Source organism: Aulonocara sp. 'chitande type north' Nkhata Bay, linkage group LG1, assembly GCF_057382095.1.
Source record: "Aulonocara sp. 'chitande type north' Nkhata Bay isolate Kocher_YH1m ecotype deep benthic linkage group LG1, A_spYH_male_GT1.1, whole genome shotgun sequence".
Taxonomy (NCBI): Eukaryota; Metazoa; Chordata; class Actinopteri; order Cichliformes; family Cichlidae; genus Aulonocara; species Aulonocara sp. 'chitande type north' Nkhata Bay.
In genome coordinates, this window is record NC_141344.1 from 5,421,980 (window position 1) to 5,566,158 (window position 144,179).

The window sequence follows — 144,179 nt, forward strand, 5'->3', positions numbered from 1 at the left end:
GATTGCTACACACACCAGCCTCCTTTTAAATATAGAATAGGAACATTATGCTATCTCATAAAAATAAATAAGCACTCCAGGCATCTTTGCAATGAAATTTCACCTGTGGTAGTCATCCTCATGACAAATAGTTAAATAAATTATCATATAGGTCAGTGTTCATGATTTAACAATAAGAAGGATACCAGGAAAAGTTCCAAGGTATAAACCACAGCTGACTAAAATGAGCATAATGGCTCATTTCACATGTGCCAAAAAAAAAAAATCTTGATGATCCCCAAGACTTTTGGGAAAATATTCTGTGGACTGACAAGATAAAAGGTGAACTCTCTGAAAGATTTGATTCCCATTATATCTGGCATAAAACTAACACAGCAATTCATAAAAAAGAACATCACACAAAGAGTCACACATGGTGGTCAGTGTGATGATCTGATGCTGCTTTCCTGCTTCAGGAAACCATGAGTTCTACTCTCTACTAAAAAACCCAACAGAGAATAGCATGAGTATGAATGTCATGGTAAGTATGTATTTCTTTTATTTTTCTCCGATCAGCACAAGCGATGCACCCCAACTAATACTTATATGTTCCTTAGCAAATCGCACCTTACCAGACACTTTTGTTACCCATCGACGAGAATCAGGCATAATTTTGGCTGGATGATTGAACACTGTTCTTGGTGGAATTAAAGTTCTACAAAGTTCATTTAAATTAACTGCTTTTCTTGCATAGACCCAGCTTTTAAGCATAGTTATCCAGTGTCCATGTATTCCAAAAAGAATTTTACATCTTTCATGTGGCCACTTTGGCTGAGAGAAAGTGATGGGATTTTTCAAACATATTCACATATGGCTTCTTCTTTGCATGATGGAGCTTATATCCAATTATGTAGCTTACCTGAACTAATTAGTCGCAAAAGGTTCCTATTTTTTTAGCCTTTTGTTGCCATCCCAACTTTCTTGTAAAATGTTGTTTTCATCAAATTTATATTTTATTTTTTTTTATGAAATAGTATATACCAATCTAGTACAACATTATGACTGACTGTCATATTTTGAGAGTCTCTAGCAAAACAACAAAACAGCTCTGAGGCACGGATTCATCTAGACCTGTCTAGAGGTATCTGGCACCAAGATGTAGACAAAAGATCCTTTACATCTTCTAAGTTGTGAGGTGTGATCTCCATGGATCAGGCTTGTTTATCCAGCACATCCCACAAATGCTTGATTGGACTGAGAATTTGGGAATGGAGGCCAAGTCAATACCTCAAACTTGGTGCTCCTAAACCATCATTAAACCATTGCTACTTTGTGGTAGGGCACATCATCTTGCTGAAAGAGACCACAGCCATCAGGCAATACCATTTCTATGAAAGCTTTTACACAGCCTGCAACAAGCTTAGTTAGTTGGTAAATGTCAAAGTGACATCCACATTGTTGGCAGTACCCAAGATTTCACTGCAGAATATTGCCCATAGCATCGCACTGCCTCTGCCAATTTCCCTTCTTCCCATCCTGCCCCAGATGTTTCCCTGGCAAGTGATGCATTGTACCTGGCCATCCACTTGATGTAAACAAATGTGATTCATCAGGCCAGGCCACCTTCTTCCTTTGCTCTGTGGTCCAGTTCTAATCCTCACATGGGTGTACCTGCCTGTCATATAAGCTCGATAGTAATTGGCCATGTCCCTTCCTTTATAACCAAAGTGTACACATTTTCAGATAGTTCCTTTCAGCAGGATAGAAAATCATTTCACAAAGCTCAAATTATCTCAAACCCATTCACTGTACTTAAATGGCCTCACAATCATCAAGATTTCCATGTAACAGAGCACCTTTGGGGTGTAGTCTAATGGGAGATTCACATAATGAATGTGCAACCAATAAATGTGCAACTGTATGACATTATCGTGTCAATACGAAACAAAATCTCTAAGCAATGTGTCAGCACTAAATCTGTCTTTTTTGACTATCTTGGAATTAAGTTAGTTCCAAAACCAAAAGTGGGTACCATATTTTTCGCACCGGATTATAAGGCACACTGTCGATGGACTGGGATGTTTTCACATACAAGGCGCACTGGATTATAAGGCGCATTAAGCAAAACAAAACAGTCAGAAAAGTGTAACTTTACTCAACTCATTCTTCTTGCTTCCTCCACTTCTGTACCATGGCTTCATTAATGTTGAATTCTCTCGCAGCTGCTCTATTCCCGTGTTGTTGCAGTATATTAATGACTAACCTCATATTTTGGATAGATTATCTCAGTTGTTCTCCTGACTGAAGTTTGGTCCGTTTACAGCATCCTGCATTGCCATTGCATTTGTCCCTAACCATTGGCAACCCTCCCGTTATCAGTAGAAAAAACTTAGCGTTCATTCTCCAGCTTCACTCTGTTTATGTTATGCTAACATAGCTGTGTTGCTAGCGATCACGTAGCACATCATTATATACCAGCTAGTCCAACTTCAGTAACCCTGCAAAAGGCACTGCTGTTCAGTTTTCTGTCTTTATTTATGTTGGAAGTGATAGCAGAGCTATACCTTTTATTTTTTTCAGAAATCCCTCAATCAGAACATGGTATATCATGTATATCATGTTTAGGTGGAAACTAGCCAGCTAACTTATGCTAACTCTAACTCCATTAAATTTAATAAATTGAGTTTTCATGGATGCCTGGATGTTAAACTTAATTGTTACACCTGGTAAAGCAGCAACACTGATCATTTTATTAAAGATGGTATGGTAGAGTAATGCTCCCACAATCAATCAAGCGGTCCGGCTTCGTAGCTTACCAAAGTCATACTCAAACATTTTTTGACAGATTTTTGAGCGCCGGGTATCATATAAAATCGGTTTGAGGTCAGTAAGCACAACTAGAATTCATATATAAGGCACACTGGATTATAAAGCGCACTGTCGATTTTTGAGAAAATTAAAGGATTTTAACTGCTCCTTATAGTGCAGAAAATACCATATAAAAATAGTGTCCATTGAGTGTATGTTTCTCTGGTCAAAATAAACCAATTCATGTTTTAAACCTGTGTAGGTAGAACTGGTTTGTGATGCTATGCACTACTTTTAGAAATTTTATGGACAAAGCATTTAGTTTAATACTGCATAACTGTCAGTTAAATGCAGTCTTATATATGAATATTTGATCAGTAATGTGTTAAATTCTTTGTGATCAATTTAGAGAATGATTAAATCTCCTTCACCTCACTCTCCCCACTTGACAAGCTGCCACCACTGCCTACACTTCTCTGTTCTGTTACAATTACAAGATTAATGGACAGGGTGGATTTTGGTTCACAGGAATTAATTGTGTCTCATTTTATTCCCATGCCCCGACAGACGAAACAATCAGGGCAGTAAACCTGGTGGTGATTCTTGTCAACACGAGCGCAGATGCAAATTAATAGATGCTCAACAGGCCATAACTTCCCACAGCAGTCTGGGCAGGTTCAGGATATAGTGGATATACAAAAAACACTCTTGGCGTGACACCACTAAAACATTGTTTTGGTGGTTTTCTCCTTCAACTGTTCTCTCAGCTAGGGTCAAAATGTTGTGTACAACTCATGCATCAACTAAATATTTCTATTTATACTGTAACCTCTAAAAACTATTCTGGCCATTCATTTCAATAAAACATTTACTGCTGAATCTGTAAATGTTAACACATGTTTTGGATTAGACACCACACACTAGACACAAGCCTTTAATCCAGTGACTACTTATTTAAGTTACGTTGACTTTAACCTGGCAGATCATTTGAAATGTGATGCTTAGTAGTAGATTTCTTGTAAGTAATGATTATATTTTTTTCTTTCCTTCTTCTTCTTTTTTTCCCTTTTTACAAAGTCCCAAAAGAAAAATAAAAAATAAAACATAATCATATAGACAGACATGCACTTAAATATATAGTATAGTGAATGTTTTCCAGAGAAGAAAAAAAATATGGTGAAAGTCAGGCAGCCCACTGTTAAACATGCTCTGCATGGCTGTTTTTTCTCCCCCCAAAAGGAGGGAGTATGTTATTGGTTTGTTTGTCCATCTGCCTGTTTGTTAACAGCCTAGGGTCCACAGTTTTCAAGACATCATTTTCAAACGTTGCGCGATAGTGGATACCAATAAGAGCTTGAGCTCTTATTTTTTTGTCATAAATTGGTCAAGGTCAAACTCGCATCAAATGTGAAAAATCAGTAAAAACTATATTAGCCACAATTTTTTATGGAACATTTTCAAACGTCACATTAGTTAATAAGCTGGCCTACGTATTTAAACCATGACTTTCATTGTTAGAGTTACATGTCAAAATTGACCTTGGAAAGAAAAATTCAAGAAACCATTCTATATATTGAGTTATATATCATATAAAAGGGCATGGAGAGAGCTGTAAAACATCCTGTTTTATTTCTCAATATGACACCCTATGATTTGAAAATTACACTGTGAAGTTTCACAAAGTCACACACTGGAAAAATACATCTTAGAGTCTTTAGTTTTTACAGCTTGCACAAGCCCTAGCTTTCAGTCAGTTCTGCTTCAATCATAAAGATAATCAAAAGCTCAATTTTAGTATGCATTCTTTCAAGGTTATAGGTCAAAGTTCAGGGTCACACAATGTTGGAAAAAGTTCTCTTTTCCATTGGATCATCTCCAAACTTTAAAGTGATCTATTAATAATTGGGGAAATTGTTTAGTGCTTTAAAAAATTTTTTTAATATGTCTGCACAATGACACAAAGACACTAATATGATACACTAGACGGTAGGGATGGAAATAGACCCTGCACATGAGAAAATGCTAACTTTCTGTTTTAAGACCGGATGTAGAGTTGTCCAAAACACAAAAACGGAAAGATTGCGTTAAGTTACAAAGAGCAGAAGGTGGGAACACTCTCCATTACTGTGTCATAAAAGAATCAAATGATCAATTTTGACATTTGAAGAGTGTAGATCAATTGATTGTTTACATCACTCAACACAAGAAGAACTGCATTACAAAATTAGAAGACCATCGTCCACGTTCAGAAGCACATCTCTGTATAGTGATAGTTCTCATGATTTAAAAAGGCAAATGTTTAGCATTCAAACTACAGGTGAACAATAGTCAAAGCCAGATGTTTCCCTCGTTATGCCAATATCAGCTAGTCAACAAACAGTGAAATAAAAGCCAGAAAAAAAATGAATAAATGATTGCTGGTAAGGGTCTCGATATATAAAAGGTATATAAAGTATATAAAGGTTTGAACTTTGAGAGTGTTTAAACAAGAGAGTAAAGTGTGGAAATGTTCATGCCTGTCTGAGAAAAGTGTATAAAGTGTGTAGTGAGGGGTTTTACAGCCTTAAAACATATATAATAACTGTAAAAAATAAAGTTGGCTATTTAGTGCATTTTACCTATTGCTGGTTATTTTTAGAATGTAACTCCCGCAATAAACGAGGGACCACTGTATACGAATACTGAGAAATATATATTTTGAATCCTTTCTCTCTTTTGCTCTGAGGCGTGGGGGAAAAAATATCAACAAATCGATGAACATCATCTACAGATATATTTGGTAAATGCCCAAGACATCTTGAGAAATGTAAATCGCCACTTGATTCATCCATTTGGTTGACTTGTTTTGGAAAACCCGACTGTAAAGAAGGAGCGAAAATCACACCGGAAACGAAGCGCTATACAGTAGTTTCCCCACTGGAAGTAGCATATGCTAACGCACACATAGTCTATAGATTAGATTCTTTATTGATTCTCTTATCGATTGTTATTGGGTCCTCATTGGCTCTGTTTCAAGAGTCACCACCATTGCCAAGCAGCAATAAATTAGATTAATGCTAATTAATTGTATGCGGTGGGTCAAATGTTTGTGCATGTCTACTGAGATATTTCCCCACTTTGTTGTCATCAGTGTTGGAGTCATTACTCAAAAAAGTCATTATTACACATATTACACAAAGAACCTTTCTTAAAAGTAATGCAGTAATTTATTATACTACTCATTACATTATTTTAATGTTACTCTGTAAAATAGCTGAAAAACATTGTCTCATAATCAACATTTAACAAGGGCTACAACCCCACACACCATCACAAATCCCTAACGATCACTCACATCTCTAAGATCTTTCTCTTCGTAGAATACAAAGCTGACAGCACAAAGCAAAGACGAAAACCAGCACAAAAAAGCAATCACGGTGATTCTGCGTCCATAACATGAACAGGTAGAAAGGGAGGCTGCAGCCTGACTGCTCATCTGCTTGTTACCTGGTGAAGTTAAGGCTTTGGCTGCTAGGGTTGGCATTCACTCAGTTTTCAATCTGGGTTCTTGCTAGCTTAGCGTTAGCATGTCGTCTAGCAGCATAATACAGTTGTTTCTGTCCTGGATGCAGTTATCCGCTTTACCATTCATCTTGTCCTGTTGTCCAATAAAAATAAATGTCCATACCCATGCTCCAGACAACATAGGTTTTTTTTTCTCCTCTGACACTCGAACTGAAATCAGCTGATTGTAGTGTGAGTTCAAGAACCAATAACCAGGATGGACAGGCAGGCAGACTAATAATTCCAAGGAATTGGGCTACTGAGAACCAGTTTTCCATAAGAACCGGTTCTTGATTCCCATCCCTACTACACTGCTTGCCCCCTTATAGGGGATTTATGGCTCAGCAGGAAATCTTTGTCACAACTACACTAACGTTTATGCTGTAACCTACAGCTATTGTGACTGGCCTGTTCAGTACCATCTATTCCTCCATTGCCGCGTCTTCTTTTTCATTTTATAAGTGAGATTATATTATATACAACCATACAGTAATTAACACATAACCTACATTGACCACCTATGGGGGTTATGTTGTAGATTCTACAAACATTCCCAGGAGTCTAAAGATCTAAGAAATCGAGTACTGGGCTGAACACTTGAAATATCAAATCTGTGGGATAAAACTTGTTGGCAGCAGGCGGGGCTTACAGGTAAGCTAAAACAAACAAACAAACAAAAAGAGAAAAACATGTAGGGTATATTTAATGGGGAACTGACTCTGGTCTCTGTTTTGTCTTCACAAAGAATGGTGTGCAGTCTTTCAGTCAGTGTGAAGTCTAAAACAATTCCTTTTCACACAGAGAATCTCAACTTGGCCTATTACTGGCTCTACAGTGTTGGAGAATGTCAAGGATCCTTTGAGCCATTGTGAGTTGCCAGTGATAGATATTGGCAAACAGCTTGCCTATGTGAGTAAGGATAACCTTCCATTTGATCAATTTTGCACCCGTCTCTAAGACTATACCCTCCAATAAATCAATAGCCTAGATGTGTTTGTCCTGGTGCTTTTCATTCTCCTCAAGCCCCTTCCATACGCTCCTGTCCTGAACTACCTTTCTTTCCCTTTGCTACTCTCAACACGCTGCCTTTGATATCCGTTTCCCTTTGTTCTTTTGCATCTTGGTTTTAAGCTTATTTGTTAGATGTGATCTAGAAGCTGTTGCAAATTACATTTTCGTGATTTGCCATGATACAGTATTTCACAGTTTCCACTGTTTGTCATCAAACAGTACTTCAGACTTAGCTGCTTGTTTTGGTTATTTTTGTAGGGAACAAAGGAAACTTTCTGTAAGCTGCAGCAAAGGAGAAGGAGTTTTGGACTGAGAAAGCAACAAACAGAAGGAATTAGATTGAGAGTCAGGACAAGTGACAATTTATTATCAAACAATTAAGTAAGGCACTGAAAACAACAAGACTTGGGGTGTTAGTGTATTAATATGTTCCCATAAAGAACAATCCAGCCTGGGGGGGCAATAACATAAAGATATATATTTTGCTTTTAATTTTACATTACAACAGAGTCATTATTTTTGTAATAGTCAAAGGAACAAGTTTGTAGATGCTGCAATTACATTTCCCGAGCAAAATACTCAGCCATGCAAATCCCCCAGGATGTCTCGTCCCTTTTTATCTCTACTGAGATTCCAAAGAAGGGGGTGTTTTCTAATGACTTCAAATAATCTCATAGAGCTTCAGCCACATATACCAATTATTAATTAGAAACTAGAAGCTCCACTGGGAGCTTTCCTTGGTGAAATTAAAGAAAACAAAAAAAGAAAAACAAGGCGTACATTGTCCCATAGTTCAAACTTCAAGTCATTTAAATGTAAGATGTACAAGAGGTGTATAGCTAGATAAATTAAGGCATCTTCACTCAGATTTTGTAGTGTCTTACACAGTGACACAATTTCATGAGATTCTTGTCCTGTGTTTCAGTAGCGTCTTATTTAAATGCTTATTACTGCATTTGTATATATATTAAAAATCCACTTTAAAAATGTAAGTGCTTTGAGAGTATGAATCAGTACGTAGATTAACAGGACATTTCCCAATAAAGTTAATAAACACACAAACTGTACTAAGTAACGTACAAAACATTTTTTTTCAATATATCTTGTGTTTTGGCATTTATTGTTGCAGATTAGCAATTTGGGAGATCGGTGGGGGGGGGTCCGACATGCCCTAAAAACCCAATAGTTGCCCTTATCAGATGACTAAATAGCCTCCTGGCACCTTTCAATGTGCAGGAATAGTGGTTTTACTCTGAGTCCCTCTGTATGACCAACTCTTCCCCCTAAACCAAAAGGCGGGTCCAGTTAACCTTCACAGGAAGCTAATTTCCACTGTTTGTATCAGCAGTTTCATTCTTTTGGTTACTACCCAGAGCTTGTGGCCATATAGATCAAATATTGGATGAACTTGTCAATTGTTCTTTTTTTCTCCATAGGGTTTTTCTGAATTACTCTTTGTCTGGCCCCTTACCCAGTACCAATTTGTCTCTAGAGTCCCTACCAGGAGCAAACCCCTTAACTACAGTCGCTTGCAAAAGTACTTTTGCACATTTTGTCACATAACAGCCACAAACATGAATCAATTTTATTGGAATTCCACGTGAAAGACCAATACAAAGTGGAGTACACTTGAGAAGTGGAATGAAAATCATACATGATTCCAAAACTTTTTTACAAATAAATAACTGCAAAGTGGGGTGTGCGTAATTATTCAGCCCCCTTTGGTCTGAGTGCAGTCAGTTGCCCATAGACATTGCCTGATGAGTGCTAATGACTACATACAGTGCACCTGTGTGTAATCTAATGTCAGTACAAATACAGCTGCTCTGTGACGGCCTCAGAGGTTGTCTAAGAGAATATTGGGAGCAACAACACCATGACGTCCAAAGAACACACCAGACAGGTCAGGGATAAAGTTATTGAGAAATTTAAAGCAGGCTTAGCACTGTTCAAGCGATCATTCAGAAATGGAAGGAGTATGGCACAACTGTAAACCTACCAAGACAAGGCCGTCCACCTAAACTCACAGGCCGAACAAGGAGAGCGCTGATCAGAAATGCAGCCAAGAGGCCCATGGTGACTCTGGACAAGCTGCAGAGATCTACAGCTCAGGTGGGGGAATCTGTCCATAGGACAACTACTAGTCGTGCACTGCACAAAGTTGGCCTTTATGGAAGAGTGGCAAGAAGAAAGCCATTGTTAACAGAAAATCATAAGAAGTCCCGTTTTCAGTTTGCCACAAGCCATGTGGGGGACACAGCAAACATGTGGAAGAAGGTGCTCTGGTCAGATGAGACCAAAATGGAACTTTTTGGCCAAAATGCAAAACACTGTGTGGCGGAAAACTAACACTGCACATCACTCTGAACGCACCATCCCCACTGTCAAATATGGTGGTGGCAGCATCATGCTCTGGGGGTGCTTCTCTTCAGCAGGGACAGGGAAGCTGGTCAGAGTTGATGGGAAGATGGATGGAGCCAAATACAGGGCAATCTTGGAAGCTCTTGGAGTCTGCAAAAGACTTGAGACTGGGGCGGAGGTTCACTTTCCTGCAGGACAACGACCCTAAACATAAAGCCAGGGCAACAATGGGATGGTTTAAAACAAAACATATCCATGTGTTAGAATGGCCCAATCAAAGTCCAGATCTAAATCCAATCAAGAATCTGTGGCAAGATCTGAAAACTGCTGTTCACAAACGCTGTCCATCTAATCTGACTGAGCTGGAGCTGTTTTGCAAAGAAGAATGGGCAAAGATTTCAGTCTCATAACCTAAAAGACTGGCAGCTGTAATTGCAGCAAAAGGTGGTTCTACAAAGTACTACATAGGGTTTAATGTGGTGTTGACTCACCCTTTGCAGCTATAACAGCTTTAAGTCTTATGGGAAGCCTTTCCACAATATTTACAAGTGTTTACAGGATTTTTTGACCATTCTTTCAGAACTATATTTGTGAGGTCAGACACTGATGTTAATGGCAAGACCTGGCTCACAGCTCATTAGTAAGTGAAAGTTGGCGACCTCTTCTTAGTATTTGCCCAAGCAACCAGTGACTCCATTTTGTGATTTTGGCTGAGTGGCTGTCATTCCCAGTCACTTCCACTTTTTAATACTACCATTAACAGTCTGCTTGCCCAGGTGCTTAACTTTCTGTATCTGAAATCTTTAACTATGGAAGCGATTAAAACACCTGAATTCAATGATTTGGGTGGGTGAGTGAATACTTTTGGCAATATGTTGTATTTCGAGTGACAGATGATGTTTTCTAAACTTTCAGATCAACAAAAAATGAATAGATGTTTTTTGTATACAACAGTGCAAACAGATGGAGTCCAAAAGCGTGAACAGAGTTTTTTCACAGGTTCCTATGCAGTTATGTGAAAGACTAAGTACACCCCTTGAGGTTTTAGCAGCAATTACTTAAAGTAATAATTTTCTTTATGATTTTATTAGTCTGTGGGGGATTTTTGGCAGAGTGGATTTTGGAACCATTTTTTGTAGGAGAATTTTGGAAGAGTGGACTCTTCTTTGCAACATTGTTTCAGTTTATTGTGGTTTGCAGGCACTTGTCTATGCACAGCCTCATAGGGGGGTGAAGGTTCATTGCAACACCTTGATTCCTTTGTTTTTCGGACAGTCTATTGTGGATTTGCTTGTGTGCTTCACCCCGTTGTCCTTTTACATGAACTACAGCCAAGTTTTAGATGTCAGAAAATGGCCCCAGATTTGACTCTAGAATACTGTGATAATAAGAAGAGTTTGTGGTCAAACCAAAAACTGCAAGGTTTTCAGTGTTTACTTATTTAAAAAAAAAAAAAAGTTATTGTTTGTTCAGTCTCAGACTTTGATTCACATTCTGTGAAGAACCTATAATCTAATGCATGTTTAATGATGTCACACTGTACCCTCCCTACACATTTACATTACATGTTTTTCCATCCATATCTTGGTTTTTGATTTTTCTTTTTTGTCATAAAAAATTAATAGCTTTTAGTCATAAATGCGCTCTAACCGAAGTAAATACCAAATATAAACCAAGGGTGGGGAATCAATACAGCATAGTACTGAACATCTTTGTGGAAACGTTATTTTTCTCATGAAAGTATACTCAGTACAGGAAAGCTTTACTGGTACTTGGTAAAATGATCTTCAAAGCCCTATGTGTTAACATATGCAAGGAATTTGCATATTTTACTGAAAAAGTGGGTGGAACAAGTAATATAGACAAACTTTCGATGAATAGAAAATACTGTCATGGTTCTGGGTAAGGTTCGACCCAGCATTTTGAGTTCTTATGTTTTGGTTTATTTTTGAATGATTGTTTTGTTTCTCTGATGCTATGATGATTATTATTATTAGAGTTCCATGTTTCTGTTTATCCGTGTTTAAGGATTTGTTGTTTCATGTATTGTTTGAGTTGCATGTGTTATATTCTGTCTGCCTCTCTGCGTCTTTGTTTAGTGGTTTCTGGTTTCCTGTTTTAATGTGAAGGTCTGTGTCTCATGTGAGTGTGTTCAGTCTCGTTAGTCCAATTTCTCCCAGCTGTGTCTCCCTCCTCTTGCCCATTCCCTGATTACCACCCTGTGTATATTAGCCCTGTGTTTTCCTGTGCTCAGTGTCGCGTCGTACCATCAGATTATGCCTGTGTGTTTCTGTTCTCAGTATTCAGTGTTCACTTCATGTTTTGTTTTCGTGCCAGCAATAAAGTTGAGGTTTTGAGTTGTATTCAGTGTCCGAGTCTCGCATTTGGGTCCTCCTCTCCATCCGCCTGCACACAGAGCCCTGACAAATACACAATGCATAGCTTTATAAAGATGAAGTGAAGCTACGCAGTTCTGTCGATATTTTATCTATATATACTTGAAATTGGACAGCGGTTGCTGTAATTTATTACATTTTTAATCGTTGTTGATCTCATATCAGTTTTGTACAAAAAGAATCAGGTTCAGGTATGTATACTGCTGAAAAGAGAATTCAAATCATTACTGCTACCATTAACCAGAGCGAAAATTAAAGAAAAAAATCTGGGTTGCAAGAACTATTTACTAACGGCTGCACCAGCAATAGACACAGGCAGAAGCAGGAAAGCCAGGCTGCAGGAAAGGGACGGAGATCTGAAGAAGTTCCCAATTTATCATTCACTACGACTGCCAAAAGTTCATAAACAAAAAGTGCATATTTCAAAATATGAACCAAATATGTAGAATAGTAGATTTAAAATTACAAAGGAATAAATGGTTAAGATTGCGTTTAATAAATGATATAGCCGCTGGTGAGGAAAGTAAGTTGTTTCAAAGGACTTCATAAATTTGGATTTGTTTATTCAAGATGTGGACATAACTGCACAGCAGGCTATCTCTGACTGAGTATTGTTGTTTAATGAGAAGGAATGAAATAAGCATATATAGCTCTCATGAAACAGCATAAAATCTAAATCATTTGTATTTGTGCTACAGCCACATATGAGACACTATTACTATGTTGTAAATAGTGCAAATATAGTATAGTCAGACAAAAGCCTGCTGTACTGTGATCACATGCAGACTAAGTTGGACAACAGTTCCAGTTTTTCAGAAGAAAGAATGTGATTTCTAACATTTCTTACATTTATTTTTTTCCTAAGTTTGGCTAAGTATAGATGTTTGAGTGTATACCACAGCCTAGTATGTGTAGAATCTCAGTCATCCAGCTCATGGTAGTCTGAGCATATGAAATGAAAAACCTGCATTTCATTTCAGTTTATGAAGATGTTTCACCTCTCATCCAATAGGTTTCTTCAGTTTTGCACAAAGAAGTACAGTTGCTGTCATTTCAGCTGCTTAAAACCACAAACTGGGCCCTATTGAAATTTTTCTAGACCAGAAAATGCTTGCATTTGGCTACAAGGGCCTTCTCATCTCTGTTATTATCCTTCAAAAAATTCATAGTACCTGTGTCCATGATCTTCTTCTGTACAGGGCCTGCATCTCTCATTCTTGTTAACCAAGTGGCTAGTGCTCTTAATGAGAACTATAAAAGGTAAAGTGTCATTACTGGATTACTGTGTCTATTCATTACAGCCATCAATGTCTATTGATGTCTTTCTTCATCTAATCATAGAACTTGTCTGTGAGCACTTGTCTTCATCTATAACCTCTGCCTCACATAACGCCAGATTAATGTCAAATGACTTCCTTTTTCTGCATTTAGTTTTGCACTGTGCTCGCAAAACATGGCTGTTAGACGAGCTAGACAAATGGAAAGATACTCATGTTAATAACCTGAGATGGTTTACATGAAGTTCTGATACAACTTTCTCTTGAAAGTTCTGTCGCTAAAGTCTCTAAGGTCAACTGAGAAAAGAGGTAGTTAGAACTCAAAAGGTTAATACAACTATACACATGCTCTGTATGCTCATATTGAGTGTGAATACACACATTAGCCAGACCACTGAAACCACAGCAACACTAAATGATGAAATGAGCATCTTATAACAAAGTAAGTGTGTATAACAATGCAATGTTCTCTTGGAAAACTTGGTAGTGGCATTCATGTGAATGTTACCTTGACAATCCCAATTAGAGCACACTGAAGAAGTCACTTGGATGAGTGACGAAACATTTCTCCAACTAAAAACACTATGCCCAGATGAACAGAATCAACTTTTTGGGAAAGCACACCATAGCAACACTCATGTTGTCAGTTGCAGCTTGGCTTCATCACTGCCCCCCAATCAGTCAACTCAAACATCCACATAGGCACAAAAAACTGGCAATATTAGACAAGTGGTCTCTCTCTCTCTCTCTCTCTCTCTCTCTCTCTCTCTCTCTCTCTCTCTCTCTCTCTCTCTCTCTCTCTCTCTCTCTCTCTCTCTCTCCCTCCAAGAAATGTTTGAGGATACTTGCATAGCTCTAACTGTCTACCTGTGCATGCCCCTCTCTACTTCCCGGAGAACGCTTGCAGGTTAAGTGCAATTTGTCAGCCACACCCCTTAACAGCAGTTCTCCTCAATATGCTTGCTGTTGGTAATTTGGATGGTTACTACTTCATTGGCCAGGAAAAGAATAGGCCCCAAGAGATCTGCTAATTTTTAAGGGCTTGAGTGACTGGTAACAACCATGGAAGGCACAAACTATTACCTTTAGTGTTACACAAAGAGTTAGATTCATCAGCTGTAGTTCTCCACTCATACATGGGAAACTAGAGGAAGAACCCCAAACCTTCTTTTCTATCCTTTTCATGGGCCCATGCCATACTCTGTCCCTCTCTTAAGTAAGTGGAAGATATAGCCTACTTCCTATGAGGAGGTTACTATGCCAGTGCCCACTCCTATATGTTGTTAATGAATTAAATCAGATTTTTCTATCAAGGTATGTTTAAAGTTGAAATTACTCAGTAATCAATGTATATTTATGAGTACAACATTAATTTTTCTGATTAATAATCTAAAAAAAAAATTACTTACTGTACCTTTAAAAAAAGAAAAATAAATAAGTAGCATGTTCTTGAGCACCACAGGCTTTTTATGGTTGTTTTCAATGTTCTTTTCTGTGTAATCATAGTTCATTTCATTTATGTTAATCTGTTTGGCAAGGACCTTGGGCAAGATTTAGAAACCATAAAAGTGTGGCACTGTCATGAGTAACACATCTGTGCTGTTTCACCCTGAATAATGATGAATACTAATGACTTCAGAGACTAATGTCTTTTTATTTTGGCTAATGTAATGATATGGTGCCGTCAAAAAGTGATTCACAATGCTGCATGGACCATACGGCAGCAACAGTATATTAGGAGCCCCTCAAGAGAAAATAAACTTATTGCCTTTGTTCACAGTAAAATATAAAACACGGTGACCTCATTAGTGATTTCATAGAATGCAGCGAAGCCACTGAGTTATTTGTTATTAAGATGGCTAAAATGAATTGCAGGTCATTGTCTGTTAAAGAATAAATATTTACAACTTAAAAATAAAATTCCAGTTTAATCTGGACTTTCCCACAGTTGTATAGTGGCAAATGATAGGTAGTTGTTAATAGGAAAATTGTGCTTAGTAGTCAGCATAATCTTTTAATGATATAAGTTTGCATATGGTAGAATGCTGCATGTAATTATTTGTGTGTAGAAGTATATAGTTGGTGGCATATTGAAAGAATGTCTCATCCTAGGAGGACTGTAACATTCTAGGGTGTTCACCCCCACATCCTAGGAGCATGAGAGAGGTCGTACCTTGTCTTATTGTTTTACGGTAGGATTAACGTAGCTATGTCAGTTTTAGTTTAAGTGCTTCTTTACATATAGATGAACTGTTGGATTTTCCAGACCAGCAGGTTAAGGGAAGTCGTTTATGGGGCCACACTCTGACCCCCCCCCCCCCCACCCCCCCCCCCCCCCCCCACACACACACACACACACACACACGTACGTACACCTCCACATTCCAATGTAAGGAACAAACGCTCACTGAAGTATGAATAAAGACTGGGGCAGTTTCTCAGTGCGACTCTCAGTTCTGGAGACTGCCCTTGCTAGCAAGAAGTTCTGTGTGTTTCTCTTCTCTGAGTCTTTACTGAAGAAGTGTTTTAGAGTATATTTCTTAACAGTAGTATAGTGGAAAACAGCTATGTACTACTGATTGAATCACCTTGCGATTTTAATGATTTATAAAGTTGCAGTATGGGCAGGCTGTTGGATGATGTGGAGTTAATTTATTTGCATTAGTAGAGATAAAAGTTGAGCCTCCTCCTTACACATTTCATTACCCCCTCCAGTAGGCGCAATATATATAGATATGTGACTATTAAGGCAATCTATCAGTCATTGCAGATGCTTTGGATTCTTGTTGTCTACTGCTTTTCAACCTTGGATGCTCATTTGTCCCTCCATCCCCTCGGCGTCCTATTACATGCATCCTCTAATGAAGCAGGAATGGAATCACTGTTTGTTATATCAGCGGGGGTCTGAGGACTGTCCTGCATAATTGGGAAGTAAGTGGAATAGATATGTGAATATGAATAAATAAGCCCAATGTAATTAATGAGGACCAATGATTCGACCGGTGATAATTAAATCTGCCGTGTTTTTCAATTTGCATGATTAAGATGTTAGTTAACGTTATGTTGTACCCACACGTTACAGGTTGTTCATTCTCAAAATGTCAACATATCAGAATTCTCAGCACTGCACTTAATTATCTTCAGGAGCTTTAAAACTATCAGCTAAATCAATTAACTTTAATCTGTAACCAATTAAAGTGTGACTTTTAGGAATGGTAATGTGCCACATGTTGTACTTACAGTATATATCGGTCTGCTCAAGCACATACATCGCCAACAAATTTTTCAGTGACTTGAAGCATGGGGGACTGGTTGCTTACTGCTCACTGAGTGTTTAAGCAAGAGCCGTATTTTTTCAGAATTTTTTCTCATACTCAAATTTAAGTTGGATTTTTATGCTGTGTTTCATGATTCAAAAGAGGTCAGAAGTGATTTGCATATTTTGACATTTTAAACAATTCACAGTAGCTCTAAAAAGGATTTTAAAAAACTGCCTGAAATGAGCCAGAGTGGTTTTGAAGGAGCCGAATGGAAGGAACCAGCCTGAGTACTCAATTGTGCTGTTAATATCATACTGTCAAATGGAGAGGGCAGCACTTGACAATGAAGAACAATGAGTATTTCCAAGCCTTTCATGTCTACCCGCCACATGCCTATTGAGTAGAGCTCTTTTACTGATATGCTATTTTAATGTTCCATTGACCAAGACAGCAAGAGAAGGTGAAGAGGAGGAAGAAGAGGAAGAAATAAAGGAGAAGAAAATGTTGTCACTTTTAATGCAGAGTTCTTCCACCCACTGCCATTTTGCAGACCAGCCCAGCTTCCAGAGTGCATTGTAACAACTGATATCCTATTGTAACCCTTCTATTGGCCTACAGGTTGTGTAAATAGCACAAAGATTAGCTAGAGAAGTTTGTGACTGAAGGAAAACCATGGTACTTTTGATCTTTCAATCATTTGGGAAATCCTGGGAGGAGAGTGATTAAGCACTGGTCCCAATAGTCCCACTTCCTTTAAAGCTTTTTTATTTATTTTATTTTTTTACAGTAAAATAGTACTGTGTCTTTTTCACTGTTCACAAACTGAACATGACCATTGCAGTGTTGATACCTTAGTAACTGAAGTGACAGTGACTTACAGGGTTCACTTTAAACTTTATTTATATAAGAACTACAAAAACATGACCTAATCTGATAATCAGTTAATAGTAGGAATAATTTTCTAAGCTAAATGCCTTAAATTGTTTCACTCTAGTTTCTGTAATGTGTGGATTTACTGCCTTTCTCTGTTGTATATAGTTAAAATGAAAATCACACATACACAAACTCCTAGACCCACACAGGTACACACGCACATTTCCAGATGCACATTTTTGGTACAGTATATAAGTACAAAAGCAGAGTTTATACAGTGCTAATAAGTTTGAAAGTACATTTATTTGAGTGTCTTCATAAGTTTATTTTAAGATACATACATTTTTAAAAACTGCAGCAAAAACAAAAATAGATATTATTGTGCACAATTTGCAAAAAACCCCCAGCATGTGCTACAAAATAAACTATTTTCAAAAGTATAATCAAAGTTCTAAGTGTCCCAGGAACTATATAGAAAGGCACAAAGTCAAACATGACTTTCAATAGCACCAGTGGAGCTTTGAAAGGTCCCAGAGAAAACTACATTTCCAGCGAAAATGGCATCACTTCTGGTTTCCGCAGGTAATGGCGCACATTAAACCATGTGATAGTTTGTGTTGATAAGGTGATGACATTTATTCCAACACAGGAAGTCCTATGAAATTGAATGCATGATATATAAGTAAAGCTCCTCCCTTTTCATATGCAAAAAGAATTATTGCTCTAACTTATTTGGTTGCCATTTAAAAAATATATGCAAATGGGATTGTGGGGGCTCCCTTCAACTTTTACGGGTTAAGCAAGCTTTCTTTAAGTAGTTTCTTTTAGTAGTCTTCAGGAATAGTCCATGGCCAGGCTTCTTGAAGGTCATTTAAAAGGTCTTCTTTGGCTTCCCTTTGTTCCATTTTTTTCAAGATGATCTCACATTGATTCAGTACTGATGAGGTCCTAGATCTTAGGAGGCCAATCGATAATTAAAAGTGTTCCATGATTGCTAGGATTTTCTTTTTGCCCCTTTGTTTCCTTTGTTTGTTTGTTTTTAATACAGGTGTGTTTTACTGCATTGGCAATGTGTTTTGGATTACAGTAATGCTTCAAAATGAGGCTGTTATCAGTCAGAGACTTTCCACATGGTATTGCGTAATGGATTAGAATCAGACTCTACTTTTCTATGTTAATAATTCAATTAATTCCCCAACACTGTTGGCTGAAATGTAGCCACAAACTATGGCAGAGCCTCCACTGTGTTTTATTATTGGCTGTGAGCACTCACTGTTGTCTCCTGGCTGCATAGAGAGGAGCTAGAAACGATGTGGAAGGAGAAAACAACAATGGTTCCCATGGTAATCAGAGAACTCAGTGCACTGACCCTCAAATTTGATGAGTAGCTCCAACAGACCCCAGAAATGACATCAGATATCGCTATCCAGAAAAAACCCAGTCCTAGGCACTGCACAGATATTACAGAGGAACCTCAAGCTCCCAGGCCTCTGGTAGAGGACCCAAACTTGAAGGATAAAGACTGCCAACAGAGCAAGTGGGGACGTGTGTTTGAGTCATCATTGCAAGGCACAACAATAGTGATCAAAGTACTAAGTAAAATGTATGATGATCAGGTGATCAGGATCATATTATTATCAAGAAGATTACAATTTTCAAGAGATAACACAGCAGGGAAGATAGAGGTTCACTTAGAAGCTATTAGCAATAACACCAATAAAGTCAAGCAGAGCACAGGAGGGATGTCAAGCTAATGGGCTAGTTTGAAGTTTCTAGTTATCTCAACCTTAGCCCAGTGCTGTTTCAAGGCTCACTGCTTATTAAAATGAGTTCTAGGTGTTGGGTTGGAGACTCTGTGAAATTAGTGGGGGCAGCAAAATTATCCCTACTCATGAACTCCTAAACAGAGAATACCCTGGAGTGACTATCCATAAGTGTGGACAAGCTTGTGCTTTAGATGTCGAACAGTCAAGAAATAGCAGAAGAAAACAAACAACAAACTTTATATATGCTAACAATCCCTGTGGTGATGACTTGTTATGTGGAGTCTGAGACGTGGAAATGTGGCACACGCTGCAACAGCTCTGTGATTAATAGTACTGACAAAGCAGTAACTAATGATCGATTGAGGATGCTTGGGTTCCAAAGACCATTTCCCCTTCACTTACTTTGCCTTTTTCAAAGCCATCTGATATTTTGATCACTGGCAGGGGCCATGTCAGTGGAATTAATCACTAATTTAAAGTTGAAACCTTCTAATTTGCACAAAACGCTGCTCACAGAAGGAGATTTTTGAATGATTAGTTAGTTTCAGATTCACCTGATGTCAGTGGAGCTGTTACCCTACCTTTGAAAGAACGTGCAATGAATAACGACAATGCAAGTTTTATGAAAGTGTATATTCTTGTATTAAACATGAATTAGGGCTTGCGCTTTGAAGTTTGACATCTTGTGTTAGGCAGTGTTTATGTGTGTGTGTGTGTGTGTGTGTGTGTGTGTGTGTGTGTGCGTGTGTGTGACAGAGAGAGGAAGATTAGACTGCATCTAAGAAATATTAGCTTCAGCTACTGTAATATGCCTTTTGGCTGTTTTATTTACTTTAAAGTTTGGAGTATTTTCTGTTTTTTAAATGCACAGCCCCTCCCAAGCAGTCATTCTTATACATTTATCTCTGTCCACACATATCTGCTACGCTTCAAGTGTCAGTCGGTGAAATCTTCATTCATATCGAGAAAGAGTAACATAGCTCAAGATTTACAGCCGTATGCATTATGCAGTAGGAGCTTTTAAAAAAGATGATTGGAGAATTCCCATCTGAAATGCAGCTGCAACATCAAAGCACGAGTGGGAGGAAAATTAAATGGTACAAAAAATATATAATGGTAGACTTGATGTCTTTGCTAATTGGGATGTCTGGCACTTGGGTCAAAAGGGCTCCACCAGGAAAAACCTAAGAGGAACAACTCTCGTGTGTTAAGGTAGTAAGGTGTAACAACTTCTTGTGTTGAAGTGATGGGAATGTGACTTATCATTGCAACAAAGAGGAGGCAAATAAGTGCTCAGTGGAAGGAAGTGAGTTTCACAAAGAGATTCGGGGAAAAAGACAGCAATATGACAGTATACTGACATTCTTTTCCCGCTGCGCTAATGAAGCCCCCCCATCCCCCGTGACTGCTGCTAAGTAGCTATACAAACACTAGAGGGCTCTCTATGTGGACAGCAGCACGGGCCTCTGTTGTCACTCATGCACTTTTCTGTACTCACACACACGCACATTCAGGCATGCAATGATGAGCGTGACCTTTTCACTAACAGTCTTAATGAAGACCTGTTTAACCTTTTCCTTTCTTCTTGTTTTCAAAAACTCTGGGATTTACGCCCTTTTTTTATGCTTTTCGTTTCCTTTCTTTTTTTTACACCAACTTTAGTTTCGAAAAATGTATATAAATGTGACCATTGTATTCTGTGTTCTTTGCTTACCATTGCTTTCCATGGTAGCCCCGCAGTGTGTGTGTCCATCTGTTTATTGTTTAACCATATCAAATGGCATTGTAAATGAGCAACTTGGCTTCGTTTCACCGGTCGTCTGGCCTATTTAATTTCATTATTAACCCGGAGAACCGAAGGCCAACGCATGCGTCACTTACTAAAAGAAGAAGAAAAAGAGAGAGTAGAGAAAACACACACACTGCGATAAGAACCGTTTTACCTGCACACATCTAGATAATACCTACAGCTGCAGCCGGCAATGTGAGACGATAACCTTTGCGCGTCCGTGCCTGGGCAGAGCGGCATGCATTCATTTGTGCGCCTGTTGACCCGACTCCTCATCAACCCAATGAGCGCAGTGGAGGGGAGGCTCTCTTCGCCACCGTGCATCTCTCCTCCATCTCTTCCTCACTTTTCCAGTCGGCCAGCAAGCCTGTAGGAGCTCTTAACTACAACACCAACACTGTCACTCCGCACTGACAAACTGCGGGAAGGATTTCTAGCCGTTTGACTCTCCGGCTTTTGCTTATTTATCCACCGCCTCGAATGAAACGCATTGGAGTTTCTGGCGTTTTAAGGGGAGAAATAATGCAGCACTGGAAAAGGATGCAAGTCTCACTGGTAAGTACAGCCCACCACCATAATATATAAACCTAACAGGTATTATTGAGGTAAATTGGTGTTTTGTGGAGAGGTTGAACAGGACTTCTTATAACCCCTTTCTCCAACGCGTGGCTTCAGCGCATTTTGCCGGGCTCGTTTACAGGAGCGAGGTGACTCGGAGCGACAGAGCAAGTCTACAGAGAGCTCAGCAACTTAGGCTACATCTTTTGTAATTCATGCTTCCGTCACCAGTATAAGCCGGTCGTGTATGTCTGAATGCTTTTTTTGTTTTGTTTTTTTGAATTCTTATGCACGTTTAATGCGATGACACGGAGTGACTGTCTCCTCAAAGGGTAAAACTTCAGATAGAGAGCAAATTTGGGTAATCGGGATACTGCCTCAGACTATTTTAAAGCCATGAAAGGCGAGTAGTAAGCTCAAACTTTGGGGGTTTATCCTTTCATTTTGCTCGTTGACTAGCAATTAAAATCTCCCTATGTGGGAATTTCCTACCTTGGACAGCTCTTCTTCTTCTTCGCCGCTCTGTTCGCGGCTGAGCTGTCTGGACCGGCTGCTTTCTGGCGGGGAGCTGTTCTGTCTTCTTGGTGCTGAAATCGCTTGCTCTGTCACGCACCACAGAGACTTAAAATGCCGAAGAAATTATGTCAGTGATTTAATGTGACTGATTTTTAAGTTGGCTACGATTTGGCATTTTACCAGTTTCACTTACTCTCTCATCTGTATACAATTCCGTTTTCCTTCTTCTTCTTCTTTAATCTTTTTTTTTTCTTAACCTGGTCCAGGATCTCTTAGTCTCCGGGTCGGTGTCACAGTAATTCGGATCTCTTCACACTTTGTTATAGTGCAGCTTCAGGTGGAATTCATCGTTACTGTCCTTCGGAATGGGACGCTGTAATCACACAGCATATGACCACAGTGAGATTCGGTGCATAGTAAAAGTTACCAAAACTAAGATTAAACCGCGCTGAAAGTAAGCCGTTCTGTGCTCCGGTAGCATCTCCACCTCCATCAGTTTTAGCTGAGGACAACTCAAAGCCAACCCTTTGTACCTGTGCCTGTTTTACCCTCTGATTTTGCATTCAGCTGAACACTGCCCGTCAGACTGAGCGAAGCATTTAAGGAGCCGAAACTGTTCTTGATTGAAGGGCAAAATTTACATTAATTTACTCACTTCTTCTATTATGTGTTCCTGTAACATCAGTCTGTTGTATCCAATTTTGTGTGTTTGTGTTTCTGTGTTTACGGAAACAACTTTATGTTCACGCTTATCAGAAAACAGCAGTTCAAGTGTAATATTGCACATTTGTTTCAGTGAGTAAACATGGCTTTAAATACCACAGCAATTATTTCATCTGGATTACTTGGATATCAGTGAGCTGCAGTGCTGTTGACATGGCTCACCTGCTGCCAGCTTCTCTATTTAAACCTGGTGCTATTGCATGCATGCACGCACCAATATCTAAGGAATATGACCGCAGGCTTTAACAATGCTTAACCCGAAATGTATTGTCAAAACATTAATCACAAGGAACGTGTAATTTCTCAAAATCTATCAGGATAATCCCCAGAACAACAGATTAAAGCAAAGCAATCTGATATTTCAGGATGAATAGCCTCAGAGTGGAGACATAACCATTTGTTCTGTTGTAGCAGAATAATATGAAAACAAGATTGGAGCAAAGGGTCAGGCTGCTACAGATAGATCATTTGTAAAGATGAAGTGACATCCAGACTTCTTATCCTAAAATGAGAATTTATTTTCTTATTAAAAACATCTTTGTTGTATCATTTTGCTACTCTAGAAACATTTTTTCTTGCCTCTCATGCTATCTGTGTCATCTGATTTCTTCAAATGTTAATTTGACTCTGTTTTTTAGTTTGCTTTTGTTTGTTTTTTTCTGCCTCTCTCTGTCTTCATCATCTTCTGACAGCTCCCCACAAAACCAAGAGACAACTAACAAACTGTGATTTCTTCGTTGCAGGTTCCCCCCTCGGAATAATGCCAAATGGATGCTGTGCTAAGAGAGTTACCCCCTCACCAAATGCTATGGAGGTATGCCAAGGTGTGCAAGTGACCTTTACCACACCATGAATGCAAGCACTGCTGTTAAAGGAGGACACAAGTAACCTTTTCTTGTTATCTAACAAGGAGCGGTTGATCTGAAGAGAGGAGGGGGCAAACAACGCGGAGAGAAGAATCCCGTAAAACAAACAAACAAACAAACAAACAAAACACACAGCGACAGGATGCCAAAGCGGTCTGAGGAGATGCTCATGGATCTGTGGCTGTCCTTGCTGCTGGTGTGGATTACTTGTGTTTTGTCCGTGTCTATGACTCCTATCATAGGCCAGTCCAAAAGTACACAAACTGGTGGGTCCGCAGTGGTGGCGAGCGGTGTTGGCGAAGGACAAAGATTACTAAGCCGCGCCAAGAGAGGATGGGTTTGGAATCAAATGTTTGTGCTGGAGGAATTTTCTGGACCAGATCCAATTCTAGTTGGCAGGGTGAGTGCTGTGATTGTCAGCATTATATTAAGCTCGCTTATCGTGTGGAAACATTAATTCGGCCATTTGAATGCTCCCTCCATTTTTTTGTTCTTCCCATGGGCAGTGGGAGGGTTGTGGTTGTCAAGGGGAAACAGAGATATGGGGACGAGAGCGGAAGGCAGCGAGAGAGGGTCAGAAAATGCTCATAGAAATAATTAAGCTCCCATCAAATAATGGTGGCACATTTCTTGCTGTTACATGTGGATGTTTTTGCAATCCAAGTTAGTCAGAAACAGAGAAACAAACACAACTGTTAGTTCTTAACTTTTACTTTTTTTTGCAAAAAGTAAAGGTACACGATGAGACTGCAGTCCCTGATTTTTTTTTCTTTTCATTTTAAAATGTTAGTGTTGTATTTTGACATGTAAATGCATTCTTTAGACACAGTTTATAGCATCGATAAAATCCTTTGAAATAATAGGTCTATTTTAGCACTGGTTACATTTTCCATTGCGGCTGTGTGATGGACAGAATTGCAGGCTAATCCTGCAGCTAAAGGCCACCTGCTCCCTGGCCTGTGTGGAAGTGTCAGGCAGGTTTCAGGGGAGGGGAAGGCTGCTGGCCAGCCCAGCCAAAGCAGCTTGTTCACAGCTCATTGCTGGGATTCACCTGGGGAGAGTAAGGCTGGCAGCCACGCTCACATCCCTCCCTCAGAATATCACCCAGCCACTCTGGCATGGGCAGGGATTCAGGCCATCAAGCATAATATTTGATCTTGTTCAGTCGTAGTTTTTGCAAACAGTTTATCACAGCTAATATTTGATAATTGGTTAGTATGTCTTTTTTGTTTGACTTTTTGCCGTTGCAGTGAGTTTAATTCTTTATTTCACTCCCTCTGTTATAACTGATGGCTGGACTGATGCAAAAAAGTTGTTTCTATTTTTTTTGTTTAAAAAAACAAAACAAAACAAAAAAACAAGGCAAGTGCATCATTTTATTCTCACTTTCCGTCTTTTTTTGTTCTTCGTTTATGCTGAGCGTAGTCATATGGCTGCATCAATTAAACATTTACCACCATGTGGGATTTGCACCTGTGTTTTCTAAATACCATGCTAACACAAAAATGCTGTTAAGTGATGCATTAATCTTTCAACCGTATCAATTAGGCAGCCACTGCTGAATTTAACAATGGCTGCTCATCGGAATTCTGAAACAAACAAACAGTAACGGATCCACATTTTCCATTCTTGAGCCTGGATTTCACAGGCTAGATGTTCAGTAGCTCACAGCTGCAACTGAACATTTCACACATCATCACCCAGACAGTTATATATCCACAGATATTTAGCCACATAAAACAAGTTTCTAAAAACAGAATAAAGTCAGCACCCTTTAATAAAGATAAATATGTGGATAACACGGTTGTGATTTCAGTTCCAAGCTTACACACACTTTTGCTTTGAATACTGTGCTGTGTGCCCCTGGCCAGAGTGTCAAATGTTCTGCACATTGTCAGCAGAGAATTGGTGGCACAAAATCAAGTTATGTTCTCGGTCATGAAGGATGTGTTCTCTCAAGGCCTCAGTTAATGCTTTGCAAAGTTGACTGTAGGATAGGTTAGTCATAGATATAAGCATCTTCCTGTTGAAGGACAGTGCAAGGATTGGGGTAGGGTTGGGGGGCAGCTCTGGGCAGAGAAAAAGGCAGCTAGCCTTTTTTTTTGTAAAGCGATGATGATGGGTAGCGTTCACTGCAAGGTTAAGTGCTCATGAGTATGCCTGGCAGAGCTAAGATAAGTCCTGTGTTAGACCAAGATGGCACTGCATCCCTTTAAGACTATAAATCTCTCTTCCTTTCTGTCTCCTTTTCTTCCCCTTTCCCAGTGTTTCTCGTGCTTAATTAAAAAATGAATCAAATGGGTGGGAGGTGTGATTCAAATGGGTCACAAAGCTCTCTGTGTATTTTGCACAATTTTCTCTGCTGTGTGAGGCCGCCTGTGTCTGCAGTTGCGGGATGGTTGTCAGCGAAGTCCAGGCCAAGACTGGACTCTTTCCATCCTATAGCTTTTTTTTTTTTTTTTGCTGGTGCACTCTGATGACTATACAAATACTGGTAACAAGAGTAAGAGATTGTATTTGAGAGAAATTGTGCCATTGATTTTTAACTGTGTGTCAGCCACGGTGCTCTCTCCCAGCAGAGACTATTAGCATAAATGCAGGAAAGGAGGGGGAGGACAGGGAGGTGTGGAAGAGTGAGAAGGACGGCCATAAGGCGTGACAGCCCCCTTCCCTTTTGGTGTTCTTCTTCAGCGCATCGTTTCTCGACATTGTGATTCACTGAGCGGCGTGCTCGTCAACCCCCGTCAGTCCTGCTTGTGTCGCGGAAGCAGACATGCAGTACCTGTTAAAGTGAAGTCGGGGAGACAGCTGTGAAATCTTGTTGCTGTAGCTTAAAACGAACAGCGTTGGAAGGGATTTTAGGATTACTCATCATCAGCTAGGATGGTTCAGAAATATCCCATCATTAAGAACAGAGAGCTAGTTCATATGGACACATGTTTGCTCATCCATGACAATGAGTGGGAGATACCAATACCACTTGAGCGCGTAAAGACTCTTATGGAGACCACTGGAAACCAGGCAGAGGGTAATTTTGGGCAAAGCAGCTCTCGATTTACCATTGCATTATCACAATGGTGAAAAATAGCTTTTATTTTAGTATAAAAAAGAGTATTGTAGTCGAATTTCGGACTTTTTTTTCTGCGTTTCTGTACAATGCCTGGCAAGGCATTAGCCATGTTTACCAACCATTTTGCATCTTTAATCAGAGCAATTTCAATTATTTAAACATACAACAAAGAAACTCAATTACACCAGGCCATTAAAGGCAAAACATTGCCTTAGAACAGAAGACAAACACTGAACAAATTGCTGTGTTTGCACCAAAGAGATATCAGAATGTGTTTTCTTTGTAGTGCAAGGCAGATTGATGGCAGTTTATGAAGGAACAATCTCACAGTCTCAGATTTAACTCTTAGCTTTACTTCCAGGCAATCATTTAGCATATGGTGTAGTATTGCTAATGATGGATTCCAGGGCTGAGTTGTACTCAAAATGTGTTAAACTGAGTGATCCCTCATCCTATTGTCTAGCACTTTTATTCACCACAGGACTGAATGCGTTTTGTGTTTTTTTCACAAAGAGAATAATGGACCATTAATATTCATCAATTCAGGTGAAACTATAAGATTGCCAAGAGTGACAGTGATGCAGAAAGAAAAATCTGGCTTTGATTACCGATTCAGCAAAGACAACAGATGAATCTCTACAAAAAAAAGAAGAAAAGAAAATGCTTTGTCTTTCTTCACATAGGTTCTTGGGGAAGAAAATGCAAGCTTTATTCTTCCAAACAAGCTGTTTGACAGAACTCCCAACGAGAAGAGCCAGAGCACTATCAGATTGGTGGTGTAATATAAGTCTGCTGGGTGTTTTGCTGGAAGCTAAGGTGATATTCTGTAGCTCTGTTCCCCCCTAAAATTGAAGACCTTTTTTCTTGTACTGACTTGTGTGAAATGGTTCAATCTTCCGTTCTTGTTTTCCCCTTCAGATGTACGTTCAGGTGAAACTGAAAGATCACAGCTTGAACCCATCCGCGTGTTCCTTGGAAAAAATGTGTCCCCAGTATGTGTTTATTTATTTATTGAATTTTGTATTTGAAAAGGTAAAATTCCCATCACTTCACATGATATCAGAAGAGAATGTTATTTTTTTCAGTCTGTTTATTGTCTCAGTCTGGACCTGAATAGATTATGATTAGCTAGCACAGTTTTTCGAATTCGGTTCAGATCTTTTTGTTACTTTCTGTGCTTTGGACTGCTATTACAAGATGTGGCATATCACTCTATAAATACTGATGCAAGCTACTTTTGCTCAGCTGGATTGCCTCTCTCAGTCTCTGTCCCCCACTTCTACCTCCACCTCTTTCTCCTTCTTTCTCTCTGTGAAGGGGTGATTATGGAGAGAGTGGCTCTTGAGCCCAAGTAAGCTTGCCTCTGGGGCTGATGGGGTGTGGTACAATGACATTGTTAAAATTTCTCAGAGTGTTTGGCTTTGGCGATGTGAAGCAGTGAGGCAAAGCTAAGGCGAGATTGAGTCCTGAATACAGCTGCCAGAGAAGCCTCAGACTCCCTGGTCCCGCTAAAGGTGCCACTGTTGCCGCTCGAGCAGATCAAAGGTTGAGCTTGCTCCTTGACTCAGTAGTGCCGATTTGGCCTGACGTTAATGAGGATCGCCCACCTTTATCTGAATTTACTCTGGCTCCAACTGTTGAACGGATATCTGGCTATGTCCTTGATTGATGGATGAGGAGTGGGAGTTAATGAGAATATTAGCCGATTTATTGCCAGTGATTGATAGCCATTATGACACATAAATTATAAGCATTGGCTCAGATATAATTAATTCTGAAATATAGCCCAAATTAGACACAGGTTCCAGTGCCATAGTGAGAGGGTTGAATAAAAAAAGCTGTCACCAAATCCAGAAAAGGAAAGCCCATCAATGTTTGTTGGACTTCTTTCCATTCCATTTGGTTTCTCACACCCACAACAGCTCCTGGAATACAGCTCTGTAATCTCTCTTCAGGCAGCACCACACAGATCCACATTGAGCTACAGCTCCTCTGTCTTCCAGCTCTTAGATCTCCATTCCCTCTTCATTTGCAGTTTAGAGAAAAAAGCAACCCCCCCCCCCCCCCATTCCCTTAAAAAACAAACAAACAAACAAACATTAAAAACACTCTAACATATCCCTGTCCACTACTTCCTGCACCTTCCCCTGCCCTGTTACCACACTCTCCTCTTTCCCTGTGTGCCTCACCTGTACAGTACATCACTAATGCCAGCAGGGCCATTATATCAATGGGCCATGGTCACCCCCCCCCCCCCCCCCTTCCTTTTTTCCAATCTCTCTCTCTGTCTGTCCCTCCCAGTCTGTAATAAAATACTGGGCCCAGTGATGGCTCTGATAGAGCTGTGGGATCACATTAGTGTTGCCCTCGAAGAGCTTGACAGGTTGTCTATGGCTTTGTATTGTCATCCTGGTTCCCATTAACAAGCTGCATATGTGTATGTGCATGCGTGTGTTGTACTCCAGTCCATTCAGGAGTGTTGAGACAGACTAAAATGAGATGAGCAGACACCAGCTTGGATGGAGTATATTTAGACATTAGGGTTATGTGTGCAAGAGTAAATACAGTGTGTCCACGAAGCTTTATAGCTGGTCTATCTTAGCAAACATTTGCTGGGTTTTCACTGTGGTCATATTTCTGAAAGATTTCTCTCTAAACTGCACGATATGTGCTTTGAGCAGAAATTGCAGGTTGAAATCTACAGTGTTTCAAATTTCCAGGTGATCTCATCCTCACTGGCCTGATTACCTTTCCAGTGTACTGACAGTGCTTGTAGCTTAAATGTTATTGCCAAGAATTTTATTTTTACCAGCATGTCATTTAGTATAAGTATGATATGCCATATTTAAAAATATCACTGATTTCATTTCCCCCTTTATGTGTTTTTAAACACGCACACACTCACACACACCTCACAACCAGACTTCCACAGATCACAATTTCCTGCTTCTCCTCTCACATACAGCCACTGCTTACATACAATTACACACTATATTTCCTCCTTGTGTATTTTCTTATGGGAGCTGAAATAATGTTTCAGTTCAGTGTATCATAGGGGATGCACCTCGTCCGTCATCCCTGGAAGCTCTCTTGTGTACATGCATCAGCTGCAATAATAATTTAACAGGAAAGCACATCCATTCACATGGCTTCAGAGTCCCTGAGCAAAGTAACAAGCTTGCTGCTATCACTCACATCTGTGGCTCAGCATGATTAAATCCATGTTGTACAGTGAGTAGCTCATGTGGGGGCCACTTTTCCAAGTTTCTGCATCAGTACTAATTCATAACAAATGGTCCCTTTATGGTTTCACCTTGGACTGCATTGCTGCGATTAGCTTGCTCCCATGTCACTGTTTGTCAGTCAACAGTGTCGAACTCTTCCAGCTATAATCCAGAGAAACACTATCCTCTCATTAAGTCCGAATCTTAACTACCCCAGCCCTCTCTTAACTGCCTTCCCTCCCCTCAGCTCTCATCTCCTCCTGCTTCCCTCACTCTCCCTGGCTCACCGGGCTTGGCCTGTGCTGGCTGTGCGGAGGTGGAGCGCTTAGTGGGCTAAATCATCTGGCACTCTGCCTTGAACTTTGCTCTAACTAATTTATAGGAATTAAAGCGGTTCACCTCACAGGCTTGGCTGATGCATTGGTTTGTCTAAATTAGCCATGTTTCTTTTAAAAATGGGCTCAATTTTGCTTTGTTTGATTACATCTTTTTTTTCATCAAGAGTTAAATTTAACAGACTCGAGTTTTGTCTTTGCTGAAAAGTTTGTTGATTTCTTAGGCAAAATATTATGCGCAGCTAAATTAGGCAACAAGTTATCTGAATGACGTTGGACATTCTGCATACTTATAAATATGGATTGTGTTTTCAAGTCAAATCGCTGGCCAAGCATTAGTAGCAGTAAATGAGGTTACAATTATTCAAATCTGATTTTTCAGATGAACAGATTATGAATATCTGAAACCTGCTAATTGGCCCTTGCCTCTGCCATAGTCTTTTGTGGGCATAAGGCACAGAACCAGCAGTAGTAGCTAAAGATGCTTGCTTCCATGCCAGTGTGCTCTTGTGGGATGGATGTTTGGCTCAACTCCCCAGGAAGCTCCTCTCCTATGGACAGATCCCAGCGTATGTGAAACGCTGCAGGCAGCTGCAGGCGGCTTATCCCTGCGCCTCTGCTCCCATGCACGTCCCATCAGCCAAACTGGGACTGCCGGAGTAATCTTGTTAAGAATGGATGTTGTTATTGTGTGACTGGCTGTGCATTTGGCTTCACGGTTAGCTGGGAGCACACGTGGGCTGGAGCAGGAGAGACAATGGGGAAGGAGTTCTGGATCAGTTGGAGGGTGAGTGCCTATTTCTGGCACTTAAAAGATGACAGTCCTCAACATTTTTCCTCTGCTTCCTTACTGGCACACCTTGGCTTCCCTCCTATTTCTTCCCTAGCTAGTCCCTAGCCCCCTCCTCACCTGCCTCATGCAATATAAAAACAAAGTGGCCTTAGTAAACAGTGGGTGTGACATTTACTTGAAGATTGGTGTCTTCACCTATAACGGGTGTTAAAGATGATGATTATCATTACTGCTGAGTTGAAGGCTCGGGGTTGCTCACCTCAATCACGAATGTGACAATAAAAGAAAACACACACACATACATAAGGAGAATTGGCAGCGCCATCCTTTGTGCTTGCTTCTGCCTTAATGCAACCACTCCTGACTCGGGTATCTGGGTGCCAACAGACTGTGGCTTTGACCTTTCTCACAAATGAATTATTTTGGTTTAATGATCCTTTCTGCAGAAAGAACAAAAAGATAGCTGAAATAATAGCCAAGGGAGGCGACAGAGAACGTAAAAGGGCAGCACCCACACACCCGCCATACTTTACTACCCAACCTTACTTGCATTCTACCTGTGAATACACCTGTATCCCTTCAATAATCCTTCTTCCTAGTGTTTGTGTCTCCAAGGTGCATGCGATACAGCTAGCCTGTATCTTATAAATCAACTAACTTCAAGAAAAAAAAGTATATGTATATGTAAGAAGCAGGTGGCGATGATGGAAACACATGCGTCTTTGTGTGTGTGAAAGTGACACTTTGGATAGTTCCCCCTCCTCCGATGTTTGATTAAGTCTTCTTTTTTCTGTCAGATCAGAAAAGGGGGTGGGATGTGAAGAGGAAGGGGGGATGGAGTGTGTGTGTGTGGGGGGGGGGGCTGCATGAAAAATTCAAAACGTTATAATATAAAATCCAGATGAATCATGAATGCTTAATGGGAATCAGGGCCGAGCATGCAGGATGTTGAAAGTGTTCTCAAAGATTCCTGGTGTATGTGTGTCTACTATTGGAGCATGCACAACGAGGGACACGGCATGTTACGTTGCCTCTCTCAGCTGCTCTCTGCTCTCGATGGCAACAAAATGATGTGCTGAGGGACACCGAATAGAGGATGCCAGAAACATGTGAAAAGCTTTTAGGGGCTATAGGCCGTCTGTTACTGAAGTCTGGCTAATTGCCTTTATCCTAGCGGTAAATGCTTGTTGTTCTGCTTGTGGAGCGGACATGCACCAATGGTCTATCTGATGAAATATTAAAAAATCTTCACCAATGCGTGGTCTTCTCTATTGTGGTTTAATGAAATGCAAAGTTCCAAGAAAAACTGCTGCTATTATGAATAATAGAACATCCAATTAGTGTAACATCATCGTAAATGAGTTTGATGAAAGACTGGACTTATGTAATGTTGGAGGAGGGTGAACATTTAGTTAAGTTATCAAAGCGTTTAAATGTAGTATCATTGCAGAGGTTGATTACTTATGGCTTAATGGTGATGTCATACATGAATAAACACGAGTATTTCTTTTGGTTAAAGCTAATAAGGATGATTTCACAGACAAACTGATGTTTGAATTCTTTACTTTTATTTTGTTGTTTGTTTTTTGGTTTTACACAAAAAGGTTGGAACCATTTTTGTACATAAACGTAGAAACAGCACTGAGAGCCCAAGCACTCAAGTGATATCTGAAAGCCAGAGTTATTTTCTATGGTAAGCTAGTGATTGAAAAATGTTGTGTTACATGAATGTTGACACAAGACTCTCAAGAAGCTCTCAAAAGCCGGTTATCTAATATTGCCCCGAAGGCTGGACTACCAACTGGGTTATTGCCCTCAGCCTCCAGACCCAGAGCCCTGGGTTTAGTCTACTTCATTTATGTTCGTGTAATTTCTTTAACTGCAAATTTGTTACAAATTTGTAACTTTGATGAAGAGTATGAACTATTACATCATCACAGACCTCACGGCACCACTTGTGCAATCTTGTTCAGAGACCTTATTTACTTTATTTAGTAATGAACTCATTTGTCCTAATGATGTTTCAAATCAAATTGCTTTATTTTTTTTCCTGTTTCTGCAATTAACACACAGAAAACATCTCACAAGGTTACATTATTTCTTTAGTGATGCATTGTATGTGTCTTGTACTTCTATGATGACATTAATCATTTTTAAAAATGCATTGTTCACTGTGTAAAATTAGTAATAAATGGCCTAATTTACATATTCAAGAAATCTGGCAAATGTTCACAATTTGTGGCATTTTTAATTACTTGAAGTGGATGGATTACTTACCAAGTTGTTTCTTTGTCAGATCAAGAGTGCCGGTTGGTTTCTGGGTAACAAAGAAAAAAGATAAAGTGAAATAATTAGTAGTTTCAGCACAAGCCAACAAGAATCTTTATGCCCTTGGGCACCTTAAGAGGTTAATTCAGCCATAGTTCCTTCTCATTCAGCATTACAGTAATATCATAAAGAAGATTGATTGTTTCACTCACTTCTTGATTAGATTTAGGCATCATGAGATACTTGAGAACAAAAATCATGGTTTTGGTAAATATTCACAATGTCAGTTGTCATGTTAAAAGGGAACTTCTGATTTAATGCCCAAGTGTGAGCATGTGATGAGCTCAAAGTAAGAGCAGCATTGTCTATCCCACATTATGCAAAGGGGGTGTCTTTAATTTTTTGTCCTGTTACCTCAGTCGTACTGGCTGCATCAAAGGAGTTGGTGCTTTGATTTCTGCTTCCTGTGGCCTGCATGTCAGAGTCCTTGGATAAGATACATGATAAGGAAAGTGCTGCATGTATACAGTAAAATTATTGTGTGTGTGTGTGTGTGTGTGTCCGTGTGTGTGTGAACAGATGAATGGAGCTTGTAGTGTAAAGCAATTTGAGTAATCAATAAAGCCCTATATAGATGCAGTTATTTTTATTTGTACGTTACCCTGTAATTGAATCCTTACACAGAGGAACAAATGAAGTGTTCAAATGTCAAATAGCAGATGGGACTGAGAACTGGTAACAATTTCAGCCCACTAGCAGGGTTAGCAGACTGTGTGGTCAGTGAAACTGAAGCAAAATTAGCTTTACTGGTCACCCACACAGAATTTGTACATATCAAATGACTGAATATTACAAAGCACAACCAACAGTGTATGCACTCTGGAGACTTTGTTTGTCTGTAGGCAACAAAAGCATGCTATATTATCTAAATATAGCATGCTATATCTAAAATATCTAAAAGTAAAATTAAGGAATTTAATATTTTATACTGAGTTCTTATTTACATATGGCACTTTAAATGTTGGTAATTGTATACCAATGCAGAACCAATATGTCTTACAAACAGCTTGGAGCCATATGGGGCTTGGAGCCTGCCCCAGTACGCATTGGGCAAGAGGTGATAGTTTGGCACTATTACAGGTTGCCAATCCATCACAGTCGAACACACAAACTCTCTCACACACATAACACATTCACACCTACAGACAATTTAGAATTTCCAGTTCACCCAACATACATCTGTGAGTGGAGCAAAGTCAAAGATGCATAGCAATTCAACTTCTGATGCTATCTTTTAGAATTACATTTTGGAAATTATAATTTACAACAAAAGAAAACAAAGAAGAAAAGAAAAGTAGAGAAGCTTTTTTCACATTTGTCATTAATAATTGTATTTGAGTAATACATTGAACCAAATGCATCCAAAAAATGTAGCAGCGTCAATAACATAGTATGCTTTGTGGAAATTCTTTGCAAGCATTGAAGAGTGAGACTAGAAAGTGCAAAGATGCTTTAAAGGTAACAAAAACAAAGAGCTGTGTCTTAGAGGGAACCCCCCCCTCCTCCTGAGATGTCTCTCCTCGACACCAAGAAAAAGAACCCTTTGCCAAATGGCAAAGTGCCCTTTTTATGTTACTTTCTCTGCTTTATTCACGTCACGAAACCGCATTTCTGCTGTTAGCTGATGAAGACAATGAACAGCTGTGGTGAAGCAGCAATATTTTAATGCCTCCACAGATCTTTGAATGGTTTGTCATTGGGGGAAACGACCTGGGCCAACCCCAAAATCATTGTAGCCTCCATCTGGATGGAAGCAGTCACACAGGTCCTCGTTTCTCTCCATCTCAATCTGTGCAGCCCTCTCAATGTTTACAGAAGCTGGGCCTGCTTGAACCACCACTTGCCAAGATGTGGCATGTTTATCAGCGTCACTCTCTGCACACAGTTACACGCAGACACATAAACACAGATGCACATGCAAACACAAACACAAACACACATTGTCTATGTGTCTCGTTGAGTGGCCAGATAAGAAAAACATGACATTATCTTTTTGGTGTGCCCGTGTACCAATGCATGCCCACTCACACAAGCACGTTTCTGTCCATGTGTGAACACACTTAATGTGTATACTGTCAAAATGCTAATGCCATATCTGCCTTGATGACCTTCTCTTCTTTGTTGATGCCCAGTGTTTTTATAAATACTGTGCTGATATCCTGGGATGTGTAATTACCGCACTGCAGCAACACACTGCCTCTTTATTAGTTTTCTGACAATGGCCTTCCTCATCACTGCTGAGCACTCTGTGTATGTGTGTGTTTTAGTGTGTGACAGGGTATTCTGTTGTCCTGTTTGCACAGCTGAATCCTATAGTACACTAGCAGTTCTCATGCTGCTGCTCTGTGGTTTAAGTGTGTGATGTTGCTTCTATTTATATGTCAGTGTAGCTCAACAATAGTCATAATATCCATAATATCCCATTTCTTATCCAGTTATTCATCTACAGGAGCTTCTTAGAAATTATCTCTGGGGATTCATAAATGGATCATATCCAGTCCAACACACAGATGAAAATAGGATGGAGGGATTTAACTGAGCAGATGTGTGAGTGTGCGGCATTGCTTCAACAAATACCACATCGGATCAAGATAGGATTCGGATCAGGTTTTATCAACACAAAATGTGTGCTAACATTTACAATGCAAAAATAGAAGTGGGTTTCCTGTCTTTGTTGCATCACTGGTGCGTAGGGAAAATGCATGTCAAAAAGGTCTATGTGAATACGTAATGGGATCTTGGTCTGCACTGGCTCGGCATTTGTCGATAAGGATCACACTCCCCAGGTTCGACCCAGGGGATTAGGGCAGAGGCCGTTTGATCTTAGCGGTTTTGCATAAAAATCACAAGTCTCCAGAATCCTGTAGCAAAGGAGCTGAGTTAGCTAATTGGGGGGGAGTGGGGTGCTGCTACATGCCGGGTTGGACTTCATGTGGTGTCCTCAAGATGCCTTTGACAATGCTGCAATTACTATAAACTCAGAGTGCTGTGTTAATGACGATTTCAAAGTAGAGGAGACTAGGGGGTATTTTGGGTCATGAGGCAATTTACACATTGTAACAATGCTTTTAAATATAGCTAACAAACTATCTCAATACTGCAGATGTGTAAGCACAAATAACAACTTGTCCCAATCAGACAGGAAACTAAACATATCCATCATCAAATAAAAGCTGTGGTCAGCCGCAGCGTATCAGAGCGTATCCTGCTCTAAAACTGCATTCAGGGTCCCCTGCGTCCACATCGGATCCACATGTGCCTAAGCAGCCAACACAGCAAAAGCAGAGGGGGTGTGCCAGTTACGGAACATAATTGCTACTAATGACCATTAAGAGTTTGGTTTTCATCCTCCGGGGACTGCAGAAAAGGCCTTCTGTCTTATCAGTTGATTAGAAACAAATAGAGGGGGCCGGATCCTGCATATTAAGTAAACAGGGGGCTAAAATGGTGTTACTCTATCAGGAGAAAGCCTAATGGAGTTGCTGGTAGCTCATCCTCTGCTAATGTGTCAGCAAATGGACAGCTACTCAGAAACCCCCGATCCACTTGTCAAATATTGGTAGCAGTTTGGAGTTTTTTTTCTCCTGCCAGTTGAAACTGTATCTGAAAATAACTAAACAGCAACAAAAAAATAATTCCATCAGCTGCGTCTTAGAGTTTAGTTTCCTGCTTCTAACAGTGAAATGCTGTAGACCTTTGCGCTGCTCTGTAGTAAAGACACTTATGTTTTTCCAGCAGCAGTGCTGGTATCCAACTGTCAGCGATGGCAGCAAAGTTGTTTTTTCCTCTCAGAGGATTCATTTGCATTATGCAAATGAACAATTGATATGGATCTTCTCCCCTCCGATGAACATTTTGCACAGCAATTTGCCAAGCAAGTAATTACTTATTGACAGAATGATATTACACAGGAAATTGTTGTATAAAATGGCAAACTCATCTCATTGAAATGGTGGCAAAAATAATAAGAATAAGAATAATAAAATTAGAAGTCATCTGTTAAATGGACATGAGTTATGGGGGCTTGCACTCATCACAGCTCTTAGTGCGCTCACTTCACTGCCACCTGTGGTTGCACTCTGGGCTCGTGGCTTTGCATTTTAATTAATTCCAAACATTATTAAGGATACAAATTCACTGTCTCACTCGACTGCACTACGCAATGTAGTTGAGCTGCAGGAATATCAGCAATTATCCATATAGTGATGGAATATTTATGCTGTGTTTGTGTACCCTGCATGTCATATTGTGTTCTACCTGCTGATAACACTTTCTTTTTTACTTGTTGTAACATGCTAAAACTGGAGAAATGCAAAATATTTGAAAGTGAATAACAACTCTCAGAATGTGCATATGAAAAAGTTAAAATGAGACTTTTCAACTCTTAGTCACACCTACCTCTTTTTTTGGCAGGGGGCATTTTCTCCTGTTAAAATATAAATCAAAGACTGGCTTCAAAAACTATGAATATGTCCATATATCTGATATTGTTTTTTAAGGTTAGTGTAATATCAGCTCTGAGGGAACGTCGAAGCATTCATCAACAGAGAGCATTTGAACACTGTGACCTTTGATAACCTTGGTTGGAAAAAAAAACGCTTCACAAAGCGAGTAAGGAGGGCTCTCTGGTCAGCAGGACAAACTCAGACTTCTTTTTAATCACCTAATTCATAAGGACCATTTATATTTCCTTTTTTCTGTTTCCACCTTTGCCGCAGAAAGAAATTATTTTTTCAATGCGCTTGTGTCAGCGCCATTCCAGCTCTAATATCGAGCATCCCGAGAGATTGGCACCTGGAGGAAAACAGAGAGGGAAAAAGAAAAAAAGAGGGCCAGTGTGCAGCTGCATTTTCTTCCTCAGTAATCAAATCCCTCAAAAGGGGTCCATTTTTCTTCATCTCCCCAGGTCCATAGGACCTTTAAACAGAGCAAGGCACCAAAAGAAGGCGCCATAGAACACAATTATAATTCCAATATAGTCTTGTAAAGAAAATGTAAACAGATAGCCAGGCTGCAAAGCTGCCCCCATTTTCCCAGAAGACTGGTAATAAAGTAGAAAAGATGTAATACTGGAAGAGGCTTTTTACCCCCTGTCCTTTTCTCACTCCAGAAATTGAAAAGTGTGGCTCTCTGCAGTGGTGCTAGTAGAAGAAGGGATGCTCCGAGATTTATGAGAGATTTAAAGGGGAGACAGAACCGGGGTAGATTTTACCAGAGGCGTTAATGTGGTTTTGCAAATGAACTTTAATGCATGAGTATTGATAAGAATAAATGCTGCTATGCAGCACTAGCAGAATGGTTTTTTCTAGTACAGTAACTGCATGTTTTGTCACAAGCTTAATTTCAGAACCCTCCAGACTCTGACAGGGGACACAAACAAGCCAACATCCCCTCCAGAAGTCTGAACAAGAGCAAATTGGTGGCAAATTTTGATTTGTAAGAGTGTGCAGCTTTCCTATTGGCAAATCTTGAATTCTCAGAGCGAGACATTTTTATCCCTTCCTATACAGTAGTTTCCCCCACTCGTGAATATTCTGTTTGTTGTGTGATGTCTTGGGGGTAGTGTTTGTTTTATGCCTGGTTTTGTTTTTTCTCCAGTTTATTCTCCAATCATTGGAATGCAGAGAAAAACAGCAATAGGCTACTTATGATAATTTCCTGGCAGCGGTTGCAACTGTTCTAATAATTATTACTGGTACTGGAAGCTGCTGGGGCACACAGCTCAGGGGTTTGTACATGTGTGTGCACGTACCAGGGACCAGTGTCTTTGTGTTGGACTCGTTCAGAGCAGTCCTCAAACTTGAAATCATCCATCATTTATACTTCAGTAACAGTCATGTAAGGTCAGGAATGTTCAGTCAGTAAAACAAGCTGGATGCTTAGACAGTGTTGCTGGATTTTCAGCTGTTTTAGGAAAAGTCTATTCTTATTATGCAAAAGAGGTGATGGCCGACATCTGCTGCCGCTCTTTGCCATATGGGCTGTTTGGTAAGATCCAGTGACGTGACCTTTAGCATTTCAGTGTGAATCCAGTCTTGTAGAGTTACTCACTTTGCCTGAGAGAAAATAGGCTCCAAGAGTTGTTTAGTGGGATGAATGTGTGGCTATGCAGTTTCCCACCAAGTGTAAATCACAGAGAGAAAGAGAAAGGCATGGATGCTTGTTCTTGTGAGAGTGTGTATGTATGAATATCCATGTACTTTCCTGTGTGTGTGTGTGTGTGTGTGTGTGTGTGTGTGTGTGTGTGTGTCTGTGCCGATCTCAGTCCGGGCCAAGAAACAGTAAGGCCCGGCAGGCTGGGAATGAGTGGAGAAGGGGGGTGTGACAGTTTTGTGTGAGAAGGGGAAATGGCATGGTGCTAGTGAAGCTAGTCATCCGTCTGCTGTGACACCCAGCATGCATGGGAGATGTCCCCAGGACTCGGCAAAGGCAGAGGAAGTGTGGTCTTACAGAAGAGTAGGAAGTGTCATTCTCTCTGTAAGTGTCAATGTCTCTGGTTCGTTGTCTTTCTGTTACACATGGCCACCATATTCCTGATTAAGATTTTCTGTCACATTCTAAATGTCCAGCCACTTTATTGTAAAAACATTTATAACCTGCTGCACCCTGGACTACTCCCCAGGCCTATGAAATACATATCCATGAAATATATCGTCAGCCGTGACACTAAGTCTTATGAATGAAAGGACTGAAGGGTCCAGTTTGCTGCTTATTCTTAGATGTTAGGAACTATCACCACTTTTGCCACACCAGTTTTTCTTGCTGTGGGGAAATATACATATTTTTGCTTATAATATGTCCAAAATTCTGATTCCTGTCTCCCGAGGACCCAACCAATTCTTTTAAGTGTTCTATTTCATTGGATTAAGGAAAATATATTCCACAACAAATTAGCTCTTCATGACATACAAAGTTTAATATATCTCAATTCACATTTTCAGTAAATAGAACTTTTAATGGACTTTTATTTTTAATGATGGCAGCATTTTGAAGGGAGTATTCAATTGCTTGTGAATCCTTGTGAGGCAGTAAACACTACACAAACATGATCATTCTAACTATTGAAGAGTGAAGGATAGCTCACATTGAGAACACTTGTATAGATTAGTTTTTCAGATGAGAAACATAGGAAAGGAACAGAAGGATGAAGGTCCATGCTGGAAAAGCGTTGAGGATGTTGCCCTGTGTATCTGAGGACACTGCTCATAGAAATAAAGGTTTTACACTAATTGAATGTGCTTTTTATAAAGGGGGGTATTTGTATTTGGTTTTTGTTCACTCATACGTCCGTGGGCTTCCAAAACACACTATATATGTATCACTAACAGAACAAATAAGACAACAAAAGATTAGAAGAAAATAGTCTTAGGCCTTAGTACAAAGAATAACTCACATGGTCCGTAATAGGTCTTAAAATTAAGTACAACCTAATTTTTACCTTATAAGCACAACCTCGGATGACCAACACCATATGACATGTTACACTGTGCCATTATTTACTTAACAAAAATGACTTTCACTTCCATAGAAGGGAAGTGGCAGGCAGGTGCTGATAATCACATGCACTTCATTAACGAATTATCAGAGTGACCGCCTCTAGAAAAGCAGTAGTAGTTTGGAAAGATGGGAAATGATGTCAGCAATGATCTCAAAAAAGCAACTGTTGCTTCTCATCAATCTGGGAAGGGTTATAACACCATTTCCAAGTCCTTCATTCTACAGAGAGATTATTCACAAGTAGAAAATGTTTAGGACAGCTATCAATCTTCCCAGGAGTGGATAACGCAGCAAATTGACCCCATGGTCTGAGCATGCAACCTCCAAAAAACCACAAGAGCTAAATCTCAGGGTCTACAGGCCTCAATTAGCATGTTAAATATTAATGTCCATGATAGTAAAAATCGAAATTAAATGAAGAATAATAGCTTATTTGGAAAAGTTGCCAGGATAAATTCTCTTTTCTCTGAAAAGAACATGGCAGCACAGGTTAGCTTTGCAAAATTTCATCTAAACAAACAAAGACTTGTGATGTTCTTTGGACAGATCAGAGCAGAGTGGTGATGTTTGGCTGTAATGCACAGTGTCATGACATATCAGCACAAACACAAACACCTCATTGCAGCTGTAAGCACAGTGGTGGGGGATGATGATTTGGGCTTGTTTTGTAGCCACGGGACCTTTGCACCTTGCAGTCATTGAGTTGACCATGAACTGCTCTGTGTATCAAAGTATTCTAGAGTCAGATGTGAAACCAAATCAACAACAGAATGACTGGATGAAAAAAAGAAAAGAATCGTGGTTTTGGAATGACCCCTTCAAAGTCCAGACCTCGAACTGATTGAAATGCTGTGCCAGGAGAGAGAGCCGTGCATAGATTAATACACATAAACTCCAATGAACTGAAGTAATGTAAAGAAGAGTGGGTCAAAGTTCTTTAAAATGTGAGAGGCTGATAAAGTCATACAGAAAATCATTACTTGACCTTACTACTTTTAAAGGTGTTTCTACAGGCTACTAAATCACGAGGTGTACTTTTAACACCACTAACTGCTAACGACAAGATTATTTGCATTTACTTTATTTATTTACTTTTAGTTTCTCTTTTTAGACTTTATGTGTGCTTTCTTCTTACCTTCATTGTATATATTTGGAAATCAATACTTGTTTATTTATGCACTTTACCATTGAAGTCATGGATATATCTTTTTTTGCTGAGACAAAAGTCTTTAAAAATCATGAGAGACCAGTGTCAGGTACAAAACAAAATCTTAAAAATAGAAGTCCTGCCTTTAAAAAATACACCAGTAATGGTGGAAAAATGCAGTTGAGGAATTAAAATATTTAAATTTAAATATATCTGGTATATACATATACACACACATATTATATATACACAAATATTTAAATAGTAATACTGAATACACTAGAATCTATCAGAAGAGATACAAGTTGCACTTGTTCTTTCAGTAATGATCTGCTTGGTTCAAGATAAATAATTCTTCTTCTATGAATAATTTAAACTCATTTAATGTTTTTAGAAGAACAACCTATTACCTTCAGTATCACGTTTCTCGCAGGGCTGACCCAGTTGGGAGAGCGAGGGAGACAAAGAGAGACGGTGGGATTGAGAGGGGGGCCAAGGTTGCTGGGATTTTAATGGCTCCTGTCTGCCAAGTGTGGTCATGAGCCTCCAGTGTACAGACAAGTCCTAATCAAAAGTCTCATACCGTGTGAGTGACAGCATCAAAGTGCATCTGCACACTGAAGTGAATTCTCCCAACTTTCTGATTTCTTCACAATTAAAGTGTATACACGAATGGAAATGCACGCTGTGATGATTTCCTCCGCCTTATTTTTTTCAACCCTCTCTTTCTATTTCCTCTATCGCATCGTAAACAACTCAAGCGCTTCTCCCGTTTGCCTGCTATGTTTGTGTACATTATTTCCCAACCCTCAGGAGGCCCAGGGGAGGAGATGGAGAATTAAAAAGGGAGAGGAAGAGCTGAGGGGTGAAAATGCAGAAAAGACACACAGAGAAACTGAGAGGAAGACGAAGAGAGGCAGTCAAAGCTAAGAGAATGTGAGAGGGCTGTATTTTCACACTATTACTGTTTGAAGAACATTTTAGCACCCTGAGAAACTACGCTACCTCCCAAAAAAAGATGTGCTACTGCATAAAAACATCTTTCTGGAAGACAACAGTGTGACCACAGCAACAACAGTTGACCAACAAACTATAAACAGAACTTGAATAATTTCCCATCTCAAAGACACGACACAGTAGCTTGTCTTTGTTCAGTCATGTTCAAATTTTCCTCTGCTATTGCACAGTTTTCCATAAATATTTCAGGCAATACAAGTTCATCTAAAACATTTCTTTGAGTGGTAGGAAGCAAAAACTTCAACAGGATAAAATTTAGTTGTCAGGTTTATAGTTTCTATCTCTATTTCCCAACCTCCCATTAGTGGATTGGCTACTTAAGTGCTGCTTCCTATCAAGGGAACAACAAAACCGCACAAACTAGAATGATGAAAATGACTTTCCTGGCTTCTATTTTTCTCTATGGCAACCGTAACATGCCTGGAGTGTATTTCAAATGTAATTGAGTTTGGTTCGTTCACAAAGGCGTAATAGTGTGCTAGTGAAAATCTGCACATTATTTCACTTTTGGATATGCTGCCAAACTTTTTACCCAAGTATATTTGCCTCCTTCCAAAATCCACCTGGGACTCGACACTGTCATGTGGCTGGTTTTGTTTCATACCTGTGTCCTTTAGACCTTTCAGTCCACCGTAATCTCTTCTTCCAAAGTGACTCTAAAGCTCTTCCGGTTGGCTTTGATGTCATTACATGAAAAGACCTCAGGTAGCAGTGGTTATGCTGGCTCTTGCTCACAGCATCACACTTGACAGCAGCCTTTGGGAACACACCAAATTCAATTTCTTTTACTGCCAGCCTAATGACAATGACGACCTCACAGAGTAAATGCAAAGTTAAACTTTTATTTATTACAGACTCTTAGAGATTATCCCTGATGCTGTGACATCCTTTGTTTTTTCATCCACCCGTACTGAGAGTGCAGGTCAATAGGTTTGGCCACCCGGTTTCTGTGTATGTAAGCATTTTTGCCAGCATCTGGAGCGACTAAATGGATATTGGAAGCTGTTGCCGGAGCCGAAAGAATGTTGGACAATGGTTGAGATTGATGAGTGTTTGGGCGCTTTCCCTGTGACCCCACCGCATCTGGCAGGAACAAAGTCAGGCAGGTGTGACAGCCAGCATCCATCTACTAGTCAGCTGTAATAGGGAGGGGGCATTTGTACAGGGACACACACATACAAATACACACAAACTAATATGCACACTACAGGCTGTGTTTTCCACACAGTTTAGCAAGCAAGGATGCACACACTTATGTCTCTGTCTCTCTCACTCACGCACGCACACACGCATAAAAAAACAGAAAACAAACAAAAAGAAAGAACGGTAAATTGTACACACATTTATTTAAGCACACATGCACACTCACTGTGACTCACTGAGGAAAAAAAAGCCTTCCTGGCAAGCTTCACTGTGTGTCTTTCCAGGAAGGAGTCGTTTTGCAGTGCTGAGTTTCTTCAAATGTCTGCGAGCTCTCATGTCTTATTACGGGAGACAAATGGCATGTCGTACCAACGGCGCATCCCAACTGGTTAGCTCCGGACATGACAACCATCGCAACACATTTCACTTCACTGTGTGCGCTCTTCTGTTGGTTAAACATCTGAAGCAGTCAGACAGAACACATGTTGGGATTCGACATGTAATCACTGAAATATATGCAGCTTATTTGGAGTTTCAGTTAATTAATAGACAATAGCATGTAGGATAGTATTGCAGAGGTCTTGAACCCAAGTTGCATTACATAAAATGTGACTGAAATGTACACCATTCAGTTATATTTTTTTTTTTCCTGGAAATAAGGAGGAATAGATCATATTTATTCTGAAGTTCACACAACAGTCATCAATTCTGATATTTTTTAGTACAATGTACACATTCTTTTAATATATACATTTTTGTAGTTATTAGAATGATAGGTTCAAAAGGTTATCCTAGTGATAGCAACTGAAATATAAGTCCCTTACAGCTTAAATGTCACTATTATTTAGCTGTATTAAAATTAGGAAATGTGGCTCCACACTGCTGTATTCTACACATTTTCCTAATAAGGAAAAGAGCCCCAGTTTGATCCTGGGAGGAGACACAAATCCTGTGAGTGTTGTGTCAGGAAGGGCATCTAGCGTAAAAATCTGCCAAATCACATATGTGGCGCTACCTGCTGTGACAACCCCTCGTGAACAAGGGAGCAGCTGAAAGTAGCTCATTAAGAGTAGGAAAACATTTTGAAAGAGATAGCATTCTCTAATCCTTTGCCTAAAGTCATATTATGCCACTGCAAGAGTTTGGGGTAGCACTCACTTATGGATCCTAGTCTATTATACATGTCATGATTTCCCTCAAAAAATGCTAGAAAAAAAAAAGAATATAGCGGTATAGCAAAATTAAAATTCCTGCCAGTGGTTCTGGTGGGCCAAAAGAAATAAATTCAGAAATGACTTACAGATGCAGTCCACAGATAAGGTCCATTATGATTTTCTTTTTACAGAGCTTACTCCATGTAATAGAATGTAACATTCAGTTTCAGGCTAGCTGTCTTAGCACACACAAGCAGAATCAACTCCCCACCAGCACTAGCAGTAAAACTAGGCATCTGTGTAAAGAGGTTACTTTTTGCTCATAAAACACAACATTATGTAAGCCTTTCTTAATATTGGAATCAAAGTAATATGACTTTCCAATTTTGTTATATTTTCATGATTCAATTAAGACCTGGAAAAAACTGACATAAACAATTTTGTAAAGCCTTATGGCAAAAGCAAGAAAGTGTAAATAGAATACAATGAGAAAATAGGCAGAACTATGTGAGACAGTGCTACACTTAGTTAGTGAAACCCCTAACAACCACCTTGGATGCATCGGTTTGCACATGATGCAGTTACTCTTACAGGCATGACAGTGGGTGCAGTAAATGGAGTATCGAGACTCGTCTAGCATGGGGCCCAGATTTAGTGCGGCGCCACTTCGTTGATAGATATGATTACAGGTGTTCTACAAAATGTTTTTTCCATCTTTTTATTGAAGTTCTGAGACGTAACAATCAAACTATAATCCAGTTCCTCATCTTACCCAATTTAACAGACACAAAAACGCAGCAGGCATGAAACCACAACACACAGTTAATTTCATCCCAGAGGATCCACAGTGTCTGTGACTGGCTGGTGTGAGTTAGTATTCTGCTCACCTTATACCAAGTCTTTCACTGAAGGGGCATGTTTGGAAATCCAAAACTGTGCTCAGTATATAATCACTACTGTCTACCTCAGTTTTTAATTTACATATTAATTGCTAAATAATCGCAGTATTATTGGTTTGGTGGAGTGTTTACCATGCCACCATATGGCTAAAACCATTAAAAAAATTGCTGTGCAGATTTTTTTGTTTTGTCTTTTGAATATATCTAAAAAAATGGTCTACATATGAGGTAAAAACATAAATTTAAGCCATCGGAAACACAGTATATACTGATTATATGCTGGAAATAACTCAGTCAGCCCTGTGTGCTGTATAGGGAGAATGGTGACATTTAAGGAGGAAGGCCTGAATGCAGTCATGCTGGTTCCCTTTGCAGTAAAAGCATCTCTCAGCCGGGTGGTCGACGCCACTATTGTTAGAGTGCCTTACTGCGTCAAGCCCCAGGGTACTGGCTCCATTCACCCCCACCTCCTACTTACCCTCCACCACCATCACCGTCACAACTCCCATCTCTCTGCTGGCATGGAAAATCCCCCATGAGCCTCTTCTCTGATGTAAATCACAGGTAGGAGAAATGTGAGCCTGGCTGATGCACCGGCACTGTGCCGTGAAATCTCTGTTGACATTACCGACGGGCGATTCCAGAAAAAGACACAGTGCGAGAGCAGGAGAGGAGGAAGAGAGTGATAAAGACGGGGAAGGAGCGAAGGAGAGAGAGATGTGAGGAGACGTGAGCATTTCAGAGAGTCACTTTTGACTTTCTTACTTTTTGACTCACTGTCTTGCCCACGTCTCCAAGATGATGGACTGAACTCAGTAGGCTGCGTGCTGTCAACCCCAATCTTGCATTGTGATTTGGCATCTTTAATGATTTTTACCTTACTCTTTATAAGCTGACAGAGAGAAACTGCCATTTTTTTGGCTCTTAAAAAAGCTTCTTTAATTCAACTGCATCTTACTGTTATAATACCCTTAAGGCCTAACCTGCTTTCTTACTTTTTGCTAGGCAACCTTTTAACAGACAAAGATTGATTCTTTTTTTCTTTTTTTTTCCAGAGATGGTATCTTTGTTATATGATAGCAAGTAGTAAAAAGATGAGGATAACTTGGAAATGAAGTGAAGGCAACAAGGGAATCAGGGAAATGGGTTATGAGAGGCAATTTTCATGCCCACTCCCATCCTGTGTGCAGCGAAGGGAAGAGTAATTGACTTTTACTTTACTGTATAAAAATATTTAGTTGTACTTCAATGCAAGTGCAGCATTCTAGGAGAACCTTTGATATAATTTTTCTTTCTAGTTTGTGTTTTTGGCATGTTGCAACTAGAAGCAAAAGTTGCCCCCTTTTTAGCCAAAAGATTTTATTATGTAAGTAAAAGTCCTTAGCTGTTTGTTGTGGCAGATTAAGTTCGGGGATTTTGTCCCTGAGCGATGTGACAATGCACTCGATGGTTGTTCGTGTTAGGTGAGTTAAGGCATAAAAAGAATGTCATTGCAATCAGCCATGTAAGACAACAGAAATGACTCTGTCTCCTTTCTCTTGTCTACTTTTTCTCTGTTCCTTGTGCCTTTGTTCTTCTTTCTCTCCCTCCCTCCCCACTTTATGTCTCTGGGTCTGTGTTCCAGACAGAGTGTGAAACACGTATAGTGGCATCATGACACACAGAAGGAGTGCTTGTTCTTGTAGCAGCCGTCCACTCCAAGGTGATCTGACATCTTAAAGCAATGCTCTGTGCAATTGCACATTCACTCAGACAAGCGTGTTGACATTGCTGCCTAGCCAAAAGACCCCTCCTGTCCTCCCTTACCAATCTGAAGCTGGCTGCCAAGTGCTTCCGCGAAGAGGATGGCTTAATTGTTTCTGCCACAGCCATGCCTCTTCTTCATTTTTCTCTCTTTCCTTCCTAATCCCATGGACGGGAAAATGGAGCTGTTATTTGCATGTCTAATGATACTCGATATCACAGGCCTCTCAAAGGAGAAGGCACAGATGATTATTAATATAGCCAACGAAGCCCTCATTTATACTGCCTTTTGTTCTTAGGTCTGTGCAAATACTGCTTTCCAGTACCTGCAGTTTTAACGCCGTATCCCATAGAGAGATACGCTAGCTTTGAATACGGTAAAACTACAGCTGATAAGTGCAAAGCCTTTTTGTGACTCTATGAGTTTGGACTTTGTGGATCTCTTGGTAAATCTGGCATAGATTACTGATATGAAAAAAAAAGTTGCAGCTGCGATATTGATCCTGCTGGACATGAGATCGATGTTCCTATCCTTAGATGTTTTTTACACATGCATGATATGGTTTTTCTTTTTTGGCAACAGTTACTTGTAAAAGCTATTCTGACTTTATGGGAAGATTTTTGGCATTCAAAGAAGATTAGAGTAATTTCTTGCATTTATCATCATTAACAAATAATAAATCCATAGTCTGTGTCTGTTTTAAGAAAGAATAAAGATGAAATGAAATATAGCAGAATTTTGCTCCAAGTCAAAAAGGTGGTTAGCCAAGGCTGTCAGAACCCATTATTCAAAGTTACATAAAGAAAATGTATTGTATACGATACCTGCAGGAATATTCAACACCAGCAATGCATGCCTTTCCAGCAGTGGCAGCTGGCATTGAAACTGGCTAATTTGCAAGACTTCTCAGGTTGAGAACAATGACTTTGACAGCTCGAACAGGCACTGTGGAGCACATCTGCATTTTTCCACAGGAATAAGCCCAAAAGAATGGCTCCGACTCTGCGTGCCTTCCAATTATGGAAATCTGAGCATATCTACATATGCTATACATGAAACACATTTGAAACTATGTTTTCAAAATTAAAACTTTGATAATTGCACATTGCAGGTTTGTCCACTAATTTATCTAGCAATTTGTGGCTTTATTTATTTCTTTATTTATCAAATATTCATAATCACGCTTATACAATCCTTAATCTGAATATGACTTGCCACCGTTAGGAGAGGTAAGTTTGTTTTAGTGTTTTTGGTTAAAGGATTGTACGAAAATGTTGAGGTTTTTCTTTTTTAAACCATCTTGTTATTTGAGTTATTTACCTGAAATGATGGATATCCGAACACTGTTACATTTGAACTGTTTCTACAGGGTTAGAAACAATTCTATAGAAATCTTTTTGAATAGTTTACCACATAACATAATTCTATACGAAGGCTATATTTTCAGTTTATACAGATCGCTTTTTCCTGCTTTGCTTTCCAACAATTGAGCTCCAAGATCTCTTCCATAAAACTCACCATCCGTCATGTGTTGTTTGTGACATTTAACAAGATCAGAGGATCGCAAGCTTGACAGATGAGTTTATGATACTTATCCACATCAGTACACATTTACTTGGTTGTTAAACGACGAGCAAAAATCAGAAAAAAAGAGAGTGAAAGAGAGAGGGTGGAAGGAAGAAAGAGAGAGGGAGGAAGGGGGAGTAAAATGTTGAAATATGAATTACAAACCCGAGCAGCACCATCTGGACCGAGAAAACACACATCATAGTGGAGAGCCGGCACATTGAATTAGACTTGCTACGGGATCCATCTGCACCTCGTGAAATCAATCTCATTCCTTGATTTGATTAGGTCGGCCACACAGAAGAAAGAGAAAACTGTTGTGGTCCTTGATTAAGCTTGTTTCGTTTAGCACCTCTCCACACCCACCCATTTTCGGCATGCTGTGTATACCGATAAGTTTGTGGCCCACAGGTAGGGTAATGGCAGCAGTTGAGGTTAATGTTAAAAAATCTCCCTCTATTTAACACTCGGCATGTGTGCCGTAGCCCTGTAGCTGAGCTCATTTACACTTTTTCACACACTGTCTCTTTATTGTTCACAATATTTCTTCCTCGTTTTTTGTTTGTTTGCTTTTTTGCAAATCACAGGTTTTTCTCACAAAGGCTTAAATCTGACTGCTGAGCTCTTCAGGGGCCACATGTGGAGCAGCCATGAATTGGACAAATGTTTTTTATCAGAAGTCGTGTTGCTTTAATTTACCTTTGTTTTCTGGTTATATCAAGCACACACCAACCAACAAAGTGATTGTCCAGTTCTCTCTTGTTCTAACACCAGGATATAATGAGCAGGCGGTAAAAATCTATACTGAAGATTACTTGCATACAACAGGTCTTTCTTGAACTGAGAGCCAATATTGCCGACAGCCTGAATGCATAATGCGCCATTGTTTTTATTTTCCTGTTTCCCATTCTCATTGCGGTGACACTGTACCCCGCTATGATTAAAATGCATCCTCCAATGTATCAACATTCACAAACAAAAGGCTTTTCATGGGTGGCTTAATCTAATTGTGTTGCCCTCTTTTACTAAAGGTAGCTGCTTTGACTTTGACTTATTCTCCAGAAGCAATAAAGTGCCAGTGGCAGTGAATGGAACACATGTGCCATTGCTCAAAGTGCATGGATAGACATGAAACACATTAGCCCTGATTGACCTTGGTACAGACTGCGCACAAATGCAGTACAAATTGTTGCCTTTTTTGTTTGTCTCATTAATTCATTGTTGTCTGGGAAAAAAAACGAAAGCAGAACGAAAGCAAAAGGTGATAGCTTGCTGACAATTCAGTTCTGTGCATGTGTGTGAAGGGAGTATAACACTGGGAGACTCTTTACTGATTGTAATTACTCTACCTTTTCTGTGTGGAGTTGGCTTCAATTACAGACCATCACCTTTCCCTGTATATGGGTCATGACACCATCTCTCTCTCATTGTCTCAATAAAGCACGAATGTCAGCAGTAATAATAAATGAAGAGGAAAATATGTGAGGCTCTCTTCTCACTTTTTGGCCTCCGTGAATACTGTGATTGACCTCTGAAAAAAAGCAATATTGATTATTGTTATATAGCAACCAATGGCTACAAATCCCAAAGGAATCAGTTCCTTTGTGTCATGTGCAAGGGAGCAGCATTAGATAACTGATCCTTTAAAACAGTTTATCTTGATTGGGGGTATGTAAAAAAATCTATATTTGCTCACCACAGAAGTAAAAATGACTGAGTCACATAGCATCTGAACGCATTTACTTAACGCCTTTAAATTTGGCCTCATTTGTGGTGTAAAGAATTGAAGAGCTGACAGCATTTCACGTTATGATATTTCTGAATTAAACTTTCTATTTCCAATGCCCCAGCATCACAGAGCTTCACTATATGATTTCCTCCAATAAAGTCTTTTGTGGTTCACACCAGAAGGGAACTTTTCTGTCCAATTTGATAAACCGCTACGTGCCATGAGACAGACTGGAGGGAAAATGTTTCCAAGAATAGCTAAGTGTATCATATATCATGCATCGCACCATCTGTTCCGTACATTCAAAATGTTATTGCAATATTTAGAATTACAGATTATTCATGTAGGTGTAATTAACAGAGTCAAAATCCAACAAATGGGAGGAAGCTACAATTAATTCCCGACATGTTTGAGTAGAATCTATCTGGAGTAACTATTTAGGCTACAGTTGCCTGAGGGTGTACAGATGGAACAAAAAAGCTCTAATTTTATCAGTGGCAATGAATTACCCTCTATTGATCCCTCATTGCAGTATGGGGCCCTCTCAAATTAATTCTTTGGATTTCTTCTGTGAGATGGCATTACACTGAACAGATGAGGAGAACTGGGCCATATTAACTGACTGAGCTGAATAGAAAAAGGTCAACATCTGGCTCTTACAAAAGGTGCTATGCGAACTAGTTCATGCAGTGCACGGCCTTGAGGGGTTCGTATACATTTTACATAACAACATGCCGTCGTCTCCATATTTAATGGTTAACATGGCATTTCTACTCCACATTATCGGCCAGTCAGACCTCGCATCCTCAGCTAAACAAACCCACATCGGGATTGTGCTAAACATGACATTTAGAGTCAACACAGTGATGCATTATACAGCACTTCTTCATGCTGTCCTGCACTTTTGGCAGTGTGCTACATTAAATGTGTTCAGAATGCTTGTATTATGTAATAACAGTGGAAAGAATCTAAGTGCTTTTCCTGAGTTAGTGGGCAATTTGGGGTAGTAGTACTGTATTGGTACCTCTTTCTGATTCTTGGAGTTTCCACTCTTTGATATTTTAGAAAGGAATGTGTAGTTTTAAATAGCACAGTATTTGAACTGTTACTATATATCTTATTACTTTTCAGCTTTTCAGCAAACTGTAGCTACATACATTTGTTTTTCAGCAGCGGCAAAACATGAATCTTCTGTTCAGATTGTTTGCAACTGTTTAATGGCTGTAAGGAATAAAATTATATATTTATAAATATATATATTTTTTAAACTACCCAGTATAATAAGACAAAATTGTGTGTTTGTCAGTAACAGAATGTAGTTAGTATTTGTATCATATGATAATTTGTTAAATATCATTCATTCTTTTTTTGGCGGAAAAAATTATTTTACTTTTCCTGCTTTTGTGATCACTGTGATTCTATGTATAATATTAACTGCAGACCTGGAACATTTTTACATTTTTGTACATTTCCGTAAACAAAAGTAATGGATCTGACTTCTTCCACCACTGATAAAAAACCAACACAGTTGCAGATCGAATTCATCAACCTCTGACCCTTACTCCAACTGAAGTAGACTTTGCAGAAAGCAATCCGACGTACTGTGTGAAGTCTGTTCTTGCAGACGGTAGCTGACAAGCATCACAGTGACAGTATCTCCTCCCTTTCCCTCTTTGCGTCAGTCTTTCTCTCTCCCTCTACAGTCCTACTGGTACATACATAGGAGGAGAACATGTCCTATCTACCATTTGGCCTGACAACTAGGGAAATCATTAGTTCCTTCTGTAGGGCTACACTTAAGCATCAGGAGCCCAGGCCCATGGCGGGGGTGGAGGATATGTGGGAGTAGAATCTGTAGAATCTTCCTCATTAGGACACAGTGATTGTTCAAGTGATTGCCATAAAAGCTCATCTTCAGCAGGGACTGACATGTTTCCTCCTCCGCTGACAGGATAAGCAGTCCCATGCAGCCCCTGATTGGGAGTTGCGGTTGGCAAATGGAGGTGTGCAGTACTCTATGTTTATGTGTGTGTGTGTGTGTATACTGGCAGACATCAGAGCACACAAGTATTGCCACAGGAAAATATCTTCTGTCACCCAAGTCTTTTTTTCTGAACTGGAGCTTCAAAACATATGGATGTCTGTCTTTTCAACAACCTGACCTACAGCGGCTAGAGCGAGAGATATAATAACTTCCAGAGCCTGGATGCACTTGCTGCACATACAGACAACGTTATTTCTTCTTTGTGATAGATTTAGTTGACGTTCATGGAATAATGCAGTCGATGCTCACTTTAGTTATGAGAAGACTGGACATACACATGAGAGCAGTAGTATGTTTGCATATTATTTGAGTTTTAGCAACGCGTTGACTCGATGCCAAGACAGATGCGAATATCGTCAATGCCATTCTTACTAAGCCAATACATAATCAACACAGACACAACAGACATTGTGGTGTAAGCTTTCCTCACCCTGTGCTCAGAATACTTGTTGTTTTCTGACACCAGTGTAGCACATAATCATCACAACTACAGTGTTGTTATCCATTATCTGTTAGTTTCCTGAATGCCACAGTCAATGTCACTGATTGTTGGTGCTGTTTTAGTTGCCCAGGCAACTCAGTTAATGACAGGGACCTGTGACAGACCTTTTTTTTTCACGTAATTGTACTCTTTGATGAGAATTTGTGCACTCTAGTGTGAAGGCTGTGTACGAAGTGGGTTCCCAGGGCATTTAGAGGAGACAGTTTTGAGGATTGTTGTTGGTTATAGCTAGCTCAACTCAACCCTTCGTGAATTTAAAGTCAAAAGTGGCAGCTTCTGGGAAAATGACTGAATGTGTGACTTTTCTTTTTCAAAAGAAACACAGCATGCCTTTCTATAAAGCTTTTATTCATCTTCTGAATTTTTGTTAGGTTTCTGTGACAAGGCAACATTGCTCTACCTTGAATCTATACAATGGTTTAATGTCATTTTTTTAAAAAAGAAGAGAAAAAAATGCTTATAGAAGCTAAGAGACAAAAGATTTAACCCCATCTTAGCTCAAAATGTGTTTTAATCAGTGGTACTCATCTTTAGTGGGCATTAATTTTTTTCTAAATGTTTTTTTTTTCTTTTTAGATTATTCAGCTTCAAAACTGTCTTTGCTATCTTATGTTTGCTGGGTGGGAAACAGGGGTTAGGTGTTTGACGCAGTCTATTTAATTTAGCAACTTAATTTTAATATTTTTCATTATGTTTGGTTTCTTGGTTAATTAATGAGGAAAAACAATCTGACATGCCATGTCTCAAGCATCCATGTGTACAAGGTGTTGTACAAGGTGTTGTACAAGGCGCATCCTGACCAGTACGTGAGAAACACAGACAGGCACCAATATCCATACATCTAAAATCTAATTTAAAATCAGCTTTTATGATTTAACTGTATGTGAGAAAACCACAGCATCTTATTTCGTCACATGATAATACTGTAGGTCGTTTCCAGCATGCGATGAGTTTATAGCATACAACCATGGATAAGCATTTCAGAGAGCAAGAATTAATCTCCACACTCCTCACATATTAAGCCAGTACTGGGACCATAATACAATACAAACTTGTTTATTTTTAAATAAATATTTATTTATTTAAATATTTATTTATTTTTACTTAGGTTCTATTCACTTGTTTATTCAAACTATTTAAGTGTCATGAGGTTGTAGTAATTATAGCACTTCGCAGTGTGATTTTTATGGTGTGGTTTTTTTTATTAAAATATTTTGATTGCTTTATAAGTTGCATGTTTTGTTGTTGTTCTTTAGAGTAGATTTTTAGACACTTTTTATTGCATTTTTGTTTTTGAAAATGTTTAAAATTTCTTAAATACAACTCCACAAAATTATCTACACCTGTGCAAGTCCCCTGGGTTTAATAGGAGAACAGGCACAGCACAGATGTACATGGCAGTGTGACTCAGTGGAGCAACCTCCAGCTTGGAATAAACATGGGCCGTAATTTTATTTGAATTTTATTTGGGGCAAGCAGGCAACAGTGGGCTTTATTTTTAAGACTCTCAGACACTGAGATGGAGGCAGGGGAAGACAGACATGAAAAGTGGTCCAGTCCTCAAGACAAAACTAGCAGACAAGCAGGATTCAGCTTGCCTCAAGGCCAAATTATGGTTCAGCGGTGGTAGCACATTTGAAGTCCCTAAGCAGTGTGTGAGCAGCTATTGCCAGCTTTCTATCTGGAGAGAGCAGGTAGTGGGGCAAATGGGGTATTATTAAAATATGTGGGGGAAGTGTCAAAAATATACAACCAGTCTTTGGGCTACTCTTCTTTAAACTGTTTTTGGTCCATCAGCCAGCCGCAGAGAAGAGTGGGATTATAGCAGACACAGTACTGAAGTGAAACAGAGTGTTAACAACAATAAAACAGTGTCCACTGCAGCCCCTGCCTGTACTTTTATATAGAGCAAAGTACAGTTGGATGACAGCACAGAAGCACGTTTGCGTTGGTTGAAAATGTCTCTCTGTAAGCTCTCTGTGGGCATTACATATGGAAACAGACACAATCACAGTACTATAAAATCGCAGTATTGCTCTGCAGCTGATCAAAAAGGTTTTCTTTTTCTCTTTTTTTTCTTTACATAAGTACAGAGTGAAGAAGTGGCGCGTCACATTGAAACAAACCAGGATTAAATCCAGGATGCTTACCTAAAAATATTTATGATTAATGAATAAACCAAAACCAATATGCTGCTAAAATAGTCAGTTTGCCTCCCGTTGCGGGAAGCACCAACATGCAGTCATATATGCTGAGCTGCAGGCTTTAGACTTCACATAAGTAGTCATGCATGGGATTTAAAAAAACAAAAAAAACAATGACAGACCATCATTAATTTGAGCTCATTTAAAGAGTTTCTCAGTGTGCAGGATGTTGCGAGGCATTTGTGTTAATGAGCTACATCATTCATGTGAAATGATGGCACAATTAGGAAAACAAAAGTGCAAGGTGTGACAATTTAAGCGAATGTGCTTTGTCAGTGTCTGCAAACAACACCTCGGAGACAGTATATGCATAAAAGCCAGGTTCTGAAAACATTGCAGGGGGTTTAGGGGTCTGTAGTCACCAACACATTTCTACCTTGCTATTCTATACCCTAAGCGTGCTCCCACAGGAACCTCTGTTGAAACGCCGTGGCAGGGAATGAAATTAAAGCTGCTGAATACAGATGTTTTGATGTATGACTGTGTACTTGGTCACGTGTGTGTGTGTGTGTGTGTGTGTGTGTGTGTGTGTGTGTGTGTGCATGTGTGTTTTTAAGAGACGCATAAGTTGACAAAAATACAAACTGAAAAGAAGAGTGCTGCCAGCCATGTCCCAGCTATATTGTTGGATTTGTAAATGTTGCTTCTCCTCCCTTCTGAAACTCACTCACTTTAGGATTCAAGAGGCTTATATGAAAGGTGACTTTCAAGTACAGGAAATGCTCTGTCTCTTTATAGGAGCAAAAATTGAATTCTTTGCTTCTTTTGAGTCAAAAGGCGGCTCTTTCTCTTTTTCCCTGACCTCTTTGTGTCCATACCATTGTATCCTGTGCCCTTTCAGTTGACCCTTTTAACTTGAAACAGCAGAATATTTTGCCTGCTCTTCTCAGCGCAGATATTTGAACAGCTTCATGCCGCATCGTCAAATTCATTAGTTATACTCAGCCCGTGCAATGAGTGGGATCCAACCACTCAGCCGGGCATGCAGTTCTAGTGAACTAATGAAACGGTAATTACAAAAATAATGAGAAATATGAACCATCGTCCAGTATCTTTGGGGCTAGTTTGAGAGAATGCATCATTGTGTGTAGAGTTTCCTGTTGAATTTTTAATGGATTTCTTATTTTTCCAGTGTAGTACGATGAACATTGAAAGGACATCTAACGTCTTTGTCCGGTAAATTTCATACTGTAGGGAGCAATATACCCCATAACACATGTTTGTGTGATGTATTTGTGATGTATAACGAGGAACAACCTAGACTAAGGTCCATTTCCTGTGCAACTTATAAAGTTATTGTCCCCAGCGGGCCTCATTTAGCAAAGTGTAGGCTATGCTGAGCCACGTTTAGTATCTAGTTTCCACAGAGTACAGCAGTGCAAACAGCGCATTATGGTCATACTGTATACTTAACTGCATTTATGTGGTGAGAACTTGTAGAATCTGCTGAGCATATCAGCTTGTATTCATTAAAAGCTCTTCACACCCGGCTCCCTAAGTTTGTCTTTACACTCTGGGAAAAAAACTGAGAACTTTGTAACAAAATTGAACTTATCCTTTATTTTTCTTCTCTTTTTAATTGCAGCTTCACACAGACAAGGTGGACAATGACACAGCCAGATACAGCCTTGCAGGTGAGGGGGCAGGCACCATCTTTGCCATCAATGAGAAGACAGGTGACATCCACGCGATGAAGAGGTTGGACCGCGAGGAGAAGGCTGAATACACACTAACCGCCAAAGTCACTAATGGTATTACAGGCCAGCTTCTGGAGCCCATGACTGAGTTCATCATCAAAGTCCAGGACATAAATGACAATGCACCAAAGTTCACCGAAGGCCCGTATCATGCCGCTGTTGAAGAAATGTCTGCTGTTGGTAAGTCACAATACAGACAGAGCTCATTTCTGCTCCCTGCCTCACACAGCAGCCTAATCAGTCTGTGAGATTTCCGAGACGGCTGATCTCTAATGGGCTATTGCATAAAAATAATGAGTGAATAAGAACAAGAGGAAATGAGTATGCCTATTTACACGCTTGCCTGCTATGAGTATTTTTCCACAAATGAAAATACAAGAATGATAAATCAAATCAAATCACTAGGACTTCACCCACAGCTCAGTGCTGTGACTGAACATCGAGCGTCAATGTCGACACACACTTAGGGAAGGCTCTCAACAAACAGCTCACTTAAAAAGAACTAACAATATGGAAACATGAGCCAGATATTAGATTGTAAAATTAAATAACTCACCACATGTGGCAAGCATGTGGTGAGTTCTTAAAATTTTCATACACAATCAAAATTCTGCACAAGCTGAAAGGCACCAGTGGTACATTTCGGACAGGCTACAGCAGCATATGTAGATATTGCCTTAGGGCATAAATCTGCTATTCTCCACTTTGTGTAGGTCAGGGGCCATTTTTGGGTTAGTTTTTTTTTTTGTGGGGGGCGGGGGTATTGCACTTTCTGTCAGTTACTGTAAAATTATTATAGCACACTATAATAGATGTTTATCCAAGGATTTAAAAGTGCAGAATATAATACTGATTGATGTTGAAAGCAATGGCAAGGAGATTAAGAGGGTGAACCTCTGTGGACTGCATTATTTTGTGTCAAAAGCATTTACAATTTGTCTTTTTTTCCCATCTTTCACAACAGTAAAGCCTAACAGTCCTCAAAGTAGGAAAGGCTTGATATGGATGGCTGTTACTTCAAGATTTAAGCATTATAATAATATCATGGTTGAGAAACATGTTTGCATGTGCACCCATAAACTGTCAGTTAGCGCGACAATACTGACGGACGCCAATTGCAAGCTACTATTCCTCAAGCCCCCTCAAACTGGTACGCAAAACTTTTGCCCTTGCACTGTATGCTAATATATTCATATATTCTCCTTCTTATTTCATCCATGTATTTAAATGACCACTGCATGATGATAATGCAGCTCATCTAGGACAGACAGAAGCCTGTAAGTGGATTGTTACACTGTTTTGAGACCCTCACTACTAACCCCGGCGCAGCTGAGTCTTGTAGAAAAAAATGCTTTCATCAGTAGCAGGAAGGAGATCAGAGTGTGTCTTTATGCTGTGTTGACATTGCAGGAGTTCAGCAAGGATGCTGGGGTCCGTTGTTGGGTGGTATACACTTGTTATTGTGTTTCCTCAGTGAGCTTCCTCTTGTTACCTGTCACAAAGCTGACATAACTCGCCAGGACATACGGTGTTAGGAGTGTAATGGAGTCTATTTGGTACATCCCATAGGATGCAGTCTTTGCATCGGTTCTCAGAGGGAAAGCTATATAAATATATATTTCTGTGCAGCTTCTCATGATAACTGTATCTGACTCTTATTAGCTGCTGCTGTGGAAGCAAAAAGGAACAAAACACAATGCAAAAGTATCCATGTAAACACAAAGTAACAGTGAACTGTTCTTGTCTGAACTCTGTTACTTGATCCCTGCTGCTCAGCTTTGGATCTCAAATGAAATGTACTGTAGCTCTCCAAGGGTTTTGTCAGTGGAGTGCGGTAACAACCATAGTGATAGGGTAGAGCGCAAAGTGGTAGTTGACAGCACTCTGTGATTTGCCAGTGGGAATAATGCATAAGAAATGGAAATCGGCATCTCTTTGTTGATTGTTGTTCCCTTTTGTCACTACTGATTAATTAAACATTCATGAAGGCTCAGTTGTTAGCTTGAAAGGCTTTTCTTTTAGCAACTGGTTTCCTTCTTGTTAAGTTTTCATGTGCTGTGGTGTTATGGGGAGAATTAAGCTCTCTGGACAAACAAACAATAAGTCGTTCATCTTGCTCGCCTCATATTCATAAATCATCAGTAAATTAGAATTTGCACAGGACTCGGTGGATTCCTGCGTTTTGAGTGGCGCATAACTAATAAAGTCCACGGGAAAGAGAGCAGAACAGAGATGAAGATGGTGAAGTCGTATGAGCAAATCTTCACAGTGACAAGAAACTGGGAAACATTAAAATGCAATATTGCACATGCTAAAAAACGTTGCATTACATTTGGTACTAAGCTGAGACAATGCTGAGTATGCTGATGAATTTCTGCTTAGCGTGAACCCACCTGTGTCAAATAATCAAAATCTAATCCAGACCGTAACAGCCTGCTTCTCCTGACGATGTTATCCACTTACAGAGCTTGTCAGTTCCACTTCAGACTTCATCAATGTCTTCGCAGCTCCTTGCTTATCGGGAGTGTATCCACACAGTATCAGCGGGACCAGGGACAAATATCAACACCTACCTTTTATCTGTCAAGGACTATGGCTAGATAGAGAATCCTCGTACTGAATGTCACCATCCCCCATAGGAAACGGTCCCCACAGCCGCATGAGATATGTGACACGGGTCACCGAGGTCGCCATGTATCCTGTGTGCGCAGGAGCATAGAGGTTAATGGGAAATGAAGGAGAAATACCTTTTGTTCTTCCTTTAAAAAGGGCCAGTCGGATAAGACGTGTGGCTTTCTGTGACTTTTGTCTGACTTTCATTTTCCTGAATAGCTGAAAATGGAGGTGACTCACATTTTAATTGTTTAGTGAATTGTCTCTGTAGGTACAGTGGAACAATAAGATGAAGGGGAAAGCAAAGGTTTTAACTTCACTAAATCTGCCAAATCTGTCAGAACACATTTGAAACCATTAGCATAAGCTGCTAGAACTTCTGTGAGTGCATTACATTGAATTGTTTTCTAGGGGTAAAATGCTTCTACAAAATTTCTTCAAAACTGTGTTAACTGATTTTTTATTTTTTATTTTTCTGGGCTGCTCAAACCCTTTATGAATAATTCCACTTCATTTCCCATTACTGTGGCTCATGCTAGCTATGAACTCTCCACCTAAAATTGATAGATTTATGATTAAGCACAATAAAAAGTGAATATCTGAGCAAATCACGTACAGCTTTCTGAAAATTAGATTTTTCCTAAACTCATGGTAAAGTTGGCAGATCACAAAAATGGGCCACTTTCAAAACTCAATTTGCTTTCGGTATCATCTTTTCTTTTCTTTTGTTCGTTCCTCTGCGTTCTGGTTTGAATGGGATCGGTTGTCAACAATAAAACGACTGCACCTGAAAACCCCCCTCCCTCAAATTTCACCTCTACCTACTGTGAACATTGTCTTATGTGGTGTCCCCTGAAAACTTTATTGTAATTCAGTTGTCTTGCGCATGACTTGTAGTCTTCCTATATTTTTGCATTTTTATTTACTTCGACATATGTGCCATATGTTACAAAATTGTTGTTTATTTCTTGATACTGTATCTTGTTGCTTGTAATTCCTTTAGGGACTATTGCTTTAACATTGTGAGCAATCTCAGTTCATCACTATGAGAAACCATACCCAGAATACTCATGCTAATAAATTATTTTATAGATTTAAAAAATGTTAATAATTGCCGTTTTAATAATGGATACTAAATATAATCTGGATAATTCTGTTTTTTATGTTTTTATAATATCCTCTAATCCTCAGACAAATAGGGTGCAAATTATTATCCATTCATTTGATCCAATGAACAATATACGTAGGTATACTACTTCAGTTTCTTCATTACATTGTAACTTTTTTAGTGCCACTTGAGGGAGTTAGCTGCTTATTGTTGCAAGCCGGTCCATGATTAGAATTTTAATTCTTTCACATGGATTGCAAAGAGCTCACAAGATTAACAGATTTTGTTCTCCTGTTAATGGGGTCTTCAACTTTAAGGCCAGTACAAGCTGACAAATTCCCTTGTATGTCTGTCGACCATATGCTGGAATTATGAGGCTCTGCCACCCGTCTGCAGCTAACAAGGGGGTTGTGATGTAGTTGGAAATTACAAAATCTGCTTGAAGTGACACAACAGGTAATTAGGAGGAGGTTGCTAGACCCTCCTTCCTGTGCTAAGGGGGGTGCAAATGACAATAATTGCCACATTGCGAAACAAACTTGCTGAAAGTTTTTTTGCCGGTTGGAACTCATGTGAGAGTTGCCCCAGGAGTGTTGGGCTGTGAGTTCGCTTCATTATCAGGGCGATTAATAAACGGGCACGTAGACAGATGGCCCATCTCCTCTTTGCGTGGGCCATGCTCTGTGAAACCTCAGCAAAATGAATACCTGTATGAGAGCACAGATCCCTGCCAAATGTGTCAAGATCTGCTAAATTGGAGTGTAGACATAAAATTGAAGTGACATTAATAGATTACCTGGAGTTGATTTGCATTTTCAGAGTTATTATGGGTGCGGATAAAAGGACTAACAGGCACAGCCATCTATGTAGGACCTAATGATGTTTCTGATTACGCTCTCATCACCATCGGCAGCTGGGAAAATAAGTAAAGGCTTGTCATCTCAGATTTGGACGATAAATGAGCAGACTTGATCAAGGGGAGACGTATGGAAATGAGCAGTATGCAGACCTTTATCAGAGCTGATCGTCTCATGCTTCCAACATACAGGAGTATACTGTGATCACAGCTGATTTAATATGCTTGCAGTTTTCAAAGTGATCCACAGATACATAACCTCAACGAAGCGTAACGATATTAAATACTGCTGTATATTTTGTCATAGCTTGTGCCTTTCTGTGTGTTCGAGCATATCTATCTATCTATCTATCTATCTATCTATCTATCTATCTATCTATCTATCTATCTATCTATCTATCTATCTATCTATCTATTCTTTCGTCTCATGAATTTTTCTGCACATTGCAGTTGGTCAGATCAATACAGGGACAGCTGAGATATTTTCAGACCATTTCATGCTTCACTTGGGCCAGATGTTCTATAAAAATCCTCTTTCTCGATATACCAAAAATATCATTGTTCTGTGCTGATCTTGCAGTAAATCTTGAACATATCTTGCTCTTGGAAAGTATGGCTCTGAATGCATTAAAAACAGCTTAACTTGAATAAACCCTAACAGTATTTCAGGGTCACAGCAACCCACATAAGCAAAAGAAGCCCATTTATAGTGCATCTTTTATCTGGCATTTCTCAGTTGAGCTTTGAGCTGAGAGCTGAGAAAGAGGGTGTCTGGTGTTTGTGTCTCTCTTCTCTGATCCTAGGCTCTGGTCTGCAGCTTGGCAGATGGGCTGAGTGGCAGGGGGCCCCTGGCCCTTTAACATAGTGGGCAGCTGGGCCAGAGCTAGGCCAGGGCCGGGCTGGGGCACATCTGACGAGCAGGCTCCTGGGCTGGACAGGGATGCGGCAGACCGGGACCATGATGATGGTGGTGGGTGGCTCACAGGCTGAACTGGGGTGAGAAGGGGTCAGAGCAGTGAACCTGGCCAAGGCTCTGACTCTCTCAGGCCTGTCTAACTGCCAGGAAGCGTCCATGCCAGCCTGCCCTTTTTGTGGCCATGCTAAATGGGAATAGGACAGGCCTCTGAGGCAGAAAGGATTTAACTGACATGGAGGAGTTTGTCTGTAAATAACCTGCTACGACTATTTATCTCACCTCATTTGGCACTAGCATTCTGCATATCTGAGTGTATTTACATGCTTGATTTGGTTACTTGTGATACCAGTTAATTGCCCAGTCACTTCTTTTTTCCTTTTACTGCTACATTCTTTTTACATTCGCTTGTATGTTATTAACTTAGATTTCTTTGTTTCAGACTAAGCTGCAAATCACATGGTATTCAAGAGTTAAAAAAAAAACAACATATACAGTGGGGCAAAAAAGTATTTAGTCAGCCACCAATTGTGCAAGTTCCCCCACCTAAAATGATGACAGAGGTCAGTAATTTGCACCAGAGGTACACTTCAACTGTGAGAGACAGAATATGAAAAAAAAATCCATGAATCCACATGGTAGGATTTGTAAAGAATTTATTCGTAAATCAGGGTGGAAAATAAGTATTTGGTCAATAACAAAAATACAACTCAATACTTTGTAACATAACCTTTGTTGGCAATAACAGAGGTCAAACGTTTACTATAGGTCTTTACCAGGTTTGCACACACAGTAGCTGGTATTTTGGCCCATTCCTCCATGCAGATCTTCTCGAGAGCAGTGATGTTTTGGGGCTGTCGCCGAGCAACACGGACTTTCAACTCCCGCCACAGATTTTCTATGGGGTTGAGGTCTGGAGACTGGCTAGGCCACTCCAGGACTTTCAAATGCTTCTTACGGAGCCACTCCTTTGTTGCCCGGGCGGTGTGTTTTGGATCATTGTCATGTTGGAAGACCCAGCCTCGTTTCATCTTCAAAGTTCTCACTGATGGAAGGAGGTTTTGGCTCAAAATCTCACGATACATGGCCCCATTCATTCTGTCCTTAACACGGATCAGTCGTCCTGTCCCCTTGGCAGAAAAACAGCCCCATAGCATGATGTTTCCATCCCCATGCTTCACAGTAGGTATGGTGTTCTTGGGATGCAACTCAGTATTCTTCTTCCTCCAAACACGACGAGTTGAGTTTATACCAAAAAGTTCTACTTTGGTTTCATCTGACCACATGACATTCTCCCAATCCTCTGCTGTATCATCCATGTGCTCTCTGGCAAACTTCAGACGGGCCTGGACATGCACTGGCTTCAGCAGCGGAACACGTCTGGCACTGCGGGATTTGATTCCCTGCCGTTGTAGTGTGTTACTGATGGTGACCTTTGTTACTTTGGTCCCAGCTCTCTGCAGGTCATTCACCTGGTCCCCCCGTGTGGTTCTGGGATCTTTGCTCACCGTTCTCATGATCATTTTGACCCCACGGGATGAGATCTTGCGTGGAGCCCCAGATCGAGGGAGACTATCAGTGGTCTTGTATGTCTTCCATTTTCTGATGATTGCTCCCACAGTTGATTTTTTCACACCAAGCTGCTTGCCTATTGTAGATTCACTCTTCCCAGTCTGGTGCAGGTCTATAATACTTTTCCTGGTGTCCTTCGAAAGCTCTTTGGTCTTGGCCATGGCGGAGTTTGGAGTCTGACGGTTTGAGGCTGTGGACAGGTGTCTTTTATACAGATGATGAGTTCAAACAGGTGCCATTCATACAGGTAACGAGTGGGGGACAGAAAAGCTTCTTACAGAAGACGTTACAGGTCTGTGAGAGCCAGAGATTTTCCTTGTTTGAGGTGACCAAATACTTATTTTCCACCCTAATTTACGAATAAATTCTTTACAAATCCTACCATGTGAATTCATGGATTTTTTTTTCACATTCTGTCTCTCACAGTTGAAGTGTACCTCTGGTGCAAATTACTGACCTCTGTCATCATTTTAAGTGGGGGAACTTGCACAATCGGTGGCTGACTAAATACTTTTTTGCCCCACTGTAGCTGTTCAATATTACCTACAAATGTGTATTACTAATTCATCAAATATTGTTTATTATCCAATGCACCTCTGAATTATGCATGTAACATCATCAGTCATTGGTCCAGATACAGTAATATGAGCCTTTTAAAGCCCCCTGGGGTATGTTCTCTTTTTGAGAATGCACAAAGGCATCCACGCACATACACACATACTAAACTGTGTGTTTCACACGCACATACATCTCTAACATGCATCTCTGTTAGCATGAACCCACAGTGCAGATGTAAAGATGGTGTTGTTCAGGTGTAATTTGTCCCTTCTCCCCTGTGTAGCCTGCAGAGATGCACTCTATTTGCAACCCTCCGCACATATTTTTCCTCCTGTTCTGTACCTCTGCCACCCTCGCACTCTCTCCCTTTTGCTCACCATTGCTTTCCTTTGCTAAGCTAATGCTCTCCTTCACTCTTCCCTCGAGGGAGAACAAAAAGTAGCTGGCTTCTAGGTAATGAAGCCCTTCAATGTGATCTGCATAAGATTGCCTCCCTTGCTGAACTGGCTGCCTTGCCCCAATGAATAGCAAGAGGCTCTCAATGAGAATAAGGACAAAAAGCTGCCTTCTCTTTAGCCACAGCATCATTCCTCAAACAAAGTCTGACTTCTTTTTTTTTCTTTTTCCTATGGAGTAGAAAGAGAAGAAAAATGAAAGGCAAGGAGGATAAATAACCAACAAAGTTCATGAAAGGGAAGGTAAATGAGAGAGAGAGTGCATGTTTATTTATGTGTGAGAGCATGTGCAGTGGCTCTTGTGTGCACCTTTTTGTAATGATGGGGAGACGGATGTGAATAACTGAGGCTGTCATGAGTGTCACCGTCTGTGTTGTCGCACTGAGTGGATGTGATTAAATGAATTTCATGCAACAGGGTCAACAGTAGTACAATGGGACATGAGAAAATCAAAGGTTAAATTTTAAATTTGTTTGTCTGAATGCTCTTTTTTAAAATATTTATAAGGCTGCGGTAAAGTTTAATCACATACAACTAACCTGTCGCATTTCCAGGTTTCTTGCTTTTCAATTACCGGTAAGTATTAGTCATGAAAGTTTTGTTGCTTTGAAATTGGATGATTTGTGGTTGTCATACTATCACACACTGCTGTTCATTATTTCAAGGTCAGCTAATTATTCTGAGAACAGAAACAAGGATCCTCAATTCAGCATCAGTGCAGAGTAGGAGAGGGGCTGATTCAGTTCAGTGTGTCATCTAAAGATAGTGTAATGCCTTCCAATGGCCACTGGTGGGCATGCAGACTAACTGTGAATATTGCATTGTACAGATTAATGCAATAAAATTTACACAAACTGATGCACCAGTAACTAAGGGTCAAAAATATTAGTTAATTATTCAATGAGAAGAAAGTGAATCAGTAACTAATCTGGTAGTCGTAGTTTTTATTATTGTTTAAGCCATTCCTTATTCTACGAACAAATTTTTAATCGATTAATGGATTTTTTAGGAGAATAAACAGATGATGAATTAGTGATGAAATTGCTAGCTGCAGTAGTAACTCTAACCATCGCTGTCCTTTACTTGGATGGTTAAGCCTTTGTCATGCATCAGCTTTGAATTGGCATGCTTCTGATGCCAGCATTAGAGACGGCTTATGCACAATGAAAGACTCATTTAATACTGTGAATGAAACACTTATTGAGATGGGTACTTCTCATTATAAAAGGCTACTACAGCCATGTAGTTGGCCTTCCTGTCATTTCCCTGGAGTTGGAAATTTAAAGACAGCAAAATAATAAAAAAATAATCAGAAGGAGGGCGAAATATCCTAAATACTGTCTAAAGAGAAACAAAAACCCCAGATCCTAAAACTCCCATAATCTCACTCCATAGAATGCATACATTTTTATTAGTTTTGAGCATGATCAGCACTTACAGTACACAAGGCTAATCATGTGTAGCCCACAGTGCATCCTGTTGCGAGCATGTCCAGAAATGTAAGAAGATGTGTGCAAGACTGTGTGCAGACTTCAACAGGCTGCCTGGATAAAATCCCAAATCAGTATTACATGACATATTCATTTAATTTAACAAAACTATATCTTTCATGTAAAAAAAAAAAAAAAAAGACCATATCCAATAGGGTGTGATGGTCGAATAATGCTAAAACAGTAGCTTTAGTCTGTCATATTCACAGCTATGCCAATCCATGTACATACTTTCCAAGGTCATTCTCCCTGTTGTCATCATTTTGTTAGAGTAATTTTGGTAAAACAGCGCTTAAGTTCAACATTTATTAGCTGTAAATCCCACGCGATTCATCCAGTTCATTTGAAAGGCATCTGAAACACTCTTAAGTCTAACACTGTATTATAAAACCATCACTGCCTCCTAGCCTTTTGGAGGTTTAATTACGAAACACATTAATGTATATCTGTGGGGAAAATGACAATTTCCTTGCAAATGACTTGTAATTTCACATAAGTCATGTAAACACTCAGTCACATACACCTAAAGACCAGTTGGCAACCCCCTGGCAACTTCTGGTCGCTAGGGAAAAATGTGTATTCCCTGTCCAGTTGTAAATGGGCTTGCAACCTTCACCTGGCAGCAGCCAGCTGGAGGCTGCTGGATGCTGCCAGGTTAAATCAGTCATCAAGAGGGTGTTTATACAAAAACCTCAGTGTGATTGCTTTGCTAGCAGATTGCCACAGTTGTCAGAAGCTTATATGGGAGATGTCAACTGGTGCTCTGCAAGCACACACTGTTTACTCTGTCAGCTGTACTAAAATTTGAAAAAGTATGACACAAAATATAAATGGTAGTGATGGATACACCTTTTCCCCTCACAACCACTAATTGCCAGATGCCAACAAAAAGTGTTTCGGCCTGTGTGACCAGGGCCCAGTCATTGTTTTATTCGGCACATACATTAAAACATTAATTAGAGCAATGTTTAAAAACACATCTGATCAAATATTCTTAGAAAGAAAATATAACTGTCCCAAAAAGAGGAAAATTTGAATCGGCCAAGTAAGCCTTCAGTTAGTGCATGTGCCTGTTTTTTTTGTAGACTGTTGGTAGAGTAACACTTTAAATAACACTATAATTACTGTTAATGTAAAGGGGAATAGTTCCATTGTTTAGATCAATCAACTACTTACTGTATCAGCTTATATTCAATCTGTTGTCACTGATGCTGCATTGAAAGCAATAGATGTGATTGTCGAGGAAGATTTGTAGCATGGCGATCAATCTTTAATTACTCTTTAATGGACGTGACCTATTTAATGTAAGGGGTCTTTGTGTATGTGTTTTACAAGTTTGTTACAACACATCTGCAGAGGGTGGCCTTCTGCTATTGTGCATATCAACTCTAGCGATGCCACACAGGACTTTGGCACAGCCTTGAGTGTGTGATTTCTTTACACAGTACTCAAGCACTTGTAGCCACAGACATGGAACCTCTACAATACTGAATATTATATTTATCCTTTTGTACCACAATATTGCAGTGTATTTAAAACTATGGAGGTTTTTTTTTTTTTTTTTGGCCATTTTAGCCTCTTACAAAATACACTAATGCCTTATACTCAGTAACAGGGAACCAACTAATATTAAGCTAAAAAAAATATACCTTCAAAAAGTAGTACTGCAAAATAGTGCTTTTTACAGCAACGAATCTTCAAGAAAGCAATAGCATCTTTTGTGTGTGAAAGAGAGAGCGAAAAATAGGGAGATCTGATTAATGATTGATAACTTGATGAGTGTATTTCAGAGAAAGACCTGAATAAATTGTAAAACTCAAAATGAGTCCTGTAAGCACCTTGAATGAATTCTGTGTATGGGAGAGATAGCAGGAGTATGATAAATGACTGATCAGATAATCAGCGTCTTCTAGATAAAGATAGAATTGAAAACTGTACAGCCACACAAAAAGCTGACTGCCCCATTTTGGGTTTTTCTTTTTGGGATTTTTTTGCTAGACTCCCACAGAGAGCTGTAGCATAATCAATGAACAAATCAACTAATAATTCAAACAGAAAATGCTGCTATCTGACTTACTAGTAATGCCGGAGGTGATTTCAAATAGGAAATGGTATCAGAAAGGAAAGCTCCTTCATTAGGGGGCTTTTCCCCTCAGCTTCTGCAAATTTGTGCAACAATAAACATAGAAAAACAATTTTTACATTAAAACAGACAATTTTCAAGTGTCATTTTGCACCCATTTGTGGTAAATGTTTCATTAAACACAGTTTCTCTGGTTCTCTTTTGGACTATGTCTACTTTGTTACTGAGTCTTTTTGCTGTTAAAATATGGGCCAAATGTGCAGGGGTTTAGAGAAATAATTGGGCACACAACATGTTAAGTTATCCATCCATCCAACCAGATTCTTCAGCTTATTTAGAGTTTTGGTGGTCTAGGCAGCCTATCCCAGCTGTAATGGGAAAAGAGACAGGGTACAACCCAGACAGGTTGCAAATCTATTACAGGGCTAACACAGAGAGACACGGACAACTTTTCACACTCACTGTCAAATTCACACCCACAACCAATTTAGAATCATCAATAAACCTAACATGCTTGTGCTTGGACTGTGGAAGGAAGCCTGAAGTACCTGAAGAAAAATCACCCAGACATGAGGAAAACATACAGTCCTAGCCACTGCACTACTGTGGTACTGATGTAAAGCAAATTTCTTAAAAGAATCATTGCACTACGCTAACTGTTTTTGGATGTAGTTTGGCCCTACCTCGCTGGCTATTCCAGCCCCGAAAATAGAAAGAAACTCAGTGGCATCACCCTTGAATCAACAGGTGTAGCTGACAGTACTAGAATTCATATCTTCATCCGAGATCTGTGAAGTTTGCTGTGGATACCATCAGCTACATTTATTAAGCAGGTCACATCTTACTGGAAATAGATCTGGTATAGCTCAGCTGAAACAGTCATTGTCTTACACAGCCAATCCTATACTTGCTCACTAATTGCCTACAGGCCCCCTGCTCTGCAGATAACAGACTGAGATGTGACCATTTGCTGCACATTCTCTGCTATGCTGAACTGTACAATATGTTCTTTTTTATAATTTTACACAGATTACACGTTCATTTTGGTTTTGATATCTCTTCACTTATAAAAGCATAAACACAGTGGGGAAAAGTTGATTATTAGCATGTAGATGTAGATTTTCTTCCCTTTTTAAAGTTTAGATCTGTTATTTCTTCAATATCACACTTCAAAAGTTAATTTTCAGATATTTTTGATGAAATTTAAACACTTTGTGAATGTGTGTATGGGTGTGTGTGCATGTACCATTTTTACATATCTTTGTGGGGACCAGCAGTCCTTATGGGGACAAATCCCCGTCCCCAAGAGGTTGAAGGCATATTTTAGGCTCAAATGCAGTTTTAGTGCCAGAGTTACAATTAGGTTGTGGTTAAGTTTAGGCTAAGGGTTAGAGTTAGGCATTCATTTTTTATTGTTAGTGTTAGGGTAAGCAGCTAGGGAAAGCATTATGTCAGTTAGATGTCCTCACTAAGATATTAAAAAAAAAGTGTGTGTGTGTGTGTGTACTATCACCTGTGATACATAGCAGCTGATATAGACTGTTTGAAGTCATGCTGGTGAGTGGAAGGTCTTTTCTACAATACTGCTATAGCATGCAAACTGAGGATGGTTCCAGATCGCACCTTAAACTTGGCGCATGCTTACTCATATCTGCTGAGATGCCAGAAAGGTTTCTACTTCAGTACACAGCCATGGCTCACCTTTTAATTATTCAAGAAGAATGTTGTGGTTTTTTAATGTATTGTTGTAGGGCCTTTTTTTGGTGCAATTTTCCTGTGGTGTGTTCAGTCCTCTTTGCTCCTTTGTGTCTATTTCCTGCTGCATCTGGCACTGCGTCCGTCAATCCCACTTACTTTTGTTGCTTCAAAAACAGCAAGGATTTTGCTCACTGGTTTTCCACTCAACATAGCGTGTGCAGGTGTGCGTGTGTGAGTGTGTGAGTTAGATGTTGTGTGTGCATGTTTTTTTTTTTGCATCTAATTTTACAGTGATGAAAAGAAAGAAAAGAATCCCCACACTCTCATCCCTCCATGTCTGCATTATTAATTGTCTGAGCTATCAACTATAGCTATTTGGACCCCGCAGGCACCCAACAGTCAGTACCTAAAATTAAAAGCAGCAATTGCTTCCCAATGAATGCCATAATAACACTCTTTAAAGTTACATTTTGCTCCCACAAAAGAGCGTAGACTTAATTTAACTGCAGAAGAAATAAAGCAGAAACTGCATAAAGAAAGACAAAAAGGAAGTCTTAACAAAAATCTTTATTAGCTGTTTGTGTGTGTGTGAGTGTTCATGTGTGTGTGTGTGGCTGCATTAAGATTTGTGCAGCCTACTGTAGCTTGTAGTGGAGAGGGATTGGTCAATGCAACATAAATGAGGGTGGAACACATTCATCAAGGTGGCAGAGATTTGAGACTAGAGAGTCCCATCCAATCACTGGTAGAGAATAAAGGGGAGAGGCATAAAAGTCTGTACAGCAAGGTCATTTGAAAAAGAAGCTGATAAGACGAAAGGATCAAATCTCCAGTGCGGGCGAGGCCTTACTCTTGATGTCTTTCCCCATTAACTAAAGCCCTGGCTTGGCACATACAGTCGTTGCCACGGCTCAGCTGTCTGATACAATGACGAGAAAGTAGAACATTAAATAAATCAAGTAAGTCTTTGCAGTGTTTGTCATCAAAACATATGTCCCTGAAAATTCATATTTCAGTTTTTATTTTAGATTTTTGTTCACGGATGACTTTAAATGATGAATCTTTATTGTGGTTTTTTGCAAAGTGATACAAATTTCCACTTGTGTTACTGTGTGTTTTACCCTCCTGTCTTACTATCACACGGGCTGCTGATTTTTGGCATCAGGCAACCTTGTTGAGCTCTACCTTTTTGTGTTTTGGAGCATTGGCAGCTGTATTGCTCTCAACGCTGCAGTATGGATTTAGTCAGTTTGTAGTTTTACCACAGTCACAGTCTGGTGTACACATGAGTATGCACACGTACACGCACACGCACACACACACACACACGCACAACCAAATACACAGTCAATCCTACAGCAGGTTTGCTATGTCACACTGGGGGCTGCTGTGTAATTGGGTGAATCTGCTCTCCAGCACGCAACAGAGATAGCCCTTTAAAATTTCACTTCACTTCTGGGAGTGTAAACAAACCTTGGGATTACTGGGGTTGTAAATCCACATTGTACCTTCTTTTCTTCAGTCACCCCCCCCCCCCCCCCCCCCCCCTTTTTGTTTGTTGGCCACGTCCTTTTGAGAGTTTATTGCTGTGCTGGATGTTTGCTCAGTATTTGGAAAGGGTTTCTGTGTGTCACTGTGACTTGTGACATGTTAACAAGCATGATAACAAGTGCACATCTGTGTGCCTATACGTTCATTATAGATCTGCATGCGCATCTTTGTCGGCACGAATCAGTAGGCGTACACTCTAGGCATGTATTTTAGCATGTCTTATGTGCGGACACTTTATGTGGCTGCGTGCAGCTTTCTGTCTGTGTGTTCTCTGTGATGGATTACTTGTCAGATGCCAGCATAGCACCGCTCTTACCGGCTGATGGAGACATTAAGTCACCAGTCACGTAGATGTAGTACGTTTCAAGATTCCTCAGGGAAAATGCTTTAACCCTTCCCGCTCCAGCACAGCTGTCAGACGACAGTGTATGTTACTTAGAAGGTGCTCCCTGCAAAGACCCACAGTATGGCTGGATTCAGTTAAGTTTGGTGTCTTAATGCAGTTGTGTGTACTTTTAGATGGGCCAATTGCTTATGGGCTGCAAACTGTGTACTATGACTGTCTCTGAGAGGCTTGAATTTTTATTTTATTTTATTTACCTCTGCAAGCTATACGAATAGAAAATATGTAATCGACAGAGAACATCCTCTAGTAGTGGCAGCCTGAGGGAGTCGTTGCGGAGGGAGGGATTTTAATGCCCCCCCCCCCCCAGTTCTGTCCTTTGTTTTTAATGCTATATTATTATCACTGCTGCTGCTCTCCCTAGAATATTAAAATAACACACTCTGAATGAATGTCAATGTTCACGCTGGCAACTAAGGCAAATCAATTTTTTTTCATTAGAAAAATCTAAACTAAGTCTATTCATTTGCAAAGGCTATTGTCGATCAGTATACTATCCAGTTTTACAAGAACTTGAGTGTCATTATAAAATGTATTAATGCATATAAAAATCTACTTTTTGAAATATTTATTTTTTGCTTTTAGATTAAATTTAGCCTTTTACTTACTTTTAAGAACATTTGAAAGATTCACCATCATGTGATTGACGGAGGCCTGGTAAGATAATCAAACACCTGTGAACTGTCATCCCAGTCACATTTAAATAAATAAATCTGTTGTAATTCTGATCATTATAACTGACCCCCACTTGCTTCAAAACACAGATAAGAGGACAGAAACACACACACACACACACACAGACACACGCACACAAACCCACACTCAGAAATATCTCAGTGAAAATAACCCAAACAGTCAGACTTCTTTATGTTTATCTAGACTAGGACTTGAAAACCCCTGATAAAAAGCTTGCAAGAAAATGGTTAAAGAGCCTTTAAGCATAACCACAACTGAACATTAAGAGACATAACTCATTGAAGGAAAAAAAATCTCATTTTCAAGTTCCTCTGGCTTGGTAGTGCTTTTTCCTTATATTGAATCAGCAAGTCTTCTTCATGTCTGCACAGTACTGTCTATTTTCTTGTCTGGGTTTCAAGGGAACCTTGCTGAGTTATCTGCTGCTCTTTTTCTCCCCACTGATGTGGCCTGATGTTTTTCTGGAAGATTTGATCCTGAGGACATTTGCTGTTAATGCACTGTGAGGAGCTTGAACTTGATCAGTAGGGAAACCGCACAGTTTGTGTTTGTGTTTAAACAAGGATTTTGAAATAGGATGTTAGACTGTGCAATATCATGCATAGATATATATATATATATAAATATACCATATTCCAATAACTGTGTTATTCTACTGTGGCTTTCAATTGATAGGATGCTTATAATACTGTCCGTGGGAGCATGTACAGAATAAATCAGCGTACACACAGGGATTTGTCTTCCCTGGTGTTCTCATGACCACTGAGCAGCTCCGCTGGAACAGTACAGGGCTACATACACTGTTAAGGGTATTTTAGGCACAATGTACACAAGCAATTCATTTCTGATATTAAGTAATAACTTTGATCTTTGGTTTCCGCACTCAGGAGCTGGTGGTAAAAATATTAACCGCAAGTTCATTTCCTACCTCAGTTTTGCATTGTGCTGAAACATGTTTTTTTTTTTATTCTTCCATTGAGGAAGAATAATTCACATTAAACACCCTCGCCCCTGTGGCAGAGTTCCCAAATTAAGCAACATTTTGTTCATTTACCCATGATAAAGTTGTTCATTAGACAATATACTTTGACTTATTCTTTGTTATTACCTTGCCATTGTAAATGCCTTGGGAGCAATTAAATATGTGAAGTGCCCAATTTTCCGTCCTCGACTTCCAGTCCTGAACTCTATCTGCATGTTGCACACATTTCCTATGAACTAATTAAAGTGAATCAATGACACAACCCTTTAAAATGGCGGCATATGTCAGGGCCATCAGTGGGGAACAAAAGACCCTCTTAATTATTTTGTTCCTGCCGTTCCTGTAAATGGCTTGTCAAGGCAGCAGACTCAGTAGCCGACTACTTGAAAAGGAGATGTCATGTACACACAGAGACACACGTACCAGCACATAAACACATACACAAACACTGGCTCCGGTTTCTCTGTGACGGCTCCCTCTCTGTCTTATAAAAGACTAGTAATTGTACTACAACAATGACAATGTAAGTGCTTAAGTGTAACGGTCCCCATACTCTTCAAAGGTGCAGCATCCCTTATCCATCATTGGCTCTGGGGAACTATTTCTTGGATGCTGACAACCATATCTTATCTAGAAAAAAAAAGAAACAAAAAAACAATCTCACCCCTCAAGGGGAATCTGCTGAAGCCACTCTTCCAGTTTCAGGATACCCAGGTACTTCTAGCTGTCCCGTATATCTGCTATTCTGCCTTCTGGAAACTCCACTCGTTCAGTCCCAATCGCTTTCCCCTGTGTTTGTAATCGTTCAGCCAAACCAGAGTGATATCATGATTTCCTCATCATGGATCACTGTGAGATGATATCTCGTTCACTCTTGGCATACAGGTTGATGATCACTCCATTTCTAAATCTATATCTGTATTCACTCTTAGTGATAAGATGGCGACTTGTGTCATTGCCTTGGAGTTGGCCTCCAGTGTTGCCTTCCACAGTCCTGCTGAGTTTATGATGATACAGCTGGAAACTGTAGTGGCAGCATCACTGTTTTTGCAACATTAGGTCAGGGTTTGAATCCCAGTCAGGTCATGCACACTAGATACCCAATGCTACCCAAGCCTACCGCGGAACATGAGCGAGAGACAAATAATTATAGCCATTACATTTTTTTAAAGAAAAAATCTGGTGCAAGTTGTTCCTTGCTGTTCCTCATTCGTTTAACCCGTTCTTCACCTGCATGCTGAAGCCCTGCCTAAATATGCAGCTTACCATGAGTATGCATTAATTCTGTTATAAACACTGATGTGTTACAGGAGACTTTGTTTTTTCCCTTTTTCCCCTGCTTTGCAATTATTAACCTCACCATCCTGCCTTGTAAAATACTTACATCTGCCTCATATTAATGTAAATCATCTTAGTGAAGATGTCTGGGCTGTAGATGAGTGAAAATGGTGACAAATGAAAGCACGGGAGTTGTGAGGCTGCACTGGTAAATGAGAAAAATTCTCACATGCCAGGTGTTTATGAGCATGCTTATTTGTTTAAGGGTTTTTCTTAATGCCCATCTGCATTGTTGCCATAAATGCCCATCTGTAGCCCAGGAATCTCAAAGTGGCTTTGACTACTGTCAGAAAATCAACTGGCAGTGCTCCAAGTATGTCATCTTCTCCTCTGAGAGAATAAATGGACGGGGATGGTTGGATGGATGAAAGGATGCCTCGACACGCTTGTTTTCTCCACCTCGTTACAACCGTTTTCTGTGTTATCAAGAGCTTTGGCCTGCCACACTACAGCACCGCGCTACACTTTGTGTTTGACAATACTCTGCCTCACAGTGCTAATCGCCTCTTAATTCTTGCATTACTCCCCATCCGTGAACATGAATTTCAATTGCATAGGTGGTACTGTCCAAAAATAGTGCTTGCAGCACTGCCTGGAGAGATGGGCTGTCAGTCTACCTGTCTGATCATGAGCTATTATCCTCTCTGCCCACAGACAGGAGGGAGAGCTACACCAGTGTCTATGTGATCATGATCAATACATAATCACTTTCCTGTCACTGCAATGGTGCTATCGGGGGACAGTCCAGCCTCATAGACAAGCCATTTCACAAAAAGGGATTTGGCAGACCATCGTTTTTGACCTAGAAAAAAGGTTCGGTTGTTTTGTGTGTGTGTGATGGTGGTGGGGGTCACAGTGGTTGAGGCTAGGTCGGATGGCTAAGTGAGGGCTGGATTCATTTAATCAGTAAATACTATGTAGTAAATACCAGTAAGATTATTACATGGTCAGTATGCTTGGATAAATTGCACAAGTTTCATGCTTATAAGACTTTAAACATAGTTTCTGAAAAAGACAGCGTCAATAAAGATATTTACAGCTACAGTAAACATGCAGTTGACAATTGTCACCAGTTACTCCATTTGTTGCTTCCCTATTTCATAATAGATTTTAATTCATTTAATCTGCACTCCATAGCTGAAAGTGTATTGCTGATAGTAATGAAATAATTCCTGGCAGCAAGCTGGAAAAAAAAGAAATTTCTGTGAAGAGTTTTCCAATACACTGTCAAATTGTCTGAAATCCAGAGGGACTCAAAAGTCCCTCTGGATTTCAGACAGATTATTCAAAACTATTATAATGTTGCAATTTATGAAAAACTAGCACATCGTCATATAGCTGAGGGAAACAAAGGGATTTAAAACATGATGTAAGATTCAGAAAATATTTTGTAAACAGTATCTTATTCTTGTTTGGAAACACACACACACACACACACACACACACACACACATATATATATATCTGTACACATACTGATTTAGTTACGTGATTACATTACTTTTTACATTACAATTTTACTTTCGCACTGTCCAGAGCAGCACATTGATTCAATTCTGTGCTGGTACAGCTGGCATCAATCTGCTGATGTAAGTATACGGGGTGTAATGATAAATACAACAGCACTTCAATGAATTGAAGTATCCCTTTCACATTTTTCTTAATCGTGTACACTGAAGTGACTGATAGTTTTGCTTGCTGCAAACATATAATACAGTAAAATATAGACAAAAACCACACATCAACAGTTGTGTTTCAGATGAGAAGATGAATGCATGTCCAGTATTCAATCTTGTTTAAGCTCTACTTTGCTCCACTATGGTCACCACCTGATTGGTAGCTTTGAGTTTGTGCTTTTTGGTGCTGGGCAAGATTTATTTATTCATTGATTGATTTAGTTTCATTTTGATAAAATTAGTTAGTTGAGCAGATAGCTAAAGAAAATCAGACAGCTTTATAGCAAACACACTATAGCCATTGGGAGTTAACAAAATCGTATTAAGATATTCAAATATTTAAATTTTCAAATACGACTTTTTAATTTTTCTCCTCAGAAAAAGGTTGTTTTAATAGAATTAAATTTTGTTTTATCAATTTTTTTCCTCAAAGAAAATATTGTAATATCAGTGTCTAATCTGCATATTAAGCAACAAGCTATTTAATCTTCTGTGCACCTATGTGTACGCCCATCTTCTTTTCTGTCTATCCATCCTGGTTTCTCTCTCTCTCTTTCAACACCCACAGTGTAAAGCCAGTCAGACATAAACAGTATTGTTTTACCCGGGTAGGGCTCACAGCAGGGCACTGTTAGCACCACGCCTCATGCAGCCCACAGCTCTCCCCATGCCTCAGTGATATCCCTTCTCCATGGCTCAGTGCTTGCATACATATGAATGCCCCCTGTCTTCTACCCTTCACGGTTCTGAGCTGGTCCAAGCTGAGAAGAGCTGAGGTGTTACACAGCTGCCATGCTTGTTGGACAGACAGATGTGGAGGAGAATTGTAGCATTCCAGTGTTAGTAAATGAACTGTAATGACACATTCTTTGGAGTGATTATAGGTGTGATGGTACTTGAACTCAGGAGTGCTTTCCTGCGGTGCGATTTGCTGAATTGTACTAAGCATGCTGAGGGTGAGTTTATCAGTTAGAAAATGCAACCAGTATGTGTATGCAGTTAACATTATAACGAAGACTTAGTGCAGTGTCAGAAACTGGGCAAAGGTTTTTGTACAGCAGCTGATCCTACAGTATATCCTAGTTGTGGAAAATGAGCATAATAATGGAACTTAATAATGCTTTCTTTTTGACAGAAATCTTGTGGTTTAAAAGTGAAGATTCTGCTGACAGGTGAAATAAAATCTTGATTCAAAGATAAAGCTTCAGAAGATTTTAATGCTAAAACTTTGTCTTTTTTCCTTGTTCTGCACAGCAAGTTTTACTACTTTGGTCTGTTTGATTATACTTATATTTCTTCTAAGGAAATAAGCAAACTATACAGATCAAGCTGTGTTACAGTACAATGTGTTATTGAAAATAAGCCGCAGCGTCCTTCCACAGCCATTGTGTGTCACACTGGGCTGCATCTCCCAATTTATCCCCTCTCTGGTTCAAGAAAGATTCCTATTGATTTCCTATCACCGAGCCAGTGTACAGAGTAAATAGGAAGTGTGAGCCCTATTATTTCTGTCGCTTGGTAAAACATAAGGATAGACCCCCGTGTCTTTATCACGAGGAACCTTTTAGCCACCACATGCCCTTCAACCAAAACACTACGGCTGTAAATTTTCACACACTGTACAGTAATGATGTCCTTTGAGAATGAGTTTGTGTTTAAATTATTGGTGTGGTATTAAATCCTGTGAACTTCAGAACATGATTAATGAGATTACACTTAATGTGGGAAAACACCCGTAAACGCAGGCTGTATTTTCATACAGGCTTAATGTGCTTTCCCCTGCGGGCCACTGCCCAAACCAATAGAGGGAGATTTGCTTTCCCGGGAGAAGCTTCTGTGCACTCTTTCTGAGTCTTTGCATGTGCTAAGCAGTAGGAAACAGGTGAGACAAATCCCTTTAGACACCAAATAGCGCAATTACACGTTTCTTCCATGTATGTAACAGGTCTGACCAAGAATATGCAACACTTTTGAGGAAGAAAGATGTGTGCAAGACATTCTACTGAATAGTTTTCATATTCCATTGTAGGCTTTTTACATCCTTAATCCGTTCCTGCATGTTTTTTGTTTTTAGCAACCATTCATATTTTTCATCCCTGGACATTTATACTGTAGGTGTTGTGTTGCTATTATTGTAGTCGCCACAATGCTACAGGCTTCAAATAAAAGCCAGAGACAATATTCCTCCTACAATTGAGTTTCTGTGCCCATTGCCTGGCCTACAGCTGCATCCATTTCTGCAGTGTCCCTGAATTCTCTGCATTATCAAGGGGAAGGACGAGCTAATCTGCACTGATTTGAAACAGGACCAAAACACTGGCTTTCCTAATCCCTCATTTTTTTTTTATCAGGGGTAGTGAGGAGCATTTTACCCCTGTGGGAGGGAAAGAAAGAGGGAGCTATTTCATGCCTCACTGGTTCCACTGTTTTTATGAAGATTTTTTTCCTACCCCTACTTCCCTACTTCAATCCATAGTGTAACTGAATTTCTAAAGCCTGTTTGCAATAGTCAGACACCTTTTAGAAGTACGAAGGTACTTTTCATAATTAGGGATGTGTAGATGGCTGCCTCCTCCCTCTGCAGTAGTAGTAATTTAACTTTAAGGCAGATAAGGCTCTGTATCTCTGAAAAAGGGAGGTGCAATTTCCTTGCTGTCTTTCATTTTATTCATTTGACAATTGGCAAACACCTATGGCACGCAGGATATAATTTGCTTCCTGAAAATACAGTACGAGCGCTCCAATTTGGATTAATGCACACATCTGTGAGATATAATTCAAATAATTATGTTTCCTTAAATTCTGTCAACCAATTTATGTAATACTTCATTCACTTATGTAGCACGTTTGTTGGAAATTTCCACTTTACATCAGGTGCTCTGGCAGGGCTGTCACATAGAGGCCCTCATACTGATTTTTCTTCAGTGCACATGCAGTTTCTGTTGAGTAGAGTTTGAAACATTAATAGAAACTGAAATGTGAAAAATTTCTATTTAATGTAGACTGAGAACAGTTCATGTGAATGACAGTTTCAGCAGATAAAAGCAATGCATCTATTTAAGTGTATTAGCAGCTGAAACTCAAGTTGCGCTGGGTGTTGTTGTTTTTTTGTTTTGGTTCTTTTCTTCTTCTGTTTTTTTTTTTTTTGTCAGTGCTAGTGCAGTGAGCAGAAACAGAGAAAAAGAGCTCATTGATCTGCTATGATCTAAACACTGCAAAAGGCATGGGGTGTAACAAGCTCAGGAAATTTACAAGGTAAGCCTTGGCAACACAACAGCACGGGTCATCATAAGACTATGAATTACTGGAACACCTCAGTCTCAGAGGACCACTTGAGGTTCTCTCCCTGTGAAATAATTGGGTTGCAACAGTGAAACTGCTACACCAGTTAGAGTGCAAAGGGGCTTTTGCTTTGTTTTGCTGTTACAAGACCGCAGACACGGCTGTGACTATTAATCAGCAGGTGACACGTGTAGCTGACGGCATAAAATGGGAGATAAGATCAAAAACTGCACCACATGGATGCGAAAGTCATCTTATTTGCAATTTTTTAACCCATTTTATTTTGCAGTTGGTAAACACTACTGAAGCTATTTGATGTGAATATTAAACATGTATTTTCAGATTGTTTGAGTCCTTATTGGTTAGAAGTAGTAAGTCATTACTGTGGTGCACACTGGTGAGCAGGCTTGATGAAAATTGTTTCGGTGCTTGTAGAAATAGCAGAAGATGATACACCAACAGAATACAGATGTCTGATTTGCGGGTTACACTTTGTAAACTATGGAACAACTGCTCATATTACATCTGGCAAATTTATTTTATTTTTTTATTTATTTTTCGTTATTTAATCCATAGCCGAACATCTGAATCAGAGTTCTGGAGCCAGAGCACTTAACTTGTCACAGGTCTTTGCGCAACAAGCATTTTCAGTTGCAGCGGACAGATTTAGGTGCCTGTGGCAGGACCTCCGCCGTCTGTGACTGGGGACATCTCACTTTGTTGTCAGAACACCTCTAAACATCTTTCACAGAAACAATTACCATACCATCTGTAGCTTTCTGCCAGCTTGTTGCTCACTGTCAGCACGTCGGGTTCTTTTCTCTTTTTTCTTCTCAAATGCTCTCCCACACCCTGAGACTCATGAGGAGTTAGGTCACTTTGGATTAAAATGGATGATTTTAATTACGCGAATTGCCTCTTTATATCAATATTTTCAGTGCTCGTTTTGTCCCGATACCTTTTGATGGACAGGTGAATGGTGGATTGAATTGCCACTAATGTATTTCCTGATTTGAGCATTTGACTGACTTGGAATATTGATGAAAGTCCTTGGATACATTTTACTTATAAAGACCTTATAAAGCTGGTGTAAAAAAGAAGTTTATTTATGTTTGAATACTGATGGTGTGAAGGTAATTCTTAATTGCTGTAATTGATAAAGAATGCTTGATATCCCATAAGAATTAAAAAATACATGAGCCAACACTTACACCAACACAGCCTTTAATTTTAAACTTAAAAACTTTTATTTGACAAACTAAACTTAATAAACACGCTACTTTAATGGAAGGAGAAGTGTTTTCTTTGTGGTTACATCCAAATATCAAATAACCATCAACAGAGTAATACTTGTGCTGTCTGCTGTTCTGAAAGATCAAAAGCTGTGAAAAAAGTAGTCTAATTTGCCCATACATGTCTGCAATTGCTTTGCCTGCTATATTAATATCTAACACACAAATATATGTCACTGACACACTAGATGCCACAGAAAGGACAGTTAATTAACAATTAAATAACTTCTTTGCACACTTAACTGAAACTTTCATTATAAAATCTTCAGATCCATTTTTCATGCCATATTTGAGATCGCTGCAAAAAGTGCAGCCTTACCTAATGTCCACCCTACTGTTACTCATTTTATATTAAGATTTAAAAATCTAGTTGGTATTGATATGGTGAATAACCTTCAGTAAAAATAATAAATCATACAGCAATAGTACATTCATGTAGTTGTAAAAAGCATGATAATGTATTAAGTAATCCAAAGTATTCAGAATACGTTACTATCATTGAGTAACGTAACGGAATACGTTACGAAATACATTTTGGGGCATGTATTCTGTATTCTGTAGTGGACTACATTTTAAAAGTAACCTTCCCAACACTGCCCACTGGCAACCTCTGGTCAAAACAGAAAAATGTTTCTGTTCGGCAAGTAGTTACTGGAGGTTCCTGGTTGTTGCCATGTGAAATCGCCCACAATTGGGTGCTGCACCAAACACTTCCTTGTGATTGCTTTTACTGCTAACAGATTGCTACGGTTACCCATAGTTTGAATGGAATACACTGACATGTCTGCACACACTCATCCAATCCGGCAAGAGAATGTTTGCTTCCAAAGCAGAAATTTCACACTTTAAAATGTATTGGTCGCAGTAGTAAGACAGAACAAATGTTATTTCCAGTTTGTATTGCAGTTTTCAATACTTGGCCAGTAGTGTCTGCAGACTAGTCAGTGTTTTTCATGTAAATTTTCCATGTAAATGACCACTTCAGAAACCAGCTACAATGACCAATTTTATGACAACAAGCAACCTCAACTAGGCTCAACTAGGCTAATGGTTGCAGAATACACACTTATATCTTGCAAAAGGTGGTTACTAGGATTGTTCTCCAGGCCTCCACAAATGGGCCTTTAGCAACTGATTTTAAAGCAACCACTGGCAACCACTTGCATTCACTAGGCTGGTTTCTAGGCCTGTGTGATTGGGGCCTTACGTGGAACAAGATGGGATAAATGGGACTAGAGTCTCATTTGGATTCACTCAGCACTTAGAATTTTAGTTTACAGAGACATGGAGATCATTTCCTGTAGGGATGTTTATACATTTGTCTTTCTGCACCACAGGTACCTCAGTTATCACAGTAACAGCTACAGATGCCGATGATCCGGTGTACGGAAACAGCGCTAAGCTAGTCTACAGCATACTGGAGGGACAACCATATTTCTCTGTTGACCCCAACTCAGGTAAGTCTAATTTCTTGATAATTGCTGAATTTTAGGCTTAAGCTAAAGTATTAGTTTGATCAAATACTCCATTGCGTTCATGAAGGAAAAGCTGATTAAACCTCAGATTCCAAGTCTTGTGTGAGTTAACAATCATGTGGGTTTAAAAATTCATGCATTTAAAATATTTGCACATGCAAACTAGGGAATTTATTTTATTTTAATTACATTTCCTTTGTTTTTAGGAGCCATCTGTGCAGGATGACATTTAGTTGCATATTAAGTAAAAAACAAAAGAAAAAGGAAACATGCAATAGTTTATAGGTCTCGTGTAATCAGAGTGATTTTAAATAAGGAGAAAAAAATGGAGGGCACCTTTATGGAGCAGGCAAAGCCCTTTGTGCTGTTATTCATTGTTTGCTTGACAAAGCCTGACGAAGATTTCTGTGAGATCAAAACGTTGCTTCATTAAATTTAATGGGAGCTAATACAATGTGCAAGTCCTTTGTCTGCTTCTAACCAGTGGAGAGCATAATGTATTACAAAATGCAATGAATGAACACGGCGTTCATAACGGGACAAAAAGGAAAGAAATAGGTTTTACAGAGAGATGGTGATTCCATCTAAGGATTATTTCATAAGGCTTTTTCTTCTAGACAGGGCCATGCACATCAGGCCAGAACCTTTTAGTATTTAAACACTGTCCTTTTTCATTACCTGCTTTGAGCTAGATAAATGAGCTTACAATGTCATCTCAGGTCAAGTTGTGGTATATCACTATGTGGACAAGTCTCTGGTTAAGTATGTCCAAATGACAGGAATAACTTTACCAAGGTCAAGCTTATGCATAAATCTAAGTATTTTAAGGACACACCTGAACTATAGGGACTGCTTTAAGCTTTATGGACCCAACTCTGTATCTGATCAGCTATCAAAAAGATTGAAAGTTTAAACAGTAACTGAAACATTTTGAAAGTTATCTCACTAAATAGCTGATAATATTTTAGAGGTTTTAGGGTTACGCAGCACAAATTGCATTAATACTTGACTGGATTTTTTAAGCCCTTTATAGTCACAAGGCTTAATTGTTTTCCCATTTAAAATCACTATAATAAAACACTGATGCATACTATGAGTTGATCCTGAACCCACTGCAAACCGGTGGCTGACTTGAAGTGGAGTTTTTTGCAGTAAGGTCCATTCATGATATGAAATACTGTGAGGAAGCTCCCCTTTATTGTGTTATTTAGGCTGTATACTTATCCACTCTAAAATATATTTTAATGGAAGTTTAGTTTAGTTTGGAACCGCTCATTTCTAATGTAGTCGACTTTCTGGTACCTCATATCTATAAGATAAGATAAGATAAGATAACCTTTATTAGTCCCACACGTGGGAAATTTGTTTTGTCACAGCAGGAAGTGGACAGTGCAAAAGTTATGAGGCAAAAATTAGAATACAATAAGAATAAATACAGTACACAACTGTACAGAATAGAATAAAATAAAATACTATATACAGTAGAATAAAATAAAATAAATATACAATAAGATAAAAATAGAATACAAATACAAATACTATATACAACTGAGTAAAAATACAACGATGACAGAAAGGATTATTGCACTTAGTATTATTGCATATGTATGGATGTGTGTGCTTGATCAGTTAAAGTCTTTATTATGGAGTCTGACAGCAGTGGGGAGGAAAGACCTGCGAAATCTCTCCGTCCCACACCGTGGGTGCCGCAGTCTCCCACTGAAGGAGCTGCTCAGTGCTGTCACAGTCTGCTGCATGGGGTGGGAGATGTTGTCCAACAGGGATGACAGCTTAGCCGCCGTTCTCCTGTCACTCACCACCTCCACTGGGTCCAGAGGGCATCCTAGAACAGAGCTGGCCCTTCGGATCACCCTGTTCAGTCTCTTCCTGTCCCCAGCAGAGATGCTGCCGCCCCAGCAGACCACGCCATAAAAGATAGCAGAAGCCACAACAGAGTCATAGAATTTCTTCAGGAGTGGGCCCTCCACTCCAAACGACCTGAGTCTCCGCAGCAGGTACAGCCTGCTCTGCCCTTTCCTGTAGAGGGCGTCTGAGTTATGAGTCCAGTCCAGTCTATTGTTCAGATGAACACCAAGGTACCTGTAGCTGTCCACAGCCTCAATGTGCTGCCAATACTTGGGATTCAAATACAAAATAAATACTAACAGAAGAGCTGAGAGTGATATCCTGCTTTTAACATGTGCACTGCTAGCAGGTGCTACAGGTTGAACTAATTCCAACAGGTGGAGATGCAACAGCTTCCCCACCTGCTTGCCCACCTGAGGTGATAGCAGTCTGTTGCATTGCATTTATGCATAAAGTGCAAACACCTTCTGTAAGGACTAAAAGAGGATATAGTCTGACACTTAACTATTATAACAAATGCTGTATGTCTCCATTATCATGCAACTTCAACTCTATTCAACAAAGCTGTAAGGGACAAAATTACATGTCTGTAAAAAGGCAGCCTGACAATGTAATAGTTTGAAAAGTTGTGTAAAAACATCAGTTCTGCAGGTAACTCAGACCATCTGTTTTTTTTATGCTTGTAGGTTATTGCTGCATGGGGGTGCTGTTAAATGTGGCTTCCTGGCTCACTCCCTTTTGCTACAATTCCCCTCTACAGCTGTTCATTCATGTACATTTATGTTTCAATATTTATACCATACACAGTGGCAAACAAGTTTTTTTCCTGGGAGCATTGTAACTGTTCCAAGGGGTGTACAGATTTGATTGAAACAACAGATATGAATGTAATGGAGCAACTTGATAGAAATGAATGAAACACAAATATAGTCCACACACACTGGTTCATAATATATTGCATAACATATCATTTTGATTTAACAAAAAGACTATCTAAGTATGCAAAAATATTTTCATGAAATAAAAATAAAATATTGTATATTGGCAGTATTAATTAAGGGGGATCTTTATAATAAATTAACTAACCATGGCTTTTGTACTCAGTCACTCGGGATGGCACTGAACAATACTAAATGGACCTTATACATTCATAACCTTTTATAAAAGGAAGGATAGAATTTGCATGAATTTTCAATTCAATTCAGTTTCATTTCATTTATACAGCACCAAATCACAACAACATTTCCCTCAAGGTGCTTAATGTTGGAAGGTACAGATCCTACAATATTATAAAGAAAACAGAGAAAACCCCAACAATCATATGACCCGCTATCAGCAAGTGCTTTGGCCACAGTGGGAATGTATGTGGCTAAAGATACAATTCCAACTTTTTTCAGTGGATAAATCAAGCAATGAAGTGTAACTTGGATAAGTAACGTCAACACATTTGAACAGTGAACGGTACTGTACAGTTCCCCACGAGTTGCGTGGAATTCATTATTGAAACCCAAATGAGATTTATATGAGAGCTTTGCATCAGTGAGTTGCATGTTTTGCTCAGCTGACTTCAAGTCCTAAGTCCTAATGGGGCAGCACTCCTATGATGCTGTGGTCCATAACATCACTGGGTTATGAATTCCAAATAATGGCAATGATAATAATTACTTCTTCCTTTCACAAGGCAGACTCTTCAGCAGCGTCATGGTGCATAAAGTTATCTCAAAACATATTCTAGATTGGATCTTTAATTGCTTTTTCAGCTGACTTTTTAACATGTGTCTGTAAGCAATATGATTAAATAATGGTGAAATTACATTAATAAGAAATGAGATGGAAATTGACGGCTCACAATTTGGAAAACAACACACAATAAACAAGCTTCAAGAAAGGAGGACTCAAAATTTATGTACATAATTAGAATGAACTTTCATAATTTCAACACATAAAAACCGGGCTTGTCCTCACTGGTATAGGTGTCGTAATCTCGAAGCCTCTACAGCTGGACCTTGGGCTGTCGAGAAGGGGCTGAATGGACAGTTTAAGGATTAACATTCATTGCTTTGTGTGATCGCTGTGCACATGCAGATGGCTCATTCAAGTGAGCCAGATGTTTTAATGAATGTTAATGAAAAATAAAAGGTAAGGGGAAAACAACCATTAGAATGCATTTGACACTTACAACACCACACTGGAAATGAAAAGCATTCAATAAATAAATAAACATCATGCCCCAATTCATCACTTGGTTAATGGTCGATGAAAAAAAAAAAGTTGAAACAAATATCTATGGAAATGAGTGTTTGTCTATCTTCCCTTTTCAGTGATTAGGAATTAATTTGAATAATTAACGATGATCAACAGAGATGACGGTGTTGCTTGTAGCAGGATGACGGAAGAGTGTGTGTGTGTGTGTGTGTGTGTGTGGAGGAGGAAAAGTAACTTGTTTGTGTAGCTCTTTTTCCTTATTGATTTGTTTGTTTGCATTTCAGATGGTAGGTCTACCTTGTTATTGCACATCAGAGCTCAGAGCTAAAATTAGAGAGAAGTAATTTAAAATCCTATTTCTCTATATAATATCTGCCTATTCATTAAAACTGCAATGACTTGGTGATGCTGATGAAATGCTGGTTTTACACACTTCATCTTTGAGGCCATCTAAGGGTGTCCCATGTAAGAGAGAGTATATACATGTAACACAAGAGCTGTGTTGTTGTGTTACTTTTTTAAAAACAATTTCAAATAGATTTTCTGTAATTATTCTTTCAAATAATATCACAAGTGTGTCCTTGGTGTAATCATCTATAGCTCTATTCATATCATTCTACTTCACTGATTTAAAAAAAAGAAAAAAAAAAGCTTATTTTGTTGACGTGACAATACATGCGGTTCACTAAATGTACAAACATGTAGAAGTTTGGTTTTACCCAAGATACTTCCTCAATAATTTTATACATAGCATGTTTGTAACCAGTGTGTAACAAAAATAATAGACGATGGCCAAATCAGAAGACTTCAGGAATGTCAGGAGCCAAGAGGACGCCACAATGAAAACACAACCATATAAACGATGAAGCAATGCTTAAGTTGTATTAGAAATTTTTGTGCACTGTATTACAACTAACAACAATAACCAAAATAGTGTGCGGACACAGAGACCCCCAACAAATAAAGAAAAGAAAGTTAGACCCGGATCTTTTAAATTGTCAGTGTGATCCAGTTCAGGCCTGTTAGGTGATCTGGGCAGTTTATTGGTGTGAGCTCAATCCGATGATCGATGTATGATTTGCACAGTTTGTCCTACCACAATTCAGGCAACCAGACTGCAAGATTCAGTTCCATATGGGCTGTGGCTTGCCATCCATTGTAATGGAAGATCATTCTTCTTCTATGGATTTTCCAGAAGGTCTGTAATTCGAAGCTCTCTGTAGAGTCTCAGCTCCTTGATCTCCAAATCAAAAAACCTGACCTAAGAGTGAGGTCAGAGTTACTCCAAATGAACATTGTACATACTTAACTAACAATTATCCATAAACATTTCTGCTTCAGGGAAAAAGCATGAACAAAATCAGTTTCAAATTTCTGTTTCTAACGTGTTGTACAACTATCAAATTCAAAATTTTTTGCGTTACGTGGCAATGTAGTTATCACCAATCATAAAACTAAAATTAATCAGGTCCATAGATCTAATCCACACTGCTCCTAGCAGAAGAATCAATATACTCTCCTCCTTGTTAATTAACAGCAATGGTGAATAAAAATAACACAACAAAACATTTCAATGCAACAGGTATGCATGCTGTTTTTCTTAACCTACAATAGCTAATAAGTTCTCAGATAACAGTGAACAAACAGGATTGTGAGTTTAGATAGTACCCGCTAGCTACTTGCGCAGGACCTTCACCGTTAGCGTTTGTTTCCCAAGCGAACAACATCAACATTTCAGCAAGCCGATCAGCGGCTATAACAGTTCAGTTACTCACCAGTGCAAAGCACTGTGTATTCATAAAAACAGCTTCGGGTCTCCAAATCAGCAACCACGTTCCTCTTACAGGTGCAGCTATGGCGGGTGTGGGCTAAGCAGCCTTACTAGCATAACCAAACAGGAACAGTCAAGGCGAGAAAAACAATCCCATTGGTTAAGGACTGACATTGTGCATCCAGGTCAGAAAATAACCTTTGTTAAACAAAAATAAATAAATAACAAAAATAAAGTACATTGAACCCTGTGGAGTATACCAGGCCCAAGCACACACACGCAGATCCGTATTGCCAAGGACCACATTTATTGATATTAACACAGCAGATAATATGACGCACAGACTGACAGCTCTCGATCCCAGCTGATGTGTGTCTCTTTTCCCTTAGCGCCCTCCACTCCTCTCCGCCTCACTATATAAAGGGAAGGAAAACCACCATCAGTCCAAAATCGCCATGAGCTGTTCTTACCAGCACCGCCCCGTCGAGCTCACTGCACCACTCCTCCCGTGCAGCCGCGCCCCGGACCACACCTCCGCCACAAACCCTTCAACACAAAATAACTAAATTTTATACAATTGTTTAATTAGAAAATGAGTTAATTTGAAATGTAAGTTTTATACTTTCAGCTGTTTGTAGAAGCAGGAAAAAAAGTCAAGCAGAATTACTGCTAATAAAACACGAGCAAAAATCAAGACATCATATTTGGTGGACAGAAAAATCCCATTCAAGGTTAGAACATGGGAGTAGTAATCAATTACCCCAGTGTTATCAACTGGTCCAAGTCACATTGGTCTTTCCACCCCACAGTCACTAAATGTATATTTTTCTTGTGAAAATAATAATAACATATTTGAAAAAGACTTCCTTTAATAAATTACTCGAACAACAAGGGCATTGTTTTTTTTTCAGTACAGTCTTACTGAAGAGGTGTCCAACTATTGTCCTTCATTTTCTCTTTTTGTTTAAATCGTCTGTGTCGTGTGTGACCTCCAAAAGCACAACTGACCCTGAAATTTCTCTGAGGAAAAATCTATCTGTAGAATAAAATGCAGACACAGACAACATTCTAACCCCTCCCATGTTTCCCATCATAGCCAAGCATATTATCATTGTCTGAGGCAGCTCAGGACCAAGGCAGGGTGTCATGCCAAAGCCTGGCTTTTATGAGGGGTTTTATATTCATTTGATGATCCTGCGGGCCTCTGTTTCCTGAGTGGATTATACGTATATGCCGGTGCTGAGCCCTTTTTATATTCAGTGCTGCGGCAGAGTCAATAAGGTCCATTCTGCATACAATATTCAAGATTATACAAGACAGACAGCATAATTCACACTCAATCAGAATACAAATGACTTCAGACGGTGGAACAACACATTCAAAAACAAACACAGCTGATTCTCAGTGCTGCGACTGGCTCAGTCGTGGGCACCTTACTACATTCACTCAGACTGTGCTTTTTCTGAGACTAAGCCTGCAGGGAAATCTTTAACCCTGCTGGGTATGGGGTTCATGTTTGGTAAGGTCATGGTCTAAAATAATGCATGTTATAAACTGGGGAATAATGTGAGCATGAAGGTGACTGCATGCCTTTTTTTCCTTGCGCTTCCTTACGTTTACTCACATGAGCATCATTACAATTATGTGCAGAGTATATCAGTCAAATTTATAATTGGGTGAATGTGTTATGAACTGTTTCCACCTCCAGCAACCATAAGAATTGCTCTGCATGGGATGGATCGTGAGATGAGAGAGGATTATCAGGTGGTCATTCAAGCTAAAGACATGGGAGGTCACATGGGTGGTTTGTCTGGAACTACTACTGTCAGCATCACACTACAAGACATCAATGACAATCCACCAAAGTTCTCTAAAAGTAAGTAACTTCATAACCTTACCCATCCCAAATTGAATAAAGAGGGAAAAGAAATTACTGCTGCTCTAAATGAGCATTTCTCTGATTGGTAATAATTAGGAAAAATAAATGTTATTTTGTAAATGTCATCATACATGCTCCTCAGAAACTAATTCCTCTAACTGTGAAATGTCTAATGATGATGCAGTAGTGTAATATGCTTCGGTAATTGTGCTTAATTTGATCAACGTTTCTAGAAACCAAAAAGCTGTGTCTGTTCATCCTCAGGTTTGTATGAGTTTGTGATCCCTGAAGACCTACCATTAGGGAAAGAGGGTGGCAAGGTGAAAGCAAATGACCGCGACATCGGTGAGAATGCCAAGTCGACGTACAGCATCATCGAAGGAGACGACCAAGGCGTGTTTGAGATTATTACGAACGCAACGACACAGGAAGGGATTCTACAGCTCAGAAAAGTAAGACCTAGATGATGTCAGGATAAGAGCTGATTGGCTTTTTTTTCTGTCTCTTTCTTTTCTGTTTCTATAATCAATTTAAGTAAATCAGTTATTTTACTTCCCATACATATAAGTCAATACAGTATAAAGATTGATGTTTAAATCCCCTTCTCAGTAGGTCTCGTTCTTCTGTACTTCTTCTAGCGATTTTTTTTCATATGCTTTTAGAGAAGGCAGTACTCAACAGTACACCATCAAATATTAAACACTGAAAGCCTTCCCCCTGAGTAGCTTGGAGGCTAAAGGAGCATTTTTTTTAATACATTTCTAAAACCTACTTTTCTTTTATTCAGAAAAATCTATGAAAGAAGATAAATAGTAGGAATAAGTTTAAAGGTAATTTTTAACAATATTCTTTTTGCCAGAAGTAATGCAGACTGTGTGTGAATTGACATTAAGTTGGAGAATACGTTGGACTAAGAGTTGAGAGAAGACACTTTTATTTTGCATTACAGTCCATTCAGTTGTATTTCTCTTAGCTCAAGGTAAACTGGTACATATTGTAAATTTGTTCTCCCCACATTCAAAGTTTGCTCAAATTCAGTTTTGCTGGCATCATCACCATAAGAGCAGATGGACTGAACACAAAACTGCAGTGCGAAAGTTTGGCCCTAAAGTAACTTTAGTAAAACAGTTGCTTGTTAATCGCCTTGTTCAAAGGTACAGTTGCAATATTTTAGAGAAGAAAAGGCAATGCTCATTGTTCATCAAGATGTTTTCAGATGTATGGTTTTGAGAAAAATCAAAGAATATTATTTCTGTCACAAAATGTAACCTTTCACCTCGAGGCAGTACATCAGGCCAACAGTACAGCATATAAGACTCATCCCGTGCTGCTAGTAGAACAAGTATCCAAGAATCCCAGCAATTTTCATACATTATTATACATTATTATACATTTTTAGCCACGGAATATCAATATTTCCTCCAGGTTCAGAGCTTGAGAAGTTTAGATGTCATCACTTGCCAGTAAACACTTAGAGCACCCCCTCCCATACCGTGCTTAATACCAAAGTATAATAAATTCAAATTTGAAAAGTACAATGCATTTTAATAACCTGCAGGAAAATCTGGATGCACCTGTATCACAAGGACATCTGTAGAAAATCAAACTGAGATTTCAACAATATCAAACATACCACTGCACATGCTATTTATAAATCTATTATATATGTATGTATTCTATATATTCAAAGTCCACAGAAGCTCAGCTTGGTAGAAGATATTTACATAGACTGAATCATACACATGATTGATGGAGGAGGGTTTTAAGTCTTAAGTCATGGTTGGTTCAGTGTCTGCTGAGGACTACGTATCATTCAAATGCACAATGCTTTTGCATTGTGATGTAAAATGACATTACCCCAAGGACATGTGGTGTGACTTTGTCAAAGTGTGAACAATGAACTGTGTGGGGGTGGAATGTATAAGAGCTAAGGCAATCTGCTGGGACTACAATTCATTGCCACTAAAGAAAACATCAGCGCTGCAGAACAAACTTGACACAAAGTCATAAAATCTCTAACTGTTGACAAAGCAAATGTCAAATGTGTTAGTCTTTTAGGCAACCTCCACTTCCATGTCCCACAGAGACACTCAGTCTTCCCATGTCTACTCAGTTTTCTCTCTGTGGCCCTGAGTTTGCTGCCTACATAACTGAAGCAAGATAGATGATAATGCACTGGGAAAGTAGCAAGACATTTGCACACTCACTGTTTTCTCATCCCTCCAGATGACAGTGTCTCAAGTTGAAAGGAATTTACGAAGCAGTTGTTTCACTTTTCTTCTTCTATTCTGTACCTTCACCACTTATCCACCATCCAGTGTGACAGATTAAACCTTTAACATAACGTTTTTTCCCAAACACGCCTAGTCTCTGTCAACAAGGGAACACGTCTATGAACTCCCATCTAATGCAGAATTAAAATTATTAAAGATACTTTGCGGCAAGGTTAAATCATATTGATCTGAGGCTGGAGAGGCACAAACCAGGGGAGAGATTCTTTTCTGTTTGAGTTTTAAGCTTTTTATCTACTAGCCCCCAGGCCTGTCGAGAGATGTTAGTGGGATGCTGAGCTTTCACCCCTGCAGCCAGTGCTGAACTTTGAAGTCTCTAAATGGCCTGTGTGTACATACTGATTTGATGCTAACGCTTGAGTGAGAAAGAAGAATGACACGGTGGGGTGGGACACGACAGCAAAGATAGTGTTAACACTGAAAAAACAGGAACGGTTCTTCTTTTGCTGTTTGTGCCTTTTCTTTATCTGTTTTAAATACTCGCAGATGTTCAATTAAGCTATGTTGTTTGGTGGGAACATTGGAGAATATAGCATGACTATGCAAAGTTTGCTGCGTAATGTCTCGTAGTTCTACTCATTTGATTTTGCACTCATGAATCTCTCAACACTAGCTCCATAACAGTGCCGCCATGCATGCTAATAAAAATCAAAGTGGCTCTCCCTGGACTATTCAGTGAAAGCACTCTGTTTGTTTATTGAATTAATAATTTGAACTGGTCATAATATGACTTGTATTCTGTTTTCATGCTATTAAATAGTTTTAAAATAGAAGTTTGAATAGATGCTTTATTTGATTTTGCAATTTGTATCAAAAAATAATTAAAATTACTTAGTAACAAGGGTAATTAAAGAAGCTGTTTACAACTATGTTTTCCTTAAAGTGGATTTGGTATAATTAAATATGCCTCAAAGCCTCTCTCTTCCCCTTTGCTGTTAGGACACTGGAAACAAATGCAATGAGTTCTTTCTACATAATATCACATGGGAGTTATACTGAAATATGTTAACAAGAGAAAAGCAAACCCATGTGAGTAGTAAGCAAGCAAGCAAGCAAGCAATTTATTTATATAGCGCTTTCAGATCAGCCATGAGCTGAACACAAAGTGCTGTACACTTGACATGCCAAACATGATACATTGAGCATGTTAAAAAAAATGAGAAAAATAGTAATAATAATATAAGATAAGTAATATATATATAAACACATTTAAAACAATAAAATCAGCACATTAGATTAAAACAATAAAATCAGGGTCAGACTGTGTCATAAGCCAAAGAGTAAAAATGAGTTTTAAGACGTGTTTTAAAAGTGGAAAGTGAAGGGGCCTCTCTAATGTGCTGGGAAAGATTGTTCCACAGATTAGGAGCAGCAATAGAGAAGGCCCTGTCCCCTCTGAGCTTCCTCTTGGACCTGGGTACCTCCAGGAGCAGCTTGTCAGCTGACCTGAGAGACCTGGGGGGTGAGTAAGGATGCAGAAGCTCAGAGAGGTAAGTTGGGGCAAGACCATTTAAACATTTAAACACAAACATGAGAATTTTAAAGTGAACTCTAAGATATACAGGCAGCCAATGGAGTGAAGCCAGGACGGGAGTTATGTGCTCTCTTTTACGAGTTCTGGTTAAAAGTCGTGCAGCAGAATTTTGGACCAGCTGCAGACGAGAGAGAAGATGCTGACTAACTCCACAATATAGTGCATTACAGTAATCTAAACGACATGAAATAAAAGCATGGATTACCGTTTCAAGATGCGGCTGAGATAAAATAGGTCTTATCTTTGCCAAGCGCCTTAGATGATAAAAACTGGACTTGACAGTACCCCTAATTTGACTATCTAATTTAAAATCACTGTCCATCTTAAAACCCAGGTTTGTAACAACAGATTTAAAATACTCTGCCAGGGGTCCCAAATCAATAGCGGAGGGTTCACAAGGTCCACTAGGACCAAACAGAATGACCTCAGTTTTGCTGGAATTGCATCTTAGAAAGTTTAGGGACATCCAAGATTTAATGTCTTCTAGACATGCTAAAAGTGGCTTAATAGAGAAGGCATCGTTCTGCTTCAGAGGCAGATAGATCTGACAGTCGTCAGCATAGCAGTGGAAGGATATTCCATGCCTTCTGAGGATGGTTCCCAGGGGCTGTAAATATAATGAAAAAAGCAGAGGCCCTAAAATTGAGCCCTGCGGGACCCCAGACTGAAAAGTGGCAGAGGAAGACTCATACCCTAAAAAGTTAACACTAAAAGTTCTGTCGCAAAGATAAGACCTAAACCATTTCAAAGCAGTACCACGAATGCCTGCAAGATGGTGCAAGCGAGACAGTAAAATGTTGTGATCTACAGTGTCAAAGGCAGCTGTTAGGTCAAGGAGGACAAGAACAACATGATTGCCAAAGTCACAGGAAAGGAGGATATCATTAAAAACCTTTAAGAGTGCTGACTCCGTGCTATGCAAGTTTTTAAAACCTGATTGAAAGACCTCCAGGATACCATTCTCATTTAAAAAATCCATCAATTGGCAATGTACAATTTTCTCTAAGATTTTAGACATAAAAGACAACTTGGAGATAGGTCTGTAGTTAGCCAATACAGTGTGGTCCAGGGCAGGTTTCTTAAGCAAGGGTTGTACTACCGCATGCAGCAGTGAAAGGGTTAATAATCCGACAGCGGCGAACAGGAGCACCGGTTTGAGCTGTAGTGCGTGAAAACACAGCATCAAATAATACAGCCATATGGTCAGAGAAAGCAGTGTCAGTCACTTCCACATTAGACACAGGTAGACTGTGTGACAAGACCAGGTCTAGTGTGTGTCCGTGTTCATGTGTGGGACCAGGTACGGACTGGACCAGATTAAAAGAGTCAATGAGGCTTAAAAACTCCTTCACCAGAGGTTTATCAGGACAGCAGACATGGATATTAAAATCTCCCACAATAAGAACATGATCGTAGTTGGGCATAATCCCAGCTAGAAATTCTGAAAAGTCATTTATGAAATTCTTATTGTATTTAGGGGGACGATAAATAACAGCAAAGAGCACAGAGTTAGAGCGATTAACTTCAAAACACGTGAGCTCAAAGCTGGAAAACGAGGGCTGTAAAACACACTGTTTACATTTAAAATCCTTTTTAAAAACAACCGCCGTACCTCCTCCTCTCCCTGATGTCCTTGGTGTGTTAAAATAGGAACAACCCGCTGGTAAGAGTTCAGATAAAGTACTGGACTCACCAGTATTAAGCCAAGTCTCCGTGACACACATGAAGTCTAGTTTCCAGGAGGTGAATAACTCATTCAGAATAAAAGATTTGTTCACCAGCGATCTGGCGTTTACCAGCCCAATCCTGACAGGAGCCGGGGATGAGGTAAAAACCCCAGCGGCACAGGGGGTCCGACACAGCGGCCTCAGATTGCGGAGGTTCGCCCGGCGCACGTTGAGCCGAGGGGGACAGGGGTCACGGAGGAGCGGCGCATCATCCTGGCAGACCACGGGGATGAGGCAGGAACCCACGGGGTCCAGGAAATGTCGGTGCACAAAAACTCCAGGAAATAATCTCTGTATTCCTTTGACGGTAGTGGGATGGTGTGCTAAAGAGATCTTGAGTTTAACCAGCCGACCACTGCGCCTACCCCGACGTCTACGCCGGGGAGGTAGCATGACTGCACGGCATGGGCAAGTTGGGATATGTGACAGCAACGGACACCATGAATTCTGACCTCCGTTAGAAAATGGAGCTGTATTTTGTCCAGAACTTCGGAGGTTCAGAAGCGATTGGCGATCGTACACCAGTAATGACCCGATTTCTTGAGTGACACACGACAGGAGCAATATAAAAATAAACAAAACTGACAGCGACAGACGAGCAGCCACGTACACCGGCGCCATCTTTACTTTTAGAGTAGTAGTAGTAGTGAGTAACTATATTGTAAAGAAAGAAAATTGCTGTACTTATACCAAGTTCACTTTAATCTCAGACTGCAGCCTTATTTTTTGTTTCCTAGCAAAATTAAAAGTAGAATGAGAGGCAGACACATAAACTGTCAGGCCCTTATACTGTGGAACCAGCTTTCAGTTTGGATTCAGGAGGCAGACACCCTCTGTATTATTAAGATTAGTCTGAAAACTGGTAACCCTGAACTCTCCCTTAGTTATGCTAATTATGCTTATGTCCCAGAATGCACTGGATGTTTCCTTTTCACACATTTTTTCTTTCTTTTTCTTTTTTTTAAACATTAGCAATTGCTAAACTCTCTCTCCTAAATTTGCCTCTTGTCCTGTCTCTCTCTCTGCCACCTCCTCTTTCCCCTCACCCCCAATTGTTTACAATAATGTGGCAGATACAGTGGGGCAAAAAAGTATTTAGTCAGCCACCGATTGTGCAAGTTCCCCCACTTAAAATGATGACAGAGGTCAGTAATTTGCACCAGAGGTACACTTCAACTGTGAGAGACAGAATGTGAAAAAAAAATCCATGAATTCACATGTTAGGATTTGTAAAGAATTTATTCGTAAATCAGGGTGGAAAATAAGTATTTGGTCACCTCAAACAAGGAAAATCTCTGGCTCTCACAGACCTGTAACGTCTTCTGTAAGAAGCTTTTCTGTCCCCCACTCGTTACCTGTATGAATGGCACCTGTTTGAACTCATCATCTGTATAAAAGACACCTGTCCACAGCCTCAAACAGTCAGACTCCAAACTCCGCCATGGCCAAGACCAAAGAGCTTTCAAAGGACACCAGGAAAAGTATTGTAGACCTGCACCAGACTGGGAAGAGTGAATCTACAATAGGCAAGCAGCTTGGTGTGAAAAAATCAACTGTGGGAGCAATCATCAGAAAATGGAAGACATACAAGACCACTGATAATCTCCCTCGATCTGGGGCTCCACGCAAGATCTCATCCCGTGGGGTCAAAATGATCATGAGAACGGTGAGCAAAGATCCCAGAACCACACGGGGGGACCTGGTGAATGACCTGCAGAGAGCTGGGACCAAAGTAACAAAGGTCACCATCAGTAACACACTACAACGGCAGGGAATCAAATCCCGCAGTGCCAGACGTGTTCCGCTGCTGAAGCCAGTGCATGTCCAGGCCCGTCTGAAGTTTGCCAGAGAGCACATGGATGATACAGCAGAGGATTGGGAGAATGTCATGTGGTCAGATGAAACCAAAGTAGAACTTTTTGGTATAAACTCAACTCGTCGTGTTTGGAGGAAGAAGAATACTGAGTTGCATCCCAAGAACACCATACCTACTGTGAAGCATGGGGGTGGAAACATCATGCTATGGGGCTGTTTTTCTGCCAAGGGGACAGGACGACTGATCCGTGTTAAGGACAGAATGAATGGGGCCATGTATCGTGAGATTTTGAGCCAAAACCTCCTTCCATCAGTGAGAACTTTGAAGATGAAACGAGGCTGGGTCTTCCAACATGACAATGATCCAAAACACACCGCCCGGGCAACAAAGGAGTGGCTCCGTAAGAAGCATTTGAAAGTCCCGGAGTGGCCTAGCCAGTCTCCAGACCTCAACCCCATAGAAAATCTGTGGCGGGAGTTGAAAGTCCGTGTTGCTTGGCGACAGCCCCAAAACATCACTGCTCTCGAGAAGATCTGCATGGAGGAATGGGCCAAAATACCAGCTACTGTGTGTGCAAACCTGGTAAAGACCTATAGTAAACGTTTGACCTCTGTTATTGCCAACAAAGGTTATGTTACAAAGTATTGAGTTGTATTTTTGTTATTGACCAAATACTTATTTTCCACCCTGATTTACGAATAAATTCTTTACAAATCCTACCATGTGGATTCATGGATTTTTCTTTCACATTCTGTCTCTCACAGTTGAAGTGTACCTCTGGTGCAAATTACTGACCTCTGTCATCATTTTAGGTGGGGGAACTTGCACAATCGGTGGCTGACTAAATACTTTTTTGCCCCACTGTAACAGCCTCTCCTTGTGCCTGTTTCTGCTGGACGTTTCATCTTTTTAAAAGGGAGTTTTTCCTTCCCACTATCACTAAGTCCTTGCTCATAGAGAGTTGTGTGATTTTTGGGATCTCTTTGTAAGCTTGTTGGATCATAAGCTTGTAATATTAAGTGCCACTGGTGCTATATAAATAAGAAGCAGCTCAGAAAAGTACTTTTAAGCCTGCAATAATCACCATCTTTATAATATGGAATTGGTTTCTCAAAGTTAGACTCATATCATTTTTTTAACCTCAACAAAATTCTAAAATTATATTAACTAAACACCTGCTAAAGCATAGAATAGCCATTTGCTGAAACATAATTTAATTACTTCCCCATTTCTCCATTTCCATAGAATATTTTTCAAGTGTCCAGCCAAACATTATAAAAGCTCTTACTCTCCACTACCTCTGAATTAAAGCGTAATCCATTGGCTCAAGATCCAGCCACACTCTGTACTTTCTCAGCACAGAAGGGAGGATCAGTGAGAGAGAAAAAGAAGGGATGGCAGAAGAGGGTGGGTGTCAAGTGAGGAGGAGGGTGAGGAGGAAAAGAAGAGGAGGTTAATAATGAGTGTTCCAAAGAGCTCCTCTGACCGTGGAGAGGCCTCAGAGCCTTTGGTCTACTAGTGGCCTGATGACAGAAATGTAGAAGTGTGGAAGTCAGAGCCTCAGGTCACTTCCAGCGTCCCTCCGGCTCTTGCTGGTGTCTCAAAGCTGGGCCCCAAGACACTCCTCCACCCACCTGCACATTCTGGCCCCTGATCTCTCAGCACTGGCCCTCTAGGTGCTCAGGGGCAATTCCTCTTTCGCACTCCTACCTTCTCTAACTGAATACATTTCTCGTTTTGTTCATCTCTCTCTTCCAAGTCCTTCTCTCTCCCCCAAGCCAGCTCTTGTCCCCTCAAGCGGCAAGGCCCAGTTTTGATTTCCCTATAAATCCTGGTTATGGAGCGTGGAAGTGACTTGATCCCATTATTCTAGTAGTATGAGAGCGACCAGAGGTGATTCAGAATGAAATTGTGACAGTCTGGGGTGCCCTCAGAGATGCCAAGAGAGTAAAATTGTTACTATCCTCTTTCTTTGAAATATTAATGATGGGCCATCAATTGAGAAAAAAAAAAAAGATTAAATAGATATTCGAGTCACACAATGAGATGTTCCTGTACAAAGTGTTTTTATTTCCCTCTGTAAAATTACTCCTTTCATTGGTAGTCTTCTATAAACACCTGTCTCATTTACGTTCTGTGAGCTGGTTGTGATAGCAGTATGAAAGTGCCAATAATCTACTCTAACTGAAAGCTTTAGCGATGAGATTTCGGTTCTTTCATGTTGATAATGGTTGAAAAATATTTTCAGGTTATATAACTCTGAAAATTGCACAGTGACTAATTGATGTGTTGTGATGTTGAAATAAATTCTGGCCAAATAAAATGGCTTGCTAGAATATACAAATAGCTTAGACATTATCATAGGCAGTCACAATCTCTTCAAAAATAATGTCTGTGTGCAATATGAATATGCTTAGAGCCGGTTAAAGCAAGTGTCGTTAAGAGTACGGTAAGTTTTTACACGCTGAGACTTTGAGTGTGATTTGCTGGTCTTGGCACCGATGCTGCCAGGGGTTTGGGGACACGTAAAAAACAAATATATTGGTTCTCGCCACTTTAATGCTAGATAAATAGTTTTTTTTTTTTTGATATTGTGTGTGATTGATGAGATATGTGCGAGCCATGTTATTTACATTTTAACAATTTAATGATAACATTATTAGATTTTTGATTGATTGATTGGTACCTTACACCAAATACATTATTAATATAATAATATTATTAATTTTAACAGATTTTTTAAAATAATGTATTATTATAAAATTATTTAATTATTTAAAATTTTACATTTAGGAACATTAATAATAATGTTGTAGCCACAGCTGTCCTGGGACAGACTGACAGAGCGACGCTGCCATATCACGCTATCGGTCCCTCTGGCCATCACCAGTAGGCGGTAGGTGAAGCGTCTTGCCCAAGGAACCGGCAACCTTCCGGTTACATGACGAACTGCCAACTCTTTGAGCCACGATCACCCCATTAGAGAAATATACCTAATTATCAAACATAAAAAGTTGTAGTAAACACTTTTAGACTCTTTTTATGTTTTTATAACCTGGCAGAGTTCGAGGTAATATTAATTGGATTGTATATAGTTAATTAGATTAAAAGGGTAAATGTAGGTTCCCTATACTCCAGCTCCAAAAACACAGGCTCTTACATGTCACCTAATAAAACCCACCATTGTCTTTCATTGGACCCTTACTGCATAGTGAACATCCATACCTTTCAAACACCAGCTGCAATTAAAAATTTTTTTCAAAAGCTTAAAACATTATCTGAATACATAATATAACACCACATGTCTTCATCATATGTCAAGGGTGTTCAGTTTTGCGTTGAATGACAATCAGTATTAAAGTTATCAATGCCGAGGATATACAATCCTTAAACACTTGCACTCCACTCTACTTTTTACCCCTGGACTGTACATTACATTTTGGTGCAGGGTTAGTTAATTAAAATAAAACTTCTGTTTCATCTTCTCATTACAGCCTTTAGACTATGAGAGCAAGAGAAACTACACACTCAAAGTTGAAGCTACCAACATCCGCTCAGAACCCAGGAGTAATGGGCCCTTTAAGGACACAGCTACAGTGAAAATTGTGGTTGAAGACTCAGATGAGCCTCCTGTTTTCTCCAAACCTATGTACTTATTAGAAGTGGATGAGAACGCGCCCATCAACAAGATCATAGGCACAGTCACTGCCAGGGACCCGGATGCTACTGGGAGCCCTATCAGGTAAGATGCAGTTAACATTAAGCCTGTGACAGAATTTCCACCTTTGCCTCAAAACTATTTGCTGTTAACTGACCACAGCAGAATGGTAGCAAAATCTGCACACACACACAAAAAGTACGTTGACTTCAAACAGTGGAGAGAAGGTTAACAAAATGAACCTTTTCAGGCTATAATGACTTGTTTTAATAAAATGGTTGACAGTGAGCCATGCAATTAAACCGCCTCATGTCTTTGACCTTTGGAGAATGTGGTAGTGTCTTCTGCAGTGAGGAAGGGACTCAATGATTGTTCTCATTTCCACAAATGTACAGAAAAAAAGTAGATTATGAGTTGAAGGCCGCACAACTTTATCTTTCATTGTATGACCAGGCCTGCTGTACTCTCTTCTAGTGTGACTTAGTCTTGGAAATACCACAAGGGCACCTTGAGGATAGGTTATACAGGCAATTTCTCTCCCTCCATCTTGGCATTTCATTAATTCTCCAGTGACTTGCTGACCGCATTCCCGGGACAACACTCAACAGGTTGTGTGTAATTGCATGGTAGAGAGCAGGCTGGGTTTCATAGATTGGCTGAGGTTATAGAGCAGTGGCCGTTCGTTCTATTTTTTTTTCTTTTCTGGTGTCATCCTCATGTTTAGTGATGAGATTGCCAGGAGGAATTGAACCCCACAGATGCATGTTGCTTCCCTGGTAAATAGAGAAGGATATTTCATATATAATGACATCCTTGGCCTTAAAACTCAGTTTTACGTCACGGTGCTCTTGTGTTTTTTAGTGAAAGTCTGTGTTGGGGAGAGTGACAAGGTAGTCTATAAATTAGTGAAATTATATTCTAAGTGTGTGAAAGTCCACTTCATAATTAAATACAATAATCTCATAATTGCATTTTACTCTGAAGTGGGTGTATCAGAATCAGAATCAGAATACTTTATTGATCCCTGGGGGAAATTATTTTTTGTTACAGTGCTCCATTTTAAACCAACATTAAGACAAGACAGACAATACGCTAACTAAGAATAGTACAATATATACATATATATACATACATACATACATAAGTCACTTATAAATAAATATTTGGAAAAGAGCTTTAATAGCTAGTTGTGTTCACATACTTTTGCTATTTGCTCTCTTCAGTGGATCATTATTGAAAGAAAAAGTAATTAAATAATGAATGAGTGTGGCTGCAGATGGCAGAACCCTGCTGACATGATCTCTTTGGCCATTTGTTGCAATGGAACTGTCCACATATCAACACATTCTTGGCACAGTCTTGGCACATTTGAACTATTTTGAACATGAGACAGTGAAAATTGAGTGATTGACTAGATCATTTCTATATTTGCAATTTATATTTATTTCTCTTTCTTTATTAGTTGAACTTATTGCAGAAAAAATCTCTAAGCTCTTAATCACTAATTTAATATTTTGCAGTGAAACGGTTGCATTGCTTCAAGATTATTTTTTTTAATTAAGCTAATTTTAATCTAAAATAGAAAGCAGAAGAAATGGTGACCAGGTCATAGAATGCAGTAAAAAAAAACTTTATGTGCCATTCTTCATGGGAAACAAAATACAAACAAACACCAGGTTGCATTTTGCCAGAACAATTTGCTTTAAACTAGCACATTAAGGTGATCTGTCTGGTGAGATGGAGCAAATTATTGTCATGGGGGTCTCAGTATGTTGCACCACTCTTACTAAAGACCACTGGATTTCACTTCCAGCTCTGGAGTTTGGTGTTAGCATGTATTGTGACTCTGAGCATTTTTCTGAGAAAATAATTCAGTGAGTTTTTGGTCCTTGTAAATATATTGGCTGACAGAAGGTTATAGCTTCATGCCTCATAAGAGATCCCAAGTCTTTTCTACAGTACAGAAAATCTAAACAAAGACTTATCATACAACAAGTCAAACATTGAGTCGTCATTTGGTCTCAAGAATATCATATAAATCATATTTTCTTTCTCAAATGATTTACTTTGTCCAATAAAACCAAATGAAAGCTCAGTGACTCACAATGATAGAAAACTGAACCAAAGTAGAACATTTACACACCACAGAAGCCATGTTTTGAAACTGGAATGATTGATAAACATTAAATGTGCAGTATGCAATTTCTTCACAGTATCCAATTTCTTCTGCTGGGGTCCTCTCAATCAAAATAATAAAATAGATAATTTAATGATATTTTCAAGTAGTGTGAGAATATTGCCAATTAAAATCTGTCATACCTCAGGCAGAAATCATGTTCATGAACAGGGTGATATATTGGTTTAACACACATTGTGTTTGGTGACACATACACCCACACATTTTTAGTTGGGGCAGCTGAGTGGTCAAAGCAATAAAAAAAGAACTAAAAATGAAAATTGAATGAACTAAATCTTAATGAACATGTTGAACATTGTTGTACAACCAGAAAGTGACAACCATTGTTTCCATGAAAGTCAAAAGTTATATATACAGCATGTTTTAAACAACCTCTCTTGACCAAAGTGCTGTACAAGTTATACAAAATATACACTAAATAGAAACAGTCACTAAATACAAAACAAATATATGCTAAGTAAATATTCATAAATGTGGCTTCAGCCCAACTGTAAGTAGACTGCAATCAAACACACTATTCTTATTGGTGAAAATGTAAGTTAATTTCTTTTTTTTTTTGAAAATTCTAAAAGTTCAGGATAATCTAAATTCCAAAGTCACCCTGATTATTTCAAAGTCTAAGCTCATCTTCTCAAAGAAATGGCATTGACACAGAAACCCTCTCTACTTGCAAGATTAGGTTTAAAACGTTTCTTTTTGACAAAGCATATAGTTAGGTCTGGATCACGTGATTCCAAATCTTCCCTTAGTAATGCTGCAATAGGCATAACATGCTGGGGGCCTCCCATGATGCATGGAGTGTTTCTGCTTCAGTCACATTTTTTCACTCATTACGCCCAGTTAATCATTAGTTCTGTCCTGTCTTTTGGCCTGTCTTCTTCCTCTCACCCCAACCACTCGCGACAGATAGCCGCCCCTCCCTGAGTCTGGTTCTGCCAGAAGCTTTTTCCTGTCAAAACAGAGTTTTTCCTTCCCACTGTTGCCAAGTTCTTGCTCATAGGGGCTCATCTTCTTGTTGGTGTTTTCTCTGTATTATTGTAGGGTGTTTATCTTACGATATAAAGTGGCTTGAGGCAACAGTTGTTTTGATTTGGGGCTATCCATCCATTCATATCCGCTTATCAGGCTTGTCACAACTTGTCAGGATGGTGGGTGTGCTGGAGACTGTCCCAGCTGTCTTAGGGCAAGAGGCTGGACAGGTTGCCAGTCTAACACATAGGGACAGACAACCATCCACACTCATATTCACACCTATGGACAATTTAGACTTACCTATTAACCTATCCCCACTAACTGCATGTCTTTAGAATGTGGGAGGAAGCCATAGTACCTGGAAAGAACCCACACAAACACAGGGAGAACATGCAAAATCCACACAGAAAGACCCCAGCCTGATGGTGGAACTGAATTCAGGACCTTCTTGCTGTGAGGCAACAGTGCTGACCACTGTGTTACTGTGCCACTGTGATTTGGGGCAATATAAATAAAACTGAAGTGAATTGAACTGAATCCACAGCAGTCAACTCTGATAACAAATGAGGCTTTATGCCATCCATTGACGATGGCCTATTCAAGTAGAGTTTGGTGCTTTCTTTATAACATGAGAAACTGAGAGGTCATCCTTCCATCTTACAGTGAGGTCCAGCTGGCGAGATGTTTTTAGTAAACATGTCCTGACTGCCACACTTCTGGAAAGAGAGGCTTTCTTCTAAGACTGACTTGAACGCCTCAGTCAAAGGTTTGGTGCAGCGTAGAGGAAAAATACTTGGCTGTTGTTCTTGCCTTTGCAGTCTTGTTTACTTTCCTTTGAAACGTAATATTTTCGATTGGTAGGGCTTAATGTTTATTACCTTTGACCCTGTGGAAGTCTGTATATTTGGGGATTACTGCAAGGACCTTATTGTGACCCCACCTGTAACAGCCGTCTCCCAGAGCTTTGAGGCAGCCAGTTAATATATGATTAAAACACTGGTTTAAAATATACACTTTATTAATCTGTGTTTTCCTTTGTTCTTATCTCTCTGTTTTTCTCTTCTTAGTCTCTTAATTTCTTCGGTTTTCTAAAAGAACAGGTTCCTACAAAAGAAAGCTGTCGTTAGTAAAGTCGGATCTATATCTTTGGAGTGGCAGCAGTAATAGCAGCTTTAGTTAGACGCTCTCCCGCCATCATCTGAACAAGCTCCTGATTCGACCCCTCTGATTAGAATCACTTTCTGTCTTAATCCCCCCCTGCCAGACCAGACCAAACCAGTTTGAGTCAAAACCACTCGAGGCGAGTGCTCTGGTGGGCTGCCATGTCCTCTGCACTCAGGAGACAAACTACCCCTTAGCTGTACTTAATGCATCCAACCAATAACATTTCAGGTGCACTCCATGAAATACTTCCTTAGTACAGCTTTTCTCTGGAGCCTGTGCTCTGTCGTTTTCTACCTGACTGATCACAAATAAAAAGCAATGTGACATCTGGCAGTCACTAAGGTTGTCTGACACAAACTGTTTGATTTCATATAATATGTGTAGTTTATATCGGAAATATTGATACAGTGACAAGCATTGGCAAAAGATTTTAAACATGTTTGATTTTCATCTTTTTGTTCATTCTTGTTTTGTTTTTTTTACTTTTACTTTCACTTTGAAGTAATTTACAGGAGCATAATGAAATTCTAAAGAATGTTTGTTTATGCCGGCTCAATATGTTACGGCACAGCTGACAGCTGGCATACTATGTATGGTAATACAAGTAGTCAAGCAAAGGAGATGGTTTTGAAACAAATGGAAATGTAATGTCACTAAAGAAAACACCTTCTACTTCACAGGGATATTTTCCTATATTTTTAATATTTTGTTATTTATACTATATATTATTTCTAACTCTCAAGCAAATCACCATCTCCATTAAAAGAACTTGGAAATGAAACTAAATAAGATGTTGTGTTCAAACATAAATGGTCAGCATTTAAGAGTCGGGGAAACTAATTTTACCCCTGTGATCCTCCCAGGGGAATAACTGACGTAATAGCAAGCAGGATTATCAGGGGCATTTTGTTTGCTGCCAACAAAAATATATATATATATTCTCAATCTTTTCACCTTATAGTCTTCCAACTTGTACAGGCGCTCAGTCACTCACATTCACACTGTAATGGAGATAAAACCCCAGCCAGTCAGGGGTGTGAAAAAACACAAATGGACATAGAAACCTTTCCATGGCTGCTTAGCCTATAATAGATAACCACAGGTAGACATACATATCTGCAGCACATGTTGTGTAGCATGCTTATATGATATATCGGACGCTTCCATAATGATACATCAAACAATTAGCGGTAACAGTTAAGTGGGAGGCATCACTATCATGCCTAGTTTGGCCACAGTAAACCATTCATGTATGTCTTTCATTTTGAAATAAGAGTAATAAGAATTCTTCCATAACGACTAAATAACTTTTTTGAACTTTTAACTCGAACCGATTTGAACTAATGAAAACTTTACAAATATTTCATTTATTATTATCATAACATTTTCTCTTGGTTTTTCATTGTATTTGAATATTTTAATTCATCGTACTTTATAAAACTCCCTCCAACATTGCCAAAGCCATATGTAAAATTGTTTAATTTAAATTTTTTAGGAAATGCTTCTGTTTTATGTGTACATTTTTTTCCACACACATATAAAATTGGTTATAGAGAAACTGAATTAGAGCCTAATTTTGGGAAAGGAAAAAAACATAATATACTCATTTTATAATAGAATCCTTAGTGTCATCTTAATGATTCATTTTGCACTTTATGAGTAGGCCCACTGCACAGCAATGTGAACAAAAGCAAACTTAACTTTTTTGTTCCTTTAACACATAAAGAATTTTTTTTAATAATATATAATATGTAATTAGGTTTTGTTCCTAGTCTATGTTATTGACTGAAGAAAATTTTGTGACAGAAAAGAGACATCACTGTGCATAGTAAGCATGACCAATGATAGCTAGCATGGCAAAAAGGGGCCATCCTCATAAACTGCAACAGAGAAGTCCCACCCTGGCCACACTGTTTGATAGATGACACTCTGTGAAAAATGCAGTGCATCAAAGTTCTAATTACAAAAAAACAAACAAAAACAGTCTAATTATAGCTTGTAGCTATTTTGCTATTTGAGCTTATGTTCCACTAATGTATGATGATGATGTTTATAGTGATTCTGAATATTTTTGGATGTCAGCTGCAGCACTTATAAAATATTTGGCACAAACAACCTCAACATGATGGATAACTGTTTGACCTAGGCCCGTCCAGAGCCTTGGAAAAAAAAAATCTTCTGAAACATAAAGCAAAGCTGAAATGATGTGATAGAAATACACGGACGCGTGAATACATTTGCACCTGTTCTCACATCACACTCGGGAAAGCTGCGAACGTATAATGTTGGAGATCATTTTTTTTATTTGCTTTTAATTCTTTTCACATCACATTGTCAGTTTGAGTGACAGGTGGCAGAACATTTCAGGGTCTGTCTCCTCTCTTCCACGTGAGGCTGTCAGACTTTGACTGGGATCCACTCAGTCTGCAGGAGAGAGGCTGCTCCCAGGTGGGTTGCTGCTGTCTGCCTGTCTTGAAAGTGCTTTGCGTCTGCAGGCCAAGAGAGAAAGAGAAGGAGCGGTGGGGTGTTGGTAGTGGGGGGTGGGGTCCTTATGGACCTCTTCCAGCCTGGCGTCTAGAGGATTTTACACCATTTCATCTCAAAAATGGAAATGTCACGGCTCGGTACATCTCCCCAACAATTGGAATCTGGGCCAGTGGTTTATTTATTTCATTCCCTACCATTCTTGTATAAGCAGCAACCTTCTTCATATAAATAGTTATTGTGACTTTGTCTTTGCCATTTTCTGGTGCTCTTTTTCTGTTTTTTCTTTCCTTTCCTCTGCATTCCTTTCCATTCTGTCTTTTCATTCATTCTCTCACATAAATACTATAGACTCCCTGCCAACAGGTCTACAGTGATAGGGATGAGCAGTTCCAGTGTGAGACAGAATGAGACCCAGGGTGAGGAAGGAGGAGAGACAGGGTGAGCAGTGTGCCTGATGGCCGGGATGTCTGTGTGGGGAAGGGGGTTTGCCCAGAATTGGATAGGGGGATTGGATTAGTAAGAGCTTGTGACCCAGCTGGATAGAAAAGGAAGAAAAAAAAATACTTTTGCAATATTGTGGGTGGGTAGGTGGGGTACTGTGAGGAAACAGAGAGAAAGTAACAGGGACAATGTGTCCTGGAGGTATGGAAACCCTTGTGCTGTGCAGTACATGTAATTAGTTCACGTGAATCACTGCAGCCTTGTGTTTTGGGTGAGTAGGATGTTTATGACAGTCACACATAATGGCAAATGAAATGTGTGAAACCAAAGATGACCCATAATGACAGATTCTTTTTTAGTCAGTTTTGTGTGGGCTTGTCCCAAGAATTGGCGCTGTGCGTGCTGCAACATGAAAGAGCGATTTCACAGCTTCAAGTGGCATCAGAAAATTCTCTTTTATGTGCATTCCAGTGCTTCTGCTTTTTTTTTATTTTTTGGGGTGGGGAGTTTTATGTGTTGCACTATTTTTTTTTAAACTGGAAGACTATACAAGTCTCAGTCAGTGTGTCACGGGCAGGGTCATAGATTAATTTCAATCTGAAAAAGGACAGCTTGACAAAAATACGTAAATAAAAAATGAATAAAGCATCTCCTTCTACTAGTTTAAAAAGAAAAAAAAATTGCTGAAATCGGACAAGAGTTCTTAATAGGCAGGTCACTGTTTAACTCCTGTAATATTCATTACCTCCCCACCCCCATGCCCCTCTGTTGTTGGTGTTGTATGTGACACAATGCTGTCCTAACTCATTAATGCAAAGCCTTTGGGAGCCATTGAGTATTGACAGATCCCAAACAGGGTTAACAGCACCACATCTCTTACCCTGACATAACATGTACTAATGGTCTTTTTTGCAGGAAGGAGGCATCGCCTAGATGGGGGGGAGGGCTTCTAGGCTGTAATGCCCCCTGCTGTTCATGGGGAGGCAATAATTATCCCTCAGATGATAATTATTGATTTCCAATTGTTTTTAAATGAATATTGATCTACAGGTTTCTCCTGTTAGGCACAACACCCCAAGGATTAGAAAAGATGCTTCAGTGGTGCTGCCGCAACAGTGTTTTGGCTCAAATTTCTGGTGTTTGTTTATCTTGGTAGGTACTTCATTGATCGACACACAGATCTGGAGAGGCAGTTCAACATCAATGTGGACAATGGCAGGATCACGCTGGCCAAACCATTGGACAGAGAGACAGACATGTGGCACAATATTACAGTAACAGCCACAGAAGTCAGTAAGTAACATTTGCTGGCTCTGTTCTCCCCTGCTGTGCACACTGTCCGTAATGATTTACCCCCAAAGCTTTAGAAAATAAAGCTTTGGGTTTTTTTGTTTTTTAATGGGTAACAGCAGAAACACATGTATGCTATCTTACTCCTTTGAACAACTTTATGGGTGTTCTCAGTCAAAGGAATCACTGACCTGCTTCACAAAGTTCTCCATTCAACAGTATAGAGCTGCTTTCTAAACCAGCACTTTTAATCGCTCCAAGAGTATGGCACAAACAATTAGCATTTGAATCCACAGAGGCATTAAATACGTTAATTTGCTGAGTTTTGATTGAATTAAACAGCTCAGTAGTCAATTTGTGAAAGTGCAAGAACATTAAGACGTATCAAATAAACAGTTTTAAAGACATGCTCCAGAGTGGATTGCTCCAACGCCAGCATCCATTACAGATTAGAGAACATCTGCGAACCGCAAAACTCACTGACTATGTAGAAAATCTTGCCGGCAGAGCTACAAACAGCTCCAACCATATGTAAGGCTTTATTTGCATACAGATTGTTTCAGGGGGGCTGTATGTTGTGATAAAGCTTAATGTACCCCTTTAAGCTATTGGAATAGAAATTTACACAGCTTGTAACTTTTTTCTGTCCGATTCGTCTCTTCTATCTCTTCCTCCTCTCTATGTCTCATCATCTATCTGTCGCTTTCTTTCTTTAATCAAAGAAAACACATATTAATTGTCAGAAAATAGAAAGAAAAAAAAGTCCGTACACTGTCGCAATGTTTTGGCCATGCGGTAAAGACAAATCCCACCGTCGCAGCAGCCTATTGGAGAAACTGAATGTGTCTCATTTGATAAGCTGGTTCCCTTGTCATGTCGTGCACCCTTACATTGAAAGCACATTTTCATGCCTCTTGGCAAAGTAACTGTGGCTTGAGATAGTGGCATCTCTGAGAACACCTAATAGGAATTTGCCAAAATAAATACAGCAGTTTTGCTATTCTTCACGGATGGGGAGGAGAAGCCGGTGTCTTCTCTGGCGTGAAAAGCAATAGATGTGTTCCCAGTTCTATCCCGATGCCATTTGCCACCCAAACTGAGGAACGTTCTGCTGCCTCGCACCAGTTGACATCTGACTAATCAGATTCTATTCCCTGTCTGCTACTAGGGGGAAATCGCTTGCGAGGGGAGGGCACACTGTCTCCCCTCCCTCTGCTCTAATCCATCTATCACTGTCTATCAGACTGTCAATTTCCACTCACCTCACTGCTTACCTCTTTTTCAATTCATCTCCTGGAAAGGCTGAAGGCCCTGAGTTTCTACTGCGTCTACTGCTTCATTTTAAGGTTTTACTGAAATTATGAAAGAGAAAAAAACCTAATGCTTTTATGCAAATAATTTGGTATTCCATGCTCAGAAATGTATATTAATGTAATCCTCTGTGACAGTGGTTTAATTTCTTCATAGAAATGTGACAGTGTAACTTTTAAAGACAACAGCTGTTGGAATGGCGGGACTTATCCTAGAACATAAGCAGTGAAAGGCAGTCTGGCACTTTTCACGGCACTCAGGATTTCTGCTGCTGCAGCTTCACTCTGTCTGGTATGGCCCGATGTTTTTAGCAGATAAAATCTGAGAACTCTGGGAAAATGCGATCACATATGCTGATTTTATGATGTGGTACCTGGTATACAGCATAAAGTATGTTGTATATAAGCATGTCCTCAGTGTAGCTAATCTGTAAAAATGAAAGGAAATTACAAAAACACACACACGGTTCAAGAAAAATGTAGTGTACGTCTAAAATAACATTGCAAAGCATTCTCTTAAATTGATAATTTTCCAAATCAATAAAAATAATTTAAACAAAAATCACTATTGTCACTGGCCATGGTGACACAACCGTCTTGGGTCCACATTAATAGATAATTGCTTTTAAAGTTGGCATTTGCACCACTGATTAATAAATACACCATTCACAGAGACTCTCGAAAGCGACTGTCAATTACCAGTGATGAATAATTCCAATCAAAATCTAATCTAATTAAACTGCCTTTTATTGTCTTTTTAGACTTCAGTTACCAATGACTCATTAATATGCATGTTTTAACCCTCATGTTTTAAACATTACAGTGTACAGGGGATTTTCAAAAGCACTTTGAATAGGATTTTTTTTCCATTTCTGTTGCCTAGAATCCTGTTTTGCATCGTTGATACTGGCTGAAATTTAGATTGATGTGGCTTATCATCTGTCCTCCCATCAGCCCAGGAAATGAAGGGAGAATAAAGATGGAAAATAAAGGAAATTAAAACTAGGTCACAGAATTTACCTGGGATATCAAGTATAACATTTTTTCTATCACTGGCTCTTCTTATTTATTAATCTCCACTTTTCCTCTACATCTTTTGATTCCTTATGATTCTATCTATCTATCTATCTATCTATCTATCTATCTATCTATCTATCTATCTATCTATCTATCTATCTATCTATCTATCTATCTATCTATCTATCTATCTATCTATCTATCTATCTATCTATCTAATCAGGAAATCACAGTCAGATATCAAGGGCAGTTGTGGCCATCAGAGTAATGGACATTAACGACAATGCACCCGAATTTGCCACCGAATACGAGGCCTTTTTATGTGAAAATGGAAAGCCTGGACAGGTAAGGAAAGAAGACGCTCATTCATCAAAGCAGTTATCTATCAATTTCTTACTCTCTGTCCTTTTCTTTCTCTTTCTCCTCCTTTGTAATGATTGGCCACAGTGAATTATAGGCTATTTATTTCAGTGGGAAACTACAGAGGTGGGAGTACGGTCTTTTTTCTCCACAAAAGTCCTCCTTCCATACAGTGTGCGCTGAGCAAAGGGGAAATGAGAGCAGTCAGGATTGATCAGAGTGGATCATAATTCAAGACTGTCTTTCATGTCCTCCTCCAGATGGCACAATGCTTCCCCCAGCCAAAAATCGTGGACAAGTACTTAGCATTCTCCTTTTCATCAATCGACCTCATTCACGGGACCTGTGTATATACCATAGGGAGTTTTATTGAAAGGAGGAGAGAGAAAAAAAAGTAAACAGAGAAAAGATGAAACTGTCCTGCCGGGCCTGAATTCTAATTTCCAATAAATCATAAAGACATACAGTGTGATAAGACCTATGATGACAGATTAACAGATAGAGCCAGGAGCCTGAAAGTGTGCCAGACTAGACAGGACCTCATTGATAATAATCTCAAACTCCAGGAATGAATAGGGCACATATTTCATCAGGTATGATCCAGCCACTATTACACTGAGGCAATCTGCGGTGGCAAAAACAGAGTAATGAATAGGCTGCCTCCTCTAATGGTTTTGAGCCCTCCTCTGTAAATCTGCTTTTCTATCTGTTTTCAACACAGGTGATCCAGACTGTCAGTGCGGTGGACAAAGATGACCCAATCCAGGGCCATTACTTTGACTATCGTTTAGTCCCTGAGATGCTAAACAACCCCAATTTTACCATCAAAAACAACCAAGGTGAGAAGCAGGTGACATCAGAGAAAAATAAGTCTTTTGTGGCAGAATGACTGAAGTTTCTGCAAATTTTTTCAATGGCTTTCCAGTCTAATCTCCAACCCGCGGCACGTTAGCCATACTGGAGATGAAATCTGGTGGATCAGTGTAGCTCACAATTAGCAGATGTGAAATTGTCTGGACACCAGCTTCTTTTTACTCCCCAGCGCGTTTTGAGGGAAACTAAATGAATGGGATCCAAATGGCTTTTCCTGGTATTCTTTCAGCTAAATGTAGGGTGACTTCCTAGGAGCTGTTGCAGTGTGGCAGATGGTACTAAATTTATTTGCTAAATACTCTGAATGGTTTATTTGCCATTTTCTCATGTTTTTTATTCCATTCCTCTTCTCTTGCCTTTCCTTCATTACCGACTCTGAACCGACTGTGTTCACCATGAGTTGTGTAATAGTTTCAGCTTGGGGCAGAAAGATCTTCATATGGTACTACCCTTCTGTTCCGATGTGGAAGCTGTAGGCAAAGTTACTGCTACCTCTCTTTGATGCAAGATGAGTTTGTATAAATCAGGTCAAGTGGGCTACCATTTTTTTTATTATAATATTTTTAACAAACCTTGCGCTTCTGAACAGCACTGGCAGGATATGTGCATAACATCCCAACGTGTTATGAATAAAAGGCTGCATCAGCACAGACTTGCTTCAGATTATTTAGTCTTAACTCTGGATCAACTTCAAAGTTTATAAAACATGCATGCTCCTGAATCCTGTCCTTTTGTGCAGAGGAGATTTATTAGTTTCTTAAGATGATGTAACAGATAAAACCTCCACTAGAAATGATTCACCTCTAAAAGCACAGCTCTGTGTTTGACCAGTGAACAAAAAGCCTCCTCTCTTCCTCAAATGCCTGAAACAAAAGTAAATATGTGTTGTGGTTTGGTTCCATATATTACATACCACTTGTCTATGGTAATGTTAATTCTAAACAGAAAAAAGCACCATTGCACCATATTCCTCTGCACTTGAGTGACTATTTCTATCTGAGGCGGCAGCTGTGGGAGACACTTCAGTGAAGAGCGCCGGGCTCCTGTGAGCCTCTGTGTGCTGCTTTTGTTTGTGATGATGAGTCTAATTGTAGGGAATGCACAGTGAAGAGGTTAGGGGTAGCCTGCCATGGGGAAAATGGCGAAGGTTCTGACCAGCTATATAGAAGATACTGAGCGTCCTCACAACTGAGTATTCAGTAGGCGGGATGCAACAGAGCAGGGCTTCCCATCCTTGGTAGCTGAGACAACATACTCACCATGATGCAAAAAATGTAATTCTGCTGATAGACATTATTTTCACACTAACATTTGTATGAGGAAATAACACAATGTTCCTTTTACAAATGCAATGTTCAACACATTAGGAATAAAATGTACTGTTGCTAAATTCATTATGCTCAAGGGTTTTACCGCTACAGTTTCTGGTGGCTAATGTCAAATAGTCTTTGACAGGTACTACTTTATCGTCATTAATAGAACAGAATCATCTCCTTTCAATTCTACATCACCTTTTAGCATTATCTTTATACTTGCGACTATTCAGAGTGATCCTTGTTTATTAAAAAAATTAAAGGGTCCATCAAAAATTTAATTCCTACTTGGCAACACTTTTTTTCCTGGGTGCCTCCAATATTTGAGGTTCATCTCTAGGTGCCCTCCTATTTCCATGACCATCAAGATATATTATGAATAAATGTCATACATACATGCACCGTACATGTGTTTATCTGCTTTTGATTGCCAGAGTGCCTGCTGCACACACTCTACATATGCAATCCACACAGTATATCCAAATTTAAACTGCAACCTTGTAATCCAGGACCTAATACAGTTAGACAGACAGTTAGATGCTGAATAATTTTCTCTAAAATTGCTCCTTCACTTTACCTCTACTTTTTTTTAGCATCATTGTGAGCGGGACAAGTAGCACTGTCCAGTAACTGCAACAGTCCATATCGCAGTTACTGGTTATGATACATTGCTGATAAATCGTCTCTTAAAAATTTAAATATAAACAGACTTTTCAAATAAGAGTGTAACTATTCAGACTGCCCAAAGTTTTGTCATTATGCCCCCTCTTTCCTCCTACAACACCAAAGAATTGTGTCTTTCACCCCGACTTGCTGAACCAGCTACAAGACAAAGGTTAGCAAAGGAAAAATGCTTGCTAATGTAATTTTGCAGGCTAATTAGCCAATTAGCTGTACACCGAACAGCTTCAAACTTTACCTGCAAGTGTCAGTCAGTTTAAATATTAATTGTTGTAGTCCTTATTCTTCATCACCACTGCTGAATGAGCCTTTACTGCATGTTAACACAAAATTGTCTCCGGCTCTATAAACAACATTTACTGCTGCATGTTAATTTTGTTAATGTTGTGATGCTGAAAGATTGTCAGTGAAACATGTAGTCTTACACTCAGATTTAAGGAAAGGCTTTTTTAGGGACTAATTATTAGTGTCTGTGATTATACAGCATACAATGACATGCCAATAATGAGGACACAATACAACTGTGACACAAACTGACACCCTAACCATTTTGTATATTTATTTCTAGGCAAATTTGGTCCTACCAATATGACCTCTTTCACTTCTTAGATCCTTTCATGTTAGGTTATAAAACATTTAATTTATGTAGGTTGTGAAACTTCAGAGGCATCGGGAATTTGAAAGTGTTTAGACTGTTGGTGTCACTTTTGCTGTCACTGCTGTCATTTGTAGCCTCCCACATAATACGTTATTTATAGCAAATCTTAATTTAAATAAGGCTTTGCTTTTGTCATAGTGACAATTAATATTTCAATGTACACAGTGTTCATCAGAACGCTAACAATCAGTAGATGAAACACTGTTCAAGTGGCCTAATATATAAAAGGTAATAAAAACAGCATTGTTGTAAACCTAGTGAGTTCAGTCTGTTTGAAGGTTATGTGCACAGCTGTCTTTCTCTTTGAGTAGAAACTCCGTATGTCGATTGGCAATTCTATTTTTTACCATCAATAGTTGCTAGGAAAATGCAAATCATCTGCATATCAGAACATGCCCCAATGGTTTACTTCACTATAGTTTATACTTCTTACTATGCAGTGCTCAATGATCTAAATAAAAAGGGACATGTCGGTGCTCACAAAGCAGAGTGTATCACTTTGTGGCAGCACTCATAAGAAAATAAATCTGAGCATATGTTCACATCAATTACAGATTGTGCAAAGCAAATAATTCTATCATGAAGTCTTCCATCTTATGATTAAGTTTGCTCTGTCAACACGAATGTTTCAACTTGGCCCTTCTCTCTGTATCACCCTCAAGCTGCGAGGCAAAGGTTAGACTATCAGAAATCTTGTATGTTTTCCATAAGATCAGCAGGAGTAGGTTCTTATGGGACTGCAAGTGTTTGATAATGTGAGGAGGCTAAGGAGTGCCAGCTAATGAGCAGACAGCTTCACAGAAGTGCCATCAAAGAGCAGCTGGCACCTTTCTGGGTCGACATGTGCCATCTTCTTAGCCAGTGTCGCCTGCCGTGGTCCCTTCATTTCCTTCACTTTCAAAGAGGGACGGCGAATTCAGATTCACCTTTCTTCAGAATCCTCAAATTGGACTGTAGAGAAACGAAGGAAGGTGGTTGGAATCTATCTACAGCATTGGAATGTGAGAATGCTAAAAAGCCTAATGGCGATTGATGTGAAATTAGTTTACCCTCATGCTGCACTGATCTTCACACAATTTAATAATAGAACTTCAGTCTGTCACCACCATGAATAATAATGGGTTTTTCTCACGCCCTTGCAAAAATTCATCTCTGGCTTTACATCTCTCTGACAGACAATTCAATCAGTGTCCTAGCCAAGCATGATACCTTCCGACGACAGAAACAGGAGATGTACTTCCTGCCAATCATTGTGACGGACAATGGGAATCCGCCGATGAGCAGCACCAACACCTTGACGATCAGAGTCTGTGGGTGCAGTAAGGATGGCATTGTCCAGTCTTGCAACGTGGAGGCGTATGTCTTACCCATTGGACTTAGTATGGGGGCTTTAATTGCCATCCTTGCCTGCATTATACTACTGCTAGGTGAGGTATCCGTTCTGTTGTGCATCATTCCATTGAAGTGGTTTTAATGGATGTTGTAGACATCATAGATTTTTTTCCTCCATAAAAGATGTACTTGTACTAACACAAAAATCCACTTGACCAATCCTAACCTAGTTTCTCGTGTATTTTTCTACCTATTTTTCAATCTTTCTTTCTGACAGTAATAGTAGTACTATTCGTGACCTTGAGGAGACACAAGAATGAGCCTCTGATTATCAAGGATGACGAAGATGTGAGGGAGAATATTATCCGTTATGATGATGAAGGAGGAGGTGAGGAGGACACCGAAGCATTTGACATTGCCACGCTGCAGAACCCGGATGGCATCAATGGGTACCTGCCACGCAAGGATATCAAGCCTGACCTGCAGTTTATGCCACGGGCAGGTCAACATTCGGGTCCAAATGGTGTGGATGTAGATGAATTCATCAACGTACGGCTCCACGAGGCAGACAATGATCCAACAGCACCACCTTACGACTCCATCCAGATCTATGGATACGAGGGCCGGGGATCCATTGCTGGCTCCCTCAGCTCACTGGAGACAGCGTCATCAGACTCTGACCAGAACTATGACTATCTCAGAGAATGGGGTCCACGCTTCAGAAGACTTGGGGAGCTCTACTCTGTGGGTGAGAGTGACCGTGAGACCTGACCTTTGATTTCTTAAAAACAAACAAACAAAAAAAAAGACTTAAGATTTTTTTTTTCTGTCCACATACTTGTGTATTGAACGCTAGGGGGTTTGTTGGCTTTTAGAAACTGGTGTTTAAAAAGAAAAAAAAAACAGTTAATAACAAGGGAGGCCACCTTTTTGTAATCTTTTTAGAGTGAGGTATAGCAGTTGTCATCTACTATGTCAAGCGCATTATAATTGTTCAGCCAAACAATGTCTTTATTAGGAGATCTATGATTCTTGTGGAGTGTAACTTAGATTCCGTTGTGGAGTGTCTAGCAGTATTTTGGGTGTTAGTCATTTACTGTGACTACCAGTAGCAGAAAAACCCTGGCATTGCTGGTAGTTGCTCAGTGAACAGATATTTGTGGGTTCTCTGAAGCTTGAGCGGACACCATGCTCGATGCTCCATGGACAACAAGCTGGACTACAGAAGGTGGAGAGGGTTTCCTGTCTCCCTAAGCCATGCAGCTGATGGTGATTGCAAGGAACAAGACAATGACAAAGCAATATATGGTCTTCATTACAATGATGAATGTATGTATGATTTGAAAAAAAGCAAAAAGACAAACCAGTATTGGCTTTAAGGTGAATTTGTTATCATTTGATATGTTCTCTGGTGGCCACATTTATAAACTATCTAAAGCCCAGAAAGGCTTGCTTTATACAACTCTTTGTATTTACATGCTACAGGTGTGGGTTGCAAGCGTTACTAGCCTATAAAAGACTGAAGTGAAGACAAAAAAGAGAAATGTAGAAACTCTGAGGCCTTCTTTTTACAGAAGCAACATTAAATACAATTGTAATCTACTGTTTTTGACAAGAGATGTGTTGATTCTTCATTATTGTTCTGAGTTTTTGTATATCTGCTCCTAAGTCTTTTTTTTCTGTGCTGACTATTTGAAGTGAGTGTGTTCAGATTATTTCACATTCAACAGTTTTTTTCTAACCACTCAAACACTATTTCATAACAGCCAAACCATATCATAAACCTATTGCAGTTGATGATGTAGATTAGATTTAAGCAGGCAAACAAGACCTCTAGGTTACTGTAGCAATGCAGATGAATTCATTAATTGGGACTTCAGAAATGGGATCTTTCTGACACATGCTAATTCTGTGTAAAATATATTTCGTAATATATTCCGAGGTGCAGCGTCTGAGCACAATAGTCCAATTGAGAACTAAGTGACTCTTTTTAAACATCAAATCTCATTTAGGAAACACAGATTGTGTTAGCCCAAGAAAAATGAATTTGCGGATCAGGACCATGTGCATATTGTGCTTACACTGTATGATATCAATAAAAAGACTTGTACTGTACATAGAGTTACTGCTAACGTCATTAGCTTTCAATGAGGTGGTAGGTTTTGTCTCTGCACGTTAGCTCTTGCACATTATGAGAATTTCAATGGCACTACAGCTGCGTGCATACTCAGTTTGTACTGATACAGTATTATGGCAGTTCTCGGTAGACTAAACAATATATATGGAATAGTCCTACATGCAGATCATATTTTCTACTGTGCTTTAATGCTTATAAATGTGTATGTTCAATTATTTACTCCCTGTACTGTAATCTAAGATACCCTGTATTGTTTCCTACTTTGTGAAATATATTTTTATAAATATTGCCGAATGAGTGTGCTTTTCTTATACAGGCTAGAGGTCAACACTACAAAACATTGAAGACAGTGCTACACAGCAAAATCTCCAGTGTTAAATTAACACTAGAGAGTGTCTACATGGGTCCACACCTCTGAGTGTTAAATACAACACTGTTGAGTGTTAAATTAACACTTTTGACAGTGTTATATGTTTAAAAGTAACCTGGTCAGTTTTGAAGATTAACAATGGCTAACACTGAGCAGTGCTGATTTTCTAACACTGGAATATTTCTAACATTTTGAGTTATTTTCCAGTGTTAGAAAATCAGCACTGCTCAGTGTTAGCCATTGTTAATCTTCAAAACTGACCAGGTTACTTTTAAACATATAACACTGTCAAAAGTGTTAATTTAACACTCAACAGTATTGTATTTAACACTCAGAGGTGTGGACCCATGTAGACACTCTCTAGTGTTAATTTAACACTGGAGATTTTGCTGTGTATGAAGATAATTTTCAGGTCAGCTCAGTGACACAAAGCACAGAGTCATCCTTGGGCAAATATTTGAAAAAGTAACCCTGATGACATCATGCCAGTTACTTCAAGGTCATCCTTGCCTGGAGACTACAAATAGTATAGCAGAAAGCACGTTTTACAGACATAACAAAACAGGACCACGGCCATCAAATACTGATATTCTCTTTGGTGTCACAGGCATTGCTACGTTAGACACAAGTTGTACACTACTGATGGACTGCCCCACCACTGGACTTTGAGAGCTAATTTGCCATTTTTAAAGAACAAGAACGCGTACATTTGATTGCGATATTGTAGAACAGAGAGAAAGCTGGGGAGACAAAGTGAGGGAATGACATGCAGCAAATGGCCTGGGGGTGACTGAAACCCAGGCAGCTACAGCAACAACTAGGCAGCTCTGTCAGGTATGCTACAGGGGTAGCCCCACCACCTATGGTTTTCAATGGGACTCCTTCACGAACCTCTATATGTGATAAATTGGGAGTGAGAGACCAATCTGTAAGATACAAGCAGCTTTGACAAAATGTCAGTAAGACATCTGAGAACAGGCCAACTTGGCTGACTAATGAAATATTAGGATACCACTGTTGTTTAAGCTATGTTCATTACCTTGTGCCTGCAAGTTCCTAAACTCCCTGAAAGTAAGATTCAAGTATATAAATTAGTTGAAGAAGACCTATTTAAAAAAGCAAAATCATTTACATTTTTACACAAAAGTGCACTCAGATTTAAAGGAAATACACCAGAAGGGATACTGCAAGACATCAGCACAAAATAGCTCCTGCAATGTTTTGGATGTTCAAGAAACAGACAAATACAAAACAACAGAATCTAAGATCAGCAGACACAAGTGGACCCATTCTCCAAACACCGGGATGGCTGTGCTGGTTCTCTAAAAATGCTTCTGGCAAGATTGTGCATCATCAGACAGCATGATAAAGACAGAAGCTGCCCTGTAGCATTATATTTCCCACACCGTTCTTCACTTAGTCACCTAGCATACTTTGGCCCTGCGCTGCTTGAATGCTATAAAAGTCAGTTTTGCTGTGTTGTTGATGTTGCTTTGGAAAGCAAAAATGGACTTCTAACCCACTTGAATTAGTATTCTGTTAAAACAGTCTTAGACTAAACCTGCATCCTAAAAGCAGCATCAAGATAGGGAAATACATCAATAGAGAAAAAGAATGTCAGTGCTTATCATTTTCCCCTTTCCCAGTTTACTTTCCTTGAAAACAGCTGTCATGTTGAAGGTAACCTTTCATCCTTAAAAGTTGCCACTTACTTGAAGAAATTGTGCCGTCTTAAGAATTTTGTTTATCATTTTGACATTATGAAGATGGAATAGTTCTAGTTTTGCGAGAATGTAGCCAACAGTGCAGCAGGACTGAACTTTGTACTGCTTTGTCATGCAGATTGGAATACAGCAGTCATTTATGGTTGCAGAGTCAGTGAGGGAAAGAAGGATAGAATCAAGAAGCATTACACATGCTGTGTGCATTTTTACACATTTGTCAATATCTAAAACATTTTGTTAGTCTTAACATTTAAACTGTGCCATATCAAGATACCGTTGTGTATTAAACCTGATTTATTACTCCTCTCAGATATAAACCAGAGAGATTCTATTGTGTTACAGTAAAGCTCATCTGACCATGCTATTTATTTATTTATTTATGTTTTTGGAGTAAGATCTCCTGTTTCCTGGCCTTTATAGCGTTATTTCTTAACGATATTTCCTTTTCTTGATGTCTTCTTTCTGTTAATCTTGTTGGAAGATTGGAATTTTTACGGGTTTATCTGATATCAAGGTTTCTCATAAATACAAAAAATCTTTGATAGTATCAAATACAGACACTGCCTCACTGAACTGAAAGACAAAAAAATCATGCTAATCTGCTTGCACAAATGCCTACAGCATTTAAAGAGTGCACATGCACAGCTAATACTGCTGCAATGAAAACAATACAAATACTAGCTATAGTGATTAGTTACATTTAAATTAAAAACCAAAAAAAAATCTGATTCTACACACTATTATTCACCATTTAGTTTTCCAAACTTGCCAGAGTGGTCTTAGTTTTTCAGATGCTATTGGCCTCTGGGTTTGGATATAATGTTAAGCCTGAAGGCTGCTATCTTTATGCACCTGAACCATTAGTCAAAATCAGCCATGGAACACATTTTAGCAACCGATATCTTCAGCTAAATGATAGCACAAATTGTTTTTTGGAATGTGCGACCCCGGCAGGTCAGCAAACTCATTTGTAGTCAATCTTCATGCTCCCCCACTGCTGTGTATGGCTGCAGGTTTGACAGAAGTTGCCTAACTAAAGAGTAAATCAAATTACCTTCTCACTTTTGTCACGTAATGGAAGTGTCCCTCAGGTGACAACTTTGCGCTCGTTGTTCCCTGCTGATATGTGCCAGATTTTATATGGCAGCCCTGTGGCTCCAACTCGTGTGGTGTAGAAACTGTAATTACTGTTGCCTGGCAGAGATGCCCCCAATTATAAACAAACTTTGGTGCATACAAATTAAGAAAGCTGCTTTCTATTCTGGCTTTGAGCTACAGATATCACATTTTTTTCTTCTTGTGTTTTTTTTTTTTTTCTTTGTTTGTTTTTGTGTGTGTGTTTAGTTTTTTGTGTTTGTTTTTTTATTTATTTATTTCATATTCACCTTGGCTTTATTAATATTTACTGGTAGTGTTGGGACGGGTGAGGACCGCTGATGGGGGATTAGGGAAAATTGGAGGTGGTTTCCACTGATCTAATTTTAAAAGTGTCAGAGAATAGAGGAATGAGAAGTACGGTAGCCAAATGATTGCCAGCAGTCTGAATGGGAGGAATTCCTTCAGTGAGCTGAAGTCTTGAGTTAGGAATCATCTTGCTAATGCAAGATCATGTCTAACACTAAACTTCATGATAAAGCAATTAACCAAAGAGCTAATGAGCTTGAAAAGAACAAAGCTTGATTCAAACATGCTATACTGCTGCAGAACACTATTCATCCTATCAGCTATTGGTATTTTAAAAAAGTGTTATGGTTTAGAATTTCAGTAATGACAATTAAAAACTTTAACAAATCAAATGTAACACATCTCTGAAGACCAACACAGAGAGACTGAGAAGAAGCTTCTTTCCGCAGGCAATACGGTCTCTCAATCACACCACCACATAGTACTGACCCACACATATGGTTTTTACACACACACTGGACATTCTGGACATTTGTTTACACTAGTGGCCACTGCACAACTACACTGCGTGGTCATCTAATCAAATCACTCTATCACAAGTCACTTAAATAAATCACTTTTAAGAATATTTGCACTGCACAAGACACTTAAATATGTGGATACAACCCTGGACATTACATTTCTTTCATTACCATTTATTACTCGTACAGCTGCTCTTATTGTTCTATATTTCTTCATATATTCTTATATATTTTCTATATTGTGTATTTTGTGTATTGTGTATTTTGTTGTACAGTTATTTTATTTTTAACTTTAATTGTTATATTTTATTTTATTCTTTCCTAGTTAAATTTACCCTTCATTTTAATTTTCATATTTATTTCATATCCTATTTATAGTCTTTTATTTTAGGTCACGAGCAGTTGTCTAAACATTTCACTGCATATCGTACTGTGTACGACTGTGTATGTGACAAATAAAATTTGAATTTGAATTTGAATATAAGTAATATATAAATTTATCCTAATGTTCTCAACATTTTAGCTGCATATTTAGTTCCCAAAGTTAAATTAACAATGACCAACCGAAAGACAATAATTGTGCAGCTTTTAGTAGGACTTTCATTTGCCTTTTAGTACATAATAATAATAATAATAATAATAATAATAATACCTCTCCGACCTTTTACACCTTCATGTTCCATCTCATGCTCTACGATCTCAGCACTCTGGCCTTCTAAAGGTTCCTAGAGCCAGAAAAAAAAAACAATTGGAGAGTGTGCTTTTTCTTTTCGTGCCCCGTTTCTGTGGAGGTTTTTTAAACTAAGTTGAAGACACATTTGTTCACCCTATCCTACATGTCTTAATTCTATGGCTTTTAGTTTTTAAATTTTTATTGTTTTTAATTTGTATTGTGTCTTTTACCTGTATTGCTATGTATCGCTTTTATTCTATTTATCTCTTAGTTGTACAGCACTTTGTTTGAAAGCACTTTATAAATAAAGTTATTATTATTATTAGTAGTAGTAGTAGTAGCACATACATCCCCTGTCTTAGGATTGAAAATAACTCAAAAAATTAAATATTTGTAATCTAACTCACTGAGCTGCTCATAAAGATATTGCTAAAAGAAATCATTAGCCTTCCAAATACATACTGTACATATTACTGTATGAAAAACTAAGCCCTGTACAGTTTCTCTTAAATACTTTTCTTACCTTTTCTCTCAATAAAATCCCAACAGAATTCACAAACAAACCTGCTTCTTTAGTCTATGAATTTATTCCTTCATTATGATTGAACTTATTCAGATAGGATAACCTTAAAAGTAGCTTTTTAATTATGTTCCATCAAACAGTGTTTACATATCTAATTTAGTCCACTTTGATCTTCACTACAAAAGAAAATCAAAGTAAAAACTGGATTCAGGTACAGCGATAATGGAATACATAGATGTTTCTACACAAATGATAATAGCAAAAAACAAAAAACAGAAAAGAAAACACCCAACATTAAAGAAAAACTGTCTCTAGGCTTGTTTCCAGAATGGAAAGCGATTTGAAGGGATTAAATCCTACCAGGAAAAGAATCATGAGAATGGTCTAACTAATCTTGTGTTTTCACCACTGGTCACTGAACCGCCAAACCACACAAACACCATATGGCCCCAGCTGCTGGACTAATTCATTCTCCTAGCACTGTTCAAAGTTTTCTTGACATGCAAGACTGTGTGACCAAATCTCAGTCAGCAAACTTTGACATTCTGTTAAGCTACAGTTGGAACTTCCATTCCTTCTGGTTTGTTGATTTGTGTCAGACGGTAACTAATAAAATATATATAAATAAATTTTGTGTTCCAAGAATGCAAAACAAAAAAAAGCTACAGCAGAAATCCAGCCACAAAAAACAGAGAATTCATTCATTCAGACTCTTTATTTTCTTTTTTTTCAGTATCCTCAGCTACAAGCAGGCAAACATACACGAAACTAAATTTTTCTTTATGTGGATTTATTGTTCAAGAGCCTGGAAGGTAGTTTTTAGTCAGAAATGTATTCACAAATCCAAGTATATGTTAAATTATGGTTTTCAGCTGTAATCTATCTTTCAAAAATATTCTGGTCATTCCTTGGAAAAACATAAAGTCTCTCTTATTATACCTTTAATTCAGCACCAATATGGGTTTTTTTTTTGTTTGTTTTTTAGGTGTGTGTTTGTGTGTGGGCTCCAGTTTTAGCATCAGAGAGGATAGCTGTTGTTTTGATTCATTGGTCGCTAACACGGTGGTCCTAATCATGCACCATGGAGTGTATAATTGACCCCTCTTGCAATTAGCATTAATTAGCACCTCTGTTGGTGGATAGCACAGCCAGCAGAAATGCACCATAACTGTCCTGCCGTTTCTGTCATGCACCGTTTTCTCAGCTTCAGCCAAAAACCTGCTGGAATCCAAATTGGTTCCTGAGCAGATCGGAACCCTCACAGCTGCTCTTGGGATGAAAGAAACTTTGTCCTGCTGGAGTACAGTTCAGGTTTTATGAGCAGACACGTAGAGCTGGTTAGACACTGCGCTATTGAGAGTTACAGCTGTTCACACCTACATCTTCACATCTATTGTTGTTTTTTTAAATTTGGTTTATTTTCAATAAAAGCTACATAAAACTAATAAGCAGCCAGAACTGTAAATGACAATTGAAAATATGGGCTGAGATATGTATTTTTCAATGCTTTCCATAATGTCCAAATGGAAAACAAGTTTAGTCTATGCACCCCTGTATTTAGTACTCTAAATCAGCAATTACCATAAACTTAAATATTTAACACAACTCAGCTCTTTCTACACAATGACCAACCAGTACAGCACCAGCAGTAATGAACCAATCCATCTTTCACTTTCTTGTTCCACTCTCCATTCACTTGTGAACAAGGCCCTAGATACTTAAACGTCTGTTTATTAAGCTTTGTCTAAAGGGTGGATAGGTTCTCCCTTAAAGATAAGGTGAGGATCACAGTTATTCAGGAGATGCTCAAAGCAGAATCGCATCTCCTTATCAATGAGGTGGTTTGGACATCTAAGTAGGATGCCTCCTGGGTGCCTCCCAGGTGAGGTTTACAAGCATATCCTAGCAGAGGCCCCTGGGCAAATCCAGGACATGGTGCAGGAATTGCGTTTTGAACTCAGTTCCTGGCTCCTGGTCTCTGTTTTCATGTCTGGTGTGAGTCCATCTCACATCGCCCATCTCCATGTTTAGTGTGTCTTTTGAGTTGCTCCATTTTTTTTTACTGAGTTTTAGTTCATCTCTTGCATTGGTTAAAATAAATAAATAAAACAACTCATATTTTGTTATACAATCAGCCTGCGGTCACCCACATTTGGTTCATCTCCTCTTCCTGAAAGCATATTATTCTTAATAGATGACAGCAGCAGTAGATTAGGGGCATGGAGTATTTTACATATGTATGTTTTGTAAATTCCAAATGTTTTTCCTTACTTTTAACAAAATAAGACTGTGGCATAAATGATTCTTATATGCTGATTTTTTAGTTGATAGTATTAAATACTAAATAAAATTTAAAAACAAATAAGTATTGTTCACACCCTATTTAAGGGCACATAAAAGCAGTCACTAATGGCCAAGTAATAATGAAGCAGTATTGACATAAACTGCACCATTTTAAAGAATGTAAAAAAATCTAATCTTAACATAAAGAAGTAATGATTAGTTATTTGCCATTTAAGCAGCAGATGCAGTGGTCATAATGTAGACATGGCATACATGAGTTAATCATTGTACACTGGTTCATTAAGGTCTACTATATATATATATATATATATATATATATATATATATATATATATATATATAAAAACACCCAGCACGCCCCTGCGGGCGGTTTATCCTTCAAGCTCGGGTCCTCTACCAGAGGCCTGGGAGCTTGAGGGTCCTGCGCAGTATCTTAGCTGTTCCCAGGACTGCGCTCTTCTGGACAGAGATCTCCGATGTTGTTCCCGGGATCTGCTGGAGCCACTCGCCTAGCTTGGGAGTCACCGCACCTAGTGCTCCGATTACCACGGGGACCACCGTTACCTTCACCCTCCACATCCTCTCGAGCTCTTCTCTGAGCCCTTGGTATTTCTCCAGCTTCTCGTGTTCCTTCTTCCTGATATTGCTGTCATTCGGAACCACTACATCGATCACTACGGCCGTCTTCTTCTGTTTGTCTACCACCACTATGTCCGGTTGGTTAGCCACCACCATTTTGTCCGTCTGTATCTGGAAGTCCCACAGGATCTTAGCTCGGTCATTCTCCACCACCCTTGGGGGCATCTCCCATTTTGACCTCGGGACTTCCAGGTTATACTCGGCACAGATGTTCCTGTACACTATGCCGGCCACTTGGTTATGGCGTTCCATGTATGCCTTGCCTGCTAGCATCTTGCACCCTGCTGTTATGTGCTGGATTGTCTCTGGGGCATCTTTACACAGCCTGCACCTGGGGTCTTGCCTGGTGTGATAGACCCCAGCCTCTATGGATCTTGTACTCAGAGCTTGTTCTTGTGCTGCCATGATTAGTGCCTCTGTGCTGTCTTTCAGTCCAGCTTTGTCCAGCCACTGGTAGGATTTCTGGATATCAGCCACCTCCTCTATCTGCCGGTGGTACATACCGTGCAGGGGCCTGTCCTTCCATGATGGTTCCTCGTCTCCCTCCTCTTTCTTGGGTTTCTGCTGCCTGAGGTATTCACTGAGCACTCGGTCAGTTGGGGCCATCTTCCCAATGTATTCTTGGATGTTCCTTGTCTCATCCTGGACTGTGGTGCTGACACTCACCAGTCCCCAGCCCCCTTCCTTCCGTTTAGCGTACAGCCTCAGGGTGCTGGACTTGGGGTGAAACCCTCCATGCATGGTAAGGAGCTTTCTTGTCTTTATGTCAGTGGCTTCTATCTCCTCCTTTGGCCAGCCTATTACCCCAGCAGGGTACCTGATCACGGGCAGGGCGTAGGTGTTGATGGCCCGGATCTTGTTCTTACCATTCAGCTGACTCCTCAGGACTTGCCTGACCCTCTGCAGGTACTTGGTGGTTGCAGCTTTTCTAGCGGCCTCTTCATGGTTCCCATTTGCCTGCGGGATCCCCAAGTACTTGTAACTGTCCTCTATGTCTGCAATGTTGCCTTCTGGTAGTTCAATCCCCTCAGTTCTGACTACCTTCCCTCTCTTTGTTACCATCCGACTACACTTCTCCAGTCCGAACGACATTCCATTGTCATTGCTGTATAGCCTGGTAGTGTGGATCAGTGAATCGATGTCTCGTTCACTCTTGGCATACAGCTTGATGTCATCCATGTACAGGAGGTGGCTGACAACTGCTCCGTTCCGTAGTCGGTATCCGTAGCCAGTCATGTTAATGATCTCACTGAGGGGGTTCAGGCCTATGCAGAACAGCAGTGGGGACAGAGCATCTCCTTGGTAGATCCCGCACTTGATGGTGACTTGTGCTATGGGCTTGGAGTTGGCCTCTAGTGTTGTACGCCACATCCCCATTGAGTTCCTGATGAAGGCTCTTAGGGTCCCATTGATCTTGTACAATTCTAGGCATTCCAGTATCCAGCTGTGGGGCATTGAGTCATAGGCCTTCTTGTAATCAATCCAGGCAGTGCACAGGTTGGTCAGTCTGGTCTTGCAGTCTCGGCTGATTGTTCTGTCTACCAGTAGCTGGTGTTTTGCGCCTCTGGTATTCTTGCCAATTCCTTTCTGTGTCCCGCTCATGTATTGACCCATGTGCCTGTTCATCTTAGCCGATATGATGCCTGACAGGAGCTTCCATGTAGTACTGAGGCAGGTTATTGGTCGGTAGTTGGAGGGGACCGGTCCCTTCTTGGGGTCCTTGGGGATCAGGACCGTCCGGCCTTCAGTTAGCCATTCCGGGTGTCTCTCGTTAACTAGCAGCTGGTTCATTTGTGCTGCCAGACGCTCGTGGAGTGCAGTCAGCTTCTTTAGCCAGTAGGCGTGAACCATGTCGGGCCCTGGTGCTGTCCAACTCTTCATACTGGAGACCCTTTCTTGGATATCTGCCACTGTGATGGTTACTGGACCCTGTTCAGGGAGGTCGCTGTGGTCTGCCCTCAGATCCTCTAGCCACTGAGCATTGCCGTTATGGGTTGCGTCCTTCTCCCATATGCTCTTCCAGTATTGCTCCGTCTCCAGCCTTGGTGGTGCTGTTCTCTTATTGTTCCCTTGCCACTGAGAGTACACCTTTGCTGGTTCTGTGGAGAACAGCTGGTTTATTCTTCTGCCTTCTATCTCTCTTGTGTACCTCCTCAAGCGGCTGGCCAAGGCTGTGAGTCTTTGCTTGGCAGTTTCCAAGGCCTCAGATATGGACAGATATATATATATATATATATATATATATATATATATATATATATATATATATATATATATATATATATATATACGGGGGTGCACATAAGTGGTCCGCGGGTGCGAATTTGCTGTCAAAATAAAAGATGCGCATCAGATAAGAAGTTGCAACGCACGTTTGCGTCCATATAAAAAGCACTGTTTTTGTCCGCTAGAGTGGGATTTTCACTGCATATTCTGCACCTCATCTCTGTGCGTTCATCATTTGTTTGAAGCCAGCTCACCTCCTGCAACCACTTTTCCGAGAATACGTGCTTCTTTTGCGGTTCGGACCCCTTTCTGACATTTCTTTGGAGGTGGAGGAACACCGAAGTAATTGCTTAAAGGAGCTTGCTTGCTTGCTAGGAGATCTAAACAAATGTCTGTCCTCCTCCAGAAAATCTTACGTACACAAACGTGCGTTGCAACTTCTTATCTGGTGCGCGTCTTTTATTTTGACAACGAATGCGCACCTGCGGACCACTTATGTGCACCCCAATGTATATATGTGTGTGTGTGTGTGTGTGTATATGTAAGGGGGAAAAAATCTGTGTACTGATGAGACAAAAGTTTAACTTTTAGGCAGGTGTTTGGGATGGAAGGTGCCTGTGGAGTTCACAGGTACCTGTAACTGTCCACAATGTCCAGTTCAAATAACATTGCGATGTTGATGCTGTAGATCCTAGCGGAGTGGATCAGTGAATCGATGTCTTATTAACTCCTGGCATTCAACCTTAAGTCATCCATGTAGAGGAGATAGCTAATGACTGGCCTATTCTGTAGTTGGTTTTTGTAGCCAGTCTTGTCAGTGATCTCACTGAAGGGGTTCAGGCCTATGTAGAACAGCAGTGGGGACAGAGCGTCTCCTTGCTAAATCTTGCACTTGATGGTAACTTGTGCTATGCTATGATGCCTGCCAGGAGATACCATGTGGTACTGAGGCAGGTTATTTGGAGGTAGTTGGATGGGCCCGGTCCCTTTTGGGGATCATTGTGGATCGGGACTGTCCATTCAGGGTGAGTATTGTGCATAAGGAGCTTGTTTGTTTGTGCTACTAGAGATTGATGAAGTGTAGTTGTAGTTAGCCTCTTTAGCCAGTAGGTGTGAATCGCGTCAGGGCCTGGTACTGTCCAAGACTCTTTCTTTCTTAGCCTCTTTAGCCTCTTACTTAGGTTACTGTGCTCTTGGATCCATTAACTACTATATACATATATATGTACTCCATGGACATATGATACCCACATGAATTACTACGCTAATCTGACTCTACATGCCCAACATTTTATTTGACCATTTATTTTGTTGAAAATGGTTTCACAGGTTATATGTATATATTGATGTTCCCTAGCTTGTAATCCTGTTGGTTCAAATGTAATATTCTTTCCCTCCAAATGTATTATTCATCCTGTGAGTTGTTTTGATGTGGGAAATAAAAGAGTTGGCATGCAGGCCTCTCTATCCAAAGCCTCAGGTAAAAAAAAAGATGACTGCAGCTAATCTCCAGCTGGACTCTGTTACAAGCAATCAATACCATTATATTCAAATCAAAACCAGGGAGCCTCCAGATCACAGTATTCCATGAGTATGGTAAGTACATTAATCCATTCTCTCTCTTTCAGTCTTCAGAGACAACACACAAACCCTTTCACATCAACTAAAACTATTTTTAAATAAGTAATTTATTTGTAAAATTGCAGCTTTGGACAAAATGGTCCAAAGGCGCTTAGGGTTTCAAGAAGCACATAAACTCCAGGTTGTGAGCTCTTGTAGAAATGCTGCCTTGCACACCATCACCTTTGATCGTGATATGCATATTTCATGGCCAATGTAATGTCAATGAGTCCTCGACTAATCCACCTCAGAGCCACTGGGAGCACACCCAATGATAAGGGTGAGTGAACTCAAACAGACTGAGATAAATATTGTATTTTATGAGAGGGAGAGAGAAAGATGTGACAGGACCAAGGGACACGACGTCAGCGGGAGGTGAGATAGTGGGAGGGATAGTCAGAAAGAGAAGTATTTGAAGAACGAGACAAAGAGCAGACATGGAGATGAAGTGATAGCAGGCTAAGAAAAAATTGAAGAGAGCTAAGGTTATTTTAGGCCAAATGTTGCCATCTAGAGACACTCAACGCTGAATTAACAAGTTTTTTTAAGTTTACAATTTCTCTGCTCCACTGACCCTGAAAGCATACAGTATTCAGGTCAACACCAGCTTGTTTCAGATACTGTATTGACTCATCTCCGATCCATGCATCATTAAAAAATCTATTAAATCCCTCTAACAACCAGGAATTGATGAAACAGATTGAAAGTTCAAAAAATTGATTTGAATCTTTTATAACTGTGGCATGTTTTAATCATTACAAATATGTTCTCACCCTGAGATCATGTATTTTCCAATATGGCCATCGGGAGACAGATCTAAAGGCACCCTGCTGAGCTGGCAAATGGCTGGTACCTTCCATGCAACAAAACAGCAGGGGAGCAGAGGAACTGAACTGACAGCCAGATTTAAAACTCATTCATAGGAAGACAGGGCGGGCTTACTAATTTGTCAGACATATAGGCAATATGTCTGACAATTCACTTGTTTCATAAACTCTCTAGCGGCTGAAGATGAGAAAAAATGAACACCACAGTTTTTCCATAGATATGTTTGCCACTTGGAAGCTTTTGATTCTGACTTTTTTTCTTTCTTTTTACCTCAAAGCATCTTGTCCTAGTCCTTTGCACATCCTCTTTAGAAGAGATGTGACACTAGATAAGTGATTATAGGGTCCTCCATCCCCCTGGCAGTGGAGGGAAGAGGTTATGTGTTAATACAGGAAGAGAGGTTGTATTTTATGTCCAATCATTAGCCTTCTTAGACCTAATTATGTCTCTGGGGACAATTGCTCTCGCCTTCTATGGTCTTCGTTGCTCCTTTTTCCTTCCCTATTCTATTTCTCCTCTATTCTTTTTTTTGTTTTTCTTTTTTCCTTCTTGCTTAGACCATTCTTTTCTCTCTCTCTCATCTAATAGACACTCAAGACTCCCTTTTCTTTCAACACTCACATACCCTGCCCCCCCAAATAACCCAAGTCAGCTTGAACTGTCTACAGTGGTGTTCATGAGAGAGAGAAATAAAGGTAAGGATAGGCAGACAAGCTAAAAAAAAAACTTAAAAAAAAAAACTAAAAAAAACCCAAACCTCCATGAACGGCACAGAATTTTTGTATTAAAAGAGATGAAGGAAAGGAAAGGGAAGTAGAAAAACAGAAAAAGAAAAAGAGAAAGAAATGATTTCCACTAAACTGAAACCCACTTCTCTTGATTGTGCATCAATCCCTGGCTATCTCTCAGCTGCAGATGGATGTGAAGGGAACCCGATTCCACCTCAGTCTGAAATCTGAATAAAACATGCTCTCTGCTTTACAGTTCAATGCCACTTTAAAGGCATACAGGCCCCTCTAAACTTCTAGAAGTAGGACTCCCACTCAACAGATGTCAGTTTGGCATCCTATCATGAGCAATCGGAGTGTGATGGCAATCATTGAGTACAAACATGAAACCTTCGGGGTAATAAACTGTGGTTTACTGTTACTCATTCAATACCTCTTTCATGAAAAAAATCATGTTTGAACAAAGTTTATAGCATTTGAAAGAATCAGTATATTTATTTATTCCTGTAGAAATAAATGAACTCAGCTTCTTTACCATGGAATAATGAAGCGGTGGCACAAGTATCAGACGAATAACAAACTATTTATCTGATGCTTGGGCTACTTTCCTTGACTTTTCATTGTGAATAATAATCTTTTAACATAATTAAAGAAAAAGAAACAGAAAATCTAATATTAAACATAACAGTTACTGTGGTGCCAACATGCAGCTATTGATGGCTGCCAGTATAGCCTCGTCCAAAAATCCCCACATCTTCTAAAAGCCTCATTCACATCTATTCTGTATCAACCTTCGGGCAAACAGCCAGCCAGAACATTCAACACCAATAAAGGAATTTCCCATCATAGGTAAATACAGTAGAACTAGGTATTTGCAGTGAATGGTAAGCATTAAGTTGCAGCATCAGTGCTGCACTCGTGTAATAAACCTGCATGGTTATATTAATGGTCTTTTTTGTGTGTGATATAATTATAATGACTGCTGACCTCAAGCTTGTCATGTTTGGCTTACAAGACAACATCAGCAACAATGAACTATTCTCCAATGTGAAAAAAAGGCAACATTTTTAAAATAAGCTAACATGCAGTCAGCTCAGAATGTGTTTACTGCTATCAGTGATCAATGCAATAGTCAATTTGAAACTGAGCTCTTCCACCTGCCACACTGACATGTGTTTGCCATTACCAGTACTAACTATGTTTTGCCGAACTGAACTAATAACTTGTGAATTATAGTCCTATAAAGTTGTAGAAATAGGGAGAAAAAGAGGGGGAAAGCAACCCTAGAAATGGAAATGCCAACACTTTTTTTCAGATAAACTATAATGTTAAACTATAAAGAAACCTGGTCAGTTTGTTTTACTGCAGACACACCATCAGTTTATTGCTGTATGCACATTGACTGATAAATAATAAAAAAGACTAGTGAAAACAGAATCATGTGATGGATGTGAGGAACTAAATATATTCCTGTATCAACCCTCGTTAATTGTTAGCAAATGGTATCATTATATCAAGTTTTGTTTTGCTTTTTGTTTTCATTTAAATACAGCTAAGCTCAGTATTGACTTTGAGAGTGTTTGCAGTCTACAATTGTTGACTTTTGCTTAAAATTTGTACATTTAGAGCCATTCATATCTATTTGGATTTCCTTGTACAGCAGAACATGTATCAACTCCCTTTCATGCTACCTTTATTCAGTTCAAATTGAAGTGAATCTGTGATTGAGTGGGCAAAACATCTTAGTTTGTGCATTTTTAAAAAGAAAAAATCTCATTTCTAATGGGTTGAATAGAGTAAAAGGGAAACATGCAACATTCCCCTGACACCAATTACAAGACATGAAGCTGTGATAATTGCAGTTGATTGCTTTTTACAGGAAATCTGATGAATCCCTTGATTTTGTCCGAATGTGAAAAAGGAACTCTGGCAAATGTTGATTTCACACTGAATTACAACATTTAACACTGTGATCATTTCTACAAGGGTGACACATAGGAAAGCACAAAGAGTTTAACTCCACATTTAAATTTTAATTGTTTTCTTCTTGGTCTAAATGGCACACTATCTCCAAATGCAGCATGGGGAGTGTGGAAGGTGGAAGTGCTAACTGATTACTTAGTTGACGACAGAATGTGCCATGAATTGGTGCGCTGAGCGGTAGAGCAGAGCTGAAGTGAGCGTCCACTGATTGGCTAAGTATGCAAAGTGCTTCTGTCCCTGCAGTGTGCTGTGCTCCATAAACACTCATTTACAGAACCAGTTCGCATTTTTGTATAGTGTGCTTCTGTCTATTTTAATAGTCTAATACAAATTTCTGTCAAGGATTATAATAAAAGCTTCCACAGCAGGATGATATGGCAGAGTGTTTCTGATGAGCTGACGATTACGGTAAAAATAATAGGAAAGATTACACAAAATCAGGGGGAAGGAATTGCAAAACGCAGAATTTCTCCTTAATAATTTGTGGAAAAAAAAACAATCACAGCAACTTAAATCTCAGACAGAATCTATTTGTTTGGAGAACGTCAGAGGAAAAGACAGACACATTAACCCTGAATTATCCTTGCATGATCAATATGTCACAGCTTTGGCCTCGGCTTTAATGACTATACTGCGCTAGTATATTAGTGTGATGCATTATAAATCCTAATAACTTTGTTTGCCAGTGTGTGTTTGTCCCAGCATAACAAAACAGTGACATAATGGAGATCAGAATACTTAATCTTAATTTTCCAACTCACTGTAAAAAAAAAGAAGAAGAAAAGACAGAAAAATGTATTCTTAATATTCCTCTTACACACAGTTTGAATGTGTGCATGCCTTTTTTCCCGTCTGTCCTCTGCTGCTGTTTGTAATTAAATGGGGTGAAACGGCCTTGTGTTTCACTTTTATGTTTTTCAATTTTGTCAGCAAGTTTCCCCACAATGCACCCATCTGAATTTCAAATGATAAATGAAAATTCTGCTCTTAGTGAAGTAATTCCATTAAAGGTCCACATTATGGAAATAAAGACAAAAACCTACAGTATGTAATTCAATTTTCTGTGTTTGGTTTCTCATAGGGACCACAGTGGATGAGACCATCTATTGAATTTACTAATATTTAAGTGCCTTGTCTTCCCTGAAAACCACATTACTCTGTGCATAAATGAAGCATTTGCATTGAGCTATTCGTCTAAAATGTATTTTCTTTTAACTTTACTTAGCCTGCATGAATTAGATATTTGGAATTTATTTCCTCAATAACCAAATCACTGTCTCTTCTAGACCACATCTTCTTTCTATTCAAAGTTTAAAAGCTTATCGGATTTAATGAAGTCAACTTTTGTGAGTTGCAAACTAACAACCTTTACATAACTCATGAGATTGATTACACACATAGTGAATGTTTGAATAATGTGCAAGACATGACAGAGGGCACAACCAGGAGTTATTTTCATGCTCCTGGCATGTGTTTGGCTGCAGAGGTGGCAGCCTTAACAGGAATATGGATCCTGGCCTGGGGAGATGTCTCAGCCTTGCTGTGGGATCATTATTCCAATGGACAAAGCCTCAGTTATAAATAGGTTCATGAAGTTCTTGGGCGGCACACTCTTTGTTTCCAGACTGGCCCTATTTGTCTTATTGATCTGAATATGTGTGGCCACACAGTTGCTGTTTGGAGGAATAGGTGAAAGGGTGTTTAGGTGTTGTTTTTTTCTACTTTTTTCTACTTCTGAAGTCTTTTTTTTTTGTTGTAATTCTTTGGTATGTTCTTATATAGGTAATACTTGACTAATACAACTAAAACTAACCAGTAAACCAGTATAAACCTTCATTCACTTCATTTTTAATGCAATTTTAATTTATATAACAGCAAATTACAGTTGTCTCAAGATGCTTTATATTGTAAGGCAAAGACACTACAATAAAAAAAAAAAAAACACTGTCAAGCAGATGACAGTGGGGAGAAAAAAACGCTTTCCTTTTAACAGGAAAAAATGTCCGGGAGAACCATGCTGAGGGAAGAGCATCTGCATTCTGCTGCGACTGGTAAATGCATCCATTTTAAGCAACATTACATGGTGCGGTTCATTATATACACTGAAATATTTGGACAATAAAAGTTTTGTAATTTGCTACTGTATGCCAGCAGTTTCAGACATTTTCAGTAAAACAATCAATATGTCAATATGATTTTCAACATTAAAACTTTGGACTGGGTCGTTTTTTTGGACGTCGTGTGGATGTCTATGACAGGTGCGGGAAATTTGCATGATTAATAAAAGTAATATTTTTATTTACAAAAATCAACATTGTTGTTATGAATATGATACATATGAATGGATTCTTTCTAAAACACAATTTGTTATGTGTGAGCCTATTGATTTATTCAGTACACGTGGATAATTTTTTTGTTATTTTACATTTTTTTGTTTTTGTTTAACTAGTTAATTTATTTCAGTTAATCAAATTATTTGTTTGTAACCAGGTTAAAACCGTCATTTATTAAAAGGTGTTGAAATATCAAAAATGTTGAATTCCATGTTAAAATATAAAATAATAATGGTTAAATTATTTAGAAAAATGTATGCTTTTAAAAGGAAAACAATGTGTTTAATACGCTTAGAAGAGCATTTGCATTATATATATATATATATATATATATATATATATATATATATATATATATATATATATAGTAGCTTGTTTTATTGTGAAGAGCTTTGTATGAAGAAGGGAATGTGGTTGTGATCAGCAGCATGACTGAGAGAAGAAAGTACAAGAAGTTTGTGCGAGTGTGTATGAACTGGACTATCTGCTTGAAAGTCTTTGTCAATGTGCACAACATGAGATGTTCAGTAGACGTCACTTTGCACAGTGGGACTGTTTACACCTAAAAACACGAAGGTCACAACAGACTTTGTCAAAAACATTCCTGGGGGAAAAAAATCTTTAGACATATTCAACCAAGATTAAATTTTACCAGAGTAATGGGAGAATAAAATATGGGGAAAGAAAGGTACAGCTGCTGCTCTAAAGCATAACACAGCATCTATCAAACAAAATATGTGGCATTAGTGTGTGGATGTCAGTTGAACTAGTTCTCTGTATTTACAGGGAGTGCAGAATTATTAGGCAAGTTGTATTTTTGAGGAATAATTTTATCATTGAACAACAACCATGTTCTCAATGAACACAAAAAACTCATTAATATCAAAGCTGAATGTTTTTGGAAGTAGTTTTTAGTTTGTTTTTAGTTTTAGCTATTTTAGGGGGATATCTGTGTGTGCAGGTGACTATTACTGTGCATAATTATTAGGCAACTTAACAAAAAACAAATATATACCCATTTTAATTATTTATTTTTACCAGTGAAACCAATATAACATCTCCACATTCACAAATATACATTTCTGACATTCAAAAACAAAACAAAAACCAATCAGCGACCAATATAGCCACCTTTCTTTGCAAGGACACTCAAAAGCCTGCCATCCATGGATTCTGTCAGTGTTTTGATCTGTTCACCATCAACATTGCGTGCAGCAGCAACCACAGCCTCCCAGACACTGTTCAGAGAGGTGTACTGTTTTCCCTCCTTGTAAATCTCACATTTGATGATGGACCACAGGTTCTCAATGGGGTTCAGATCAGGTGAACAAGATGGCCATGTCATTAGTTTTTCTTCTTTTATACCCTTTCTTGCCAGCCACGCTGTGGAGTACTTGGACGCGTGTGATGGAGCATTGTCCTGCATGAAAATCATGTTTTTCTTGAAGGATGCAGACTTCTTCCTGTACCACTGCTTGAAGAAGGTGTCTTCCAGGAACTGGCAGTAGGACTTGGAGTTGAGCTTGACTCCATCCTCAACCCGAAAAGGCCCCACAAGCTCATCTTTGATGATACCAGCCCAAACCAGTACTCCACCTCCACCTTGCTGGCGTCTGAGTGGGACTGGAGCTCTCTGCCCTTTACCAATCCAGCCACGGGCCCATCCATCTGGCCCATCAAGACTCACTCTCATTTCATCAGTCCATAAAACCTTAGAATAATCAGTCTTGAGATATTTCTTGGCCCAGTCTTGACGTTTCAGCTTGTGTGTCTTGTTCAGTGGTGGTCGTCTTTCAGCCTTTCTTACCTTGGCCATGTCTCTGAGTATTGCACACCTTGTGCTTTTGGGCACTCCAGTGATGTTGCAGCTCTGAAATATGGCCAAACTGGTGGCAAGTGGCATCTTGGCAGCTGCACGCTTGACTTTTCTCAGTTCATGGGCAGTTATTTTGCGCCTTGGTTTTTCCACACGCTTCTTGCGACCCTGTTGACTATTTTGAATGAAACGCTTGATTGTTCGACGATCACGCTTCAGAAGCTTTGCAATTTTGAGACTGCTGCATCCCTCTGCAAGCTATCTCACTATTTTTGACTTTTCTGAGCCTGTCAAGTCCTTCTTTTGACCCATTTTGCCAAAGGAAAGGACGTTGCCTAATAATTATGCACACCTGATATAGGGTGTTGATGTCATTAGACCACACCCCTTCTCATTACAGAGATGCACATCACCTAATATGCTTAATTGGTAGTAGGCTTTCGAGCCTATACAGCTTGGAGTAAGACAACATGCATGAAGAGGATGATGTGGACAAAATACTCCATCCATCCATCCATTCGCTTCCGCTTATCCTTTTCAGGGTCGCGGGGGGCGCTGGAGCCTATCCCAGCTTTCATAGGGCGAGAGGCAGGGTACACCCTGGACAGGTCGCCAGTCTGTCGCAGGGCCAACACACAGGGACAGACAACCATTCGCACTCACATTCATTCGCACATTCATACCTTGTCTGGTTACGTTTGTGCCTCTTAAAACGATTCACTAAAAATGTCTCTAGTTCTGTAATAGTTAATCCAATACTAATATCACATTAGTAATCTGTTCAATCAAAAATGAAAGACTGCATTTCAATCACATTGTGATTGATTTAAAAACCACTGTAGTGGTCTACAGAGGGAGAATAATAGAAAGACTGTGTTGTTGTCCAAATACTTATGAACCTTAACTGCACCAAGTAGAATGAACTTAAACCAGTCAGAAATTTGTGAATGTTCGCAATTCGACATCCAAACACAATTGGGACCCTGTGATACAGACACTGCTTTAAAGCACCACTAGTGGTCAAAAACTCCTCTCATCACCTTTAAGCACTTTTAGCTTTTTACTAACAGATTCTGTTTATAAAAATAATAGTTTAAATCAGTTTACTGTCCTTTGGATCTTACATTGTTAGTGTACATATGCAATTTTATTATGGATGTATATCCACAACACCACAACTGCCCTAAACAGACAAGAAAGAGCAATAGTATTGTTATAATAAACTACATAACAATAATTTTTTTTCTTCTCCAAATGGTGTGTGATTTTATTAAACATTAAGAGGACAAAAGGCAAAGGAAATACAGGTTTTGTCCTGCTTTTCCTTAAATCCAATCATAAACTATTTACTTCCAACATTTAATTAATTCAATTTTGAATGTGAAAAATACTGTTACTAGAATTTCATTGCAAGAAGGCAAAACTGCATGCTTAGTAAGGGAGGGAGAAGTTTTCAGTTTTTCAATCCAGCATTGCTTTCAGGATCAATAAGGACAAGGAAAAACTTGGTGATATTTGTGAAAATAGACTTCAAACTCTAACCTTCCACCAGTGTGTATAAGATTAGGTTAATTTTTGCTGCGCTGCATGGTCTCAGTAAGGGCTGAAATCACAGATGTGCTCTACAGGGCTCCACATTGTTATACCAGCGTCAGCAACTTTCCCTACCACCTAGCATATGTGGAAACTCAGCCTGGAATGCATCCATGAGGAAGAGAGCAAAGGAAGCTTTGCTGACCCCAGACAAAATCAAATGGAGGGAGGTGAGGGATGAAGAGAGGGATGGAGAATGGAGAACACAGTATGTTTGTGTGCGTGTGTGTGTGTGTGTGTGTGTGTGTGTGTGTGTGTGTGTGTGTGTGTGTGTGTGTGTGTGTGTGTGCAGAGGATGGAGGCTTCCATTTTCAGAGGATTAAAATGTGGCAGTAAAAGTTTAATGAGTCCCTGTCTATGGACACAGAATCACCTTGCTATCTACTGCTTGTCCACCTTCCACATATCACTCAGTTAAACAGAATATTACATAATTAAAAAGCTGTGATTTGTCTCTAAAGACCTTTTTGAATTAATAAATAATGTTTTGGTGCATTGAAACAGTGATAGGAGTACATTAACAATGCTCGAGGGTATTTTGACGTTTTTGTATTTTATAATTTTGTAATTTATACAATCAGACATTAGTGTAGTAATTAAATAATATGTAAGCAAGGAAATCACCCTTAAGAAATGCTCTTTTGCCATAAGGTCTTCTTTTTCTTTGAGCTACTCCCTTTAGGGCTGAATCAGCAGATCTTCTGTATGCTGGCATAATGAACTGAGTTGTATGTGAACGTTTCCGCTAAGAGCATAAATACCTGGAATGCTGAGGGTTGGATGACACTTCTAATGCTCTCACTTTTTTAGATGCCTGTTATCTTTATTAAATTGCACGTAAAAACTGAAACATTACAAGCAAAATTTCCCTTAATCCTGTGCTATTTATCGGCAAAATATTGATATCAGACATGGCAGAGGGTGTGCCTGATATCAGATGAGAAAAGGCACAGGACGTGTTCACATGTAAGTGATGACATCACTGCAGTCAATAACACATGAATAACACACCAAACAATGTATTGTTGTCGCTTCAATGTGTATTTGAACATTTGCAACATGTGCATTTGGTGGTTCCATCACGTCCACCTGTTAGAAGGAACTGACTAATAAGATGAAGCTGCCTCCAATAAGAGGCAATATAACAGCACATAAAGAACTACAGCAAGTCATTTGAGCCTATATTTGCATTACCTTATGCTTGGCCCTTCTGAGAACCTTCCACTGTCATGAAATGTGGTTGTTAAGATTTTATTTTTATTTTTCCTCCCAATCTCCTGCATTAAAAGAGAAATGTGTCTTACCAGTCAAAAACTCACATTGCCCTTAAGCTCATATCTTTTACAGCAGCCAATCAGAGTCATTTTCATTTCATGTCCATGACTGGTCTGTGGGCAGGAAATTGTCTTCTGCTCTAATGATGCCGCAAAATGAAACTGTGCATTGAAGTTTAACACAGACTGTAATGGAAAAGAAAAGGGGAAACTAATAAAAGTGTAGATGGATATAAAAGCATGGTTTAATGAGTTTGTGTGTCTTTTCTTACTGTATGTGGCAGGGTAAGAATCTCCCTTTGTGCTGCATTTACTTATAGTAAATATGCGTGTTTGAGTGTTTCTGGATGTATGCGTCGTGTGTGTGAGGGAACAGTTGGGAGACTGGCTGACCTTTCAGAGGACCTCCCTCACTGAAGCTGTCCTGTAGTGGTATTAACATTACCATTTCAATACACTGCCAAGCCTGGCTGGCAATAAAATATTCAGTTGACCTTTAAGGCAAAAAAGACTTAGTTAGAGACTGTCATATCATTTAACCTTAAGACTGTACGGCATAAGTGTGAGCTGTGTCGCTGTGTGCCCCTCATTACTGGCCACACTCTGACAGCTTTGTCTCTTTAACTGAAAGCAAGCCTGTGGCAAAGGGACAACCTACTGTTCCCACTGAGGGCCATTTATTCCATCTCTGCCACCAAATTGAAGACTCAACCTTGCATGTTAGTGCCATTCATCCTGATGCGTTTCTTTAAGTATGCATGCGATTTATATACCTGTAAAC

General features: G+C 39.4%; 1 protein-coding gene across 1 annotated transcript; it reads left to right on the forward strand.

Moving 5' to 3' along the window:
- Nucleotides 1-21,389: 21,389 nt before the first annotated feature.
- cdh8 (cadherin 8) lies at nt 21,390-121,094 on the forward strand. Its single transcript, XM_086305065.1, has 13 exons — nt 21,390-21,618; nt 23,604-23,684; nt 23,771-24,126; nt 57,708-57,999; nt 83,723-83,842; nt 91,411-91,578; nt 91,846-92,033; nt 102,444-102,691; nt 111,025-111,161; nt 113,709-113,830; nt 114,567-114,684; nt 118,546-118,797; nt 118,980-121,094. Exons 2-13 carry the CDS (start codon nt 23,621-23,623, stop codon nt 119,471-119,473), a joined length of 2,559 nt encoding a protein of 852 aa, XP_086161191.1. The 5' UTR covers nt 21,390-21,618; nt 23,604-23,620; the 3' UTR covers nt 119,474-121,094.
- The last annotated feature ends 23,085 nt before the right edge of the window (nt 121,095-144,179 follow it).

Bases quoted from the DNA above. Each gene is read 5' to 3' on its own strand.
- cdh8 (XM_086305065.1), top strand. From the start codon at position 23,621: ATGCCAAATGGATGCTGTGCTAAGAGAGTTACCCCCTCACCAAATGCT. The intron at 111,162-113,708 runs GTAAGTAACATT...CTATCTAATCAG, and splicing joins AGTAACAGCCACAGAAGTCA to GAAATCACAGTCAGATATCA. The intron at 118,798-118,979 runs GTGAGGTATCCG...TCTTTCTGACAG, and splicing joins CTGCATTATACTACTGCTAG to TAATAGTAGTACTATTCGTG.